General features: G+C 43.0%; 1 protein-coding gene across 1 annotated transcript; it reads right to left on the reverse strand.

Moving 5' to 3' along the window:
• Positions 1-6704: 6704 nt before the first annotated feature.
• On the reverse strand, positions 6705-93625 carry adcy8 (adenylate cyclase 8 (brain)). The gene is given in 20 exon segments (XM_063886878.1): positions 6705-9105; positions 9879-9993; positions 10795-10887; positions 14497-14643; positions 19225-19383; positions 26006-26084; positions 29402-29574; positions 30141-30233; positions 32371-32572; positions 35434-35534; positions 38410-38607; positions 47623-47893; positions 49170-49328; positions 52916-53043; positions 54390-54501; positions 55383-55513; positions 61305-61454; positions 91595-92161; positions 92862-92996; positions 92998-93625. Coding segments are annotated over 20 exon segments (3666 nt in total). The 5' UTR covers positions 93151-93625; the 3' UTR covers positions 6705-8605.
• Between the last annotated feature and the right edge of the window lie 38903 nt (positions 93626-132528).

Consider the following 132528-nt stretch of genomic DNA (forward strand, 5'->3'; position numbering starts at 1 on the left):
TCTTTAAAGTAGAGACTCTACATACTGATATACACCTGAACATCAGCAGGAGAGGACTCTTTAAAGTAGAGACGCTACATACTGATATACACCTGAACATCAGCAGGAGAGGACTCTTTAAAGTAGAGACTCTACATACTGATATAGACCTGAACATCAGCAGGAGAGGACTCTTTAAAGTAGAGACACTACATACTGATATAGACCTGAACATCAGCAGGAGAGGACTCTTTAAAGTAGAGACTCTACATACTGATATAGACCTGAACATCAGCAGGAGAGGACTCTTTAAAGTAGAGACTCTACATACTGATATAGACCTGAACATCAGCAGGAGAGGACTCTTTAAAGTAGAGACTCTACATACTGATATAGACCTGAACATCAGCAGGAGAGGACTCTTTAAAGTAGAGACACTACATACTGATATAGACCTGAACATCAGCAGGAGAGGACTCTTTAAAGTAGAGACTCTACATACTGATATAGACCTGAACATCAGCAGGAGAGGACTCTTTAAAGTAGAGACTCTACATACTGATATAGACCTGAACATCAGCAGGAGAGGACTCTTTAAAGTAGAGACTCTACATACTGATATAGACCTGAACATCAGCAGGAGAGGACTCTTTAAAGTAGAGACACTACATACTGATATACACCTGAACATCAGCAGGAGAGGACTCTTTAAAGCAGAGAGAAAGTGAGTGCAGTCTCAGAGTGGTGATATAATGTCTCTTTTATTCTCAGTTCGTCTCTGAGTCGTCTCTTTTGTCCTCTCTGACCCATTTGAGTGTCTGTCAGGTGCGCCCGCGTCCCGGCGAGACTCGGCGCTGAAATGCTGATGATGGGGCTCCGGGGCTTGTTGCCTAGCAACAGGCAGCTTGTATGGCGGTGCTGGTCTTTATGTAACGGTGACGGTTTGATGGTTGAATGTAGGGCGCTCGGTCTCCGGGGATGGGAGGGATGTTTGTGTCAGCGACCATGACCCCCCCGCCCCCCCCCTCCTCTATGGAGTGGATGGGGAGTAAACAGAAAGGGCACCCAGCGTGAGTAACAGACAGCCTCTCTCTGGGTCTGAGTTTGGGTGGTGTGATCCAGTGTTAACATAAACTCAAAGCAACCTTTAGATCAAATCCAGACGTCTAGATTATCCGTTTTCTGTGCTGATGTCGTTCTGCTCTACAGACTTAACACGAGGTACAAAATCAAAAGGGTCAAGTCATTTAGTCAGGAATCAGATTAATGGATAGCAGGATTTGAATAAAGGAGGATATGGTTCCCAGCACACACTCCCAGGATAATGGACTGGTGACAGGAGGCAGTAGTAGGCACGTTGGGAGAACTCAACCTCCTTCTCCGGCAGCATGCAGCATCTCAGCGTTTGTTCATGGCTGTGTGTCAGCCGGCTCTGTTTCCAACGTGCTTTTTCTAAAATCATGAATCTGAAACACTTTTTAAGGGTTCATCTATAACAGTGTGTGTGTGTGTGTGTGTGTGTGTGTGTGTGTGTGTGTGTGTGTGTGTGTGTGTGTGTGTGTGTGTGTGTGTGTGCCGCCTGTTGGTCCAGATGGCGGTCGGCTCTTTGTGGTCAGCTGAGGAGCATCAGTGACGGGAAGGAGGCGGTTGCCATGGAGAACGTGACGTCTGGTTAATATTCAAAGCGCTCTGATCTGATCTGAAGCAAAACCGAGTCGCTGTTAGATACGTCCGTCCATTTGTTCCAACAGAGGCTCTTTATTAATCACCATTTCAATATTATCATTAGACATTTGTACATTCTGGACATTACTTTATTTCATCCCTTTTTTATTTTGTTGTGAATTTATTATTTAAATGTTTGTATTCTTTAAAAAAATGTACATACGGTGCTGAGAAATAAACAACTCAAACAGCAGCGTTAAGAAACTCCTCCAGCTTTTATCTCAGGGTTTAGTCTAAACCAGGTAACAGGGTCTCTGCTCCCTCAGATCAAAATGCAGATTCTCCTCTGTGAAATGTTAAAGTGCTGCCAGGAAACAATCTCTCTGTGGGTCAGAAAGGGTTTACTGAGTCCAGAGATATGGAGATGGGGTCAGATGTCTGGTCAGACGGCAGAGACAGTTTACGGAGAGTAAAGAGGGGATGGATGTCCGGTGGGTCTGCGGGGGGACGAGTGGCAGGCAGCAGGCTGACACTGAGACTGAGATTTCTGATCCTTTCTTTACTCTCCTTTTTTCTGGAGAGGAAGTAAAGGAACCGGAGCTCTGGATCTATTTGTTGTTGGAGGTGCAAATATAAGATGCAGGATTTTCACCTGAAAGTGGGCGGGGCTTAATTTAGGCAGGAGGTCCCGTTAGCGCCTCATGCTGTATTCTATAGAAAAACCCCTGTAACTGATTAAAATAAAACCCTACCTCTGCTTCTCTTCACTGCTGCTTTGTATTATAACGTACCCTTTAGTTTTCATTGAGTACCTTATAATGATTCAGTATCAAATAAATTGCCTCTTTTTTTTCCCGTGTTGATGTTTATAAGTTTGTTTGCGTTGCCTAAACTCCAGTCTGTAAAAATGTGCATTTCAACTCAAATAATGCACTTAAGGGAGGACAAAGGACCTGAAAGGTGTTCCTGTTGTTCAACTGGAAACCTCTAGTTGCGTAAGATCAATACAAATGGAGAAAAAGGAAGACAAACATCTAGAAATGAATGAATTCAGCTGAAGTCTGCGTGTGTGTGTGTGTGTGTGTGTGTGTGTGTGTGTGTGTGTGTGTGTGTGTGTGTGTGTGTGTGTGTGTGCAGCTAACAGAAGTGGTAGGAGGAGACAGTCTTCATGAAAGGTGTTTTTAGCGTTGCCTCATCAACACCTCTCTGACCTTCTCCTCAATGAGTTGCACCTGTGCGGTGGGAAAGGTCACACCCCCGTCACCTGATTGGCTGTTGAGGTTTGGTGACATCATGAAACTGCAGCAAAGCTTCACCAAACATCAACTTTAGACGAGAGCCAATCAGAGGTGAGTGCTAACACCTGTGGGTGAGTCAGGCTCTGGGACGAGGAGGACTTTAAATACCACCATCAGCTTTAATTCACTCTGCATCTGTGAGGGTCTGGATTCATTTTACAATACAGAAACATTTCAATTGTTTTTTAAGTGAATGTTGTTCTGAATCTTTTGATTGAATAAATATTTTGTTTTTTATTATTTATTTATTGGAGGATTTTTAATTGAAATGATTAAGGATTGATTTTCCTTCGTCTCGCTTTATTTAAACTCTACGTAAAATGTGTTTTGACAAACCACGCCAACACATCTAGAAAATAATACATAAAAAGACAATATTTGAACTGATTTATATTCACCCAGAGCACTTCAAAGGTCCATCTTACAAAATAAATGAAAGGTTTTAAAAGATCAAATAAAACGGAAGATTTTTCTGAGTTTCTGAATAAACAAATAAAACGACATCATTTCTTCTTCATCACAAAGGGAGCATTCTGACTGAGCTTGTATTTTGAAAAAAGTACATATGGACCAAAAAAAAGGGGAAACAGGAAATTATGGGATGGCTCCTCCTGACTTGTCTATAGCTCCTCATACATCGTGTTTGTCCAGAAAGACCCGGATGTTTTATTGTACTATATGTTGTTATTCCCCGAAGAATTACACACACACACACACACACACACACACACACACACACACACACACACACACACACACACACACACACACACACACACACACACACACACACACACACACACACACACACACACACACACACTGCACCCCCAACATACCGGTGGTCGCCATGGTAACTCCATTCTCCTCATCCCTCCTGTTTCCTCCTCTTCCTCGTTCACGTCTAACCGAAAATCCATACGAGGAAGAGGAGCGATGGTTTCCTGGTGAACACACACACACACACACACACACACACACACACACACACACACACACACACACACACACACACACACACACACACACACACACACACACACACACACACACACACACACACACACACACACACACACACACACACACACTCATCAGTGATGTCTCTGTTTAGGGACGAGGCAGATGGGAGAGTGGGAGGACACTCGGAGCTCGTTGAAATGCAAATCAATCAAAATGTGTGTGTTATTATTATTAGTGTGTGTAAAGGGCTGAACATTGTGTTTGTGTGAAGCGGACTGTAGGAGGACTTCTGAGGCTGTGTTCTGTTTCCTGTGGTGGAAGAAAAGGAGTATGAAGATTCACATTTAGACATTTCTGCGGCTTTCTTGTTAGCAGGATTGAGTCCTGACAGCTCTCATCGCCGTAAATCCTTATTTTAGAGCTAATGTGTTGAACTTTGACCTTCAGTTTCATGTTGTTCTAGTGTACACGTCGTTCATGCAGCGCACATTGCACCTTGGTGTCACTTGCACCATTTTATTGCACTTTTTTGACTTCCTTCTTTCTTATCTTGTGTATATTGTACTTTTTTTTTAACGTATTTATTTAAAAAGGGACGTTCATCAACACGAGCACTTGAGTCCCTGGCAGAGGCATTAGGAGACAACACACACGAGCACATAAACACAGCCTGAAACACAATTGAATCGTGATTGCAGAACATATAAAGCACATATGCCCCTTATATACTGTACAAACCCAGACACATAAGCACGGTTAATCTGAGGAACCAGTATATAACCCACTCTGCCGCTGGTTCAGGTTGTCCGGTTGGCTTGTTACAAAGTTGGAGGAGACCTGGACTTCAGAGTTCCATTGCCATCTACTACACTTTAGATATTGTGCATAGTGAAATAAAGCCTTTCAGTGTTGAGTCTTGCAATGGAAGCAGCTTCCTGAGTCAGTGTGTGTCTGACACTCAGCAGCCCCTCTGACGGCCCCTAGTGGTTCAACAAACACCTGCAGGACGACCAAACGGTCTTATTGGAGTTATGGTAAATATTTAGTGTGTTGCCTTACCTATTTGTAAGAGGAACTTCATGTGTCAGCTGGCAAATCCACTTACCTCTGTTGTATAATAATAATAATTCCATTTATTCCAGCACTCTTTCCTGTCGGTCTGCAAATATGGTATTTAAATTACATATATATAGACATTTTTAAGAGCAATATCCATGCATATTGTCAACGTTAATGTATAACTTATACTGATCCAAAGTTATTTGAATGTTTTGTACTAACACACTTACAACACAGCTGAATACTGCCCTGTTTGACAGCAGCAGAGAACAGGTCAGAGACAGACAGGCAGTGTGTGACTGAGCTCCTTCTGCCATCTAGTGGCCAAGCAGGGGAACTGCACTACAAACCAGGAACAATTCACAAGGAAACACAAGTCCAATGGAGGGGATTTAATGGACACAAGGAGTGGAACTACACCACACAAGGGACAGGGTTAAAGAGGGATAATCATGAAGCACAAACAGTTTCTAAAACATCCATATTTGGGCTTTATATGATGTATGCTGATTGCATGGCATTTACAGATTCCTCTTTTAGAAAAATCAGCAACATTTAAAGTTAGAATTGTAAAAAGTGTGAAAGTGCATTTAGGACATTCCCTTTTTGTATTTGCTGTTTCTGATGAGTAAATTGAGAACACCTTCTCCCTCCTGATGGACTGATTGCTGCTTCCTCTGGCAGAGTCACGAGGTTTATAATCATCCTCACCTGTTCGTCGTTGTGACGTTGCTCCCGTGCCCTGCATCACTTTTCCTTCACGTGTCGGACACTTCGTCACCCTTAAATGAGTGTCTGATCGGTGGTGTTACATTTTAAAACATCATGGCAGAAAAGAGTCATGCAACTTATTCATACTGCTGGATGAACTCCATCGCTGACTGATAATCCTCCTCTTCAGTCCATCGATCGTCAGTTTTCAAAATGATTTTAAATCACACTTTTTATTTTAAATTCTCCCAGAAAATCATTTTCTCTAAATGCTAACTTGAAAAAAATCTGTAAAAATTGACTTTTTCTCCAAATTCCAACTTTTTCAAAATCATGATTTTTCTTAAATTTAATTTTTATTTTTTATTTCTGACTTTTTTCATAATTTTCCCTTTTTAGATAAAATTCTAACTCTCTTTCATAATTCTGAGTGGATCAGATGTTGCAGGTTCAGATAAGTTATTATTGAATCTTTGAGTATTTTATTCCAATTTCTCTTGATTTTGTTAAATTGTGGAACTAGAATTGTAAAGCATACTGTAGCAGTCTGTAGGGACTTGGTCTTTGAACCGAAGCGTCGCTGGTTTACGATCGAACCATTTTCTGGATCACCTCCTGGTCACTTTGCTGTTTGTTCTTTGGAGTATGACAAAATACAGAGGGTTTAATCCTCCAAAATACAGAGGGTTTAATCCTCCAAAATACAGAGGGTTTAATCCTCCAAAATAAACAGGAACATTGTTTTTTAGAGTTATATGATTAAAGTTTCTTTCTCTGAAGTTTTTGGTATCATTAATTTGTCTGAAAGCACATTATAAAGATCCTAAATAATTAGATTGATAATAATAACTTGTGTTCTGCCGGAATAGAGCCTCAAAAATACCGTGAAATGAAACTGTTGCTCAGAAACGCTCTGCCCGAAGTCGAGGTCTCGTTGCTTCTTCAACATAGAAGCTTCTCTGCTCATGGGACCGAATAAATGCAACCAGAGACATGGCTTGTATAAAAAAGTAGACCCCTTTAATTGTGTTCTCTTATATAAAAGAAATACAAAAAAGAAACATCGACACCGGGCGAGGGTCAGCGGGACGGGGGTTACGGGGATTTGGGCAGGGGCTGACATAAAAACAGGAAGTGGAAACGACAGGAGGAACGTCCGACAGTCCGAGGGGATCGTTCCAACAGATGAGGGTGGAGGAACCTCCTCCTCCTCCTCCTCCTGGAGCCTCAGCTCTACAAACACTCGTCAGAAACAGAGCGGCTGCAGGACGCAGAAACGATCTCATTGGTTGAGTTAAAGCCCTTGAGTTAGAGTGAACATTCTGACATCATATGAAACTAGAAGCCGAATCCAGTGATACCTCTTGTGTCTCGATATGTTGTCGGGAAGCGACCTTAAAAGATATTTCAAAGTTAGGCTTTTTCTGTCAAAGTCATCCCTCTAGCTGCTTTAGAAATGCCTTCAAGACTCAAAGTTCGGCTTCTTTTTGAGAGCTCAATTTTTAAGGTACAGTTGAACCTGATATCTTAGGAAACTACAAGATCAGACGAATTCAGTACAACCGAAAAACTGTGGAGGAAATATGTGAGAGACTTCAATCACTCCTACATGACATTCATGGTGTTAAAGCAACAAGTGAATGTGTAAGCTAAGCTAACATGCTAACTATCCTCACAAAGTAACCCTATTTCCACTAAAAACGAAGCGTCATAGTTTCGTCCCGGGGCTAGATTGGTTCCCAACGTGCAAACAACTTAAGAAACAGTTGGATTTTATTAAAGAGTGGTGGTCAAAAGCTGAAGAGACTTTCAACTTTTGTCTGCAGCTCTGAATGTGTGTAGGTCTGCATGTGTGTAGGTCTGCATGTGTGTAGGTCTGCATGTGTGTAGGTCTGCATGTGTGTAGGTCTGCATGTGTGTAGGTCTGCATGTGTTTAGGTCTGCATGTGTGTAGGTCTGCATGTCTGTAGGTCTGCATGTGTTTAGGTCTGCATGTGTTTAGGTCTGCATGTGTGTAGGTCTGCATGTGTTTAGGTCTGCATGTGTTTAGGTCTGCATGTGTGTAGGTCTGCATGTGTTTAGGTCTGCATGTGTTTAGGTCTGCATGTGTGTATGTCTGCATGTGTGTAGGTCTGCATGTGTGTAGGTCTGCATGTGTGTAGGTCTGCATGTGTTTAGGTCTGCATGTGTGTAGGTCTGCATGTGTTTAGGTCTGCATGTGTGTGGGTCTGCATGTGTTTAGGTCTGCATGTGTGTAGGTCTGCATGTCTGTAGGTCTGCATGTGTTTAGGTCTGCATGTGTGTAGGTCTGCATGTGTTTAGGTCTGCATGTGTTTAGCTCTGCATGTGTTTAGGTCTGAATGTGTGTAGGTCTGCATGTGTGTAGGTCTGCATGTGTGTAGGTCTGCATGTGTGTATGTCTGCATGTCTGTAGCTCTGCATGTCTGTAGCTCTGCATGTCTGTAGCTCTGCATGTGTGTAGGTCTGCATGTGTACAATCACTACCACCACCTACCTGTGTATTAAGAGGACACTGGGATACTAAAATCCATCGTACTGTACATCCATGAACATCTAATGACCGCCATCTAGTGTCCAAAATAATATTGCACGATATTTCTACAGAAATTGACATGACTTGCCAACAATGCACGTAAACGGTGCTGCAGTGACTTCTTTATTCTCGAAACTAGGACTTAGGACTTGATTGCAAAGACTTGGGACTTGCAGACGTGGTCTCATCTCTAGCTTTCAACACCTGAACACTGAAGCTGCAATGACTCCTGAAGAACCTCCCCCTGCTTTTCTTTCATTACTTAGCCAGAAAAACGCACCCGCTGAAGTTTAACTCAACCCCTGGGACGGTTTCTGCCTGGGGAGCTGCTCCGCCTCTCAGGAGTCTTTGTGGAACTGAAGCCCCGATGTGCTCTTCAGGACAGCTCAGTCTTATCAGCTGCTTCCGTGTGATGCCCGCCTCCTGACTCGGAGGTACCGGGCGCTAACAACGTCCTCCGGTTGTAGTGGTGGTGGCCCTTCATGATGCCCGAGTTGTTGTTCTCGTTGAGGATCTGCTTCTGCTTCTGCCGGTTGAGCGACTGCACCAGGCCGAGCACCACGGCCGCCAGCGAGTACTGGCCGGTGATCTTGCGCGGCTGCATGATGAGGGGGTTGGGCTGCACGCGGCCCAGCAGGTAGTGCGTCCGGATCTTGCCCTCCTGCTCGCTGATACCCTTCACGTAGATTTCGCCGCGATACTCGAAGGCGAAGCCGCGCTCCTTCAGGATCAGGTAGGTGTCCTCCGGGACCTGGATCTTCCCGCTGACGCCCGTGCTGTCCATCCGGCTCGACAGGTTCACCGTCTTCCCCCAGATGTCGTACTGAGGCTTCTTGGCTCCGATCACACCGGCCACCACCGAGCCGTGGGCCATACCTGACGGAGAGACAGAGGATCAGTGGCTGTGGAATCAATATTAAACCCCAATCTTTTCCTAAACTTAAACAAGTTGTTAACGGTTGAGCGGGACGTTTACGCTTTAAAGACTATGCAGATGTTGGAGCTAAATCAGTTCATGAGTGAAACAGCTTATTAATACACAATACAAGTGATTGAGACAATGAACTTCTTAAGACAATGTGTAATGAAGGTAATAAATCAAGAGAGAAGTGAGGTAATTCTTTCATAGACTTCTACACAAATGGACGGATATAAACATCAGGATGTTGGACTCTATACAGTTCATAAGAAAAGCAAGACACAGCATTGTTTGTATTATAAACCGTTAAATACGAGGTAATCAGGAAGGAACTACCACGGTAATTCCTTCCTAGACTTCTATGCATTCACACAGATGATCAGTAGCTGTAACCTTAACACAATCTTTACCTGAATCTAACCCAGCTGTTGGAGAACTTCAACTAAGTTAAAAAGGGTAATATTTTCCTAGACTCCCACGCAATCTGCCATCTATTAAGGACCAGAAAACCGTTTGTTTTGATGATTTTCCTTCTGTTTTTATCAACTATACTCTACATATCTGTGGGTTTTAATAAGTGCTAGTTGAAACAAGATCAGCTTGATTGCAGGATTTAATTTGTGTATTAGTTAGAGACTTAAAGATGAATGTACGGATCAGTAAAGATGTTATTGGAATCTTCAGATGAAGCCCCGTTATAAACAGAAACTCAAAAGCGAAGCGGTCTTACCGATCCTCAGCTCGAAGTTGTTGAAGGAGTGTTTGTTGATCTCCTGGATGCTCTCGTTGAGGGCGATGGCGAAGTCGGCCAGCGCACACAGGTGACCCCACTTATCCTCACACTGCTGTGGGTCAGAGGAGGAGAGAGGGAGGGTCAGCGGAGCGTCACAGACAGATGGAAATCTGACTGTAAAGTGTGTCCATGTCAGGGAAAATGTGTTTCCAATGAACAGCCTGTGGAAGGCGCTGACGTTTGACTTTTGATGTGTCTTCAGGTCCCCAAAGGTCCATCTACTGACTGAGGTTTCTATTTGACTTCTGCTTCTCCTATTCAGACTGCTGCAAGATCTATTCAGTCCTTCCTATTTGATTTGGTGCATCTTGTTTTGAGGAAGGTTCATTGATGCATTGTGATGAAAACTAAAACTGACCAATTAATAAACAGTTAGAGGTTAGTTGAACACAAAGTCAAGCTTCAGTTTTGCAGACCCTCTTTGCTGTCACTCTCGTCTTTGTGCAGCACTTTTCAAAATGTCCTCACCACGCATGCATGGTGTCCTTTGTTTCGGAAACACTTCACAGAGTATGAATCTGACAGGAACCAATATAAACACACAAAGGAAATCAGCAAGCTGTCAGCTCCTCTCTCTTGGAAATCTGCTTTTCAGAAACATTGAAGGGTCTAACAAAACGACTTTCCTCTCCGCTGTTTCCGTCAGAACGGAGAACAGCACATAGTTAGCTTAATAATGTGTGTATACTGCATTTAGTTTATGAAGGCCCAACATATTCCCATCACACGTCCAGCTACAGTGACTTTATGTCAAGGATTCCACCGGAGATATTTTGAGGCTAATTTGAAGATGTTTGCAAGATAGAAACAAAATGCATGTCAGCATGAACCCAGGAAAGCTGGAGGATCTCACCTGTTTTTCAGGCGACAGGCCGGAGACCGCCATGTAGGTGCTGCCGATCGTCTTGATCTTCTCGATGTCTTGGAATCGATCCTCACCGAGCAGCTGTGACACAGGGAGAGATGTTTATCCTTCTGATCTTTATGACATCCTAAAGGACAATGATCCAACACTTGAAGGAAGTTGCATGTACTCCTGCCTGCTGTACATTTGTATTATTATTAGTGACATGTCAATCACAACGCAGCCCCGCCCTAAAGCATTACCTGCTTTATCGTCTATTTGACTCTAAATGGAATTATAATTTACTAAAGGAACACCATGCAGTATTGAAGAAGGCTTGAAACAAAAGATTAAGACCATAGACTCATCAGGAAAATGTTTTCTGAGGTCATAAATGAAGTAAGAAGTGAGGTCATTTTATCATAGACTCCAATACAATTAGACTTCCACACAGAGGCATCGCCCCCTGCTGGATATTGAAAGAGAGCAGGTTTAAGATAAATGGAGGCATCTTGCTTTGATCTGTGGCAGCTATCAAGACAACGTGGCTGCTTATTTAGTCGATGAAACAAACTACTTATATCTGGGCTGCTTAATGCACATTTTGCAGGACTGAACAACCTCCACTTCAGACTTGAAGGACTACAAATAAATGGAGTCCCTGCCAGATCGTATTCCTGACACAACACCAAAGGTTCAGTTATGATATTTCCCTCTTTGAGCAGCGTGAATAGAGGAGGAATTGTGCAGTCAGCATGAGCACTGACATTGCTGAAAAGGTCCGATTTACTGAAACTGCCTCAGGAGGAAACTCAGCACCCTCCTGCCTACCTGCCTGACTCACTCAGTGAGATACAGAGGAATGAAATAAAAACACAGAGCCACACTTTGACTTTGGAGAGGTGGAGTATTTTTGTAGTCTGACATTGAAGGCAGCCTCTCCCTGGTTCCCTCCACAAAAAGTCAATGGGATTTTTCTATTGGATTGTGGAATATTGCAAAAACATAATCTCTGTGTCTCCACCGCTAAGCTAAAGGTGGCTAATTTTGGGCTATAAAGGAACTACAGCACGGTCACATGACTTCATGTCACCACCGCTAAGCTAAAGGTGGCTAATTTTGGGCTATAAAGGAACTACAGCACGGTCACATGACTTCACGTCTCCACCGCTAAGCTAAAGGAGGCTAATGTTGGGCTATAAAGGAACTACAGCACGGTCACATGACTTCACGTCACCACCGCTAAGCTAAAGGAGGCTAATGTTGGGCTATAAAGGAACTACAGCACGGTCACATGACTTCCCCTCACCACCGCTAAGCTAAAGGAGGCTAATGTTGGGCTATAAAGGAACTACAGCACGGTCACATGACTTCCCGTCACCACCGCTAAGCTAAAGGAGGCTAATGTTGGGCTATAAAGGAACTACAGCACGGTCACATGACTTCCCCTCACCACCGCTAAGCTAAAGGAGGCTAATGTTGGGCTATAAAGGAACTACAGCACGGTCACATGACTTCCCCTCACCACCGCTAAGCTAAAGGAGGCTAATGTTGGGCTATAAAGGAACTACAGCACGGTCACATGACTTCAGGTCACCACTGCTAAGCTAAAGGAGGCTAATGTTGGGCTATAAAGGAACTACAGCACGGTCACATGACTTCCCCTCACCACCGCTAAGCTAAAGGAGGCTAATGTTGGGCTATAAAGGAACTACAGCACGGTCACATGACTTCCCCTCACCACCGCTAAGCTAAAGGAGGCTAATGTTGGGCTATAAAGGAACTACAGCACGGTCACATGACTTCACGTCACCACCGCTAAGCTAAAGGAGGCTAATGTTGGGCTATAAAGGAACTACAGCACGGTCACATGACTTCACGTCTCCACCGCTAAGCTAAAGGCGGCTAACGTTGGGTGTGATGACATTTAGTCATCTCATTTAGAAACTTGTTAGCTTATTTCAGGCTAACGACCAAAAACACATTCAGTAAACCATTGACTTCCAGATGAGGGGACAGTAAGTGATAAAAGGCCGACTGGGATTAAGGACTCATTCCTGCAGTACTGTTGGTGAGTACTGATAGTTAAAGATGTACCAAAACTAAAGCGTAGTTGTTCAGTTTGGATTCGTGACTTGCTAGTTGTCCTGTGATGTGATCATGCTGCTGCTAATATAATGAGCTCCTCTGCCATCTTCCTCTCCGTCCCGTCTGTTTGTGTTTGAGGAGGAGAGGGGATGGAGGCCAGAGGCCGCAGAGAGCTCAGCTGGTGTCTGAAGCCTCGACTCTTGTTAGGAGACTTTGACACGTTCTGTCAAAAAATGTGTGAGGAGGCTCTGTCAGTCCACGAGCTCCTCCAGTCTGTCTCCTGCAGGAAACCTCAGCAAGCGTGCAACGTATGTTTCGAGAAATCATTTTCAGTGCCAGTCTCAGAAATCCAGACACGAAGAATGCTTTTAGGCAGTTTGACAAATAGAAAAGTGAATCCTGAAATGCAAATCGTGTCTTTGAATACAGTTCCCTTACTTCACCTTTAGCAGCCACACCCTTTTAAGCTGTGCAATGTGGCATGCATGTTATATTTACCAATTCCTCAGGGTATGGATTACAAAGGTTATATATTGTAGTACAATGTTTATTCATAATCTGTATTATTTTACCTTCCCTAGTTTTTTATAGATATTATTTTAATTTATGATCTTATTTTTATTGCATATTCTTCAACTTCCCGTCTTAAATAAACAGAAATATAGAATTATTTCATTTAGAAATGTAGCAACTGTCACCAAATTAACCCTTATTTACTCAAATGTAGTTCATTGTTTGAGTTTTGGAGAAAAAGGAGGGGGCTTTTTCCTGATCCTTTTTCGACAGAATGTATTTATGTTGTTTATTGAGATCACAACACATCCAAATCCAACAACATTTAAAATCTAACACTAACCTTCAGCCTGTCAGCGCAGTGTGTACATGTAAAGTACGTCCCAGCAGTAACCTGTTGGCTGACAGGGAGTGATGTCCATTTATTGTCTCCATTCAACTCGTGGAGAGTGTGGACACATGGATGTGAGGTCTGTCTGCTCTGAAGGGGCTTTCACTTCAGTCTGCACCTGATCTCATCTGCGGTCAATTACTGCGATCAGGATATGCAACAGGTAGCTGCCTTTAAGGCCTGTAGGGGCAGCGTTCTCCAGCAGCAGGGGGAATCCAAAACACACAGAAGATACCGAGTGTGCTTTTCTATATCTGACCATACGTACAAGTAGATGTTTTTGTAAAGACATTCATCGCTGCAGCTCTGCTGGTGTCGCTCAGCAGGAAGGGTTTCCTATGTCTGTTTGCTTTAGACTTCTTTCCCATCATTATAACACCTGTGAGAAACCTCAGCACTGTAGCCCACTATTCAGAGCTAACACATCCTTCTGTGACTCGTCTGGGAAATCAATACAGGAAGGAAGCTCTACGTCAGTCCTGTACTTTATGAAGAGGTCTCCCTACCATTCGGAGGTCTCTTCTTTCTGTCTGAGATGAACCCTTCCTGCAGACGTGAGCTCCCCCGACACATCTGCATTAATCAGCTCTGAAGTGTTCTGGGCAATAAGCTGCATGCTGTCATCAAAAATGCACGACGGACGTGACTCTGAGACGCTCCCCTGCATGTTTAAAAAGTCGGGCTGAGGAGGAGAGTGGGCACACGCTTCAAAGTCTCACCTCGTCGAAGTCGGCGATGATTTCGTTGAGCAGCCGGAGGCACTCCACTCCCTGGTTGTTCATCTCCGTCTGCGAGTAGAAGTCTGCGAAGCCCGGGATGGACGCAAACATCACGCCCACCGAGTCGTAGGACTGAGAGTAGAGCTCCTGGGGAGACACATGGCATATCAGTCAGTTTGTTTTAAAGAAAAATGACATTTCAGTCACTCTACCTTTTCTTAAAGAGGCCCGATTCTGCTTTTGGGGGTTTTCTCTCTCCTGTAGTGTGTTCTACAGGTTTTAGTGCATGTAAATAGTTTGCAATGGCTAAAATCCCTGTGCCTCCATCGCAAAGTCTGTAGCAGAGATGCTGTTGAAGCCTCCACAGAGAAATCAATAGAGGAATATCATTATTAGGTTTTATGACGTTTGATTTCCACATGACTCATTGAATAAAACTTAAAGTCAAACCTAATACTTCCACTAAGATGAAGATCCATTTAAGATACATGGAAAATAAATGAATACGGAGTCAAGTGAGGTTGGTAATAGGAATTCATAACAAACCACAAATTTACAAGAAAAAACTTAAATGATTTTGTGAAATTTGTGGGAAAGAAATTGAGATTCTCTGAGATTTAAGTGTTTTTTTTGGCTCGATCAGATACTGACATCATATTAAGCCTGCAGGAGATGACCTTGTTGAATAATTATTTTGAAATTGAAACCCTCTCAGAACACTAGACAACCTTCCCCTGGCTCCAATAGGATTTCTATTTTTAATTTACAATGGAAGTGGAATAAACACTAAAGCAGGTGAGGCTGCAGTACCTCTGCCTCTACCACCAGGGGGCGGTGTTGACGCAGTGAGCAGCTTGTCTCATGAATGCATTCATCCCGTCACTGTGAGCATACTTTAATAATGGACCTGTAAACAAAAGGTCCAGCCATAGCTCAACACCTCTTATAAATAATTAAAGATCAGCCTGTCCTCACTCTGTATTCTGCCTGACTTTTTTATTTTAATTGCACTTGTGAAAATAAACCTCTGACTTTATTTTGACATCTTTACAGAGATTATGCACGCTTAATGAGCTCAGTCAAATGTCAGAGCTTCAGCCGAGCTAATTTAATTTCTCCATCCTTCACCGCGGCTCGTCGGTGTTGGAGGTTTATTCGGGGTGTCACCCTGCAGGATCTCTGCAGCAGATACAGGTGGGCGGCGGGTGAGAGTCAAAGTCAAAGGTGTGTTACTGTGTTAGTAACGCCTCTGAAACTGCTTCAAAATGCTTCCTTAGTTCGGGGTAGGCGTCCACAGGTGAGTGGAAAAGCTCAGCCTATGATGCACATCAGTTTGAAAGTCAAAATGTCAATGAGCAGGGACTTAATCCATAGTATTGTTGTGTAAAATGTCCTTTAATATTGACCTGGCTCTATTTAAGGCTCCTGAACACAGATGAATAATTTAGGCGTTGCTGTTTTCCTCATTATACCGTACAACTTCCTTTGTCTGTTTTAAACCTGCTTCTTGTAGGAGTTGCATCGACCAATCAGCTTGCTTTACGTGACGACAAAGCGGTGACTTTTTGTTCCTTTTCGTGTATTTTAACATAAGGAAGAAGCCTTTTGTGGGGATGCTTTCCGTACGTTTCTAATGAGAGTGAAGCGTTTGGCCCCCTGCTGATTGTTCAGGTTTCTGCAGGAAAGCTCTCTATTGACCAACGCTATCCTCAGTATCGGATGAATTTAGAGGCGATCCTTCTGTCTGATGCTAAACACCCAAGCTATATTACTTTACCAGCCGCAATTAGTGCCATCTTAAGAGAAAACAGCAAATTGATGTGTTACATAGAGTTGTTTTCATTCATTTAATTGTGCTATAAGTATCGTACACTTCATGGTTTGCTAACATCAGCACTCATTTCAGCGCCAATTCAAAGAAACGGTCTCTCAACTAAAAAGACGAATCGGCAAAACGCGCCCCAATTAGGACCTCACCTTTTCCCGCTGTCCAATCGTATTACAGTTTTCCAAACCCGTCATTCAGCACAGGAATCTTTAACAGTGGATTTGTGTGTTTGATCAATATCCTAGAACACCTGCAATCTTCTCTGGATAAAGGTTCTAAATAAAAAGCCTCTCCAGCTTTGTGTCTCCTGATTACTTCCAGAGATCCTGAAAGGAGCCGCTCCAGTGTGCAACAATCGTCCTGATTAATAATGGAGTGACCAGGACCCAAAGTTTCTTAATGGATGCATTTTTAATCAGGTCCTTTTTTTATCAGCTCTCCTCTCCTGACATCCATAATTCATCGGAGGCTCGCCTTTTGTTTGAGAGGCAACGGAAGATCGGAGGAGTCAATAATGAAGCAGCGTGACGAGGAGATTTGACTCCGGCGTGTTATAACCTTCCTCACAAGAGGACCAGAAGAAAGCAGCAGAAAGACCTTATTAACGCATTTGTCCCCTAATATTAAAACCTGAAGATGGATTTTTCATCCCATTTTCCATCGTAATTGCTGGCAGATCCTTGCAGAGTAACCCTGAAGTGATCAGCCACCCTTTGATTACAAACTTCTCCCTTTTAAGCTGTAATTATTCTCATACATGTCATTAAAATGTGTTGTTTAATTAGGATTTGTCGATCGTTCAAGTTTTTTCTGCAGACTAAAAGACCTCGAGATCTCCTGAGTGGATTGACGATACATTTAATACAAATATCAAAGGACGAAGCTTATCCTCCTGACCTTTGTTGAATCCTATCCCCCTAGATATTGTATGATTGTGCAGATCCCTGGACTTCCTGTATTGACCATAATGTGTAGAATCACCCTCCCTTAGGATGCCTTCTTTCCAGTCAATCAGTTCTGCCCGGGTCACCTGTACGCGCTGTAACTGTGAAGAAGAAACGCCTCGGAGGAGAAAACACTGCGCAACTGCGAAGAGATGAGCCTCACGGGACGGGGGGAAAATCAATCTTCCTCACCTGCCGCTGAGCTCTGAACCGCCCCGGGAAGCAGAGGAGCGTCAGGAGCTCTGGATTTTATACAAGCCACACATGATGAGCAGTGGGCGGCACTGACGTTGAGCTGAAGGCTCTGGAGCAGAAGTGATGTCTGGAGTGAGTAATCATGCTTCACTGTGTGGCAGCCTGGTGCTGTGAGGACGCTTCCTCATGACGTACACAGTAAACACTTGAGTTTAAAAGCAGTGTGTGGATTTGAACTGGTTTAGAGTGTCTTAAACACTCACAGGAAGGGAGGATTGCCACTATTAGCTTGCTAACTAGCTATCAACGCTATCGTTCGTGGAAGCAAATCATCACGGCCAGGAGATTTAAGGGACTTCTACCTTTGTGTCTACAGTTTGTGGTTTATCTCGTTGCTGTTTCACCGTCACACAGAACCAGTTTACGGTGTCTGAGAGGTGCAAAAGCGCTACGACGATGCTATATGCATGCCCAATATAAATGGATTTAAGGATCAAGAAAAATCCTAAACGACATTTAGAAAACGGGTTGAAATGCAGCAGAAGGCCCATCTGATGTGTGTGTGTAATGTGTGTGTGCCCATTTAATACTTTTAATGGGTGCAGACGGCTCCATTCAGAGGCAATTTAAAAGCACAAAAGGAAAAGGGCAGCGGAGATAAGGTGAGCGGAAAGAGAAAGGAGGAAAGTTTGCCTGCCGAGCGAGGTCAGCCTCAGTGTGTTCTCTGACAACATGTTATTAAAATCCAATCAAATGAATAAGGACCAAAAAAAAGCTCCCCGGCTGAACGGACCGCCCCACAGTTCTGTGTCCCTCCGTAAGAGTTGGGAGAAGCAATTAGGGAGATGACTTTTCTTTCTGAGGGAACGGAGGCGGCTGATTTTGGAGCAGGTCAGCGGGGAAAGCGTGACGGTGTGTGTGAGGGGAGGGCTGCTTTGTTAAGTTCAATATAGAGCTTTAGAGTCTCCACCGCATTTCGTTTAATTTGCTGAAGGATTTTCATTGAGGTTTGAATATAAAAGGTGAGGTCCTCTGGTTTTCCTGATTCTGTCCATCATTTCCATCAGTATGTAAGTGATGGGAATTTGTATGAACCCAAACTAACCCTGACCCCGACAAAGTGTATTTATAAAGCCCAATATCACCAATTCTACATTTCTCTCAGTGGACTTTACAGTTGGTAAAGAATACGACATCATCAGTCCTTCGGAAACACTCCCAAGGAAACCCCTCAGCTGACTGGGGAACATGGATGAAACCTCTGGGAGAAACAGAGGATGGATCCCTCGCCCCGGACGTGCAATAGATGTTAAGAATGCATGTGTGTATAAATAAGAAGAAGATGGAATCCGGTTGAATGTATTCCCTAGAGTTGATATTGACGTTTTACCTCATAGTGACGGGACTCAGGATAGCAAGAATCATTAGCATTAGCTTCATATTAGCCGAGCCGTTCTTAGAAGTGCTACAAACTGAAAGGAGAAGCAACAGCGTCCTGACAGCGTCTCCTCAAGGATAATGTGAACTCAGGGTAATTCATAATATCGACAAAATATCGAGTCTAAGAATTCCCACTGGCTCCTGAACACATCGACATGGAGGAGTTATGTAGGACTCTGCCTGCAGCTGTGTTTCTAAGCGATTAATTGGCAAACAAACGAATAAACATAATGGCATTAAGCAAAGCAAAGTGTGACTGATTGCATGTTTTATGACCGTGAGGCAGATATATGAAGCGGTACGGGTTGTTTTTGTGCACACCTCGTTGTCCCGGTCCTTCTCCAGGAAGTGTCGGGCCACGTGGCTGGGCAGGATGTTCCTCAGCATGTTCTCGTTGTGTTCTCGAAGCTCCTTCATCTCGTTGATCTCCTCTTTGGCCTGAACGCGCCACAGGAAGTCCAGCCGGGCCGTGTACTCCAGCTAGAGAGGGAACAAACACACAATCAAAAGAGTAAGAAGAGGGTATTTTCTTTCTAGTAGGCTAAGGGGCGGGACATCTGTAAGCTGGTTGACCAATCACAACAGAGCCTAACAGAATAGAGCGGACTGAAAAATAAACAGACTCTACATACTGATATACACCTGAACATCAGCAGGAGAGGACTCTTTAAAGTAGAGACACTACATACTGATATACACCTGAACATCAGCAGGAGAGGACTCTTTAAAGTAGAGACACTACATACTGATATACACCTGAACATCAGCAGGAGAGGACTCTTTAAAGTAGAGACACTACATACTGATATACACCTGAACATCAGCAGGAGAGGACTCTTTAAAGTAGAGACTCTACATACTGATATACACCTGAACATCAGCAGGAGAGGACTCTTTAAAGTAGAGACACTACATACTGATATACACCTGAACATCAGCAGGAGAGGACTCTTTAAAGTAGAGACTCTACATACTGATATACACCTGAACATCAGCAGGAGAGGACTCTTTAAAGTAGAGACTCTACATACTGATATACACCTGAACATCAGCAGGAGAGGACTCTTTAAAGTAGAGACTCTACATACTGATATACACCTGAACATCAGCAGGAGAGGACTCTTTAAAGTAGAGACACTACATACTGATATACACCTGAACATCAGCAGGAGAGGACTCTTTAAAGTAGAGACACTACATACTGATATACACCTGAACATCAGCAGGAGAGGACTCTTTAAAGTAGAGACTCTACATACTGATATACACCTGAACATCAGCAGGAGAGGACTCTTTAAAGTAGAGACACTACATACTGATATACACCTGAACATCAGCAGGAGAGGACTCTTTAAAGTAGAGACACTACATACTGATATACACCTGAACATCAGCAGGAGAGGACTCTTTAAAGTAGAGACACTACATACTGATATACACCTGAACATCAGCAGGAGAGGACTCTTTAAAGTAGAGACACTACATACTGATATACACCTGAACATCAGCAGGAGAGGACTCTTTAAAGTAGAGACACTACATACTGATATACACCTGAACATCAGCAGGAGAGGACTCTTTAAAGTAGAGACACTACATACTGATATACACCTGAACATCAGCAGGAGAGGACTCTTTAAAGTAGAGACACTACATACTGATATACACCTGAACATCAGCAGGAGAGGACTCTTTAAAGTAGAGACTCTACATACTGATATACACCTGAACATCAGCAGGAGAGGACTCTTTAAAGTAGAGACTCTACATACTGATATACACCTGAACATCAGCAGGAGAGGACTCTTTAAAGTAGAGACTCTACATACTGATATACACCTGAACATCAGCAGGAGAGGACTCTTTAAAGTAGAGACTCTACATACTGATATACACCTGAACATCAGCAGGAGAGGACTCTTTAAAGTAGAGACTCTACATACTGATATACACCTGAACATCAGCAGGAGAGGACTCTTTAAAGTAGAGACGCTACATACTGATATACACCTGAACATCAGCAGGAGAGGACTCTTTAAAGTAGAGACTCTACATACTGATATACACCTGAACATCAGCAGCAGAGGACTCTTTAAAGTAGAGACACTACATACTGATATACACCTGAACATCAGCAGCAGAGGACTCTTTAAAGTAGAGCCTGTTTAACACAGATTCTTTGTTTAAAATGTTGAATTATCATGAGAGATAAGTTGCGTCCTCTTGGAGCCGAGGTAAGATGTGTGTTTGCTGCATACCCATTTTAGTTTTGTTGTACAAAATCACATTTTCAGAATTCTGGCATTGACCTGGTTGACCAATGATCTCTTATTATGGGGTTGTTTGCTCACGGTACCGAGCTTCCGTCAATAATTTTCTTCTCAATACAACTATTATCATACTATTATTATACAAGTACTCACAGACTGCTGGAGGACATGATTCATTCAGACTCTCACCCTGACCTTGATAACTCTGCGGGGAACTCTTCCACCTTTTAAAAGTGGCCTTCAAACACCCACTGCTTTAAAACGCCGGCTCAGAGCGGAGGAAAGTCTGCTGTTTATAAGGTTTGAATGAAGTTGGATCATTGATTGGACAAAAGACAGAGCAATTACGTTGTTTTTCTGAATGAGAACGGGGGGGGGGAATAAAAATCTCTCAAATTGAAAATTAATTTCCGGACCAGGCAGATTTGTCTGCGGGAATTAAAGCGACTCTTTCATTCGATTGGCGGAAACAGTTTTGTGATTAATCTCAGAATCAATTAGTCCCCGAATCACAAGAACTCATTTACTGTTTTCCTAATTAAGAATGCAAAGCCTGCAGGGCTGCTGTGGGATAATGAGGCGGTCGCTCAGCACAGACACTTTCATTCAGAAGAGAAGTGCCGATAACAACACCAATAAACAGTTTACTCATCAGCGTAAGAGCTGCTGTCATCCGACACACTGTGGAATTACTGCCGGGTAAAGTTCAGCCGGGCAGACGTGGAGCGAGCTGAGGTTCAAATATATGAGGATATTTTACGGTTCCTTGAAAGGCTTTATAAATTAAATCTATTATTATTTTTATAAAGGGAACTTCACAGTTAACAGAAAAGGAAGTGAACACTAAAGGGAACAGCAGAAGAAGACAGACAGGAAGTGAACACTAAAGGGAACAGCAGCAGAAGACAGACAGGAAGTGAACACTAAAGGGAACAGCAGAAGAAGACAGACAGGAAGTGAACACTAAAGGGAACAGCAGAAGAAGACAGACAGGAAGTGAACACTAAAGGAACCGACAGAAGAAGACAGACAGGAAGTGAACAGTAAAGGGAACAGCAGAAGAAGACAGACAGGAAGTGGACATTAAAGGGAACAGCAGAAGAAGACAGACAGGAAGTGAACACTAAAGGGAACAGCAGAAGAAGACAGACAGGAAGTGAACACTAAAGGAACCGACAGAAGAAGACAGACAGGAAGTGAACAGTAAAGGGAACAGCAGATGAAGACAGACAGGAAGTGGACATTAAAGGGAACAGCAGAAGAAGACAGACAGGAAGTGAACACTAAAGGGAACAGCAGAAGAAGACAGACAGGAAGTGAACACTAAAGGGAACAGCAGAAGAAGACAGACAGGAAGTGAACACTAAAGGAACCGACAGAAGAAGACAGACAGGAAGTGACACTAAAGGGAACAGCAGAAGAAGACAGACAGGAAGTGACATTAAAGGGAACAGCAGAAGAAGACAGACAGGAAGTGAACACTAAAGGGAACAGCAGAAGAAGACAGACAGGAAGTGACATTAAAGGGAACAGCAGAAGAAGACAGACAGGAAGTGGACATTAAAGGGAACAGCAGAAGAAGACAGACAGGAAGTGAACACTAAAGGGAACAGCAGAAGAAGACAGACAGGAAGTGAACACTAAAGGGAACAGCAGAAGAAGACAGACAGGAAGTGAACACTAAAGGAACCGACAGAAGAAGACAGACAGGAAGTGAACACTAAAGGGAACAGCAGAAGAAGACAGACAGGAAGTGGACATTAAAGGGAACAGCAGAAGAAGACAGACAGGAAGTGAACACTAAAGGGAACAGCAGAAGAAGACAGACAGGAAGTGGACATTAAAGGGAACAGCAGAAGAAGACAGACAGGAAGTGAACACTAAAGGGAACAGCAGAAGAAGACAGACAGGAAGTGAACACTAAAGGGAACAGCAGAAGAAGACACACAGGAAGTGAACACTAAAGGGAACAGCAGAAGAAGACAGACAGGAAGTGAACTCTCGCTCAGTAAACAAACCGATGTGTTGTTAGGAAACACAATAAAAGATGAGCTCATCTTTTGTTCTGACAGCTTGTTATTACCTTCCCTCTGTGGCGTCCATCATCACTGGCACCATTAGGTGAACTGGACTAATCTGTTGCTCTTAAAACGATTCAGAATTAAAGTGGTGCCACAACCTAATCATTTCAAAATAAGAGCCTTGTCCGCAGCGCTAATGAAATGCTTCATGTTCACAGAGCCTGATAATGTAATTACTGCGCTGACAGGAAACAGCGTTCATGAAGAACAACCTCATCTGCCTCCAGAGCTCCGCTGCTATTAGTTTAATACGTGAGAGCTGTGTGGCTCCGCTTCAAGATACACCAAGACCTAAAATCAAAAAGCAGAACACCTGGTTCACCTGCAGTACATCCAGCAGCTACCCTGCAGTATACAAAGCCATTCAAACTAGCTGCACCTTTACCAACCTTCTACTTTACTTAAGTACAAGACCTGAGTACTTCTACTTTACTCAAGTACAATCCCTGAGTACTTCTACTTTACTCAAGTACAAGTCCTGAGTACTTCTACTTTACTCAAGTACAAGATCTGAGTACTTATACTTTACTCAAGTACAATCCCTGAGTACTTCTACTTTACTCAAGTACAAGATCTGAGTACTTCTACTTTACTCAAGTACAAGACCTGAGTACTTCTACTTTACTCAAGTACAAGATCTGAGTACTTCTACTTTTACTCAAGTACAATCCCTGAGTACTTCTACTTTACTCAAGTACAAGACCTGAGTACTTCTACTTTACTCAAGTACAAGACCTGAGTACTTCTACTTTACTCAAGTACAATCCCTGAGTACTTCTACTTTACTCAAGTACAAGACCTGAGTACTTCTACTTTACTCAAGTACAAGACCTGAGTACTTCTACTTTACTCAAGTACAAGTCCTGAGTACTTCTACTTTACTCAAGTACAAGATCTGAGTACTTATACTTTACTCAAGTACAATCCCTGAGTACTTCTACTTTACTCAAGTACAAGATCTGAGTACTTATACTTTACTCAAGTACAATCCCTGAGTACTTCTACTTTACTCAAGTACAAGATCTGAGTACTTCTACTTTACTCAGTACAAGACCTGAGTACTTCTACTTTAGTAGTAGCGTATAGACGAGGTCTTTACTCAAACAAATGCTGTGTGGTTTCACAGTTTTAGAAAGTGTTGCAACAAAGAAATGAAACATATTCAGGTTGAAACCTTGAACCATTTTTACCCTAAAAATAATTTGGATTCCCGTTGTGTGTACACGTGGCAACCGCAAGCCCCCCCCCCACTAACAGTAAATATTCTCTTTTCAAAGCCCTCTTTTCTCTTGGCCTGATGCTTCTGACACAATCAGCTTTTCAGAGTGCTGAGTGTTCCCGCCTCGCCGGGGGCCGTCTTTGTCTCCGCTCCGCCAAACAAGTGGTGGGATTGACCCGGGGAAAATCAATATGCCACTGCATGACTTCAAATGCGGCTGTCTTCTACTTTTATGGGGCTACAAAGGACCCTCATTTAGGGCCGTCTCCCGTCCGTCTCTGCTGCCGAACTGCTGATCAAAGGTTGCCATAGAGAGAGCATGAAAGCGTGGCGGGAACACCGGGCTCCCTCTGGCCGCTCTGTGATTACACCTTTAGAAAAACACCTTGTGTGATGTTCCAGACGTTACAGCGAGACGCTTGTTTCTGTTTCTCTTTGCAAGGAGAGCCACACAGATATTACTCCTGACGGATCTCTCCAGTAATATAAATAATGCTTCTGCTGGGTGGAGAGTGGTGCAGAAATGAGTCATACAACCCTAACATGAGTCAGCATTTCAGAACTTCTTGTTCCCCGACTGGAAATCAATGGTTTATGACTCATTGGAAGGACAAGCGAACAAATACATTCACTCTCCTCAATAACCCCCTCTATACACACCACAAGGCTAACGTGGGTTTGCAATTGGCCGGAAATGTGTCCGCATTTTAGCACTTCCTGTCCTCTGGTCTGTAAGTCAATGGTTTTCTGAATGTGTTTTTGGTTGCTAACCTGTAATACGGTCTGTTAACAAAAGCTGAAGAGATTTATATTCTACGACATGAAATAGACCAGTAAATACCCCACTGGTAAATTTAAACACAGCAGTTGCTACAAGAGTCTAAATGAGACGACTAAACGTCATCACGCCCAACATTAGCCTCCTTTAGCTTAGCGGTGGTGACGTGAAGTCATGTGACCGTGCTGTAGTTCCTTTATAGCCCAACATTAGCCGCCTTTAGCTTAGCGGTGGTGACGTGAAGTCATGTGACCGTGCTGTAGTTCCTTTATAGCCCAACATTAGCCTCCTTTAGCTTAGCGGTGGTGACATGAAGTCATGTGACCGTGCTGTAGTTCCTTTATAGCCCAACATTAGCCACCTTTAGCTTAGCGGTGGTGACATGAAGTCATGTGACCGCGCTGTAGTTCCTTTATAGCCCAACATTAGCCTCCTTTAGCTTAGCGGTGGAGACGTGAAGTCATGTGACCGTGCTGTAGTTCCTTTATAGCCCAACGTTAGTTTGTAGTTTTAGTTCCAGGTAATGTCAGAAATCTGTTTTGCTGATACTGTAGCGATAGAAGATACATATTTGTCTCTGCAAAGACAAAAATCTCTAATATATAATAATATATTAAAATATATTCCTGCTTTCTGAAAAGACCTGCAGGGTTTCTCTAATCCGACACATCGATGCTTAAAGTCTGGTTGTGCTAAGGTAATGAATAAAACATTCTGATCTGGTGAAAGTGTTGGAGCTGCTGAGATACTTTACCTGCTGTCCGTGGTAAAACACAGCCAGGAGGAACATGGCCATCAGGAGCAGAGACGTCTCTTTGGTCCCCAGGAAGTTCCTGTTGGAACAAAGTGAGAGAGGAAGAGTTTATTTTATTACTGCCATTGATTAAATGACTGTGTTATGTTGAGGAATAACAAGTAAAAAGTCCTCTTTAGTTTGCTTCACTACAGCTCTACACGTGACAACACAACACATCATATTTTAAGTCAGTTTAGTGTTTTGCTGCTTTTAAAACAGCGAACATGCTAACCCGTCTGATAACACAACCTGTATTTATAACGTAGCAGCTAAACTCTGCCTCCCATTTGTCAAATCATCAGGAGCAAGACCATCGATCCGAAACCGTCCATCGTTGAAAACATCATACTCGTTCTTTAAAAGTGTTTCTCACGGATTTGTCTCGCGCAGTTTGTTCGGCACAGCAGGAGATAAAACAACATGATGTTCAGCTCAGATTGAACAAAGCCGAGAAACATTTGAGGGAGAGTTAGTCCGGCTAAAAACATAGTAAATAATGCATTGCAATCATGGATCTTGCTGGGATTAATAATAAGTTCTTGTTGAGGAATCACAGGCTTTAGTGGCGGCTTTTTTTGGGGTGAATTCGACTGATTTCAGGATTATTTTATTAGTGTTGTATTTATTTAGTTTCTACGAATGCCACAGACACTCAGAAACAGAAGAGGAGAAGCCCTTACACTTAATCTGCAAGATGAAGATGATGAATGTTGTGTAAGTGAATAACTTGTGTTTGTGGCGCATGGGTTTACAGCGCGGATCGACAGACCGGGGAAGCACTGGTTCAATCCCACCATGACCATCACCGCAGTCAGCATGCCGTTGGGCTAAACCCTTTACCCTAAATGACTCCTGTGGGGATTCTCCTCAGAATGGAATACATGTCAGACATATGTATGTAAAACACTCAAGTACTCAGGTCTTGTACTTGAGTAAAGTAGAAGTACTCAGGTCTTGTACTGGAGTAAAGTAGAAGTACTCAGATCTTGTACTTGAGTAAAGTAGAAGTACTCAGGTCTTGTACTGGAGTAAAGTAGAAGTACTCAGGTCTTGTACTGGAGTAAAGTAGAAGTACTCAGATCTTGTACTTGAGTAAAGTAGAAGTACTCAGGTCTTGTACTGGAGTAAAAGTAGAAGTACTCAGATCTTGTACTTGAGTAAAGTAGAAGTACTCAGATCTTGTACTTGAGTAAAGTAGAAGTACTCAGGTCTTGTTCTTGAGTAAAGTAGAAGTACTCAGATATTGTACCTGAGTAAAGTAGAAGTACTCAGGTCTTGTACTTGAGTAAAGTAGAAGTACTCAGGTCTTGTTCTTGAGTAAAGTAGAAGTACTCAGATCTTGTACTTGAGTAAAGTAGAAGTACTCAGGTCTTGTACTTGAGTAAAGTAGAAGTACTCAGATCTTGTACCTGAGTAAAGTAGAAGTACTCAGATCTTGTACTTGAGTTAAGTAGAAGTACTCAGGTCTTGTACTTGAGTAAAGTAGAAGTACTCAGGTCTTGTACTTGAGTAAAGTAGAAGTACTCAGATCTTGTTCTTGAGTAAAGTAGAAGTACTCAGATCTTGTACTTGAGTAAAGTAGAAGTACTCAGATATTGTACTTGAGTAGAGTAGAAGTACTCAGGTCTTGTACTTGAGTAAAGTAGAAGTACTCAGGTCTTGTACTTGAGTAAAGTAGAAGTACTCAGGTCTTGTACTTGAGTAAAGTAGAAGTACTCAGATCTTGTACTTGAGTAAAGTAGAAGTACTCAGGTCTTGTTCTTGAGTAAAGTAGAAGTACTCAGGTCTTGTTCTTGAGTAAAGTAGAAGTACTCAGATCTTGTACTTGAGTAAAGTAGAAGTACTCAGGTATTGTACTTGAGTAGAGTAGAAGTACTCAGGTCTTGTACTTGAGTAAAGTAGAAGTACCAGAGTGTAGGAATACTCTGTCACAGTGAAAGTATTCTAAATGTTCCTCCAGTGAAAGTAGAAAGTACTCTCCTCTAAATGTACTTACAGTAGCGACAGTAAAAGTAGCCATTGTCTGATTGGTCCTTAAAGGACTTGACAAAGAGCTAAAACAAGAACAATTATTTATGGTTATCATCTGACAGGATAGAGGACAGTAAATATTTGACTAAACTGATTTTCTTTTGCAGAAACAACAATGCTGATGCATATTTGCTGAAAGCCTTTACTGGTACTAACTTATTAATGAACCTTTCAAAGGAAGAATTCATATTGTATATTGACAAACACACGGACACTACTTGACTTGAAACAATAGCGTATTGAAGTGGAAATATCCGTGTTCCTCTCCCATGACCTTCTCTTCCCGTCTTTGGAGAACCCTAAAGAAATGAACCTGGCCTCCACGGAGCCGGTATGGAAACCTCTGGTCCCCCCTCAACAGGTGATAGTCTCAGGATCTATTCATACGTTTTCACCGTAAAGGTCACGGCGCTATCCCTGAGAACACATGCCATATGAGTTTTCTCACATTTGCAACACTTATGAGCCGAGAGAGAAGGTCAGCGCGGCCCCCTGCTGGGATTCTGAAGAGGAGGCGGCGAGGAAACAGACGGAGGGGTGGAGAGGAGTGAATTTACCTGTCTTTACTTTGACACCTTTGCTATGTTAATATGAACTTTGCAAGTGTTATTTAAGCTCCACTGAAGATACCTTTTAGACGTATGCAGCAAATGCTATGTCGGCTAATCAGATCGTTAACTGTGCATGAAAGATCTGGAGTTACTTTTTATACAAAGACAGTCTGCAGGGGGAGAGAGGCGCTGTGATGAAGGGTCTAGCATTCTTTCGGTGGATGAATGTACGTCCGATATCTTCATAATTGAAGTTTCGTCTTGTTGGACTTCAACACGTACGCCAGAACATGAGTCCCACGCACAGATCCAGAGTCAGTAAATAAGATATGTAAGGTTGTGTAATATCTGTGACTATATAAAGAGATTGTATTGGATAACTTCACAAGTTGTGAGAAAAAAAGAGTCTGATTGAATGGAAGTCTATGAGATAACATTTTACACTGCAGTTTATGCTCTCAATCTTTATGTTCACGTCTCCATCTAACGATATAGAAGCGGAGCTTGAGTTTGTAAGATTATGTTTTGAGGCATCAAAGACAACCTTTTTTCTGCTAGCCAAAATTAGCATCCCAATTAAAATCTCAGTCGCCATAGCTAGAGCTAATTGGTGCTTGCTAACCGTGATGAAGATGGACAAAATGCCAGAGAAGAGGCTTCAAAACAGAAGCCAAACATGGCAAAATGCTCGTCAACATCAAGCAAACTTTGCATAAACCCACAATGTACTCTCATCTGTGATCGTGGGACATTTTCCTCGAACAGCACTCACTCTGTGTTGTTGTGGACGGTGTCGTAGCGGACGAACAGCGAGGTGTAGAACGCCTCGGTCAGCAGGGAGTAGATGGCAATAATCACCAGCAACACCGCCAGCTTCAGCACGGAGTTCAGCCGCAGGAACACCGCACAGGTCACCATCGCCAGGACCCCCGTGAACACAAAGTACTGGGAGAACAGAGAGGGAGAAGTGAAAGCCAGGAAACCACACATTTGCTGTTTCCATAGAGCTTTCCTAATGCGATAGTTAAATCAAATGAGGGTCATGGCAACACGTCTAATGGTTATCTGGCGTCTGATTCAGATTTCAGTTCTGTGTCTGATCTAATATTCAACTCAGGATAAGTCCTACCTGCAAAGCACCAATAACTCTTCCTTTATTTCTCTCTTTTTGTACACCAACACAAAAGACCCTGGGAAATGAGGTTGTGGCGTATACATGCAAGGTGACCCCCCGCTTGCAGCTGTAACACATTTCGCCCCCTGATTGAGCCCATCAATCAGCTGCATATTTTCTGAGCAGAATAACATAATGGATGTCTGCTGCGTGACGTTCTGACGGCTCCATTAGTCGCCGGTGTCTGAGGCGAGACCTCCCTCTGGGCGCGAGCAGATGTCGAGGATGTTTAATTCATCATTTTTTTTGCCCGCTTTCGGAGAAGTGGGAAGAAAAGAAAACCCCACAACAGATGGACCTCACTGCAACATTTCAGACACCTCATTTAGTCCGGTACCTCTGGGTAGAAGCAGATGTCTGGGATGGAGGCCGACTCGTTGAACGTCTGGTTCCTGAAGCCGCTGCCCGACTTGTCGAAGTCGCACCACAGCTGTGAAAGACCAACAGGGAGATTGTTGTTGTTGCCTTAAACCCACTCTCTTACACACACACATTCTTTCATCGAGCCAATAATCTCTCAACGGGTTTGTGTCAGAAATGTGTGACCGCTTTGTGAGTGAACGGGAGTCCGCTCTCTGCAGGAAGCTGCAGAAATCCTGTTAATAAAAAGCTGATCTGTTTCTCTTGGAGTCCAGTTAATGCTCCTTCCTGCTACACATCAAGTACCAGCCACCTGCATTATCTCTGATAACCAGCAGGGGGCGATTTGTCCAGTTGGAAAGAAGTCCGACTCTAGAAGTCTATGAAAGAATGACCCCACTTATCACTAAGTATATTACCTCAGTGAACATGTTCGGACTGATTTTATGGACTCTTTTTTATTTTCAAGGCCAATAAACTTTCTATGGTTTGTCAGAAATGCACAACCCTTTGTGAGTGAACGGGAGTCGCTCTCTGCAGGAAAGCTGCAATTCATAATAATAAAAAGCTGATGTGTTTCTCTTGGTGTCCACTTTATGCTCCTTTCTGACAGGAAGGGATGCAGGAAGATAGCAAAAACTCAGCATCCAATTTGCTCCAACTGGGACTTGAATTGGCGACCCTTTCCCAGACTGAGCTGCTGCAACGTAAAGGCAGAGATTTCATGATGTTCAGTCACCTTTAGGGTCCAAACACTAAGGATTCTTTCTTTGCAGTCACAGAGATAAATGTGAATGCATACCAATAACATCATCAGCGTTTATTTAAATGAGGTAGTAAAGCACTCCAATTTAATTATGATGCTCAGTTTTCTGTCAACATGTTTACTGATTGATGCTTTATTTGCTTTCCTATAATATCTGCTTGTTGCAACGAAAGCAAGATTAACGTCTCTATGGTTTCCTGATTGAAACTCAAAGCACTAACAGATGCTGAACATCAATAACTCAAATAGATATTCCACCAAATGTAGTGTAAGAGCAAAACCCTACTTACAATGTGTACTTCTCTAGTTAGATCTCCTTAGCACAAACAAACCTCTCCAAGGTTCTGTTTCTCTGGGATCGCTGGGCCCTTTCTTTCCCTAACAACCCTCTCCTCAGCGGTCGAGGCCTCTGGGTTTTATAATACACTCTACTTTATGCAATCAGAGACCTTGAAACACCAAAAGCTTATTATCAGCTCGTTAATGTGCTTCAGTTTAGTCATGAGTTGCGAGTCGCTGTCTTTCAGAAGAAAGGCGCCGGCACGTCAGGTACAGGGGGGTCGATGAGGACGGATATGTGACAATGATACAAAAAGGGTTTTCAGTTAATTAAACTCAGTTATGAAAGAGGCTGCTTGCTTTCAATAAGAAAACATGCTGACACTTACTGGATAACACACATCTCCTCCACATTACCCACTTTCTTCAGATTCTGATTTGGCTTGAAGAATGAGTAGGAGAAACAAACGTGTTTCGATCCAACACTGACAATAGTCCCAAACAAAAGCACTATTCCCTCAGCTTTAGTGCACCTCCATTACAAATACACATCGACTAGCTGTCTGTAGAAGTAACCAAAAAAAGCTAGATATTTGAGACCCGTTTTAACACATCTTTGGACATCTTTGGTGCTCTTTGCCCACTTAATTCTAAACTCCTTTTTGGTCTAACAGTTTGTTTTGAAACCGTTACTATCTGTGTATAATTATTATTATTATCCATGGTTTTTATTTCTCTATCTGTTGCTGCATAAACTCCTGAATTTCCCCACAGGGATTAATAAAGGTACATCTTATCTTTGTCAACTTTTCTCTTGATGGAATAAACTATTTCCTCCATGAACGGGTACTTTGAATACTAAAGGGAAGAATACGGAACCAAGCTACCCAACAAGCAAGGTCTAAAGACTGACAAATGATAAATGAATACAAACTAAGGAAACGGCTCCTGCATGTCCTCTGTTTGATTTCCTCAGGGTCTCAGAAGGACAATCTCCTTTGCGAAGTGAGAACATAAACTATCAGATGGAGCTATTTGGAAACCAGAAAGAAGACAGAGTCAGAAAAGCCTTCTTCTCTGACTGAAATGCCTCCCTGCTGGTATCGGCAATCGACAACACATACAACCCCCTAATGAACGACAGTCTGGAAGTCGGACTCACTATATTGATCATGGCTGCCAGGAAGTTGATGAGGATGGAGATGAAGATGATGACGTTCCTGGCGGCGTACGTCTCGTTGATCCAGCAGCAGGCTTTGCGCAGCACCAGAGGCAGACACTTGTAATCCTCCGCCGTCGTAACTAGGACCAGACAGGAATGGAGGACGATGAGGATTGAGAACTGGACCACCATGGTGACCATCCTGCAGAAACACAACAAATGGCAAAATAACAACAAAGCCATCAGCTGTCGGCTGAGGCGTTTCACATTTAAGGAGACCACTAACCAAAACCATTGGGTCAGGGTTAGCCATTTAAAAAGGTTGATTTTAGGTTTGGATTGGGTAACTGGATACCCTATCATTAAAATACCTTCTCAGAGTAACAACACTCTGTTCCATTAGCCTTGCAATATTCATGTATTTGTATCAAAGTTTTGCAGAGATATAGAAATATGTGCTATAGTGAAGCATGGACGTTGGGTCCTGAGTAAACTGAACGACGTTCTTCAATCTCCGTGAAGCAAATATTCGATGACCCGCCGAGCTGACTGCTCCATGCTGGTCGAAACAGAATTTCCCTGGAGTACTGGTATCAGGATTTACTTTTCGTCCTCAAACAGTAATGGGTATCTACTTCGATCATAACAGCACTATAACTATATTACATGTTGATAGTTGTATTACTTTTGGCGCTAAACATGGCAAGACACTTCACCCCAAATTGCTTTGTTAGCTTTGGATAGAAGCCTCTAATAAGTGACATGTAATGTAAACTAAAGCCAAGCTGTGTCTATGTGATCAAAAACCAGTGAATGAGTGAAAACGTTGCAATTAACCTTCTTTAACATCATGAAACTCATTGAAACATAAATGGGGACAAGAAGATATATACATTTAAGTCAGAAACACAGCTTACATGGTCAGTGTGTGTTCTGTTAGCTACAGCTAATTAGCATAACTGTAAGACAAAAGAACTCTGTCTTTAAAAGTAAAAATAGCCTGTTTTATAGAGCTCAAATTATGAAGAGTTATTTGTCCTGTTCTTTATGATGTTCTTGAGTTTCAAAGAAAGTGTCTGTGAGAAAAAGCTCTTAGAACGGAAAGCTAATGCAACAGAAGCTAACCTGGAGGCGGGTGAGACTTTGGTTCTTTGCTGAAGGTGTGAAAATGTCTCATATCTAATACTACTTATGGTGGACAGTAGGCGTCCTTTTGTGAACAGGTACATCAGTTCCTGCCTTTGTATGACTTAGAAGGTCAAAATTGGAGAAAAAAAACAAGACGAAACAGCAAAGCAAATCAAAAATCTCAAACTGAACGTGTCGGGTTCATGCCTCTCCGATTTGACGTCTATTGGGTCTCAGAGGACACTTCACTTTGTCAAATAACATGAAATGGTCGTGGTTCAAGACGACAGCTCGCCCTTCTAGCTTCGATGATGTTGGACACGGTCAGACACACATACACCCCCTCTCCGCTCTGGAGTCGCTCATTTGATCATGGCTGCCGGGATCGGATGAGCATGACTCCTCCACGTCTCTCCAGCGCACTCCAGCCAAGGCAGACCTTGATTCCTCCGCTGTAATAGGGCAGACTCGATGGGATCGTATGAGGATTTGAGACTGGACCCCTTGCAATCGCAGAAACCACAATGGCAAAAACAACAACAACTTGTGAGTGCCACATTAAGGCATCCACACAAAACCATGGCTGTGTTACCATTTAAACAAAGTTGAAATGTAGTTTGGATTAACGATACACATAATAAAAATTCAAAGGAAAACATCTTCCATAGCCTGCAGTATTCAGTATGTACGAAAGTTGGCGGATATAAAATTGTGCTGGATGAGCATTGGTCCTGATAACTGAGCAGTTTCATCCCGTTAAGCTATTCATGACTGCTCAAGTGCTGCTACATGCTCAGAACAGATTTCACTTGATATGGTTCAGGATTTACTTTTGACGTTCAAAAGTTCAAGTTTATTCATCTCACTATTTTTACGTTATTAAATAATTATTATTTGGCACCTAACGAGCTAGAAATTCACCCAAATCTGTTCTTTGAAAAGCCTCTCATTGTGACATTGTAATAACTATACTAAGCTGGTGTCTTTATAAACAGGTGTGAAAACTTGTTAGCATAACAACAAGAAACCATTAACATAATGGGACAAGAAATTATAATTCATTAATCAGATAACACAGTTAAAGTATGATTGTTTTTACTATATATTAGCATATTAAAACAAAAGACTCTGTGTTTAGAAATGAAAAAACTTTGATGAGCTTCAAATTGGATAGGTCCGTTTTATTTATTTTCAAGGTGTCGTGGAAACTTCGAGAAGGCAGTAGTCCGATGTCGTAACTTGTTTTTGCTGGCAGGTGTGACAATTCTCATAACAATAGAATAGTGTTGGCGTCAGGGTCTTTGTTGAACAGGTAACATTGCTTTTAATGTTAGAGGCAAAATCGGAAAAAACAGACGTAACGCAATCACAATCACAAATGCCAACTTGTTGTGGTGTTAAATGCCGCTTACTCTCACGACATTGACTCTATCTTCTCGAGCTCAGCCTTCTTTCGAACAGTTCTGATGCCTAGCGCTGTGCTGCAAGTCCCTCATGGGTAACGCTTGCGGAGCAGTGTTGACACTTCAGACTACAACCAACCTCTCCTCATGGCGGAACCTCCGTTGCCCGCCATGCATTGCGCATCAAGTCCAAACATTCGCGTCATACTGGTTAAGCGGCACCACAGATTGGGGGAACTCTCGATGCGTTTCAAAAGAGAACGTTGTACGTTTTGATGGAACATGCCCGTGCATTTACAGTGATGTCTGCGATCAGACACAAATGTGAACTAATTCATTCAAGTTCTTATAATGTGCGTTAGTAAACGTCATAAAAATAGGCGTTTAATGAAGCTATCTTTGAATATGTTAGCACAACACTGGAATAGAGGCATGTCGGAATAGAGGCATGTCGGAATAGAGGCATGTCGGAATAGAGGCATGTCGGAATAGGGGTTGCACCCCCGTTATGCTTACAGTAAGTCTATATTACCTGGCAGAGGGAAGCAGGCCTTGGATGGTGGTGATGAAGATGAGCACGATGAAGGCGCACACCAGGTTGGACTTGAACACCTCGTCCCTCATCTGGGAATACTGCGCCGTAAAGAAGGAGAAGAAGAAGAACAGATAGAGAGGAGGGAAAAAACGGAGGTGAGGAGAAGACGGAGAAACAAGTTTTCAGACAAACAGAGAACACTGAACGCACCTCAAACACACCACAGCACCGCCACAGACGCTTTAACAGCTCTACGACAAGCGCTAGAGAGAGACAGGAGCCGGGGGGTGGTGGGGTGGGGTGGGGTTGGGGGCGAGCTGAGGGTCCTGGGGAAGGTACGAAGCTGATAATCACAATGCTAGCTGTTAGCCGTTAGCTGAGTCAGACACAAACATTGAGTGCTGCACCAAAATAAATAAGACAGCTGCAAAGATAATTTAGATGATGAAGATTCGAGAAATATCTGATAAAGACCTTGATTTTCACGAGGTTTGTAGCCCTGGCAGCTCAGTAAACGACCAGAAAATCAACAAAAGCAAACAAGTGCATTTGTGTTAAGCTAGTAAAATGAAATCCAGTTGAGGTTCTCTTGAGTGACTTGATGCTTTTCCTGCACCACTACATTGCTTTTACCTTAAAACTAGCCTTAATAGTGTGCTGTAGGAGTCCTAGCACAGGGTACTTAGTTAGCATTTTAGCCCTTCCTGTTCCCTAATCTCAGAGTCATTTGGTTTTGGTAAGAATAAAAAGCTTTAAAGGTGTTGGATTTACTTTCCATCTTGAATTTTTCAGTCCTAAAAAAAGGGGGTTGCTAACAAGTGAGGCTGGTCTGACTGCTACACTAGCACTATTGCTAACTGTTAGGTAGATTCACTCAGTAGCCGTGGCATTGAAGTGATGCGATTAGCGTTAGCAATAGCTTCATACTTCTGCAAATTGCATTGATGCTCGGAAAAGGATCAAAGTCGAGTTAATTTGTGAAGATTAGACGGTTGTATTTTACATTTTAGAGTCCAAAGTGATCATTGGAAAGGATTAGATGTCCCTGGTCGGATGTTGAAGAAACTTGAGATGGATCTAACGGTCTGTTATGATGCAGGCAGCAGCACTGATGTTCTGTAAGACTCTAAATTTATGAGTCACGAAAAAATCTGACTCACCTCAAATGTAAACACCCCCCCCCCCCCAACATGACCCTTGCTGCCTCGCTCTGTCTCTTTCTCAAAGGACGCTGGGAAATTAGCAAGAGGATGCTTCAACAAAATACAAAATATGAGGAAGGCCAACAGCAAATCACTGCACACTTACTGAAGAGGTCAACCAAAACTCAAAGGCAAAGGTGAGCGTTAACAAATGGGGGGAAAGCGGGATTACAATCTAGGGTAGTGCACTGCATTCAACAAAGAAAAAGACCTTCTGACCCATTTTCCTGTGTCTGTGACTTCCATATATCATGAGCAAATTCACATCTCATTATTGGAATTTCTCAGCCAATATTTCAGCTGTAAATTAACACAACGACAGAATGTATGCTCCTCTCCCTGCCTTCAAACCACAGAGGAATCAGAGTAAACTTCTCCTGTTTTCCACTTTAATTTCCCATCCATTGGCTTTATCTAAACTATACTGACACTGTTATACATGTTGCATATCACAGTATATGAGTGCTTGCTGTAGCTTGTGATTGAAGATAATCCACATATCTAGTAAGACTAAATGAAGCAAATGGTTATTTCTGTCCCATTTCTTACACATTCCCCCTCGACTTTGCCTGATATTTGAGGTATCGTTGTAGAAACAGAAAGGAAGGTATTTGGGTTTGTTGCTATTGGTTGACCTTACAGCTGTGTGTTGCATATTAAGAACTAAGGTATGATTGATGATTAATAGTTGGTACTGTTCCCTAGATTTTGAAGTCAATATGAGCAGTAGTTTAGAAATGATGTCTCACAGTAACGTCATATATGTAAGTCATTTTTCCGACAAAGCTCTCAGAGAAGCTATTTCCTTTTGTGAATGCAACGGTTTTCTGTACAAGAAAAAAGCAGTGAAGGTGGTTAAAGGGGAACAGGTCCATGGGGCATGGACGCTGGGTCATGAGTAAACTGAAGGACGTTCTTCAATCTCGGTAAAACAAATCAGCGCTGCAGATACTCCATGTGTCGCCAAGCTGACCCAATCCCAATTAAGCGTGAGTAACGGTAAAGACCTTCTCCTTTAGTTTGGCTGTTTTTATTCATGAACACGAGTATGGAGCCTGGAGTGTAACGGCTGAATCTGTATACCTTTATAACTCATTAAAATGTTCAATACCATGAGATGTTTCCTTGACCTTGTGAGCGCTAACTTAGCTAAAGTAAAGGTTTCAAATGCACCCCTTTCTTCCTCAGGAGGTGAATTTGAATGGTGGAGACTCCATGAGGTTTCTAAGCTCTGAAAATTGGATCTTAAAAACATTAAGTCCATAACTTGATTAAGTAAAAAAGCTTATTAAAAATGAGAACAGTGTATCATTCTTTATAAATAAATGCTAAACGGAGCCTCATAATAATAATCTGACCTTCTTATAATGTATAATGTAATTAAGAAAGCGTGCACATTGTCATTCATTTGTACCTTTAATTTATTGGTGCAAATTGTCTTTTGTTTGCATGTATTTATTTACCGACTATAATTAAAAGCCGTTCATTATTTTTAATTGGCACTCTGCAGACTCCATACACTGCTGGACCAAATGGAGGAAAGAACCGACCCTGGACACTTATTGGACATTCCCCTTTCATTTCACAATGGGACTCGGCTACGCCATTGGTTTTAAAGCATAATCGTGTCTCAAGAGCCTTTAGCTTACTCATGATAGGGAAGAAAAGGCAGAATTGGTTCTTGTTTTGCTCCTGAAATCTCCATCTAGGAATATGAGGAGGGAGAGAGAAATCAAAATGAAAACAGGAATCTGTCTAAAACCCCAGCTACCTTCTCTTCCAGGCTGCAGTCTTTAAACATCACAGAGAAAGGCTTGATATGCTCTCTCCTCAACTTATCGCCACTCCGTAAGTCGATGGCGCTCTCTATTCGCTTGTTAATTTCCTCAGGACCCGAGTGGACATGCAAAGCTTGTGCGAGATGGTTTGGAAGCAGATTTATCGAATTTCTCGTTAGGGCAGCCAGAGTCTAGGGGGGGAAAAGCACATGCACTTAGAATGAACCTGCTTTGTCCCCCCTCTTGGTTTCATTCACAGTTACAAATGGAAACAACACACATACATTCATTGAAAGAAAATCAAGGCAGGCTGAGAAAGGGGAGAAAGGGGAGAGCAAAATGCAAACGCTCGCTGTCGGACAAGTCATGCATCTCTCATTCACTCGCAGTGTGTGTCCGTGTTAGTGGCGACGAAGCTTGTTCTTATTAAATATAATACATGAGCATGGCAAAGGGAAGGGCTGGGAGTGAATGCACAAACCAGAGGACAAATAAATATCAAGCATGAAGCTGAGAACAGAGACACGGCTTGGATGCTACAGATCTGGACAAATAAACTCAAGAATCACATTTATTTAATTGCATTAATCATTAGTAAGTGAATGATGGTAAAGCAATCACATCGTCATAAACTGGGCCCCCATTGAAGTGCTTTATGTCCTCACACATGACACGGTTGCAGCACTTTAATTAACACGGCTGTAAAATGAATTGAATGACAAAATAATATTTGGTTTACAAGCTTTTAATTTACCACCGTATCACTTCCTGTCCAGCCTCTCAAAATGACAATAAATAATAAACTCAAGGTCATTTTTACTCATGTTTGAAAAGGACTGCGCTGCTGGCTATACAAGCGTTACTTATACACCAATAAAAAGGTCGAAAATAAACTTCTGGTGGAGGAAATAATACATCATTTGGAGACGTTTGTGTATCAATGGGGTTTACCCGTCGGAGCAAAATACCAGTCAGTGTTTCACTTGTATCACACTGAATTTATGTATTTAATCATAGCTTAGCTCAGTACAATAAAGGGTGCTCCATCATCTGACACTTGGGAATTAACCACTGAAAAACAGCCTTTGTGTCAGAAGAAAAGACCAAATTCAAATGACTGTCTCACAGAGGACGAGGTTTGGGTATCGTTTGTCTTCTACGTTTAATTATCTGACTCCACATTGTATTATCAGAGAGTCCTTGAACACAAAGAGGATCTAAGTAAGGGGGATAACCAATCGCTTTACTGGGAAACATAGGTCATGTGTCTCCTAAACAGATCCATATCTGAGCTTCCTTTCAGCAAGTACACAATAAACAAATGACTGTGTTACCTCCAGCGCTATGGGTAGGACTAAACGATGTTCAGACACAATGACCACATAGTACCGGTTAGAGGACTATAACTAAAACAAAGTGGACCATTGTTTGGAGACCCTGTCATTGGCTTTCACCTCCTGGCTGAGATGTTAGCGGCACTCTTTTACACCGTGGTGTTGTTTTGCTTCTCAGTAACACCGTTTGAATCTCAGTTTTCCCAGAAAGGACCGTGGACTGTAGGTTAACGCTCACAGTAAAAAGCATGTACGATGGTTTTGTTCTACAGCAGAAATGATCCGCACTCAATGAGCGTAACGATAAAGAGCCCCAGTGTTGTGCATTAGCTAGTTAGTTAGCTAGATCAATTATCCGATACATTAAAGAGGCCCTTTTATGCTTTTGGGTTTGTTTTCCTCTCCTGTAGTGTGTTGTATTTGTTTTAGTGCATGTAAATGGTCTACAAAGGCTAACATCCTTGTGTTCCCGACCCCCCCTGCCTGAAACAACTCCATTGGACTCCTTTGTTTAATTCCAGAACATATTGACATCACTATGTAACACTCATGCTCATATTGGCTACATTGTACGTGATAGGCTAAGGGGCGGGACCTCTAGAAGTTGTTGACCAATCACAACACAGCCGGCCAGCTAACCTAAAAGGGAAGAACTTTGTGAACATTAAAGCATGTCACGGTGGAGAGACAAAATACAAAGACCAACTAGAAAAAGGAGCTAAATATCTCCTCTGTAATGAGCTTTAAGATAATAAAGGGAGTTAGCAATTACTGTCTCACCAATTAACAACACAATTAAAACAACCAAAGTGTTAAATATAGTTTACAGTTTCCGGTAAGAACAGAATAACGCAAATCACGACACCAGTGCCATTGAGTGTGATCTGAAGGAAGTCACAGTGAGCTCCTGCTGCAGAAAGAGCTAAGAGAAGAGGCTACAGGAGGGTCAGAGTCTTTGACATCAGCTCTCCACCCTCAGCCGTGAGGAAGCAGTCCCGCGGCGTGTCCTGACAAATCACCCCTCGGAGTGCCGGAGCCCTATAGAGCCTGCAGCCTTTAACGGGACTGTGGGAAGAATGTGTGATGTGCGTGAGAAATACATCACCGACTCCGGGCCAATCAAACGTGTCACCTCGTCTCGCCTAATGCAACACTTTCAGAATGAAATCCATCAAACTGACATCATTAAAAGTTCATTTTCACACAGAATTGATGTTCTGGAACACTGGATTCCCTTTCTCTTTTACTTGGTCTTCATTTCACGCAGATTCAAGTCTCATCAGAGCTACCTGGAGATTATAAATGACTGGTTAACAATCACTAACGATGGGTGTCTCTCACATCACAAGAAACTGACACATTTATCAGACAAACAAACCAGACAAACACTCAACTACAATCCAAAAGGACAACATTTGTTTTAAACACCCATACTCTCACTGAACTCATCCCAACTGAAGATCTTTCCCTTTTCATGACATTGAGAACTCCTTTAGCGTCAGTTTTCAGCCTAAAGGGTGGTCCAGTAGACTCTAACGTGTGGTAAACGTTACATTTTTTAAGTTAAGATGAGTCAGATGGAGTTTTGGCTTCACTCTGGACACTAAAGGTCCTGTTTTAGTTTGACCCAACCATCCACAATAACATCCTCCCTAATTAGCCACATTAAAAAAAGTGAAAATTGCACATGAAATGTAAAATAGCGGACTTCCCGTTGGGTGTAGGGTACGACTCTAATTGGGTTTTTTGATCATCTGCACATGATACATTTGCCAATTAAATTTCAAACAACTGTGTGGATGTACGACCTTGTTCCTTCCCGTTTGATTAAGGTATAAAAAAGCAGTAGGGTAGAAAAACACACACTCCTTCAAAACTATATCCTACCTCTTCACTCCTTACCCATAATTCAGCACAAGTAACAGAAATCCCTTCATTATTAAGGTAGCTGTTGCACTTTCCACCTCCATCTGGGTGGAAGACATGGATTTGAGCCTTTGCAGACCATTTACACGCACCTGTCTAACACACTACAGGAGAGGGCGTGATAGGGTCTCTAAGTCAAAATAAAAGCTCAGTTGTGTCTCATACTAGAACCTGTTTGGATATGGAAGGCATGACGTTGATGCAGCCGCTCTGAATCAGAAATCTAACGCTCCATTGGCTGCTTTATAACCCCAACAACATGTTAGCATCACTGCACGGGTTTTGAGCCGCGCTGCCATGATTGTTTCTGGCGTGCACGTCGCTGAGGAAGCCAGGCCTAAAGGGCACATGCTTCCACCGCTGACATTTCTCTGGGATTTCAGTGTGATGTTTCCCCGAGCTGTACGGGGGCAGCGGTGTGGGGTAACATGTATGATACGTATGAATAACATACCGTATTTGTGTCGTGGAAATGCCAACATATGATGCTAGAGAAAGGGCAAGTGGAGGCAGGGGGGCGACGGGTAGATCAGAGTGTGTGAGTGCACGCAGCCGTATCAGAGGATGCCTCTGATGCTTGGTTGACTTACTTTTACTCAACTTCACGCCTACATTGTTGGAAAAGGTGCTCTTCAAAAGATTGGGAGCAGGCAGGAAACAACAAACACGCTGAGGGGCAATTGAAAGGTCCTGAACACCGCCTCTCCAACTATTGGCCATGAAAATATATACAATTCATCAGTAACGGTATATTCATGGATGAATCCTGAAGGAAGTTGCTGATTCCCTGACTTTCCGTGAAGCACCATCAGCCAACAACCCAACAGTTTCACTTGAAACTTTTAGCTGAAACTATTGACGGTAAGTGAGATCAATGTGAACCTAAGGGTGCTGATGTAACACCAGTCCGGCTACGATCACAGCAGCGGTACATAAACGACTCATTCTGCAAGTGCAGCAGCAACACCGACCAGTTGAATAGCCATCTCGTCAAAAAACCCTCCTAGGTCACTCTTTAAAGTCAGTAGGAGAAGCACCAGGCTTTGAAATGCCTCAAATATAAACCTACTCCCACCATTATTGGACTGAAGGGGGACAGTTTATATAGTGGAAACAAACAAAGGAGACTGCTGTCCTTGTCCCTTGTCTCATTTTAACTGTCTATAAATTACGGTACCCTATGAAGTTAATTAATGCCGAACATTTTTAAAGATAGTTTTCCTAGCGTTGTACGTTTGCTGCCGGAACCAAACATTTATTAGTAAACCTACGTTAGAACTTTATTTTGACAGAGACTTTATGCATGTCTCAAGCGGAAACTGAAGCCGTCCCTGACATGTCTGAACCTGACGCTAGAGGGGGATCTTGACCGTCCCATTTTAAAGCGTAGGGCAGTTTGGGGAGTTGGGAATAAGAACATCTTGGCAGGATTTACAATCAGAACAGCAGACCCAGAACTGAATCCATCTTCTTCTACAGGAAGTAAAGCCATTTCTATAAAATACACAGGGTGTGATTGGCCTGTGATTGGAGCACAGAAGCTGAACTGGATCCAATCAGAGAGAACATGTTGTCTCGTATTACTGAAGTGTTGTCACCTGTGTTACGGCACATTTTAAATGGAACAGACAGATCCAAATGGGACCATTTCCTTTTGGCTTGCCCAGCATACACACACTGAGTTACCGGGTCTTCAGAGGAAACACACATAACCTACTTTTGAGGTGAAAGCAGTGCATCATGGGAGCCATCAGGCACACGGTGAAGCGTGAAAGAGGGGAGGACAGAGAGCCACTCAAGAGCTCCTTCAAACAAATCCCTGCGTCTGGACGAGAGCTCCCATAAACGCAGAGACGGACGGGATATGATGATCTGTGATTCAACGGTCATCAGTGTGCTTCACAATAAAACACAGGATGATCGGGGATGGGGCGTTACGGGTGTGAAGAAGATGGATCGTTGCTCTTTATTGCTCGTCTGCAGGCAGAGGTTAATGGGAGTGTTTCAAATCTACGTCAGCTTGCATCTGTACCGTCACTGTGCTCTTGATTAAAAGGACTATTGTGCAGAACAATCAGCGTCTTCAGTTGAGAAACGAGGGGTAAATCATTCACATTGATCCTGTTTTGGTTTAGTTGTGTATATGGACTAAAGATTTAGTTGTTGGGGAAAAAATGAGTCCCTAACGATTTCAATTATCGAGAAAGAACGGCAAACATCCTCTTCTTTCAAATTTAAGAGCTGCTTTTGTCTGCTGTTCTCTGTGAGTTAGACTGAACAAGGGAAAAAGGGTTCGCTTCGTCACTAGACTTCATTCTCGTTTCATGGATGACTTGAGAGATTTGTTAGCTGTAACTGAACCATCTTTGATCATCCTTCTGTTGACTTTTGAACTTATCTTATTTCCTTCTTGTCTTTTGTGCCAGATTTCTAAAGTACATTGAGCTGCAACCTGTGTACGAAACTGCTATACATATTTCACTAAGTACTGCATGCATTCATGTCATTCCCAATTCACAGAAGGCACAGTGCTTTCTGGATTTCACCATGCTTAAATAGTGTATATTTTCACACACTTTTAGCATATAGATGATGTATGTAAGGTCTGTGGAGTACAACTTGTAGGCTAGGATATCTCTGCAGTAACACAATACTTCATTTAAATGATTTCAACACTAATTTACCCTATTGTACTTCAATACCAAAATGGTACCTCCTTGAAATTGAATTAAGGTAACCTACTTGTGCAGCCCTGCTCCCGTTGTTAACCTCTGACTGAAACACATGCTCTAATAATCCACCTTGTCCTCAATCCAGCGATGCTGAAAAGTGAATCAGACTAACAAGATGGGAGGACGGGGACCCGGAGGACAGAGAAACACTGGAGAGAGAGCCATTCAGCTCCGAGCGACCACATAAAAGACGCCTACGAGAAGCCTTTAATATGCAAAGAGACAATCCCTGCAATGACTGTCCTGACAGCCTTTCATTGAGCCAGAGACAAAGAAGTGGCATCGTCAGAAAAAGAAAACATTCCTCTGATTCTGAACACATGGTTGCATCAGTGTCTTGAGCTGTTGACCGACGGGGAGCTGCGCTATCCTCAGATACAGTAAACACAGGAAGTAATGCAGAGTTCACTGTGAGGCAACAACAAGTGGCTCTGCACATTTGACACACATTGCAATTGGAGCAAGATTTCACAGTGTGCATATAATTTAATCACAAGCTGAAGAGATTTCAATGTTTTGTACCTAGAAAAAAAAATAAGTCAGTAAATATCTCAACTGGTGAATTTAACGTGTCTCAATGAGACGACATGACCAACGTTAGCCACCTTTAGCTTAGCGATGGTGATGTGAAGTCATGTGACCGTGCTGTAGTTCCTTTATAGCCCAACATTAGCCTCCTTTAGCTTAGCGGTGGTGACGTGAAGTCATGTGACCGTGCTGTAGTTCCTTTATAGCCCAACATTAGCCTCCTTTAGCTTAGCGGTGGTGACGTGAAGTCATGTGACCGTGTTGTAGTTCCTTTATAGCCCAACATTAGCCTCCTTTAGCTTAGCGGCGGTGACGTGAAGTCATGTGACCGTGCTGTAGTTCCTTTATAGCCCAACATTAGCCTCCTTTAGCTTAGCGGTGCTGACATGAAGTCATGTGACCGTGCTGTAGTTCCTTTATAGCCCAACGTTAGCCTCCTTTAGCTTAGCGGTGGTGACGTGAAGTCATGTGACCGTGCTGTAGTTCCTTTATAGCCCAACATTAGCCTCCTTTAGCTTAGCGGCGGTGACGTGAAGTCATGTGACCGTGCTGTAGTTCCTTTATAGCCCAACATTAGCCTCCTTTAGCTTAGCGGTGCTGACATGAAGTCATGTGACCGTGCTGTAGTTCCTTTATAGCCCAACGTTAGCCTCCTTTAGCTTAGCGGTGGTGACGTGAAGTCATGTGACCGTGCTGTAGTTCCTTTATAGCCCAACATTAGCCTCTTTTAGCTTAGCGGTGGAGAGGTGGAGTCATGTAACCGTGCTGTAGTTCCTTTATAGCCCAATGTTAGCCTCTTTTAGCTTAGCGGTGGAGAGGTGAAGTCATGTGACCATGCTGTAGTTCCTTTATAGCCCAACATTAGCTTTTTACTTCATAAATCAGAAAGTTGTGTTAGTATGTGGAGATTATCCTGCTGAACTAAACGTCAAAGTATCATAAGCGTTTATTTCTGACATAATCCGAAATCCCATGGAGAAATCCCACTGGATCTTTGTGGAGGGAACCAGGGAGATCTATCTAACTATCGGTTAGCCCTGTAAATGTATATCACTGCACCACTCTGTAATGAAACGTCCAAGGTTTAAATGTCTTCATTTGGGGGTCAAAACCCAAAGACATTCACTTTTATATAATATAAAACAGAAAAGCGTCTTGAAAGCATAAAACCTAAGCCCTGCGAAACCATCAGCTTCCTAACTGGACTTTAGATTAGCAAAACACATCAGATGGATAACGAAAATCAAACTCTCCCCAGGCTGGCCAATAGATAACACCTGGTCGGAAGAGGGACGGATGAGGACCTCTTTTAACAACATCTTTTATTATGAGGGGAATTTGAGCCTTTGCCCAGACTGACAGTAGAGCAAACTGAATATGCTTTGATTTTCGACCTAAATAAGCTTTTTGAAGAAGACAGCATGAGCTCTAATGTTCTCCAGAACAAAACAACAACAGAAAACAATCTGCAGATCAATCAGTAATGGAAAAGACTCTGTAGGTGTTGTCCAAATAAAACAGTACATCATCTGCATACAGGGATACGCGATACTTTCAATTAGAGTCAGGGTAAGACCCGTGTATCCCAGAACCCAGAAACAACGCATCGGGCATACAATAAGTGAAGGTGCAGGTGAAGACACAAAGTCTGCACTGTCTTACTTTCAGTTCTGTGCCAAAGTCAGACCCGGCAGACCATGTGAATCTTCTCTCATATGAACCATTACATGATAAGATATGGTTTGGGTTGATTGAGTCTCCACATCCTTTTCTTCTCATGCTGCAGATATGAGTATTAGAAAGTTGGCAGGGAGGTTTTTGAGGAATGGGTTCCTTCTAACGCCATGCTGGGTAAAATGAACGGGACTTTCACTCAATAGCTAGATTACCTAAACAACATAAAGAATGTCAACATGAAGCCTGTGGGGTGGATTTGTTGGATCAGGACGAATGAAAAGGGATGAAGAGGATGTTTATATGTGTCGCACACAATCAGAAGCTCATCCTCCTTCACACACAGGCAGGCGATGTGAACCACGGTAACACAATCTCTCCAGAAAACTCATTCCCAGGAAAACAGAACAACAGACAAACAGGCAACTGAGAAGATGCTGCAAAGAAACGCCCATCTTAAGGAAGCACCTCGTCCTGCAGCGGAGGATTAAAATCTGTCTGCAGGCGGAGGGTTTCACTCGTTTTGGGTTAAAGAGTTGGACAAACGGTTGAGATTCCAACCCCGTATGTGACTCGCTCTGTCAGTGGGATGTGGCTACGGATCATTTTGAGATAATCGTGGACATCCAAAACTCCTATCAGGGTTATTCTTGGGTTTTTGGTTGTTCTTAAACAAAGTCTTGGCTTTGAGGATATGAAACCCTTCTCCGCAAGACAAGTTTACTAACAAGCTTTAGGATATACTTAGGAAGATGTCAAACCAGGACACACATCATAGCGAAGGGTCCGGTAGTGTTTGAAGACTGGTTAATGGAAGCATTTCAGGGACTGATTCATTGGACTTCATTGGACTGATTTTGTCACATATTTCTTGCTAGAAAATACAGTTTTCTAGCAAGAAATACAAATTTGAATGACAGATTAATCCTTAACCGCAGAGCAAGTTTCCCATCAAGATGAACATTTCCCACATTGTGATACAGAGCTTAATATGAGGAGCGGCGGGACTTACGTTCTGCTTCCCCACGATGTTGTCGAAGGGCAGCTCGGGGCTCCAGGACGCCTCGTTGAAGGTGGTGCTGCTGGCCCGGCGGTCGGAGGAGCTCGCCGCCTCCTTCATGATGTCTTCCGGCAGGCTGAGCATGCTCTCCTCCGGCTGCTTGATGAGGTACGTCTCGATGTTGTGGCGGCGCAGGAAGTCGTTGCGGTCCTTCCCATGGCCCTCCTCCACCTCGTAGTCTCCGTTCAGACAGTCCAGAGCGGCTTTGGAGATGTGGATCCTCCTGGAGCAGGGACGGGAAAACAACAGTCAGATCTATTTGAGCATATGGAAAACATCCTGCTTTAAAGCTGGAGTAAGTGTGTTTTTGGCCACTAGGGGGCAGACAAACTTTATAAAACCCTTGAGACATAAACAGACTTTAACCTCAACATGTTAGCTAGGAGACGCCAACCCATCCAACAGACACATAGCGACACAAGCATCCCATTACAGTATTATTGAGTCCAATATGCCCTCTCCAATTCTCACACACTCTCTTTAGCTTGTACTTTGTTCCTTCCTTTACAGTCTGGGATTAAACTGCAACGGATTGAGAGACAGGTCCAGTACACACTCATTGTAGAGTGTGTGATGTGTCCGGTGAACATCCTCAGACATTCAGATATCTTCTGTCCGTGGCTTCATCCCTCCTTGTTATGTAACAGAGTTGACCCAGAGCACAGGTCAGGCTGCTGGCAGGATGTTTAAATCCTGCAGTTTGAGAAATAATCTCCCTCTCTTTCCACGCCAAACATCAGGGTTAAAAACACGTTTGGCAGAGAAACTTCAAAGTGATGGCAGCAACATATCCCATCAGTGTAAATCAAAACATCCACAAACACACATTTATCTTAATTTAAAAAGGACACCGCAGTAACTCCGATACTCTCCACACAAACTAAATAAAGGTGTTCAGAAAAAACGAATTATTAAGAACAATTATCATTTTGAGATTTTCTGAAAAAAAGTAAGAATTTGTAGGAAAAGAGTCGTCATTATTTGATGTTCAGAAGAAGTCACGTCACTTTATTCAGTATTTAGTATTCAGCTTAGTTTCATTAGTGATCTTATTACTTGTACTGCCATTTGCACTATACGTGTTGTTGTATATTGTATACACCTACGTAGTTACTGTCACTACTTCACTATTTCATATTTGCAAAGCTGCTCTTATTGTTGATACATTTAGTTTATACTTAGTAATATTTGATGTATGTTTAGTAGTTTAGTTATATTGAGTATATATTTCTCCTTCCTTCTTTGTATTGAACTGTTGCACCTCAATTTCCCTCGGGATAAATAAAGCTTCTTGAGTCTTGAATCTTGAAAGTCTTACATTTGAGAAAAAAGATGAATAGCATTTGAAGAGAGAGCGGGTCATTAAAGAAAAGCGTCCACAAACACACTTTCATCTCCATGTTTTAAAAAGGGACTGTACCGTTAATTCTGCGCAGCAAACAATCCAATAAAAGGTGAAATCCTGTTCAGAAAATCTTAGATCTGATGTGTTCACTGACCCGGGGATGCCTCCGGACTCCAGCTTGTTGGCGATGTCCACGTCCCAGGACCAGACGTCGAACTGCCACTTCCTGAGGCCCAGCACGCCGCACAGCACCGAGCCCGAGTGGATCCCGATGCGCATGTCGATGTCGTGTTTCGTACGTGACCTCACATATCTGGAGGAGAAACAAAGTTTAGGCAAAATCGGCATTTTTTCAAGACCTATTCTGAGACAGAAATCTCAGTAGCCAAAAGCTTTCCGGTTTCAGGAAGTTTTTCACAGAGGGCTTTATTCATGTTTCAGCACACGTTCATACGGAGCCCAGTTTCTTTCATTTATGGCTGTAGAATTTTTGTGGTAGTACAATGGATCTTATCTTTTTGTCAACAAAAAAAAACTTAGATTTTTTATTTATTGTTTATTTGTTTTGTTTTGTTTTGTTTTGTTTTGTTTTGTTTTGTTTTGTTTTGTTTTGTTTTGTTTTGTTTTGTTTTGTTTTGTTTTGTTTTGTTTTGTTTTGTTTTGTTTTGTTTTGTTTTGTTTTGTTTTGTTTTGTTTTGTTTTGTTTTGTTTTATTTCTACAGTTTATGTATTTTTAAAGGGTTTCATGTACGGACAAGTTTCTCAACCAGAATGTCTGTTTAGGATATGTAGTGTCTGTATTTAAATATAAACGTATCATTAATAAATAGTATTAAATATAATTAATCATCTGGGAAAGTTTTATTTAGATATTAATTAGTTAATGTTCGTCCCCTGTAACGTCCACTTAGTGATGGGTTTTAAGGATCAAATATTTTAAGCTTTTTTTATTTATATTTTTATTCATTTTAAATAAATAGGATAAAAAATGAGTCGTGGTGCCTTGCTCATGGACACATGGGAATGCAGACTGAACCACCGACCCTCCCTACAGCTTCACTATGATAGATAATTAATAATAAATGGTACGAAACGCTCAAAAACACCGGCGCTAATGATATTACTCAGTGAGGGACATCATGTCATGATGGTAAACATGTATATTTAAGTACAACACCAAAGATTCATGTATTTAGTTTGTATGTCTAAACCATGCCAGGGGTAGCTCTGGGTCACTGTGCACAATCTGAGTGTGTGTTCATTAATTCAGAACATTAATATACATGAGTTTGACCTCTGGCGAAAAACACAACGCAGACATTGTTTGTTAACTCAGCGAGAAACGAGCACACAGAACATTTCACGGTTATCAGCGGCGCCTGGAGAAGAGGTGAAAGTGGTAATCTGTCTCTCATTTCATCCGTTATTGTCCCTGAACGTAATGAAGAGCAGCAGGCTGATAACAGTGTGTGAAGAGCAAACATGGCCGACTCATTTCATGCTTCATAACCGCGCTGATGAGTGTGAGGTGAACGGCATGCTGGGAGTTTGTGACAGGTGCTGTTAAAGTCAGTGGAGAGCTGATCGACACCTGGTGCTGTGAAATAACTTTTCAAAAGTAAAATCAGATTTTTGAGAAAGTCACAAATCTGAGAGTTTCAGGAAAACTCAACATTTTCAGATTTTCAGAAAAAGCTGATTGTTTAAGAAAACTTATGAGATGTTGAGAAAAACTTTCAGAGTTTTGAGACAAAAAAGTCTGAATTTGGGATTCAGGAAAGAAGTCGCATTATTTAAGAAAGAATCTAATTCTGAGAATTCCAGAAAAAAAAACACAACTTAGGAAAACAGGTCATTTGTCGAGGAGAGTTTGACTCATGTAGAAGCAGACACCACCTTACGGGGTAAAGTAAAAACAAAAGATTGTACTTCCATATGAAAAGCCGTGGTATATTCATACAATGTTAAAGCTGAAATGCACTCTGAAAGGCAGCTGATGATGAATCATAAGTCCATAACAGCAATAACAGTGGGTGTAAATGTGGGAAAGCAGATTTAGTCCTGAGAAGGAGAGCTTTATATCCATATGACTGAAATCAAACAACACAGTATCAGCTCTGCTCTCGTGTCTGACCTCACAGAGTGTCTCGTATTAATATGCATGTGTGGTGAGGATAAATGAGGCACTACACTCGTAATTACCCCACCTCTTGTAAACATCATCAAAAGAATAGTAAATGGGAGTAAATTAACCTGCATTTACAAACACAAGGGTGATATGAATTATGAAATGCTGCTATGCAATATTCAGAGCGTCTGTCTGCTCCAGTCTGACACCCCGCAGTCTGCTGGAGCAGAAAAAGCCCCCGAGCCCAAACCAACATGTTCACAGGTTTCTGAGGCGTGTTGACTCTACTGCGGCGTGACAGCCGACACTGATACGTGTGGGACGGACAGGAAGTCAGTGACGGGTTGAATATTCTCAAAAAGGTTCCTAACAGAGGGAAAGGACCAGGATAGGGAAGGAGCTCCAGTGCTTCCTTTATTATCTCCTTTTGGAAACACCTCAAGGATGGAAAAGGGGGAAATGCCGTCTAGCCCAGCCAATAGGAATGCGAGTGTTCCAATGTGATGTCTCTATGTTCCAATGGAGTCCAATGGAGGCTTGCTGCTGTCTAAATGTTACAATCATGTTCATTAAGGAGACGTTCCTTTCACTTGCCCTTTTAAATCTTGAGTTAAACGTTGGTATTGAAGTAAGGATCCACAAGTGGCGTTATCGGAGTGTCCGTGTTTAGAGGGGGAGAAGGCGAATGGTTCCAGGCTGGATAAACACAAACCAGTGCGTCCAGTGATCCCTATGTTTCTGTTATTTTAATTAACATTTCAGCACAAATATGGAAAACGGCGATGTGCAGCAGGCTGCGGCACAAAGTGGTCTTCTGTAAGCAGCTCACCATATTGACTCAACTTTACACAGTGCAGATCTGTCAGCTTACCCTCAACTAATCCCTCCTTCCTCCAAACATCACACTCCTCCTCTGTCATGCTCGGGCAGCGGGGACAAAATGCCACAAAGAGGAGAATAAAATGAGATCGCCTCGGGCTCGGAACGCCGGGTCAGCGAGTGTGTGTGACGACTTTACTCCTGCTGCACATCCCTCCTTTCTCACAGGGAGATTACACACTCCGTTATGTGTCATGATCCGTGAGCTTATGGAAAACGCTCCTGTGTAATTTCTTAAATATGATGCCATCTCTGAATGCATTTGCTCTGCGGTGTCAGTGATGCAGGGACGTGTGATATAACCTCGTGATTTGATGTATTATTTGTGAGTGATATTCTGCAGAAACACAGCCAGAGGCTAAACCAAGCTGATGTAAAACACTGCAGAGGAGCTGCTGTCACATCACGGACTTGCTGCAGCGAGAAATTAGATCGAGAAGCGTTCAGATAACTGCTGTCCAACTCCCCCAGGGAAACACGCTTTAATACATCCTCTCAGATTTGCAGTGAAAAGACAGGTGTCCTTATTTTGTGACTCAAAAATATTGGAAAAAAACATGCAAGAGTTAAAGAATGCTGCAGCTATGTATATCACAGATAGAGTTAGTCTGATTTCTTGTCCCTATATCGAGCGTCTCTCTCTGGGAAATGTCTCTGTGCTTTAATGTTCAAAAAGCTCTTTAGTTCTCTCATACTGCCTGTGCTGCAGCACCTCTTTTCACCCTCTGTCTGAAACCAGAGCCCAGCCTGCTCTAGAAATGCAAGTGTTCAATTTTAGAGTTTGCAGACCATTTACATACACAAAAAAAATCTACACAACACACGAGAGGGACAGGAAAACCCCAGAAAGCAGCTTCATAATAACGAGTATCCCAGCGGTATGATGACGTTACCTGATGGTTTTGATCATGCTGAGGCCCATCTCCACGCAGCAGTGCGCGTGGTCCTGTCTGGGCTCCGGCAGACCCGACACGCAGTAGTAACAGTCGCCCAGGATCTTTATCCTCAGACAGTGGTTCTCCTGCAACACACACACACACACACAATCAAATGACCGTAAGACACAAAACATGCATCAAAACAAATGTATTCTGAAATGTGCGGGCACGAACAAATGTCTCCGATACGATTGGACGAAAGATGATTTGCAGCCAGTATTTATCAACGAATGTCAGTTTAGAAGTGTCATCTGTCTCTGGATTTGTATGAATGCCTCTGTCAGTAAATGCAGAATAAGCATCCGAGTCCAAACATGTGTCATCATAGGTTTGCATAGAATATGTCTTCAGATTAGTCCTAAGACTTCTACAGAGAAATGTGTCGTTTTTTTTGAATGATTTTCTCCTTCCTGCCGGCACAAATCTTCAATTAAGGTCACCTAAAAGCTAAAACAGTGCTGCTTTATGATACCTGGGGAAACATGCAATATAATTCACAATTTAAATAGATAAAGGTCTCAAATAATGCCTACATTTCCAATAATAGTATACAAGATTAGGTGCACCGCATCTATCTTCTATGGAAAATGGAAATATTAAAACACGTTCTGTCGGGTCGGTTTCCGTGAAATCCTGCCCGGTGAAGCACGGCTGGATCTGATATGAGACAAACCCACAGAGCGACTGCTGGATCAGTTATTCCCTCTGTTGTTCTGAATGAAATATTCATGCGGCTAATGGAGTTTCTTTATTTAGCTCCACTGAAGAAAGAGAGTGGAAAGCAAACGTCATGTTCAGTTGTGATTCGATGCCATCTTCTCGATGTGAAACACAATTCAAACCTGACATTCAAAACCTGAGATCTAAAATGTGCAGTGGAAGAACACACCCTAACTTTTAAGTCTCTAATCTGGGAAAATGCACAAAACCCTCCTCGCACTGACTCGATCTTAGTTTCCTGTTTTATTTCTGACATTTATTTTGATCTGATTGTCTTTTTGTGTTCACCTGCTGCCCCTGAGTTTCACCTCCCCTCCCCAGCTGTGTCTAGTCTTACCCTTGTGTATCTACTCTTTGTTTTCTACTTTTCTTTAGTTCAACCTCGCCTGCTCCTGAAGCTTTTGTCCCAGCTTTTAGTTTAATAAAGCTCGCCTTTTCTTTGTTTATCTGCCTCCTCTGTTCTGTACTGCTCTTGTGTCCACATTCCTGTCCAACCCAAACATGAAATGAATTGGAAAAGCTTCCTTGTATACAGTATGTACAGAGTATCTTATTATAGTATAGCGTGCTCCGACTTAAAGATCAAAACGGACCACCACTGGTCTCTGTTATAGGGTGTCTGATGCTGAAAGGTGACAGGACAAACATCGAGCATTTAAAAAAAACAACCACTCTTCATGCATTCGGGGTCAAGAGTTGAATCTCTTACGTGTGCGAGGCGGTCGAAGCGTGCAAAGAGTTCGTTCAACATTCGCACCAGCTCCTGCGCCGACAGCGTCGTGGAGAGGTTAGTGAAGCCTTTGACATCTGCGAAAAGAATGCTGAATAAAATACGGAAATGTCACTTCAATATCCAGTTCTTCACCGTCCAAACACTTGATAATAACATGGAATGATATCCAATAATATATCCTGAACAACACTCAGCAAACATATGAGGGTCAGTTAGCCTAAAGAACCTGCAGGATGCTAACTAGCATATGGGAAATTTGCCTGATTAGCATACATTGTTTTAATTGACATTAATTAGGTTTATAGCATTTATAGACAGTATTTCAGCAGAGTGGTGCAAGGATATATTCTGCCATATTTGAAATCCAATGAATGAATCCTATTGGCTTTTTTTCATTGGATTTTAAATTATGTCAGAAAATATTAACACCACTTTATGATTTCTGAAGTAAAATGCTAATGTTGGGCTACAAAGGAACTACAGCACGGTCACATGACTTCACGTCACCACCGCTAAGCTAAAGGAGGCTAATGTTGGGTTATAAAGGAACTACAGCACGGTCACATGACTTCACGTCACCACCGCTAAGCTAAAGGTGGCTAATGTTGGGCTATAAAGGAACTACAGCACGGTCACATGACTTCACGTCTCCACCGCTAAGCTAAAGGAGGCTAATGTTGGGCTATAAAGGAAGTACAGCACGGTCACATGACTTCACGTCACCACCGCTAAGCTAAAGGCGGCTAATGTTGGGCGTGATGACGTTTAGTAGTGTCAGTAAGTCCCGTATTTTCTGTTATACAGCACATTTATGCATCTATTCCTTCCTTTTTTCCCAGAATTCAAATATGAAACGTTCCTCCCTAATGATTCATTTTCACTTTGTCTGAAATAATGTAATTTAACAGCTATAAATAATCCTATCCAAACACATTAACGTATCAAATAAACCCAAGCTCTTGTCCTCACCTGACATTCTCGTAGCGGTGGATGTAGATTCTGTGGAACTGATGCTGGAGGTGTTCGTCCTCTACATTTGTCATGTCGTTGATCATTTCCAAAACTACAAAACGAGGCAGGACTGATAACACCAGTCTCTCCTGCAGGGGGAGAAAAACATCATGTTAGCCTCAGAAACAAAACAGGCAAAACTATAATTACATATTTGGGTATAATGAGATGAAGACTCAAGAAGACGTGTTTTTAGGGCTCCGTGAGCATATGCTATGTACAAAACGTACTGTTTGTACATCCACACAGATATTAATGTACTACAGTAAATAACACAGCATCAAGATTAAGCAAAGAGGAATTAACTGGAGTCAGAGAGTGAGTATTAAACTGGCAAACACGAGGAGCAGCATCTTGTAAAAACAAGTTACATAAAGGCCGTCTGTAAGGACTGATTTAAGAGAGGACTGAGTCTCTGCCAGGCTAAGCTCCTGCAGCAGGACGATCCTCAGAAAAATAAATGTGTGTGAGCTTTACGTCCTGACACGCTGCCACCTGGCCAACGCACAAACAGATTTGGAGTGGGAGTCATCGCTCAGTTTCTGTTTCATCCAACACTCAACTTTCTCTACGCAGAAATGTCAGAACAAAACAAATGAATGTTAAAAAAAACAGCTGAACTCAGATTTCAATAAATGCAAATGAACTCAAGACTTAACTTTATGATAAATTATTTTAATTAACAACTGTTGCAACAATTAACCAATGGAATAAGCTCTACAAAAAATATATCTAGCTTTCAGACAAAGGGAAAACTACGGTGGCTGACAGGTGACAGCGCTACAACGGCCCAAAACTCGTAATGCAGCTTCAGAAAGGACGCAGACATGGAAACACAAATGTTCCAAACCACATGCAGAAACATCTGCAGCAGCTCTTCAACACATGCAGAAACATCTGCAGCAGCTCTTCAACACATGCAGCATCTAGAGAACATTCAGCAGAGGAAACATGAGCAGTTTACTGAAAGCTGCAGAAACCAAACGCTGCAAGAAGCTCCAAACACAACGGAGACCAGGGGACACTAAAGAGAGACGCACACAGCTGGAGACCAGGGGACACTAAAGAGAGACGCACACAGCTGGAGACCAGGGGACACTAAAGAGAGACGCACACATCTGGAGACCAGGGGACACTAAAGAGAGACGCACACAGCTGGAGACCAGGGGACACTAAAGAGAGCCGCACACAGCTGGAGACCAGGGGACACTAAAGAGAGACGCACACAGCTGGAGACCAGGGGACAGTAAAGGGAGACGCACACAGCTGGAGACCAGGGGACAGTAAAGGGAGACGCACACAGCCGGAGACCAGGGGACAGTAAAGGGAGACGCACACAGCTGGAGACCAGGGGACACTAAAGAGAGACGCACACAGCTGGAGACCAGGGGACAGTAAAGAGAGACGCACACAGCCGGAGACCAGGGGACAGTAAAGAGAGACGCACACAGCCGGAGACCAGGGGACAGTAAAGGGAGACGCACACAGCCGGAGACCAGGGGACAGTAAAGGGAGACGCACACAGCTGGAGACCAGGGGACAGTAAAGAGAGACGCACACAGCTGGAGACCAGGGGACAGTAAAGGGGACACTAAAGAGAGACGCACACAGCTGGAGACCAGGGGACACTAAAGAGAGACGCACACAGCTGGAGACCAGGGGACACTAAAGTGAGACGCACACAGCTGGAGCTCTTGGTGACGTTCAGGGTGATAACGTTTTAACAGTGAACGTTATTCACAGCCTTGTTGGCTCTACTGCACTCCCTTTCTTTCACCCTCCTGTGAACTCAGTGAAGCTGCAGGAGGCTCAATGAGATCTGAAGAGCCTCTTCAAACCTCCAGACCAGAAGAGAGAGAGAGAAAAAGCATCCTCAGCTCAATTCAGTTTTCACTAAAACACCTATCTTCCTTCATTAGCCTGGTATAAACCAGTGGATGAAAACATAATCCAGTAATGCTGTTTCAATTCTTCCTTTTTGTAACACATACAAGAAAGGAATAAGTCCTTTAACCCTGAAATGAATCTGCATTTTAGCACTTTTATTCAATGGTTTTCTGAATTGTTTTGATGTGTTTGAGTTAGGGTGAGGGTTAGAGCTAAGGGAATTAATCAGTAACTACTCCACAGGGGAATTTAATAAACGTTGGTTGCTAACAAGTGTCTAAATGAGACGACTAAACGTCATCATGGCCAACGTTAGCCTCCTTTAGCTTAGCGGTGGTGACGTGAAGACATGTGACCGTGCTGTAGTTCCTCTATAGCCCAACATTAGCCTCCTTTAGCTTAGCGGTGGTGACGTGAAGTCATGTGACCGTGCTGTAGTTCCTCTATAGCCCAACATTAGCCTCCTTTAGCTTAGCGGTGGTGAGGTGAAGTCATGTGACCGTGCTGTAGTTCCTTTATAGCCTGTTTGTTTTCCACAGAGATTATTTTGTTCAATAATCCAAAATGACATGGAGAAATCCCATTGGCTTTTACGAGGCAGCCCTTGCCATGCTAACTTCCAGGTCAGCGTACAGGAACACGTCACCCCTCCATCACTCAGTGTAGTTGTGTAATGTCTAAACTGTGTGTTGACCTGCTCTCTGTGCAGAAAGTGGAGCAGCGCATCCCCCAAATGAAAGTCTAGACAGAGAAACGCAGCAGTGGAGCGTTGCTAATGCTTCCCCTGCTGCATCCCAGCCGAACGCTGCAGGGTGTGGTGATGGAGAAACACTGCAAGAAAAGGTGGATCTGAATTCACACGCAGTTTGACCCTCATATTGGTTTTTAGTTCTTCGCTGCACCACAGGAAGCCAGCTGTCAATCAAACTGTAGCTGGCTCTAATGGTGTCTTAATACACCATTAGGATTTGATTTTAGAAAGACAGAAATACCTCCTGTAGCCTATGCGTCTTCCAGGTAGAACACTCCTTTATAAATACAGTATTTGTTTTACATTATATCTGATCCTATTCTTTCTCACGTGTATATTTCTCTTTTTCTGTCTATTGCACTGTTGTACGTCTTCTGTTTTTATGTTAAGTGTATTGTACGTTGCATAGTTGGAGGAAAGAAATCCAATGGACTCACATTAATTGAAATTTCTGCTGTAAAACCACATCAGCTTGGCTTCTCTCACAGATTTTCTACATTAAATTGGCGTTTTATTCATTCTTAAAGAGTTAACAAGCCTCATTTCACTACAATGTTGGTGATTCCCAAATCCAACTGCATTTTTTGCAGTGTGTACACTGGGGGGGGGGGGCAGTCTGTATTTGCTTCACTGGACATGCTCTCTGGTTTCAGTCAGATGAGAGCCAGGGGACTCAGTGTCAGATTAGCTTTGAAAGTCATTAGCGTAGCTTGATTTTAGCCGCGAGCTAACGCCCCGCTGCAGCTCCCTGACAACTTCCATCTATACAGTCCCTCAGATGGGGTTAAAGGTTCAGTGGAAAACACTTTGTTCCTCCATCCTGCTTTTATTGTCGTGTGTGTGTGTGTGTGTGTGTGTGTGTGTGTGTGTGTGTGTGTGTGTGTGTGTGTGTGTGTGTGTGTGTGTGTGTGTGTGTGTGTGTGTGTGTGTGTGTGTGTGTGTGTGTGTGTGTGTGTGTGTGTGTGTGTGTGTGTGTGTGTGTGTGTGTCTGGGGGGGGTCAGTTTAAATTCAGCTTTAAGGTCCAATTTAGAGTCAGCGCCTGAAGGTGATTCCTATTCATACTCTCTGCTCCTGCACTGAACCGTGAGGGCTTTCATCCCAAACAGCAAACATCAGTTTATTAAAAGGACTTAAAGTCGCATTACTGCTTCCAAAAATGATTCCATTATATCAGCTTTGGGGACATTTAGAAAATACTCTGAGAGATTTGGTTGCTGTTAGGAAATAACCTTCATAAAAGGAGTCTTTTCAGGGGGCGGTACGTCAGAAAACCTTGAGCAAGAAAAGCCAGAAGGATAGGATATAAAGTGAAGTGGACTTGTCCTCCTGATCCCGATGGAAAGATGTACTTGTTTGTTTGTCCTGTGACAGCTCCTCCAGTAGAACATTGGGGACTGAAACCTTAGTGACTTGCTGAATGCCAGGCTAGAGTACTGACTGGTTGCTTTGGATATTCCCACCAGGGTTTTGGAATCTGAAAAAAAAGCTAACAGGTTGGATAGTAAGCTTAAACACCGGACTGGTAAACTGAATTATACAACAAACTGTCGCACTCCTCTGTTTGTCGGGTTATAAACAAGCCTACTATGACCTAAGTCTCTTTATCATATCGCTTTATACTAAGGCATTACACATTGGATCTAAAGCTTGATGCTACAGTTAGCGCTGTGCTGTTTTGTTAGTGCCACAACAATGAAGTTAGCATCATAGCTTTGTAGTTAGCGCTGTAACGCCTTAGTTAGAACAACATCGATGCAGTTACCTCCATGACACCCTAGCTAGAGCTGTGACTATCTAGCCAGCATTGTGACGCTGCAGTGAGCGCCCTGGCGCACAGATTGCTAATGTAAGCGTCTATAATTATGCCAGAACAGAGTACTGTTTAATGATTGTATTGACGGTTTAGGTTAGTGCATAAAATAATGAGTGAAAGTGAGGAAAAAGGTTTCTACTCTCGGATGAAGTGGAAAAGTTGGTGTAGCGTGTTGTGAAAACAGCTGCACACCGATCTGATGAGGATGTGGCCTAACCTTCCTCACACTAACACACACACACTAACACAAATATCAGATTTATATTTAGTATTATCTGACTGGAGAATAACCAGCTGCTACTCGTATAAATAGACGGAGAGAAAGGTGATTTTTCGGGATGTGAACCTGAGTCCTGTCTCACATCACAGTCACACTTTAAGGAAACCCAACAGAGAACACACACACACACACACACACACACACACACACACACACAGACACAGACACAGACACAGACACAGACACAGACACACACACACACACACACACACACACACACACACACACAGACACACACACAGACACAGACACACAGACACACACACACACACACACACACACACACACACACACACACACACACAGTTTCTGGCAGCATGTTGACAGAAGGTCAACAACAGGATTGGCTCACATCAAGACGGGCCCCCTCGAGGCGGAGCGCATCTCGCTCCATTACAGCGGCCCAAGAGCTCACCGGAGCCAAACCCTTCCTGGAAACACGACGGCGTAAAAGCTTTCTGTGGCTTCTCCGAGCCCGGCCGTCCACTCCACTGCGTAAACAAAGCTCTGTGTGTGTGTGTGTGTGTGTGTGTGTGTGAGATAGAGTGTGTCAGTGAGACAGTGTGTGTGTGTCTACAAGTGTGTTTATACTACTGTGCCCATCTGACTCAGACTGTGTTGATTCTATTTGGGTGTGCGTGTGTGGTACCTTGTTAGGCAGTGTTTGAAGCTGCGTGTGCATGTGTGTGCGTGTGCGTGCATGTGTCCGCTACACTGATGCCCAGTTAGCAGCGGATCGATGCAGCGTCCGTGTTCTTGTCCTCTCTGCGGTCTCATTAGCCGAGCTGCTAACACTCGGTCCTGTCGACTGAAATCCATCAATCGCTCTGCTTTATTCATCAGAGCCTTTGCACACTGAGCTGCATCACTCAACAACAGGAGGTACAACGGCTGTGTTTACCATATCATGTGTGTTGTTTAGCCGTGTGAGCATGCTAACTACATGCATTTATCCAAAGAAACGTACACAGTTCAATACCGTCGACATGCCAGGAGCAAATTGGGGTTTAAGTATTAACGTAAGCACACTTGGACCTGGGTTTTAGGACCATTCCTCAGTTATCCCAGTCTATACACTACGAAACACACACACACACACACACACACACCTCCTTTGAGCAGCGTTTTTGTGTTTCTTCTGGACTCACCTGTCTCTGGTTCTCGGTCTCCAGTCGCAGCCGGGCCTCGATGCAGCGCCGGGTCTCAAGGAAGGCCTGGCGCTGAGCCCGGTCCGACAGGTAGCTGATGAAGATCCCGGCGGTGTTCATACACAGGAACAACACCGCCTGAGCCGCTACCTGAAACACACACACACACACACACAGGGTGAGACCTCACATGACGGCTTTTCTGGATGTTCTCTGTTACTTACTGAAAAACATATCAGATCACTGGGGTTCAGTCTTGGTCGTCACACATGTCCTTATGAAGTATTGCATTTTGTTCCGTTATTCATGCTAAATTGTCACCGTTATAGTGCAAGAACAAAGCAATGCAAATCTGCTTAAACACAAATGAATGACTTGGTCCTTTGCAGGTCCGAAAGTGCCTTGTTGTCTGGCTTTAAACGGCACTATGTTGGATTGTGTTTCTATATTCTGGATCATTTTCTGCCTTAATTGTATTAAATAGCTGACGGTTTAGAGGTGACAGGAAATGGAGGGACAGGAAATAGATAAAGGATATGCAACAAGAGTCCCCGGCTGGATTTAATCCAGTAAAACTCCACAAACAAGTACATCAACAATCTGTCCTTCTTAACCGTTTGCATTCTGAAGTTGAACAGGTCATATTTCCCTCAGAAACTCAATCCAAAATCTGCATGAATTGATGTTTCCTGGCACAAAATGACCACTCTCCGGCTAGTTCTAGTTAGTCATTCAGTACATATTTTCTACAATTTCTAAGGAGTTATGCACATTTTGTTTTGCATCACACATCAGAGATAAAATGACCTGAAAACCAACCCTAACCTTAAGATGCGTGTCTTAAGTTAGTCAGTCTAGCAAGCAAACATGTGTTTACTATGCTCCTAAGTGTCTCTGCTGTGTGTTTGTGTTTGCACTTCTTCAATTTTATAACAGTTTATGTGCTTTACACATCAGTTGAGCAGCACTATAGTGGGAAAACAACACAGCTGAATATTTTATAAATATGGGGTCTATTTCCACGACCCCGTGACTCCGCGCTTCATTACTTTACGATGTATGTATTATCCAACATCCCCCGGCTCTGTGTCATTCAGTCTGAAGAATGCTTTGTAGTAATGTAAGTGTTGTACATTAGTATGCAAGGATAAGAAGCATATCATCTGCATAGAGAACCCTCTGTTCAGTGTGTCTGCGGAGGGACGGAGGACTTGTTAAACAGCGTCACGCAGAATGTACATATACAGTATATCATGATCATGAGGTTTTGTGTTAGCCTACTTGTTTGATCCCAGAAGTGTAAAATGACTAAGCACATTTACTCAACACAATTTTGAGGTACTGTGTACTTTTGCTCCACTACATGTATTTACTACGTTTAGTTGCTAGGCAGATTAGGATGAATGATGGTAAATATAATGACCCTTAAATCAGACTGTAGTTCACCTGCAGTAAATCCAGCAGCTACCCTGCAGTATACAAAGCCATTCAAACTAGCTGCACCTTTACCAGCTCTGAGAACACTTTAATGATCAATCATTATAAAACATATCAGAGATATTATTCTGAAATGGACCAATCAGACAATGACTACTTTTACTGTCGCTACTTTAAGTACATTTAGAGGAGAGTACTTTCTACTTTCACTGGAGGAACATTTAGAATACTTTCACTGTGACAGAGTATTCCTACACTCTGGTACTTCTACTTTACTCAAGTACAAGATCTGAGTACTTCTACTTTACTCAAGTACAAGACCTGAGTACTTCTACTTTACTCAAGTACAAGACCTGAGTACTTCTACTTTACTCAAGTACAAGACCTGAGTACTTCTACTTTACTCAAGTACAAGATCTGAGTACTTCTACTTTACTCAAGTACAAGATCTGAGTACTTCTACTTTACTCAAGTACAAGATCTGAGTACTTCTACTTTACTCAAGTACAAGATCTGAGTACTTCTACTTTACTCAAGTACAAGACCCGAGTACTTCTACTTTACTCAAGTACAAGACCTGAGTACTTCTACTTTACTCAAGTACAAGATCTGAGTACTTCTACTTTACTCAAGTACAAGACCTGAGTACTTCTACTTTACTCAAGTACAAGATCTGAGTACTTCTACTTTACTCAAGTACAAGATCTGAGTACTTCTACTTTACTCAAGTACAAGACCCGAGTACTTCTACTTTACTCAAGTACAAGACCTGAGTACTTCTACTTTACTCAAGTACAAGACCTGAGTACTTCTACTTTACTCAAGTACAAGATCTGAGTACTTTACTCAAGAACAAGATCTGAGTACTTCTACTTTACTCAAGTACAAGACCTGAGTACTTCTACTTTACTCAAGTACAAGATCTGAGTACTTCTACTTTACTCAAGTACAAGACCTGAGTACTTCTACTTTACTCAAGTACAAGACCTGAGTACTTCTACTTTACTCAAGTACAAGATCTGAGTACTTCTACTTTTACTCAAGTACAATATCTGAGTACTTCTACTTTACTCAAGTACAATATCTGAGTACTTCTACTTTACTCAAGTACAAGATCTGAGTACTTCTACTTTACTCAAGTACAAGATCTGAGTACTTCTACTTTAATCAAGTACAAGATCTGAGTACTTCTACTTTAATCAAGTACAAGCTCTGAGTACTTCTCCCTCCGTTGTCTAAACAAATACTTTATTTTCAATCTTGGACTAAGTGTACAGTGTTTTTCAGTATGTATTTGAATATCGGGTACACACACACACACACACACACACACACACACACACACACAGTGACTCAGAACAACATGGCCGCCCTCCTCTGGATCCTTTGAAAGCCTGTTTGAAGACAGAAGGTTTTTCATCGGTCGTGATCCTGTAAAGCGGAGAACAGTCAGGCCTGTTTAAGAACAGAAAGCCTGGCTGATGTAACGCTGTGCAACAGGAGCTGCACGGGGGATTTCACCACCACCTACGCCACCTCCAGCCCCCTGGCTTGCTCCTGCGAATTTACATGATGCAAGTGTTTAAGGAGGTTGAGTTCAACACATCTGAAAGGGAACAACCCTCCCCTGCTCCAATCGTGATGCTGCTCTGAAGAGGACACACATACAGTGCTCTGCTATTTACGCTAGCTTGGTATGCTAAACTGATCAGTTTAGGGGAAAGAAACTGTGTGTATCTACGGTCCTCCCATGGGGTGAGGCATGTGTTTGTGGAGTCATTAAAGGTTGCAGACAAGTCAGGACAGGCCCCGAGCATATGCTACCTTCTGCAGGGGGAGATCTGTAGTATTGTTGTTTGCAAAATCCTCATGAGATGGCTGAGGTTAGGCATGGACCTCCAATGGTTGGGATTCGAGGAAAGAACGGTGCAGGAATGACACTTAAAACCCGGGAATGAGTCAACATTTTAAGCACCTTTTCCCTCATCAATGGATTTTAGAGCGTTTATAAGGTGTGTATTCTAAATGAGACCATAAAAGGTCATCACTCCCGAACTAGCTGCCTTCAGCTTAGCAGGGTGATCTGAAGTCATGTGACCGTGCTGTAGTTCCTTTATAGCCCAACATTAGCCGCCTTCAGCTTAGCGGTGGTGACGTGAAGTCATGTGACCGTGCTGTAGTTCCTTTATAGCCCAACATTAGCCGCCTTTAGCTTAGCGGTGGTGATCTGAAGTCATGTGACCGTGCTGTAGTTCCTTTATAGCCCAACATTAGCCGCCTTTAGCTTAGCGGTGGTGACGTGAAGTCATGTGACCGTGCTGTAGTTCCTTTATAGCCCAACATTAGCCTCCTTTAGCTTAGCAGTGGTGATCTCAAGTCATGTGACCATGCTGTAGTTCCTTTATAGCCCAACATTAGCCGCCTTTAGCTTAGCGGTGGTGATGTGAAGTCATGTGACTGTGCTTTATAGCGTAATGTTTATTTTAAATGTTAATTATTTTCTGCAATCACCTGGAGGGATTCCATTGGCTTTTTGATGAGGAAACCAAGGAGACGCTGCCTTCAGGGTTGGCCTAAAAGAATACGTAAACACAGTATTCTTTACAGTTTCACAAGAGATTCTCACAGCTTTTGCCAAATTACCATCTCAACAGGACCTTTCTCTAGTGTCTCTAAGTCTCATGGCAATTGCTTGATTTTGATCTTACCAAAAATCCATATATGGTGAATTCAACTACTGCGTTGCGCCAATCAGCGTCCGATCTAGAGCTCTGTCCTTGCATTCAAAACAACAATGGCAGCAGCAACAACGGAGGTAAGAGCAGAAGAAGACGCTGCATTAGCACCAGAACTGGAGAGTCCTTCTTGGTTGAAAGAAGACCAAAGACTGATGGCTTCTCTTGATGGAAACATGTCCTCGCTCTTCTCCTGACTTCCTCTTTCTAGAGATTGATTGAAAGATTGTTGACGAGTGCCTGGCCTTTTCCAAACACTTTCTAATAACAGCTCTGATGGTTCTGCAACGAACCATCTGACACCTCAGTGTCTTTCTACCTCCCTCAAAAGGTCACTGAGGACAGTTTTTATTCCCCTGCACACTAAGCTGTAGCTGCAGGTGGCTGATAAGGATGCCGATCAATAAGTCATGATGATGTGCCCAGGTCTGTCCTCTGACATGTACAGGTAAAACTGGAACTGAAGCAGCCATTTGTCCTCAAGCTACCAAAAACAAACTCAAAATCAAACCACCGTCGAAGATCCAGGTAGGGAATCTCATGCTAGTTGTTTCCAGCTTACACCTTGGAGCCGGTTTGATTCCTCCCTGTCTACTGTGTCAGAAGAGGAAGAGCTCTGTCAGGCAGAACTGTGTCACTGATAGAGAGTCCTCTGTCGCTGAGAGAACCTCCGCCTCTGTTTCCCTCTGCCGGAAAACACCGCTGCACGTTTCAAGAGGAAAGGTGTGAAGAGAGGGGTTTCTGACTCCTGGTGCTCTTCACACATAAACGATAACTGGAGAGAGAAACTGGTGATTGCAAAGGTTTCCAGATGCTGTCAGATATTGGGTTGGTTATACATTAGATTCGAATCTAAATCGGGGAATGGGTTTCGTTAGAGCATGTCAGCAACACTATACAGTAACTCAAGTAAACATGTGAGCAGTTTCATTTCGTGGCACTTCTACTCCACTACCATTCAGAGGGAAACATTGCCCCCTTCACCCTTCTACATTTATGTTAGAGCTTTAGTTGCTTCTGACTTTATACATGCAGGGGTTTTACACACAAACCTTATTAAGAACTTTAGAAATAAGATGTTTAAAGGAGATTAAAATGTATTACTTTTAAGACCCACATAAGATCAGATTCAAGACTAAACTGCTAACCTCTCAGATCTTACACGGACCAGCACCTCCCTATTTATCATCACTAATAACCCCGCCTACCAGGCTCCCACCATCCCATAATGTCAGTGTCCTTCCCATCCCAAGAATTCACAAATCCTCAGGAGGTGGCCGAGCCTTTTCCTTCAGAGCACCTCGTCTTCCCATTCAGATCCCAGAATCTAACTCTGTTGTTTCTTTCAAAATTCAAAACACATCTCTTCTGTTTTCATCCTCACATGGATCACTTCTGTCTGGTTCCACATGCTCTCATCATGTGGCACTGCTTACGTTGTTGTTTTTTCCTGCAGTTATTTTTACTCCTACTACGTAAACTTTAACCTAACTTCCATTATTAATACTCTTACTTGTCCTGGTATTTTTACACTGCAGTATGAGCACTAAAGGACGGAATACTTCGTGGACCTTACAATAAATAAGAACCAAACCTAACCCTGTATAAAGTACTTGGATTCTGATAAAACAAGAACCAATGGAAGTAAAATAGGATTCAAATGTAACATAACAATGAGGTAAGTGAAGGTGGATTAAGTCAAAATGAAGTCTTAAATGTTGCAGGCTTTAGTAAACTGTCCTCCCATGAAGGCGGAGGCGGACATTAATTCAGTGGAGGCGGCCCTGCTCTGCTGCAGCCTGTCCCCGTAAAGAAAGTCAAATCTCTCCGAGTGTATTTCACATGCAAAGCTGAGTGTGTGTGTGTGGGAGTTTTCTTTAAGCTACACACACCCACACACACTGCCATGTTCCTCTCAGTGTTCCCCCGGAGGCTGCTGTATCTCACCGAAGCATAACGCCGTGCATCTCTCCCCGGACGCCATCAGCACTGATTCAATTTCTGAGTCGGCCCCCGAAGGCCTCTGCTCCTCCCACGGAGACGAGAATTAAATCCCCCTACATAAGCCGCTGCGGTGAAGCCATGTTTTGGCGGCGGCACGGAGAGCGCCGGTGATGTGGATGCTTTTAACAAGGCCTCGTTAGGAGCGGCCGACCGGGAGGACGCTTACAAACAGCTACATGGAAAAAAATAATGAGGCAAGGTTAATAATAGTCATAATTATCATAATGTTTTCAATTTAATTCCGGGGTGAGAGAGAGAGAGGCACGCGGCATGACAGGGAACACAAACACACACTTAGAATCAGTTAGGAGTCTGTCCTCCAGATTTAGCCGCGCATAAGTACATTTAAGAGACGCGTTAACGAGACAAAATGATTTGGAAAGAGCGCGCATTCATATTTCAGAGGTATCAGATACTCCCCCCCCCCCCCCCGCTGCACAATGACTGGACCTGTATTACATTCACTTCAGGAGGAGGCTTTACACAGTGGACTGTAGAAGAAGCAAAGTCATGGACCTGTTACCCACTACTATTTACTCTCTAGCGTTTGAATCTGCATGCATTTGTTTATGTGTGCATACCAGCTGTGTGTACTATTGATGTTTACATCTGTGTTTCTTTATTTACTTGTTCAATGAAAGGTTATTGGCTACCTGCTCTGTTCTGTACAACACTTTGGACAGGGTGGGTTGTTTTTTTAAATGAGCTTTATAAATAAAAGGGATTGATTGATTGATTGATTGATTGATTGATTGATTGATTGATTGATTGATTGATTGATTGATTGATTGATTGACGCTGATTTGCGCCCCAGCGAGAGTTGCATTTTTCAACCCGAGCAAATTCAAGTGACGTTGTCTTTGAGAAAGCCAATCGGGGATGAGAATATCCTTACTAACGTTGATGAATACAAAAACACACAGACCTGACAGTTCTCCATATTTGTAGAGGATATGAAGAAACAACAGACTGCTCAGGGCATTGAAAATGAATTAGCTCCTTAAATTTATGTCTGTGTGACGTCATTTTGAGTGTGGACGTAGCAGCTACAACGCAGGCCACGTCTAGCCTGAGTACACACAAATGATGCCGCGGTAAAAGGTTTGGACAATCAATGGTTACATGTCATTTATCCTAGCATTCTTTAGCATCATGCTGCTAGCAGAAACACGTGTGTGAGTAGTGCTGTCTCAGACTGCAAACAGCTGCTGTGCACTCACAGGCAGTGAGAGCGGCTGCTGCACAGCTATCTGAGCTACAGCAGCACAAAGACGCTCCAAATGTTTTCCTCTTTGAACAAATGATTGAATCCTCGTAAAACAACACCGACATCATGGCCTCCTTCTACAGCGACATGGCCCGGTGTTAGGATCCATTGCTCCCACCGTTCAACCTGCTGTCAGAGACCTTGAAACATGTTCTGCTCAGCTAACCCTCCAGGTCTCTCGCGGGTCTCTGCACAAGCACCCCCCCGGCCAGCCCTGCCAAATGAGGGATTTATTCAGTGCAGGACAGCAATGATTAACTGTGCTTCACACGCTCTGCTGTCCACACATATTACTGTTTACATGTAACACGGCATGGACGGCCCCCATCATGAATCCACCCTGCCGCGAGTTCAATATCCCTCTGATGTTTGCAGACTGAATCTAAAAAACAAGCTAAATATCTGTGTTCTCCCCGTCAGCATTTAATCCAGCTCTGTCTGTCTGTCTGTCTGTCTGTCTGTCTATCTGTCTGTCTGTCTGTCACTAGATTAAACCTTGTGTAACGTGGACCTTTCCAATGAAGAATGATCACACACACCTCACACCTCCTGCCAATACACACTTTAAACAGTTTCAGTAATTAGTATTAAACAGGGAGTCCATCAGGACCAATCAGTCTCTTTAAATGATCTAAAATGTAATCAGAGACCCTCGTTAGGACTCTTTAAAGTAGAGACACTACATACTGATATACACCTGAACATCAGCAGGAGAGGACTCTTTAAAGTAGAGACACTACATACTGACATACACCTGAACATCAGCAGGAGAGGACTCTTTAAAGTAGAGACACTACATACTGATATACACCTGAACATCAGCAGGAGAGGACTCTTTAAAGTAGAGACTCTACATACTGATATACACCTGAACATCAGCAGGAGAGGACTCTTTAAAGTAGAGACACTACATACTGATATACACCTGAACATCAGCAGGAGAGGACTCTTTAAAGTAGAGACACTACATACTGACATACACCTGAACATCAGCAGGAGAGGACTCTTTAAAGTACAGACGCTACATACTGATATACACCTGAACATCAGCAGGAGAGGACTCTTTAAAGTAGAGACACTACATACTGATATACACCTGAACATCAGCAGGAGAGGACTCTTTAAAGTAGAGACTCTACATACTGATATACACCTGAACATCAGCAGGAGAGGACTCTTTAAAGTAGAGACTCTACATACTGATATACACCTGAACATCAGCAGGAGAGGACTCTTTAAAGTAGAGACACTACATACTGATATACACCTGAACATCAGCAGGAGAGGACTCTTTAAAGTAGAGACACTACACACTGATATACACCTGAACATCAGCAGGAGAGGACTCTTTAAAGTAGAGACTCTACATACTGATATACACCTGAACATCAGCAGGAGAGGACTCTTTAAAGTAGAGACTCTACATACTGATATACGCCTGAACATCAGCAGGAGAGGACTCTTTAAAGTAGAGACTCTACATACTGATATACACCTGAACATCAGCAGGAGAGGACTCTTTAAAGTAGAGACTCTACATACTGATATACACCTGAACATCAGCAGGAGAGGACTCTTTAAAGTAGAGACTCTACATACTGATATACACCTGAACATCAGCAGGAGAGGACTCTTTAAAGTAGAGACTCTACATACTGATATACACCTGAACATCAGCAGGAGAGGACTCTTTAAAGTAGAGACACTACATACTGATATACACCTGAACATCAGCAGGAGAGGACTCTTTAAAGTAGAGACGCTACATACTGACATACACCTGAACATCAGCAGGAGAGGACTCTTTAAAGTAGAGACTCTACATACTGATATACACCTGAACATCAGCAGGAGAGGACTCTTTAAAGTAGAGACACTACATACTGATATACACCTGAACATCAGCAGGAGAGGACTCTTTAAAGTAGAGACACTACATACTGATATATGAAGTGTTCCTGTATCTCTCAGTGACGTACGAAGTGCCCTGATTTATTTCCCTCCTCTGACACAGATCCGATGTTTCCTCTCGCTGAACATCACAAGGTTGCATCCGAGCACTTTTTAGTTTTCAGTTCATTATGGACCTCTTGTAGCCGTGCTCCAAATATGAATCCCACAGCATACGTCCTACATGTGACTCGTTACTATGACAATACGTGACGTCATTCAGCGGGGACGGTTTTGAAGCCGTGGCTGTTAGCCATCTCTAATACTGAAAACACGTGAGAGCAAAGGGAGGCGACATGAATCCAGCGACAAGCAAAGCACGTTAAGTTGGACTCTTAACTGGGTATCTACATCACCAGTTTGCAGCTTCAGGTTTGAGCACCCTGAGTAGTCAGTTACCGGGCAGGTTTGAAGGGCCCACTCATTATCAATGATGACATACACAAACTCATTCTACAAACGCACACAGGATATCCAAGGAAGTGTAGTCAAAAGTAGTATTTCTTCCACTTAAACTGCCTTGCGTCCTAAAAGAATACCATCCAATACAAGAAAAAGCCATAAACAATAAGCATGTTTGTGTCCCGATATGGGTTTTCCTTCTCCACTGTGATACCTGTAATGATTGACTGCTGATGAACCCCCCTTTGCAAACAACAGACCTCCAGCACAGTATGGATTAAACACTGTGAACGCATCATGGGTATAACAAGCTGAGTCTCTTCCCTGACAGTCAGTAAACAGCTCTCCTCCTCGTTGGCACCTCCAGCTTCACAGCTCAGTTTTCTCGGGCTGAACGTGTCAATTGGACGAACGCCTGACACCACGACTGAGCGTCTGCAGGAGACGTGCGTGTTACAGCGGCTCTAACACGCAGCCGTGAAAGCTGAGATGTTCGGCAATATGTTCTGAACGTGTGATCCGAAGCACTGGATTAACGCTGCATATCATCAGCGAGTATATTTAGAGAATGCATATTTTGATAAAAGGGTTGCAGTATTATACATCTGCAGGAACAAGCGGAGGCACTTTCTGACACCCACTACTTTCTTTTCAAACTTCAGATTTTTTTTCTCCAAAATTTGGACTTTTGGGAATTTCCGACTATTTTTTCAAAATGTTCATTTTCTCCTAAAAAGACTTTTTTTCCTGACTTTTAAAAACGTCCCACTTGTTTCTCCTCCTCATGTGGCTCTAATCATCTTCTCCTAAATATATATTCTTTTTTTTCCTTTTGATTTTCTTTTCAAACTCGACTTTTTTGAATTTCCGACTCTTTCTTCAGAACTTTCTCATTTCCTAAACGATCTGATTTTTTCTGATTTCAGTTTTTTTGTCTCCCATTTTGTTTTCCTTAGATTTTTTCAAACTTCAGATTTTTTTCCAAATCTCTCTGTACTCATTAGGGCTGAACGATTAATTGCATTTGTGATAATATCGCGATCTGGCAAAAGGAGATAATCCAACCGCAAAGGCTGCGATTTGACTGGTCACGCGATCTGGTCACGTGACTTGCGAGCGAGCCGAGCCGAGCGAAGCCGAGCAGGCAGCGAAAGAAGTCAACGCTGCGCTTGAACCTGTTGCACAATGGCCTCAGGCTCGTCAGAAGAGTGGACGGCTGGAAGTTTGCTACCAAAGAGGGGCGGCACGTCAGTTGTGTGGAATTATTTTGGCTTTAAAAAGGAAGATGCTGCCCAACGTCAGGTACTGTACAGAACGTGCCTCGCTACTGTTGCTACCTCACGAAGGTTCACGATTGATGTATTGTGTTTGTTGAAAAATACATGAGAAGAGGATCTTGAAAAAATAATCGCAATTATATTATTTTCCTGAATCGTTCAGCCCTACTACTCATTCAGTTGTCACTTTTTCAAAAATGTCTGACTTTTGAACAGAATGTTTCGAAATGTCGAGTTTTAAAAACGTCTGATTGTTTTTTCAAAATTATACATTTTTCCAATGTTTTTTCAATGTTCAACTTTTTGTTCAAATTTCTGACTTCTGATGTGGCCCTCATCATCTCCTTTTTCTCCCATTTTGTTTTTTAATGTTTCTTCGGTGGGACTTTGGGAGGACGCTCTGCCAGAAGAGGACGCTTTGAGGACGCGTGTTCTTGCGTGCATGGAGTAAAAAAAACCTTTCTAGGAGTCATTAAAGCACCGCTGTTTGCAGAGGTCTGAGCCGGAGGAGTCACATGTTTGTTTTTCTCGACCACAGCGGTGGTTTCATAACAGCGACCTCTGACCCCTGACAAACCTTCTCTGAGTGCGGCAGCAGATTTCTCCCCCCGGCGAGGCCCCTCCTGACCATGTGATCGTGACATTTCCCCGCAGCCCGGCCTGCAGCTCTGCAGCGCTCGCCTCTTTAATGTCACTTTATGGATGTAACCTCTTGTTTTCCTCCTCAGAGCGAGCAGAAGAGACGCAGCATTGTGCCGAGCTCCAGTTCTCTGAGCCGCAGTAAACAACTTTAAGGGATTGCTGCCTGAATGCACAGATCCACTGAGTGCTGATCTGACTGATCTACGGACACTACGTCTTCTTGTGTTCCCTCGCATACTTTATTTTTCTGAGTCTGATTTATTGATATCCCTAATGGAATCCCCCCTTGACCTGGTTTACACTGGTCAACATGATGCCACAGCTCCTCTCCTCTCTATAACAGCGTGTAAGGATTTAAATGCAGCGAGCCGTACATGTTAGTGTTGGGGTTTTGTTCGCTATAACGACTGACCTTTATTTTATCCTGCTGAATACACGGCTACATACTAAATAAATCAACAAAATATGGATTGCTTCGGCTAAGGGAAAATAGTCCATCCCACTGACTGGAACCGTGGTGACAACAACAAAACTTGAGGTGCCGTTGGTTCAAAAAGCAAAGCAATCATCGATGTGTAAAATGATTGATTCCTTTAGTAAGTAGCTGTTCAATATGTGAGATAATATGCAGCAAGGATAGCCCAAGACCCCCAGGAAGTGCGTCAAGCTTGGAAGCCAACTTTCGTAGTGGCCAAACAGTGGTACTACAACATGTGTGTCAGTCATGTGAGGGCCGAAAAATAATGCTTCCCATTGACTTGCATTGGAAAAGAGACCTCTATAAATCAGTGGATTGTTTTTTTTAGGGGTAAGTCAACTCCCCAGTACATACACTTAAACAGCCCTTAAATCACTTGGTCCTAAACTTTGTAAACAAAAGAGGAATCTAGATTTATATTCCATCTCCATTCATTTGACTGAGCCGATTGGAGGCGGGACTTAGGGAAAACACAAGTGCATTTGCTCTATAGATCCAATGGATGCAAAAAAGCACCAGAAGACCCAGGTATTTTTATTTAATGACCATCTCGCTGCACACAATCCCTTACGACTAACTCACATTTTGTCTGTAGCGCATCCCAAACCCCGGCTGCTGAAACTCTGCAGCGGGGCAGCTGTTTGTTGTCGCTTGGCATGCTGAGGGTTATTCCCTGAGTCTGTGTGGACGACCCGTCCCTGAGGACCGGCAGCAGCTTCAGAGAGGAGAGTCTGATACTGAACATCGCCTCTCCCAGGGGACACTGCACCAGACGCCGAGACACTGAAGCCTCCAGGACATGTGATGCACGCTCCACCGGAACACAGCCACTGCAAAGAAGCATCTTACCCAGCAGGAGTGGACATAAAAACACTGCATTTCCTCCTGGGGTTGCACAAGTAATCAGAATGTTATCAGAAATGCAATATGATGCAAGTGCAAGATGTTTTTAATGCTAAATACAGGAAATATCTGAATGATGTGGAGCTGCAGAGAAATCCTACAGCTCCACAAACTTAACAAAACATGTGTTAGGTACAGATCCTGCAGACACTGTTTCTGACAATAGTGGATTATTTAACTGCTAAATTCATAAAGCTTCCTAGTTCAAAGAGGTTCGCCTAGAGACAGAAAAATCCTCAGGCTTTTGCTCAGAATAACCCTTACATTTCAGACCAGTTCCAGGCAAAGATAAGGGTTGTTCACAAAGGGCTAAAAGATGATGAATAGTGGACACAAATACCCCTTTAAAAATGTGGTTTAGTTTAGCGGAGAAACACCAAACACCTGATAAGAATCCACACAGTTCTGCAGCACATTGAATATTATAAATCCTAATCTGCAGTCCTGCATTCCCACAGAGACATTTCCCAGTGATGATGTCCGTGTTTCTTCTGACTCCACTGAGAGCTAATGGTTTTCCTGCTAGCGGGATCGAATCACACATGACAGGAAGCCGTTGTTGTGTGACACCGGGCTGTCGACCCGCACGCAGCCCGGAGGAAACTCAAGCCACACTCGGATATCTCATTGGCAAGTGTCACACTGCTCTGAGTCCATTTGACATCTGCTCAACACAAGGGGCTACCACTGAAGCCCAATGACACCAAACGAAGGGTCGAAAAACCAACAACCGACTGCAAAAAAACAAGATGAAACTACGACTACATCTGAACAATTACAATCCTAAACAACTTCCTTTTGTCAGGATTAAAAAGGAGTCCAGTCTCTACAACCCTCGAGGAAAAGGAAAACACCAAAGAGTCAAAGCTTCACTGTAGAATATATTCACCAATTAATGCTCTAAATTCAATAATGGGTTGTGTTGGAGCTATATATTGATTTGAAACAGTTGGTGGGATTGTCCCAGTGTGTTGTTTTTTTACCAGGGAACATAGGTGATGCTACAGGACAGGCCACAGCAAAGGCACCAGTGAAACCATTGATCTGTCTTATTGGATGCAAGAGAATAAAGGATCAAACACGACGTTCACTTACCTGCGTAAGATTCCCTAAAGTTTTTCTGTTCTATGATTTTGGCCGTTACAGATTCTCTTAACTTAAATGCTCATGTCAGTCCTCCGTTGTGTCTTTTAGAGGACTTTAGTTTTTCTGTGAAGTAGATCTTACATTTCCCGGAGGAGTTCAACGTGTTTTCGGTGAAGACTACCGGAGAGAGACTCAGGGTCACACCGGAGGCCAAACGCCTGTAAAAAAAGTGTCTTTGATGGAGAAATCAATACAAGGCGCCGCCAGACTGGAGGGAAAACACATCTAAAAGCTCCAATTAAAGTCCCTGCTCTTTGGGTCACACCACAGAGTTTGTCCCTGGAGGGCCACCGTATGACTCAGAGCCAATAAAGACAAGTTAGCCTACAGTGTGATTGTAAACGTGTATATATAGTACTAAGTATTTCCATGTGATCACACAGAACCACAACACAGTATTTAGGATGAAAATATAGAACATGTCTTAGGTAAGAGTGTTGAGAAATGAACTTTAAAGCACCCCATTTTCAAGAGAGATACAACCCTAAGATCTACACTCCGAGACCCACGGGAGCGTATGTGATCCCAAATATCACGTCCTCTTCAAAGCGTCATAACTTCCCAGCAGTTTGAGATAGAGACACGCCGTTTCCTCTTAAACTGCAGAAACAGCGCTAACAACCGTATCAGGTTTGTCCCTGTTAGCTGTTTCCTTGCGTTGGTAAAAAGAATGCGTACATTTTGAAAAGATAGCGGATAGTCTCAGCTTTCCCCGTCGCATTGCTTATCGTTTCTTTGTATGTGTTATCGTTATTTTCTCCGTCCACCATCTTTGTTGGTGACGTGTCGATTGTAGGAGTCACGTTTCTGAATCGGACACTCCGCTTGGATACCGTCACAGCTAATCGGGGTGTGTGATTCAGAGGGTAAAAAAAACGCCCATCGTCACTGCCAGAAAGAATGGGCCCAACTCATCAACAGTAGAAGTTAGAAGAATTCAAGCTGAGTTTTTAAGATTCATTTAGTTTTATGGGCCAATATCCCCTTTTATAGAGTACAGAAGTCTTTAATGCGTGACATATAACATTACCTGAGGTCGTGCTGATTTCTGGGATGTGTAAAACTTGATTATACTGTAAAATTTATAAAGGCAAAAATATACAGAAGCGGAAATATATTGTGGGTCTCAGAGGGTTGGATAATTCATACCAAAAAACCAAGAGTTCACACGACGACGCAAAACCAAAAGCTAATTAAAATTCAGAAGGCTGAGCATCAGGAGGAGCCAGATGGGAACACCGTACAGCACTTTTAGGGACCAGTTCCTACCAAATGAACAACTAAAAAGTTAACTAAGTCAGGCTTCACATCTCGAACATCGAGGCTTTTGATTTTAATTCTCTGCGGCCAAACATGTTCACCCTGGGGGGGCTGACTGGAGCCCTCATTGGGTTCATATTCCTGAGTACCTGCTGCTTTTCCACATTGCAAACAGATAACAGTAATCCCGGAGTAATCTCATTAAAGCTGACCCAGAGGAGAGCGGTGAGCGTCGCTATGAATAGATTACAGCCGCGGGGTAATCCTGTCCGAAATCATCCCTCAATGTGAAGAATAAGCCGAAAATCACCCTCACTTTAAGCCTAAAACCTCCCCTCAATATGTCCTCGCACTCAAATATTGTGGCATATCATATCTGGGGAGGGAACACAGGCAACTAAGAGTGATGTTTTGTAAAGTAAGACAAAGAATTGTGTTGGAAAGGATGCGCAGTGGAGACAAAAGAGGAATCTGATCCTGTGTTGGTGTTGGTTCTTCAGTTGAGAGCGGTAAGTGATGAGCATCTTTATTAACCTTTACTGCAAAGAAAAGGTTTTTAACCTTTTAATTAACTGTTATTAAGTTATAATACGTCCTCTGGCAACCATTTAGATTACCTATATGTGATTAGTTCATCCAAATCAGGCGTACTTGTGATATTTACGCCCTTGTTTACGGAGCTTTGAGGAGATGCTGGAACACAACACAAACCTTGTTGATATATTTCAGTTTGCTTTAGATAGGGTGACCAGACGTCCTCTTTTGCCCGGACATGTCCTCTTTTTATGTCCTGTCCGGGGGGGTTTTATAAATTCATGAAAACGTCCGGTTTTCACAGTTTTTCATGGGACCATTAAGCGTGTACTTAGATTGAATGGCGCTTTGCACAGAAGTCTACTGTACTTAGACTTCCCCCCCAACAATCGCAAGTGTCCTCTTTTTCGCCACCTCAAATCTGGTCACCCTACTTTAGATGATAGAAGGGTACAAGTCCATGTGTTTAACCATAAGATATTTAAAACAAAGTTTGATTTAAATTATAAGAGCCATCAATCTGGTGCTAGATAGTTAATGTTTGCTTTAGCTGGTTAGATGGGAAGCCAACATAAGGTCGTTTACTAGTTAGACAGGTAGTGAACGGTAGCTAGCTTGTAAAGTAGATTGCAAACTTGTTAAGATAGCTAATATTTGCTAGTTAACTTAGGAGCGCTAACTTTTGCTAGATAGCTTGTTAGATAGATAGCCAACATACATTTAGCACCCTAGTTAGACAGTGAACGTTAGCTAGCTTGTATAGCTAACTTTCAGATGGTAGCTTGTTAAGTTGATAGCTAATGTTTCATAGTTAACTTGATAGAGAGCTAACTTTTGCTAGCTAACTTGTGAGATAGGTAGCCAACATAAGTTAGCGTACTAAGACAGTGAACATTAGCTAGATTGTTAAGTAGAAAGCTAACGTTTGCTAGTTAACTTGATTGATAGATAGCTGGTTGTTGCTAGCTAAATAGCACACTAACAGGATACTTGAGTTTGGTTAACTTGTTTTCATAGAGACTTGTGAAGGCTTGTGGAAGTGACAGTTAATAATGTTGACATGAGCTGTGGTAGGGAGTCTGACCAACCTAAGAAACACCAAAGAGTTATTCAAACAAATCCTGATGTAAGATTCACATTTTCTTCTGTGTTCCTGCCAGCCACTACCAGAGGATGGATCTGGTTCTGTTGGTGTACTCAGCTCTGTTGGGGTATGTTCACATAAAACCACTCAGGTGGGTCGGGACGCTGAGCTGATGAAGATGGATGGGTCTCTACCCTGACACTGATGCTTAGCATTCATCCCTGCAGCTCTGATCCCAATCTCCATCAGTCAGCTCCTGTTTCTCCTCATTATTCTGTTTGCTCAGTTTGACCTCCGGTGACCTTGCAGCTTAGGTCTCGGTGTCAGACTTATCAACATATCGTCCCCCCGAGGACCGAGCGGCTGTTTCTGTTAACCTCCGACCCCACCTCAAGCCACATATACACTCGTTCAATACGGCAACAGGACGAGGAGGACACTGAGGAGCTTAGGGGGGGAAATAACAAGGAGGAGGAGGAATTGTTCTGGTTTTTGTCCTGAATCTTTGCTCGTTACCAGGATCAGATACTCCAACTCAAGAACGGTTCGCTAGGACGCTGTCATTCCTGCATGTCTATGAAGCTTGTCAACATAGAGCTTGCGTAGATTACAGTTGGTATGTTTGAGCAATAGGTCGCCATTGTCAGTAGCGGTGTCTCTGTATCTGCAAACTGCAGGAAGGAGTCCAGAACAAATATCCTTACAGGGACAATCGAGTATATCGTATGTCTTCCAGTAGGTTTCCGAATTCAACTTCAAATCCTGTTAGTAATGGATTAGAGGTGCTCGCTCCCTTAAATTAAATCTGTTATATAAAGATCTGCTCGTCAAAACCTGTCAAAATGAGCTCAGCAGCATACATTCAAAATAAAATGAACTCAGTCGATCCTTGATTGCTAAATGTGTTCATTGCAGCAGCATAAAACACAAGGCATTAATGAGTAGAAATCAACCATTCCACCATTTAAAACGTCTAAAAATAGAAATAGAAAATCATTAGAGAGTAGAAAATACACTCTTTGACCGTGAAGATAAAAAATCTATAAAGTATCGGACAAATAAAACACTATTGAAGGTCCGACTGTCAGTAAGCACAACTTAAAGCAGGATGTTATTGATATATATAGTGTGCAGGGAGTGCAAACGTGTAGTTTTCATATTTATAATCACTTCCTGCTTTAAATGAACCCAAACCAATAAAGGTTTTGTAGAAGGGATTCAGAATTAGGTTTCCTGAGATAATAGCCCACAGAAATGTAGATATAAGGCAGCTTTTGAGCCAAATTATAGGACTTTAAACTCTGACAGAACATGAGATCTGTAAACGAATGGTAACTCTTTAAACTGGCCATCTCAAACAGCTTCTGTTTCTTATTGATGAATTAATGATCATTTTCTTCATTAAGCAAGTCATTATTTCAGTCAATTGTCAGAAAATAATGAGATTAATTATCATGCTGTGTCATCAGAAGTCAAGAGCCAGAAATACTCCATATGTTCGGTGTAATTCTCATTAAAATACGTTGGCTTTCTTTTCTGACGACTTGTGGTTTCAAATCTATATCATTTCTTAGCTTTTATGTGAATTTGTAAAGATCTTTATGACTTAAACTGGTTTATCTGTCAGGAAATCCTCATCATGTCCTGCAGCTCACTTTAAATCAGTCTGATGGGAACAGGTGTTCTCGTCTTTGTAGAACGTGTTGAAGGGAGTTCTCAGTCTTCGTTCTGCTGACTTAGAAAGAAAAGTTGTGTTTGCTCTGATTCGGTGTGTCTTAGTTGTCAGGTTGAAAGAGAACATCTGCTGCACCTGCTCGTGTTTCAAACTTCATACAAAGCTCTTGAGCGTGCAGCAGAGATGCGTCACGGTGACGAAGCACATTTCGCTGACGTGACGCCGCCGGTGTCTCCAGAAAACTCAATGAGTTTGTTGGATTTGCGCCCAGGAGCTCACCTCGGAGCATTCATCCTGCAATTCGACCAGCGGTAATAACGTTCTGTCAGCAGGTCATTGAAGGGGACACTTCGAGCAGCTTTCATTGAGATGAATGTGTGGCTGTCGGGAGGATAATAGAGGAAGAGGAGAGGGTGCTGAGTCAGTGTTTAACAAGAATGACGTGCAGGTAAGTTTGGAGGTCAATCACCACTGCTGAGCACACTCCATCCAAAGTGACAGATTTCGGGGAATTCTGGACTGAAATGTGAAGTTTAAGCAAAAACAAGAGGAATAAACTTCAGTGAAAGACAAAAGGAGGAGGGACAGCTTTCATATAGATGGGTGCAGGAATGAGTCCTAAAACCCAACATGAGTCAGCATTTGAGCACTTCCTGTTCCCTGGTCTGAATGTCAAAGGTTGTTATCCTGAAATAAGGTCTGAGGTTAACACAAGCTAGGTGGATTTTAACATTTTGTTCTGCAACATAAAATATGTCAGTTGCTAACAAGTCTTTAAATGAGACGACTGAACGTCATCACGTCCAACATTAGCCTCCTTTAGCTTAGCGGCGGTGACGTGAAGTCATGTGACCGTGCTGTAGTTCCTTTATAGCCCAACATTAGCCGCCGTTAGCTTAGCGGTGGTGACGTGAAGTCTTGTGACCGTGCTGTAGTTCCTTTATAGCCCAACATTAGCCTCCTTTAGCTTAGCGGCGGTGACATGAAGTCATGTGACCGTGCTGTAGTTCCTTTATAGCCCAACATTAGCCGCCTTTAGCTTAGCGGTGGAGACGTGAAGTCATGTGACCGTGCTGTAGTTCCTCTATAGCCCAACATTAGCCGCCTTTAGCTTAGCGGTGGTGACGTGAAGTCATGTGACCGTGCTGTAGTTCCTTTATAGCCGAACATTAGCCGCCTTTAGCTTAGCGGTGGTGACGTGAAGTCATGTGACCGTGCTGTAGTTCCTTTATAGCCCAACATTAGCCTCCTTTAGCTTAGCGGTGGAGACGTGAAGTCATGTGACCGTGCTGTAGTTCCTGTATAGCCTGACGTTGGAATTTACTTCTGGTGATGGCATTTCTGCTTCAGAAACCATAAAGCGGTGTTAATATGTGGAGATCATACTGCTGAACAGTATAGTGTAGTATGATAAACGTTTATCACCACACAGATTTTTTTGCATTATCCAAAATCACAGGGAGAAATCCTATTGGCTTTAACCAAAGGAGCTCATGCGGTGCTAATTTCGGGTCAACCTAAAAAGATATGTCATGCCTGCACCACACTATTCCCTGCAGGCAGCTTCATAAACTAACTGTGCCATAAAACTACACAAGGTGTCATTTATCAGGTCAGGACACTCTCCTGGCAATAAACTCCACAAAAGCGCCCCGAGCAGACAGCAGGAAATGAGCCACTACAAGGCGTCAGTTTTATCGTTTTAGATCCCGGACTCAGGGTCTGTAATTCTGCCAGACAGATGGTTTATTTGATCTCGGCGAGGACGAGGCCGGAGGAATAAACAAGGTGAGAAAACGGTGGCCGAGGCCAAGATCCCCTCAGTGAAGTTTGTGTTGGCGATGAGCCGGACAATAAATCAAGCTCTTCATTCTGTCTGCCTCTGAACGGACCTGAGAGACTGGGAATGGCCACACTGGGTCTTACTGCTTAATCCATTTTATTCTTTCCCCTTTAGTATCTGAGACACCAACATTAAAGTGACAGACAGTGAAGACCTTCTCTCATATATTCTCGAGGTAAGGATTAAACGGGAAGTATTTTGCTCTAGTCTCTGATGTTTTTGTGTCTGCACTCTATTTTGACAGGAATTTGAAAAGTCAGGAACATCAACGTTACTACTTCCTCCTGACCGTGAACCAATGTGCCAGACCAAAGTAAATCCCAATGCATTCCAGGGGTTTTCTAGAAAGATACAGCGTGAGGTGCTGACATCACTTGCGGTCAAAATTAAGCCCCGCCCACTTTCAGGTGAAACTCCTGCTTCAGAGCGAAGCGGGAAATAATAGTGAGGCATATATTTGCACCTCCAACAACAAATAAATCTAGAGCTCCGGTTCCTTTACTTCCTCTCCAGAAAAAAGGAGAGTAAAAGAAAGGATCAGCCTGCTGCCTGCCACTCGTCCCCCCGGCAGACCCACCGGACATCCATCCTCTCTTTACTCTCCGTAAGCTGTCTCTGCCGTCTGACCAGACACCTGACCCCATCTCCATATCTCTGACTCATTAAACCCTTTCAGACCCACAGAGAGATTGTTTCCTGGCAGCACTTTAACATTTCACAGAGGAAATCTGCATTTTGGTTTGAGGGAGCAGAGACCCTGTTACCTGGTTTAGACTAAACTCTGCTTACACTAATTGAAGAGACATTTAAAACAAAGTTGTGCCAAAGGAAATGTCAGGTAGGGTCCAAATACATTAGCACAATCCTCTGGGAACCATGAATGCTTTGGTAAAATGTCATATCAATCTTTCATGCTATTTTCTGGGTTTAGGATGTGGACTGAGAGACAGAAATGGAAATGAAAGCTGCAGACATTATTTTTTAAACAGCATTAATGCAAAAATATTCTGGGTAAATAAATATTTATTTGAGCCGAGACTCAGGTACTAATTTAACTGTTTTTGGAGGAAGCTTTTTATTTTATTGCACCGTTTAAAATACACTTTAGCTGTCAAGCATTTCCCCCTCAGAAGCATCTCTTCTAAAGAAACAGAAATCATCAGTGTTACGCTTTAATAACGCCCGCTGATTTCTAATGGACAAAGAGTTTGTTTCCTGCCCCGGTTCTGTGGTTCATTCCTGACAGATGAATAAGAATGAAGGGCGGTAAAAGCCTTTACGTCTGCGGCAATTTTTGGAAATGCTTCTGGAGGTCAGACCGCAGAAATGTCAGTGAAACAAAATAAAAAGAGCTCTGCCATTAAAAGCTCAAAATGCTGCTGCTGATGGCCCTGATCCTTCATTAAATATTAAGAGAGGCTGAGTGCAGTGTCTGGTAACAGCAAGATAGTCGGAGATCAGCCGCATGACACCGGTGAGATAAAGGAGAAGGAGGAAGAGGAGGAGGGTGAACGAGAGGTGAAGGAGTGGGAAGCAGAGGAGATGAAAGATGTGCCGTGGCTTATTTTGTGTTCTTCTGTACCTACATTTGATCTTTTGAGTGCATAAGTGCGACCCAAAAGTAAGTCAAAATGCATCACGAGTACCTGGATGGTGCACTTCCCACGATTAAAGGCTGAGTCTGGAACGCTGGACACTCAGCGACTGACTCTGTAACGGTCCGTCTGTGGATGCTAAGCTACACAAAGCAGTTATACAAATAAAAGTTGTGTTTTTTTAATTTATGTATGTCTATGCAAGATGGTTTTTTTTATTGTAAACTGTCTTTAATTACAGAGAGAAGTGCTGAAAAGTCACATTAACAACGTGTGCATGAAATTCAAGGGTTTGATTGTGTTGGCTGTCATTAGCAGTTGCTAAGCTAACCACAGGACTATACAAAATAAAAGTTATACATGTGGAATTTACTCTTTATTGAAGTTAAACTTGTGCTGAAAATATGCCACCGTTAAGTATATTGAATCAATTGAGAAGTTTAAGGATTTACTAACAGAAAAGCTAGTTAGCTAACGAGCTAACAGGGGCTATCGTCACGAAATTCCCACACGATTCTCATGACTAATGGAAGTATTTGAATTGAGACACAGCAATGGATTTGCTGATTCATCCTCCCTCTCCGCCTCTGTGTTCCCCTCTTTTAGAAATGAAATACGAATGACTCGAGATGGAAATATGTGAGGATCAACAATCACAGACTCCTCAGGGTCAAGCGACCGCAGGCTGCTGGGAGCTGCTCAATAATATCTAAGAGAGCTCTAATAAGAGATAAGACCGTCGATCGACCGGTAACCAGGATCAGGAAACATGGCGTTTTCAACTTTCATGCTAGATTTAGCGACTTTATCTTACTAAAATTAACCAACAAACAGTCAAGTTAACAGTTTGAATGATTAATGGATCTTTGGGAGTGAGAAATCGGGAATAGCAGGTCAGATGTTGTAGGCATTTGCATATCGGGAGAAGAATGAAAGACAGTTGCAATTCCTCAATCTCTACACACAATAAGTAAGGGGGTTTTAGAAGTATAAAAGCCAAGTGAAATGTCAACAAAAGTCTTGTTTTCTACGAGCAACAGCCAAACAAAGGGAGAATGTAGTCTATTATTATAAATGATGTAAGAAATCCATACAACGGAGAAACCTGACCCTAGGAAAATATGGCATTTTTTCTTAGAAATAACCGAAAATGAGTCTTTCCTTAGTAGACATTGGTATGAAAATTACATATATGCTGTCTAAACTTGTGTTTTCTGAGGTCCCAGTGACTTTGACCTTTATCCGCCAAATTAAAGTCTGTTTATCCGAGTAAACGCCAAATGTGAAGAAATTCCCTGAAGGCGTTCCTGAGATATCACGTCTACGCGCTGAGGAGGGATGAGCGGTCACTGTGACCTTCACCTTTAAATAAGGAAGAGTAACGGCAGGACATGTATTATAATGCACACAGCTTTACATTTAGGGAAACAGATGCTGGTTTATAAACAGTTCAATGAATAAATGAATGTCTTTCTGCTGCATTTCTGCACAAAACTGGTGGTGTCTTGTTTTCAGTAGAAATTCTAGAATATTTAAACCAGACAATGGCGTCGTGATGAACCAACGGTGCAGGAAAACCGGATCAGTTGTTTCTTACGTAAACATCAGAGCGGCGGCGTTTGAAAAGACATGTTTTAAAAATGCTTTGATTGTGTTGGCTGGCAGCAGCAAACACTGAAGCCTTTCTAACGTTTAAACACACAATAGATGTGTTCGGGGCGACAGATTTGAAAATGAATGCATGCAGCCTCCTCATGAAACCCACACTTGCTCCTCTTTATTCTCCTTTATCTCCTCGGTGCAGCCGGCGCTGCAGGTAAGCCCGGTTTGACCTTGAAACTGCGGCGAGCTCCAAGCGCGAATAATCAGGAGTGTGAAGCTCACGCTGTGTGTGTGTGTGTGTGTGTGTGTGTGTAAACAAAGAGAGGAAGATACAGTGTTATCGAGTGCTGCAGGAATATGTCCTAAAATCTGGAAATGTTAGCAATTCATGTCCTCTCGGAAGTCAATGGTTTTTTTGAATGTGAAATAAGGTCTGTGGTTCACGCAAGCGTCAGAGAATTTTATTCTAAGACATAAACTGCGTCAGTAAATACCCCACTGGTGGATTGAAAAAAGCTAGTCGCTAACAAGAGTCTAAATGAGACGACGAAACGCCATCAAGCCCAATGTTAGCCTCCTTTAGCTTAGCGGTGGAGACGTGAAGTCATGTGACCGTGCTGTAGTTCCTTTATAGCCCAACATTAGCCTCCTTTAGCTTAACGGTGGTGATGTGAAGTCATGTGACCGTGCTGTAGTTCCTTTATAGTCCAACATTAGTTTTTTTGCTTCTTTTAAGTATCACAAATGTTTGTATTTTCTGTAATACTCCAAAAAACAAAAGGAAAAATCCCATTGTTTTTGGTGAGAACCAGGGAGATGCCACCTTCAGGGTCCACTGCAGAATACGTCATCACTGCACCACCCCATTGACAGTTTTATCACACACACACACTTATTTACTGACAGCTGTGTTCATTTAGCTGCGAGTAAGAAGGCTAAATGACTTTAGCACAAAAGGCGGACATCAATAAAGCGGCGAGTAATCGGGACCAGGCTTTCAGCAGCGAGTCAATATGAGCTTATTGTTGAGAGGATGTGAAGCTGTAGGTGTGAAGGCTTTACTGAAAAGCAGCAGCCGATATATAGAAGCCTAGGATAGGCCAGAGACAAAGGATGTAGAGCCGGCGGGGGCACGGGGAGGCTAAAAGAGACGGAGGAGGATCGATGGAGATTATTCTGACAGGAAGAGTCAGGCTCTGAGAGGGAGGCAGGTAAACAGCAGCGTGTCCGGGAAGATTTAGCGGAATAAAGGAGAAGTTACGGTCAAATTTGATCTGTGTTGGTTATGATGCTTGGAAATTATTTATAGGAAGGATAAAGAATGACATCATCAAGGCATGTAGGTTTAACTGAAGGGTACCAGACGGAGCTGAGACGCAGCGGTGTGTTTACACAGCCTTTTCTATTTGAACATTATATGATTTCTATTAAGTGAATATTTCCACTCATAAGACGCCAGACACCATGCAGTTTGAGGACTTCCATCATCCGCCGAGTCCTGCTGCGTTTAATTACTCAGCCGCCTGAGTTAATGTGAGATCCTCCCGAAGTCTGTGTCATAACTCACAAGGGATTCCCACATTCACAAAAAACACTAGATATACACCTGAACATCAGCAGGAGAGGACTCTTTAAAGTAGAGACACTACATACTGATATACACCTGAACATCAGCAGGAGAGGACTCTTTAAAGTAGAGACACTACATACTGATATACACCTGAACATCAGCAGGAGAGGACTCTTTAAAGTAGAGACACTACATACTGATATACACCTGAACATCAGCAGGAGAGGACTCTTTAAAGTAGAGACTCTACATACTGATATACACCTGAACATCAGCAGGAGAGGACTCTTTAAAGTAGAGACACTACATACTGATATACACCTGAACATCAGCAGGAGAGGACTCTTTAAAGTAGAGACACTACATACTGATATACACCTGAACATCAGCAGGAGAGGACTCTTTAAAGTAGAGACGCTACATACTGATATACACCTGAACATCAGCAGGAGAGGACTCTTTAAAGTAGAGACGCTACATACTGATATACACCTGAACATCAGCAGGAGAGGACTCTTTAAAGTAGAGACACTACATACTGATATACACCTGAACATCAGCAGGAGAGGACTCTTTAAAGTAGAGACACTACATACTGATAAACACCTGAACATCAGCAGGAGAGGACTCTTTAAAGTAGAGACTCTACATACTGATATACACCTGAACATCAGCAGGAGAGGACTCTTTAAAGTAGAGACTCTACATACTGATATACACCTGAACATCAGCAGGAGAGGACTCTTTAAAGTAGAGACTCTACATACTGATATACACCTGAACATCAGCAGGAGAGGACTCTTTAAAGTAGAGACTCTACATACTGATATACACCTGAACATCAGCAGGAGAGGACTCTTTAAAGTAGAGACTCTACATACTGATATACACCTGAACATCAGCAGGAGAGGACTCTTTAAAGTAGAGACTCTACATACTGATATACACCTGAACATCAGCAGGAGAGGACTCTTTAAAGTAGAGACTCTACATACTGATATACACCTGAACATCAGCAGGAGAGGACTCTTTAAAGTAGAGACTCTACATACTGATATACACCTGAACATCAGCAGGAGAGGACTCTTTAAAGTAGAGACACTACATACTGATATACACCTGAACATCAGCAGGAGAGGACTCTTTAAAGTAGAGACTCTACATACTGATATACACCTGAACATCAGCAGGAGAGGACTCTTTAAAGTAGAGACGCTACATACTGATATACACCTGAACATCAGCAGGAGAGGACTCTTTAAAGTAGAGACTCTACATACTGATATACACCTGAACATCAGCAGGAGAGGACTCTTTAAAGTAGAGACACTACATACTGATATACACCTGAACATCAGCAGGAGAGGACTCTTTAAAGTAGAGACACTACATACTGATATACACCTGAACATCAGCAGGAGAGGACTCTTTAAAGTAGAGACGCTACATACTGACTCTTAAAGCCCCCCCATCCCCCCTCTACATTAATATGTACATTACATGTCCCCGCAGCCTTCAGCTAACGCGGTTAATAAGAGCAGATTAGCCCCGCTTGAATCCAGGATGTGTAATTTCACAGCGAGACCTGCTCCTCGAACCCCTGGAGTGAAGTCCTAATCCTCCCACCGCCACCGCAGTCATCCAGCTGCATGCACTTGAACGCATCACAGCATGCAAAGAAGAAGAATTAAGACTGAGTGCGTAAGGCGCTGATCTCAGAGCGTATTCAGATACCAACATGCCATGCTGGAGTAATCCCCCCCCCGCCTATAGAGAGTTAATACTCAAGACAACCTCAGATTTATCACAGTGGAAGCTGATGCAAAGGGCAAGGCCTTGAATGGAGGTAAAAAAGGGTCTAAATTTGGTTGAAATCTGGGTTACTTTTACTCTGGTTTACCAAGCTGAAAATGGGAGCAGTCCAAAATCCAAAGATATATAAAGTTCTCTCATTTTAGGACTTCTTCCTGAAGACATAACTTAAAATAACTGATTGGTTGTTGGATTAATTGATTAATGGACTTATTGTTGCAGCTCTAATTGAAATATAGCTGTTGAAATGTTCTTCTGGACTCCAGCAGCAGTTGTCTCTGAACCAATGGAGATGAACTGAGCATGAACTCTTCTGTCGCCGGGTAGAAACAAGGTTGCGCATGAGCTTTATTTGTCAAATTTAGAGAAGATAAGCTACATATAAAGACATTTTCTGACCTGCAAGTGCAACCAACTCTGCCTTAAGGACTCAATGTTTTCCCAGGATGGTTTCAACAACCCTGATCATGTCCACTTTTAGACCCCCACATGGTTCCTCATAGTGCCTTTAACCATCCTTTGCAACGGGACAAACAATGCACACAGCACTAGTAAACACTTTTGCAATATTGCTGTAGTAAAATTGCACACTGCTGGCTTTGGATTGAGCCAGATCTCCCGTGTTTATCCTCACACACTGCAACAGTGATCCAGGACACGGAGTGGAGGCGAGCTGAAGCCCTGCTGTTGAAACCAGAACACATTGAGAAACGCTGCAGTTATTCCCCCGCAAACGAAAGCGACAGACTCCTGATTTCCAGCTCACAGTGCATGCTGACTTGTGACCTTTAGGGTTATTGGCTGCGAGCGGAGAAACAGCTGATCCGCAGAGGGGGAAGCTGGGAAATCCCCTCCCCACCCTTGAGCTACACAACAACAACAGCAACAACAACGTACAGTCATCTGCAACACATCTACAGTCATCTGTGAGACGACAAGTGAAGCATGATGGGAGTCATGCTTCACTCTGGGGATACAGGGGATAAAGACATCTATATATTACATAAACACCTTTAGTGTTGCAGGAAAATGATCAGAGCGTATTCCGGTAAATAAAAGAACCCCGTGTTTTGCTAACACGGTGAATTTACATGTCAGAAAATGCTGTTTTCAACTTTTAAAGATGGAGATTTTCTGCATGCTTCTCCTTGTTGTTTATCTTGTTAATATTTCAGGGTTTTAAGAGAAAACCTGGGACTTTGAGGAACTTAGAATGTCATGTTGCTTCTGTAATTTAAATACCAAACTACTAATCGATGAATCGAGAAAATAATCAGCAGATTAGCCGATGAAATAATGTTCGCTTCGATCCAACGTTTAAAAGAAGTTAGTTCTGCCTCCATAAACAAACGAACAGCGTGGTTTATTGCACGCCGATGTAGGTTTTAAAAGTATAACACAACCTGTGTTACACCACTTGTCAACCACCGACTGCCAGGGAACCAATCCAGGAAACAAAAGAAAAACCAGGAAACAGAAGCGTGTTTTATTCAGTGTTATTTTCTACTTGAAGAGTTGGATCAGGGACTTAAATAACTCTCCATCTGATGATCGTCGCTGAAACTCTGCTTTTTAACTTCATAGTCAAACTGCTTTGTGTCATTTCTACCTAAATAAATGTAAACACACGAAACGAAACGAAACAGGGTGCAGGATTGGAAAGATGATTCCTCATTATAATAGTCACCAGTAGGGGGGGTGCACCTACTCAGAGCTGCTTCAGGGTGTGTGTGTATGTGTGTGTGTTTGTGTTGGACAGCTCCTGGTGCTGAAACCAGTCTGAGCTCTCTCACACACACACACACACACACACACACACACACACACACAGCCCTAGTATAACTGAAGCCTTTTCTAAAGTGAATCCAACTCCTCATCAGGGAATCACAACCAGAGAGGGAACGACAGACCTGACACCGACAGAGTCACACCTGCTCACCTGCTCACCTGCTCACCTGCTCACCAGGTTGAGTTTATACGACAAGAATCAAATGCAAATATGAAAAAGGACCTGGGAAACTCTGACGTAAGAAGAGTAGAAAGGCTTCAGCAAACAACTAACAGGGATCCGTCAGCTGTTTGGACTCTTCTCAAAAGAGGCTCTAAAACAAACAGCTCAGTGAAGAGGAGGAGGAGACGAGGAGGAGGGAGGAAGAGAGGGGAGAAGATGGAATATCATTAAAGGGGAATATTGTTAAGTAAGAGGATGGAAGAGGAGGAGACCCAGGGAGATAAAGGAAGAAGAAGAGGGAGCGAATTAGTGGAGGTTTTTATAGACTGAAGGAGGAAGAAGAGGAGGAGAATAAAGGAGACCATGAGGAGAAGTGGTGTATGAGAGGACAATGTCAGGGTGAAAAAGGGTGGAAGGAGAAGGAGGTGAATAGAGGCGAAGAGGGATGAGAGGAGAGTGGAGGAGCTGCATAAGAGAGGAGGACGAAAGGGAGTATCATAGGGAGGCAAAGGGAGCTTAAGGTGGAAGAAAGAGGGAGAGAGAAGGATAAGGAAACAAAGAGGAGGATTAGAGGAGCTGGAAGAACTACGAAGGAGGGAGGAGAGGGATAGAGAAAGATGAGAAGGAGGTCAATAAAGGAGGAGAGGAGGGGGAAGATGAAACAAAGAAGGATTTGAGGAGGTTGATGAAGGAAGAAGGATAAAGAAAAGGAGGAGAGAGAAAGGAAGTGCAAGACAAGAGGAATAGAGGAGGAAAGAGGAGAAGAAAGAGGAGAGACAGGATGAGTATGAGATAAGGTAGGGTAGGCGAGTAAGAACAAGACAAAAGTAGAGGAGAATAAACGAGAAAAGGAGAAGGAAGTGAAGAGGAAGAGAAGGAAGGAGATGAAGATAAAGATGAGGAAGGATTAGTGAAAGATGAAGGGAACAGAGAAAGAGTTCACTAGAGGAGAAGAGGAGGATGTGTGAAGAGAAAGGAGTAAGAAGACAGAAAGGAGAAGATGAGAGGGAAGAGGAGAGGAAGAGTAGGAGAAGATCATAGATGAAGGTGAACAGAAAAGGAGTTCACTAGAGGAGAAGAGGAGGATGTGTGGATGAAAGGATGAATATAGGTGCCCCCTTACCTGGTTGGAGGAGAGCGGTGCATTGTGGGAGAGGAGCATCTGCACCAGGATGTGCAGAGCGGAGGTGGTGAGTCCGGCCATGATGGCCCAGGTGAGCGGCAGCGGCAGCATGCTGTACGTGGCGAACAGCGTGAAGAGGACGTACCCCACCCCGTCCCCCAGCAGCCCGAAGCCCAGCCCCGCCGCCAGCATCTGGGCCGCCATCACCAGCCAGCTCACGGCGCCGCTCCACTGCAGGTAGCTGTGCGACGTGGCGTCCTTCCGCACCACCACCAGGGCGCAGATCACCACCTCCGCGCCCGTGAACAGGCCCAGCAGGGTGCCTTTGATGGGGTCCATGGGGGAGGAGGCCAGGGTGAGGTGCAGCACCAGCAGCGTGATCTTGGTCACCACATCCAAGATGTTCATCACCACCACAGACTTGCGCCTCTGGCCCAGGAAGTAGCGCTGGTACAGGCGCTCCAGGTCCCGGGACTTGAAGGCGTTGCGCAGCGTGGGGAAGATGACCCCCCGGTACGTGTAGCCCCAGTTCAGGAAGAAGTCCGAGTTGCTGGGCGCGCAGTCGATCTGCAGGAAGGAGAGTCCATTTATAGAGCATGCTTCAACACGGGAATTACAAGTGTTACATAAAAGAACAACATTAACAAAAGGCATTTAAAGAGCAAAGAGAGTCAAAAAACAAAAACCTAATTTAGAAAACCTCAGACATGTCACGGACTGGATGTTCCTTCTGAAGTGTGTCATTCTTTATATTTTAATGCATGCTTCTTAATTAATAGTAGCTTTGGGTCTTCACTGGCTGAAACAAGGTGCATGTCCCCTCTGTGGGACCAATAAAGGTATTCTGATTGATTCAAGTATAGTTCCTTTAAAAGCAGCGGACAAAAGAAAAGCCTTCAGCCTGGATTTAAAAGGAACTGCAGGATTCTGGGAGTTTGTTCCAGATGTTTGGAGCATGACAACTGAACTTCTCCAGGTTTAGTTGTGACTACACATCTGATGGATCATGATGTAGCAGGAGATGTTTGGCCCTAAACCATTCAGTGCTTTATAAACCAGCAGCAGTGTTTTGAACAGACAGGAAACCAGTGTTGTGATCCATCCAGGAAGCAAACCAGCTTTTAAACCCTGAGGCTCTTTGTGATATCTGGCTCTGTGGATCGGAATGATGAAGACTGACTCTCCGTTTAAAGCAGCTGTAAACACATATATGTGCGGGTTCTATTGTGAGGAGAGAAGCCTATAAATAGTAAGGGTTGCAGCACACCTGCAGGAAGCCCAGGTCGCTGCTGGCGCGCGCCGGGAACACCTTGGTCCCTCCGTTGTTGTGCCCCCCCACCGAGGTCCGGGACTGCTTCTCCTGCTGGTCGTAGGGCTCTTCCCTCACCCCTGCCCCGCCCCCCCGCCCCCCCGCCACCCTGCTCGTGGATGAACCTCTGCTCGGTGATGTGCCGCACCGCGTTCTGCCACAGCAGCCGCTTGGGTCTCGCGCTGCTCGGGTTGATGGTGTACAGATCCTCGCTCGCGCTGGAGCACCGGACCTCCGACAGCTCCATCTCCAAATCCCTGCTTTTATTTTTCTTCTACTTCTTTGTGTTTTCTTTTTTCTTTTTGTTGTTGTTGTTGTTTAATATCCCTCCCTTGTGGTTATCTCAGGGGGGCGACGTCCTCTCGTGCGCATCGAACCGGGGGTGCGTGCTTCTCTCTCGGGCTGGAGGTCATCATCGTCCATCGTACATTATGCTCTCGGTTCTGTATTTCTCTTTGTGATGTTTCCAATTCACTCATCTTTGTTTGTTGTGTTTATTGATTGGCAGAGCGACTTAATAAATATAACGTATTTGTATTATCGTCGCGAAGAAGCATCTCCAGGGTCTAACCGAGCACCAGCGTCTCCATCCTCAGCATCAGGATGCTCCGTGTCCCCGCGCTGCAGGCTGACGGTCCCCGCGGGGGGGGCACCGCGCGCCGGCCGTCCGCACCATCAGGGCGCACGGAGAGACAACCAGGCTTCCACACACACACTCTCACACACACACACACACTGCAGGAGAATCTGTGGATGACACCCGAAAACGTCTTTCTTTGGAGGGAGTAAAATCCACAACAAAAGAGAATCCGGGAAAGCTTCCACACACACTGCGGAGGGTCTTCACATGGCAGCCCCGAAATGTCTTGGGTCCATTCACTGGGTCGAAATAAAGACCACAAATCCGGTAGAGGTTTCCAGACACTGCAGAAAAGCTTCACGTGTTAACCGGAAAATGTGTTTACTGGCACCACTGGGTCCATTCAGGGGGAATGAGCCACAAATATAAAGAGAAATCCGGTAAAGCTTCCTCACACTGCAGAGAATCTTCACATGATAACCCAAAAATGTCTCGGGTCCGTTCACTCTGTCATTACTCCCAATGTGCTTTCAGAAAAAAAAAACACAAATCACGTTAATTCCCGTTTTCTGCTCGCGTGCAGACTGTTCACTCTGTCATTACTCTCAGATTTGCGGTAAAAAAAAAAAAGAAGAAATAAATCTCGTTAAATCCAGTAACGACAAATAGAAATCCAGCAGGAAAAGGAAGATGCAATAAATGAAATAACAAAGAATACAATCCGGTAGTAGGATCCGGTTCTTGCGCGCGGAGCCGGGAGGAATTTCAACTTGTTGTTGCTCGAGAGGCTCGCGCGGTCGAGTGCGCTTGAATGCAACACCTGGCTGCGACGAAGAGGAGGGTGGCGGGTGGGGGGAGGAGGAGGAGGAGCAGTGCCAAGACACACACACATACACACACACACACACACACAGTCACAATCCTGTCTGAGGAGAAGCGTCCATGGGAAGTGTCCAAATAATAATAATGCGCGAGGATGAGAGTCTTCCTCCCCCCCTTTTTCTTCTCCTTCTTCCTCGTCGCCTCCTTCTCCCCCCTTCTTCTGGTTTAAAGGGCGTGCAGCAGCCGCCTGGAGATGTGCAGAGAGCGCGAGGCTGGTCAGCTGGCTCTGCTCTGACGTCAGTAACCTCTGTTTGTGTGCGTGTGTGCGTGTGTGTGTGTGTGTGCGCGCCCCTTCTCCCAGCCTCTTAACAGTGTTTCCATTCCCACGCTCTTCTTCTACCATCCCTTTGTCTCCAATCATTTTTTTTCTCCAGGTTCTTCCTTTTCTGACTCATCTCTTCAGTTCCTGTTCTTTTTGCTCAATTTCCCTACATTGACTCCAGTATGTGTTAAAGCTGCACTGTTGTCACTATGTGAGTATGGCACATGGTCTCAGTTTAAACTCGTTTCAATTCTTTCAGACACACATTACTGTTCTCCTATACCCCATTTCTATCAATTCTCAGCTTTCTTCCATCCCTGTGGCTCCAAAAATTCCCATTTCTTTTGCAGATTCTTACCTGTTGTACTCACCTGTCCTTTCTTTTGCTTAATTTAACCAAAATAGACTCCAGAAAATCTCTAGAGCAGAAGATAATGTCACTTTTTTGGGCATGGCACGTGGTAAAATGCCGTATAATTGTGCCATTGCGTTATTTTAATCATAGTGAACATTAACAGGAGCCACCTCTCCTTCACAGCCCGAGACCCAATCAGATCTTCAGAATAGCACCACCTTAAATGAGGCTCAATCAGTCACAACAGGTGTGCTCAATTGGACCGTACCATGTTGACCAGGAGCAGGGGTAAAATGTCATAGTTTAGGAGTTTAATAACCAGGAATTAGAATCATATGACGACTCCTTTGATTCATTACGTTTCATTATGTTAAGAGAACTGGGAATACACGAGCAGTCTATACACAACCATACTTTGATGAACAGTTGGTGGGCCGAAGGGGAGGGGCTTAACATAGATAATCCTCTGGCCACCAATGGGAGTGTGATGGTGGCTGTAGAGCAGACAGGTAACCAGAGGAACGTTTGGTTGTAACACACACTTGACCATCCTGAGCATTAAATAACATTTCAGACTAAAGTGAGTTTCCAACGGTTTGGTGAAGACTCTCACTGCTCGAGGTAAGTCAACTCAAACAGCGCTTCTCTGCAGGAAATTTGGGATCAATTGAGGCAGAATAAAAGTATAAATGTTCCGGTTTGCTGAGGGCTAAGATAAGAACACCTCTTTTTGTTTTCAATTTCACTTTTAATTAATTTGGGGTTTCGCAATAACGGGCCATCGGAACAATGGACAGCCCCCATCGAGATTCCCAGAGGGGCCGAGCATTCAGTGAAACAGAAAAACAAACTCCAAGATTCAGGGTTAGTGTTAACGTTACATTTCTAAGAGAGAGAAAAGCTTATGTTGTCTTCCATTTCATTTTAAAAGCTGAATACTTCTGGGTTTCCATAAGCACCGACTCGTCAATGGGGCGGAGCATTCGGTAAAGCAGAAAAGCAAACTCCAAGGTTTAGTTTAGATCTCTAGAAGAACTATTTTGGACATGAAAAGCAGAACATTTGGGGATTTTTCTCCAACTGTTTCTTCAAAATGATCACTTTTTCCTGAAAAATCTGATTCTTTTTCATTTTATTTCCTCCAGATTTCGACTTCTTTTCCAAATATTATTTAAAACTCAGATTTTTGTTTTCCACAAAAAAAACTGCATTTTTTTCCAAATATCTGGAATTTGTTCTGAATGTGGACTTCCACATTTGATAAAGTGATCACTTTTTTCCTAAAAGATCTAGGTTTCAAGGTTCTGACCTTCTTTCAAACTTTTTGCCAGGTATTGGGTGAAACTGCAGAACACCGTTAGGGTTTCCGCTGAACTTTCAACAGTTGAACTTTCAACAGTTGAACTTTCAACAGTTGAACAGCTGGTCCTCCTTTGTAAAATGACGGCGTAGTTCATAAAAAATGTTAACCTTTATATGTCTGAAATTATTCTGTAAACTACGGTCAGTTATTGGTACAACTTGCACAAGAACACTTGGTTGTTTAGTGAAAAATCGTCTCTGAATTTCTCTGTAGGGTCAGTCTAGACACCGAGTTGTTCCGGCTCCACAGTTCTGATGTCTGTTTTTGGTGCAGTGTGCATTTCTTTGCTGTTCGTAATCTTTAATGTGCTGTTTATGCCACTGCCCCGGGTAAGTGCATGCATCAAGTCACTTACTCCAATGTACATAATATTCCGGTCTTATAGCTCGACGATCTGAGGCTCGGGGGCGCTCCATCACAAACGGTAAACTTCAGATTAATGATGAGGAGCGCTCCCTGGAGACGTCTCCACAATCATCCTCCACACATCTCCACCTCCCCGGGGGGGCTCTGGTTACAGCGAGATTAATTCTGATAAATCCAGAGTGTCGTCAGATTGCCCAAAATGTATATTAGAGGAGGAAATGTTGGCAGTATCCCCCCCCCCTGCTGTGAGAGAGGATCTTGTCCCACTTTTTCTCAGTGAAGGCCTGTCAGAGCTCGCCGGACTTGGATTAGATCCCGTTCAATTATTTCCTCCTAAACCTTGAAGGAGTTCCTGATGAGGAGCAGCATACCCCCCACCCACCCCCAACTTTGACTCACACACGGCTCCAGGCGAAGGGAAAGTTGCCTCATTTCTATTCAGTCTATTTTTACCTCCTTTTTCATTCGCTGTGTTGCAGCGGATTCCCAGGAAAGGAGAATTACTGAAATCCTTTTCCCCAAAACTGAACCTCAGTGAAGCCGGCTATTATTCCACACGCCCTCCATTTGTCCTTTTTAAGTCAGGCGTTATCACTGATAGGGGGAAATGATTTAAATATTAAAGCTGCGGGAGTCGGAGCTTCAGAAGGGAAGCTGCTCCAGCTGCAGAGGGAAACATGAAGCTGATAAACAGGCCTCCACTTCCTGTGTCACGTTTAGTAGAATCGTCTTTTACTTCAGGAATAATGTAGGCACGTGATGAAATGTAATAAAGACTTTCCTTTAAGTGAGTCCAATGAACAAGCTGTTTACAGAACATATATTGCAAAACATCCAAGGCCAGGAGTCGTAAAAATTCTGGTTATCTTAGAAAAGAGTTGGTTTTTGAAGTGCATTGTGGGTAACGTAGTCCAGGAAGAATGCCTGGGGGGGAAATGACTATCTCAGGTTTCATGGCATCGATTTCTGTGGTTGTTCTGAGAAAGCTTTCCAACAATGTAAATGGGATTGTATTACGTTTGTGGGATTGTGGTTATGGTTATTAGACATTGTGATTAATGAGTAGCAGAGCAACAACAAAACGTAATACATGGATAATGAAATGTTTGTTTAACTGTTGTTTCAAGCAGACTGAATGTACAAAGACAGGTGTAAATTATTACTTCAGTACCAAGGTTGGAAGCTGCAGAATTTAGAGAATTACACAAGCTCTTATATTCGCTGTCAATTAAACACTATAAAAAACAACCACATTTTGTGTCCTCAGTGTCCTCGACACGTTTGGATGTTTTGCAGTTGCTTGCCTGTGCACAGGGTTAATCTTGACTTTGGAACAACTAGTTGCCCTGGGAACCCTTTACCTTTATCTGCTCTCAGAATTTCATTTTTTTCTCTGGACTTCACATTTTTCCTGACCATTGCTACTCAACCAATGCTTTCCAAAGCTTGCTTCATTTTCCTTTTGCACTTATTTATGTCTTCTCTGTATGTCTTCAGTATGTTGCATTGTTGGTGGTTTTTGGGGCTTCAGATTTTCATTGACAAAATGACCTTGTAGATATTGTACTTTTTACCAATAAAACCTTTGAATCCTGAAGGTAAGAGTCTCAATTTGACCTCAACGCCCCCTGAATGGACCGAACCCTCACTGTGTTTTGTGAAAGTCCATAAGAGGTTAGCTTTATTATCTTTATATCCACTCTGTGTTTGTGATGTATTCTCTCCTGCTTCAACATCTTAACGTGATAGATGCACACTTCACACCTCCGGGACATTGATTCACGCAGACACCGCTTCATTTATGTGTTGATGATAAACAACACGTTTATAGGATATCATCAAATATAAAGGCTTTTAGTGAGTTCACATTCTTCTGGAGAACGCGTCATGCTTTGGATGTAAAGCTTGTGGAAACATTGACATTATGAGCTTACTGACGCTTCAGATGTGCGTTACATAGAGAAGAATCCCCCTTTTTCTTAGCTTTGATCCTCCCTAAATGTCACATAAAAGGACTTAATATCCAGGCCACTTCTGAGGAACTCCCTCTGGAGGGAACACAAGGATGTTAGTCTTTGCAGACCATTGACATGCACTAAAACCTATAGAACGCACTACAGGGAAAAAGCTCAATAGGGCCACTGTAATTCAAGAAGCAGCTATCATGCAAAGGGAACTACTTCTTTAGCAGCCATGCATACTTTTCTTTTCTGGATATAAACTTCACATATCTTCTTGCTATTACAGTAATTGGCGTTTCCACACAGATCCTTTCAAAGCAATGTTAATTCCTCATATAAGTGTGTGAAAATCATAGTGTAAGAGCAGTGTTCAGAGTAAAAGCGTCCAATTACTCCCCCCTGGTCACAATAAAGGCTGAATGCATTATCAGAAGTGCACGAGTCCCTGCGGCCCGTCGACCGTGAACATGTCGCCGTCCAGTCAGAAATCAAGCCGCTTGCCATTTTTGCCGCGGACTCTCTCATTCCAGAGTGTCAGCGCCGCGACAGCTCCGCGGGGTCGCCTGACAGCTGATCAATTCCACCCGGGCCATAATGTGAAGTTTCGGTGACGAGTTGACAGGAAATGAGGGACGGCGAGGGGCAGGGCTAACGTTTCCCTTCCCCGACCTCGAGCTGTCACCTGGCTGCGCGAGCTGCAATAGATTTTATACCTTGAATAATGGAGCGCGACACGGGAAGCTTTTTATCTCTGCGGGAGATTTTATTCCCATCATCCGTCCCCACTGGAGGTCACAGCCTGCCAGGAACAGGATGTTGTTTCTGCTGGGCGTTCTTTCTTTGTGTGTTTGCGCTTATCTCCTATAGAAGTGATTTGTATTGTTTTCTTGTTTGCCACATTTATTCTATCAGCTAAAATCTGAAATTTAATCCATACTTATTTGAGGTACGTGTACTTTATTCTTTTAAAGGGGCCCTATTGTGCCCATTTTAAGCTTCCTATTTGTATTTTGTGCTCTACTGTGACATCTCTCCATGCTTTCTTTTTGATCTAAAAGATTGGCTGTCTGGCCTGCTCTATTGTGATTGGTCCACCACTTGAGATGTCCCACCCCTTAGCCTATCCTGCCAATAGGAGTGCAAGTGTTACACTGATTGCACTACTGTTACACTGGGTTCTGGAAATAAACAAAGGAGAGGCGTTTCAGGAGGGAACACAGCCTTTGTGGTCCATATACATGCACTCAAACCTATAGAACACACTGCAGGAAAGGAAAACCGCCTGATAGGGCCTCTGTAGATCTTATCTATGTGTTTCACTACTATCAAAAAAGTCAAGTCCACTTTATTGTCAAAATTTCCACGTGTTATACATACAGGAAATTGAAATACCGTTTCTTGCAGTCCCACAGTGTGAATATAAACAAGAACACATAACATGAAAAGATAAGGGCCTACAGAAATGCATTCATGTGTTCCTCACAGATGGTAGCAGACATTTGAACGACTCATTTTAATATTGTGTTTGAGTAAATATGTTATTCCACGACTGCCTTAAACCAGAGTGTGACCGAAGGACGTGAATGCATAAATGCCAACTAAAAGTTTAAAAGGTTGAGTAAACATAGACAGTCATGATGTCATCCAGAGCAGATTCACAAACAGTGAATAATTAATAGCCGCTCTGAGATCAGCCGAGGTAATTTCACCAAGATGATTCACTACTTGAAACCCAGCATACAAAAAAGCTCATTAGGATGAGAGACAGCATACAAAAAACTCCATGAGTCACGCACTAATTAATCAGTTTATCATTATTATTATTATACGAATGAAACATAGCCTGATGACATTGTGAAGTATTGATGGTCTGCTCTTCACCTTTTGAAAATCACTCAGCTAATTAGCTGAAGTGAACTACGTATCCAATGGAGCACATTACCACCACCAGGTAGCTAAGTCAGTTAGATGCAGTAGGTACAGGAAAGGGTCATAAAACCCGGGAATGAGTCAGCAATTCAGCACTTCCTGTCCCCTGGGCTGGAATTGAATGGTTTCTAAATGTGTTTTTGGTTGTTTGCCTGAAATAAGGTCTGTGGTTAACACAAGCAAAACACAACAATGAGACGACTTAACGTCATCACGCCCAACGTTAGCGGCCTTTAGCTTAGCAGTGATGAGGTGAAGTCATGTGACCGTGCTGTAGTTCCTTTATAGCCCAACATTAGCCGCCTTTAGCTTAGCAGTGATGAGGTGCAGTCATGTGACCGTGCTGTAGTTCCTTTATAGCCCAACATTAGCCTCCTTTAGCTTAGCGGTGGTGACGTGAAGTCATGTGACCGTGCTGTAGTTCCGTTATAGTCCAACATTAGCCTCCTTTAGCTTAGCGGTGGTGACGTGAAGTCATGTGACTGTGCTGTAGTTCCTTTATAGCCCAACATTAGCCGCCTTTAGCTTAGCGGTGGAGACAGGAAGTCATGTGACCGTGCTGTAGTTCCTTTATAGCCCAACATTAGCCGCCTTTAGCTTAGCGGTGGTGACCTGAAGTCATGTGACCGTGCTGTAGTTCCTTTATAACCTAATGTTAGCTTTTTACTTGAGACCTCATGAATCTATATCATATTTCCAGGTCTATGCTGCCTTCATGGTCGGCCTTCAATACGTTTGCGCTTGCTTTGAAAACAAGAATCACCTTGAAAAAGGTAACGGAGTTCAGTCTACGATGTTCTATAACTGAACAGTTTCTTATGTACTGTATGTGAGATTCTGCTCTAAAGCACATCCAACGTGACCTAAGTTGCCTTTTCTGAATGTTACGTTTTCCTCTCCAGACATGTACACAGCTCTTCTATGATGAAAGAGATTTATAAATCAGCTTCTTCCGAACGTCTCCACCTCATTCCCTCTAATTTAGCTCCAATAAGAGCCAACTGTGATTGTACTGGCCCGCTGCCAAGTGTTAATGTAGGACTGAAGGAGTGAAAAAACTGTGTAAAGCTCAGCCACCCTTTCTCTGGTTAAATAAAGGTTACACAGAGGCTCTGCGACCAGACAGACGTTTATTGAGGCAAATAAACCGATTCTGTTGGGATTAATCAGTGGAAGAAACAAAGGAAAAGAATAGAGGTCTTTAATTTTGCTTCTGGGTCGTGGAAATCAAACATGAGACGATGCTGATTGGTTTTGTTGAAAGATAAGATGACTGCATATTTATGGTAATATCTTCCTCTGCAATTTACTATTCTCCTTAACAACAGTCCAAATTGACCAATCAGAATTCAGTATTCATCGAAGCAGCATCATAAATAATGATGACCAAAATCCTGATGTTCCAACAGATTTTAGGATAACGTATATCCATTTGAAGACTTCCCCTCTGGGCAACTGTCACTGTTTTTTGTCAGGTTAGAGCTAAATGACTTTGTAAGACAAGACGCTGATAAAGTGTTAGAAAGGGTCCTGAACTGAGCAGCTGAATCAACTGTTGTAAAGTTGGTTGCTTGTTTGTTTTCCACATTTGACTTCTACTTGTTTTTGAATACTGAGGCTTATTTTGTCTTAATACCAGAGACTCCTGGACGTCTCTCTGACCTCAGCGTGTGTCCTCGTCCTCTGGCTGCTGACAGGATGCAGATTGTCTCGATGTCGGGCAGGTTTTAGCTCAGCCGCAGTTTATCTGTCAGATCAGAGGCAGGCTGGGAAATGAGAGGCTGCAGGAGTCTTATCACACACACACACACACACACACACACACACACACACACACACACACACACACACACACACACACACACACACACACACACACACACACACACACACACACACACACACACACACACACACACACACACACACACACACACACACACACACACACACACACACACACACACACACACACACACACACACACACACACACACACACACTTGCTCCTGCTGCCACGCTCACCTGCACTTCCTATCAGGAGCCACATCACCATCAGCATAACAGCGGTGTGTTACAAGTGTGAGTTTGTGAGCATATTTGAGTCCCCAGGCCTGCATAAAGGTGTGTGTGTGTGTGTGTCCAACAATTTGTGACCTGCTCTCATCGACCCCCAAAACTCACAGATTTCCACTTGATTTGATTGAAAGTGAATCATTTGAGCTGCGCGGACTCCGCAGTGTGAAGGCGCTGATATACACCTGAACATCAGCAGGAGAGGACTCTTTAAAGTAGAGACTCTACATACTGATATACACCTGAACATCAGCAGGAGAGGACTCTTTAAAGTAGAGACTCTACATACTGATATACACCTGAACATCAGCAGGAGAGGACTCTTTAAAGTAGAGACACTACATACTGATACACACCTGAACATCAGCAGGAGAGGACTCTTTAAAGTAGAGACACTACATACTGATATACACCTGAACATCAGCAGGAGAGGACTCTTTAAAGTAGAGACACTACATACTGATATACACCTGAACATCAGCAGGAGAGGACTCTTTAAAGTAGAGACTACATACTGATATACACCTGAACATCAGCAGGAGAGGACTCTTTAAAGTAGAGACGCTACATACTGATATACACCTGAACATCAGCAGGAGAGGACTCTTTAAAGTAGAGACTACATACTGATATACACCTGAACATCAGCAGGAGAGGACTCTTTAAAGTAGAGACACTACATACTGATATACACCTGAACATCAGCAGGAGAGGACTCTTTAAAGTAGAGACACTACATACTGATATACACCTGAACATCAGCAGGAGAGGACTCTTTAAAGTAGAGACACTACATACTGATATACACCTGAACATCAGCAGGAGAGGACTCTTTAAAGTAGAGACTCTACATACTGATATACACCTGAACATCAGCAGGAGAGGACTCTTTAAAGTAGAGACACTACATACTGATATACACCTGAACATCAGCAGGAGAGGACTCTTTAAAGTAGAGACGCCACATACTGATACACCTGAACATCAGCAGGAGAGGACTCTTTAAAGTAGAGACACTACATACTGATATACACCTGAACATCAGCAGGAGAGGACTCTTTAAAGTAGAGACACTACATACTGATATACACCTGAACATCAGCAGGAGAGGACTCTTTAAAGTAGAGACGGAGGGAGGAAGTGATTCGCTCTTCAGCACATCTGAAAAATCCTATTATATATTTCAAGTGACCAATTTAATCATCTAGAAAATAAAGACAAATCAAAATGAGAAGGGAAACAAATGGAGCTCCTCTGACTGAAGATATGATTAAACCGTTTCTCAGACGTCACAATCAAAACATTCTCAGTCTCAGCTTCCTGACCGTCTTCAGCTCGAGTGGACAATCAGACTGACGCGTTGATCATGTTCTCTGATTACTCTCATGATTACAGAAGGCTAATGCCAAACAACAACAACCTGGAAAAATGTCACCGACGACGAGCTGAGCGAAGCAGATCACAAACCAGAGAAACGAGGAGGAGGAGGAGAAGGAGGAGAAGGAGGAGAAGGAGGAGGAGGAGGAGAAAGAAAGTCCTCTGGATGAGTCATCCTCTCAGGCTGCCTCTCAGATTTGATGCCAGCAGTCGGTTATTTGCAGCAGTTCCCCTCCAACATGATCCTTCCCAGAGCTCCTCTGACATCGTGCGAGCAGAGAAACATCTCGACTAAATCTCTAATCTTAGAGAGGATTAAAAACTTACATCACTAGCACATGTAAGTGGAAGAAGTAGAGTAGAAATGACCTTTACTTAAAGACGCCCTTTCCTGGGGCTTTCTGTAATGTGTTTGTATAGGTTTTAGTGCATGTGAATGGTCTTCAAATGCTGAAATCCCTGTGTTTCCTCCCGAGGAAGTTTCTCTCCCACACACTCCTCTCTGAAACATTGGACTCCTTTGTCTACTTATGGAACATAGTGACATCACTATGGAACACGCTCCAACACATTGTACGTGATAGGCTAAGGGGGCGGGGCTTCTCTAAGCGATTCCCCAATCACAACCGAGCCGGCCAGCTAACCAATCAGAGCAGACTGGGCTCTGGTTTCAGACAGAGGGTGAAACGAGGCGCTGCAGCACAGGCAGTATGAGAAAGAGCTTCCTGAACATTAAAGCACGGCGACATGGTTTCATTATGTCATGTTTCATACTGAGCCAAGAGAAGGATTAGAAGCGACTGGTTTATCTTGACGTCCAAAAATACTGGATTGTGGATTTTCATTTGAAAGAGCACAGCAGTGCTTATGCATGTCAGGCAGCAGCAGGTCCTGTGGAGGACGCTCGGGTCATCTCCTCTGTGTTTTGGGGATTAGGGATTAGCTAAAAATGCTTAACTGATTTAGGTATTTTCAAACTCAATATACTCATATTTGACTTCTTTAAGTGCGGAACAATACGTAAGTTATAAAAGGATTCAGGGTTACCTCACAGGGAACGTATTCCAGAAAGGGAGGAGAGGGTCTGAAACAACATTTCGACCTTGATGCTGGGGATGTTCTTGTGGTTCATTTTACCCACTGCATTGTGAGGGCTGAAGTATGAGGACTAATCACAATCAGAATCAGAATCAACCAAGGGGCAACCCCCGGGGCTGAACAGTGAAACACATACGGAAGTGCCAACAACTGCAGTTCATCGAATGACCGCGTGGCCTGGCTCCAAAACAGAGCAATTCACATAGACCCCCCCCCCCCCATGTTAAAATGCCAGTTTTTACAGCAGAAATAAACATGTTTACAGCGTGGTACAAAAAATGCTTCTGGTCTCTATAGCTAATTTCCCTATTCATGACAACTGTGAGGAGGGTGAATTTCTATATAACTCTCCCGCTTTAATTATATTAAGGCTTAAAGTTATGCATAATTAAGGGCGTGGTCGCTTTGATTGACAGGTTAGCGCCGTCAGTGGGCGCTAGCCGTCTGCTCTGCTAGCTCCGCTAACAGCCTCGGCTCTGATCATGAGTCTTGTTTGGTATAATTCCTTAAAGCAGCAATAATAACTGTGACTATGCAAGCCAGGATCAATACTACATTTACCATCACATGTAGCTCAGCTTATTAAACGTATTGAAAGTAACGCTGTAATCCAGTGTTCCATAGAAACGACTCGTGAACTGAATCATGTGGAAATTAAATTCTGGTTCAAATGAAACGTTAACGGCACGCTGACTCACGGTAACACTGACCACATTTCGGGTCAAAATATAGTGTTTCAAATTACGTCTGTATTTGAAACAAGCATTTTTAAATAGTGCAGTATAATCTCAATAACAGAGAGATCTTTATGTCAAGTTTTGTTGTATAGTTTCAGGTTAACTTACCTTGAGTCAGACGACCGGCAACCGGGAGCAACGAGACCGCAGGGTGTGCTGCTGACTTTTAGCGGGATAGCGCCGCGAGTAGCATACGGTAGCATGTAGCATACGGTAGCATGTAGCATACGGTAGCATGTAGCATACGGTAGCATGTAGCATATGGTAGCATGTAGCATACGGTAGCATGTAGCATATGGTAGCATGTAGCATACGGTAGCATGTAGCCTAGCTTGGAAGCCTTCGCTAGCTTGGTAGCTTCGAGCTAGATGGGCGTGTTTCAGTAGCCACACCCGCTTCAGCTCCAACCCTATGTCCATATTTGGATTAGCCGGGAGGGGGCGGGAGGTAGACTGGGAAGATGTCGCCGGTGGGAGTCGCCCACTTTGAGCTTCATTACGGCTCTTCACAAACCTATGGGTGACGTCACGGATACTAGGTCCATTATTTACACTGTCTATGGAATCAACACACACGAGGACTTAATAAATAAAACCACAATTGGGACTGTGATGAAAAACTATTATCAGAAAACTAAAATTACATTTAAAATACAGAAATATTTACACTGAGTCCTGGGTGTACCCGTAGAGATTGAATTAAGATTGGGATGAAATATCTGCATTTTCAATGTGCAGAATAAGTGCGGGGTATAAGGTTTAAGGACCAAAGTTTTAGGCCTGAAGTTTGAAGACAGGTTTGAGGACTGGGGTTAAGAAATGTTGAGAACTGAGATGTAATGCCTGAGGGTGAAGAACTTATGTTTGAGAACTGAACTTGTTTTTCTGACATGTTTGTTTGTTTGTTTGTTTGTTTGTTTGCTGGTCGTGGCCTCACAGGAAACATCGACTCTGCCTCGGTTATGTTTCTCCAAATGCTTTCGTTGCATGCTCGTACAGAACCAGAGGTGTTGTGTTTGACGGGTGCACAGAGACCTGAGGTTAAAGAAAGATGTTTGGCTTAAATGTTCATGGAGTCTGTGTTTCCAAGACCCTTATCCTATTATCCTACCACTTACTTTATGTTGCTTTGAGAGGAAAACAGGAGATGTTCTCAGAAGTAGACTGTATATAACTCTTTAAGTGAGTACTTAAATGATTGTTTTGCATTAGAAACAACATCATTATGTCCTGTTAAGATCTCTTAATTGGAAACAGCAGGAGTTTAGGTATGTGGATAACGTTGTATACAGACTATTATATTTCATTGCCATTTGTTATTTTCTAAAGTGGACTTTGGAGGGGCGTCCGCTGACCGTGGTTTGGAGAAAATAAAGGTTATAATTCCCATTTTATGAGAAACCATGACTGCTCTGCAGCGTGCAGCAGAGTGTTGAATAGCGCCTCTGTAAAGACTGGACTCAAACTTTCCTATATGCCCTTCCATATATGATCCCTGATGTTTAGAGGCTCTGCTGGAATCTGATTTGGTTTCTCTAATTTAATTAAATCTGATTGCAGTTTGGCTGAGATGGAGACGGAAAACCTCAACTCAGCAGGTTTTAATTAAGAGAGCCACGACTGTCGGCCAATCACAGGGCACCGCTGTGTTTAAATCCATCCAGTAAAGAACATTTAAACAAAGGAGCATTTATCCAGGACCAGACATAGGCCTGGAAATAACCCACTAATTGACCTTCAGGAAAAGATGATTAGCTTCCTAACAGTCGACGTTGTTTGGTTTTTTACCCATGATCACAATGTGCCATCCATGGTACAAGGACTCCTGTAGGGAGACTGATTTTTAGGAATAAGGTTAAGGACGGAGGTTTGAGGACTGAGGGATAAGAACTAAGTCCGGTATATAAGGTTTGAGGACTGAGGTCTAAGTTGAGGACTGATCTTTGGGGTACTGAGGTTTGAGTACTGAGTTATGTGTACTGAGGTCTGAGTACTGAGTTATGAGTACTGAGTTATGACTACTGAGTTATGACTACTGAGTTATGAGTACTGAGTTATGAGTACTGAGGTCTGAGTACTGAGTTATGAGTACTGAGTTATGAGGACTAAGTCTGGGATATAAGGTTTGAAGACTGAGAACTGAGGTCTAAGGTTTTGAAAACTGATGTTTGAGGACTAAGGACTGAGGTCTAAGTTGAGGACTGAGGTTTGTTGGTATTAGTTCGAGGTTTGAGAAGTGAGGAATGAAGATTTGGATTTGAAGGTCTGAGGAGTTAAGGTTAGGAAGTGAAGTTTAATGAGGTTTAAGGTCTACTTTAAAATGTCAGTACTATATAAACTGTACTTAAGCACCGTTTAGAACCCCTTGTACTTTACCTGAGTAAACCTCATTGAAACCCCCCTGTCTTCATATAACCAGAGTGTAATCTCAGTTTTTATAGGATCGTATAGGAACCAGCACCGTCCCTCAGATGAACAGAGGCAGTGCGTCAGACTCCGGGCGGGGTGCTGTCAGGTTGATGCATCACTGAGTATTCACAGTGTGTGTCACATGTCGTGTGTGTGTGGAGCGTCGCCAAACACTGAATCTTCCCCTCAGACCGTCGCTGCTGACAAAACATGTCTCCTCCAAAAAAAGACATCCGTCCTCCCGCCTGTCGCCGCCTGTCGCCGCGTTTCGCCCGTTTCCTGAGGCTTCCCGCTGATCTGCGTCTCCAAAATAAAAGACTGGACGAAACACTTCTGTTGAGGAGCAGATGTTTAGTATTCCTAAAGGTCAGGTTATCCATCTTCTTATATCTGTATTTATCTGTAATATATATCATTTTGACCCCCAATCAAAGAGCAAAAGGTAATGGCATTAGCAGATATTTCCCAGAGTAGATTCACAGTGTTTATAAGATTGAGAGATCAGAATGAGATAAATACCTACTTTATTAGACTGTCAGGTTTCCCCTGACAAACTCTATTAGTAAAGTACCTTTCCTACAGTCAGTGCTATTAAAAGTGCTTTACAGACGATACACAACAAAACCAGTTAATCACACAGGGGCTTTATTATTTCAAACAAAGCTTTTACTTTCTGCTGTTAAACAGAAGTGCCTCAGGTGTGGGAAAAAAACGGCCTCTTTGTCAAAATGTAAAAATTGTGTGTGTGTGTGTGTGTGTGTGTGTGTGTGTGTGTGTGTGTGTGTGTGTGTGTGTGTGTGTGTGTGTGTGTGTGTGTGTGTGTGTGTGTGTGTGTGTGTGTGTGTGTGTGTGTGTGTGTGTGTGTGTGTGTGTGTGTTGAAGCCATTTAATGAGTAGTTATTTTCGCCCGCCTGCAGGACAGGGTGTCGTATTTGCCATCAGTACACGACGACGGGAACCCCGCATCAAATCATCACCCACAGAAATGGACCTTTAATGAGCCGTCAAGACTCAGACAGCACTTCTGACGTGTGTGTGTGTGTGTGTGTGTGTGTGTGTGTGTGTGTGTGTGTGTGTGTGTGTGTGTGTGTGTGTGTGTGTGTGTGTGTGTGTGTGTGTGTGTGTGTGTGTGTGTGTGTGTGTGTGTGTGTGTGTGTGTGTGTGTGTGTGTGGAGAAAACCCTTCAGGAACACCAACAGCAATGTAGAAGAGCAAACAGCCTTTGAGGTGAACAGTCGCCTGATTTCACTCACTGTTTGGAGTTTATTGGAGCATCTTTACTCACATGGAGACACGGCTGGAGGAGGAAAACCTCACGTTCAGAGAGAGAGACTTCTTTTACGCCTTCTATACAATAATATAATTACTCACAGGAGGAAGGACCAATCCCCAGAAGCAGGACACAAGTTGTATGAAACTGAATGTCAGTATATTCACTTTAGCTTCACATGTTCAGTGTTCAGAGGGAGTTCCTCTCCCACACACCCTGCCTGAATCACCTCTATCGGACTCCGTTGTTTACTCCATGGACATATGATGATAGGCTATGGGGCGGGACATCCAACCAATCAGAGCAGACCGGGCTCTGGTTTCAGACAGAGGGTGAAACATTGAAGCACTAGTGTACATCAGAAAATGAGCACAATATGACCATGAAGTGTCCAAATCCCACTCAGAAATGGATCTGTTTCTGCTGCAGAACAGGAGATTTTAAAAATGCAACAATTATTTGGATTTACACATTTCGAAACCGCTGAGCGTCAGCAGGTGCAGAGATGTTTCCCGTCAGATATTTCAGTTCGGGATGACATGCTCGGTGTCGTGCCTCGCTCTGTGATTACACTGACAGTTGGGATGTCGCCGAGCACCAAAGCACTGCTATCCAAACTGTGAAGCGGCGGCCATAATTAACGGCTTCGGCTGCACGAGGAACACGGTGCCAGAGCAGCTGAGAGAGCGTCACATATGTGAGGAATAAACGGAGGCCTCTTTCTGCATCGCTGGTGATTTTATTACATCCGTCTACAAGGAGGTTATGAACTCAGTTCGTCTGACCATGACCCTAAAGTTTTTCTTCTCCTAAAATCTCAGAATACTGACTTTTTACTTTGGTCTCAGTATTTTCACTTTTTGGTTCAAATTCCGACTTTTTTTCAGAATTGACTCTTTTTAATGATTCAGTTTTTTCTCAAAATGTCGACTGTTTTCTCAGAATCCGCTCTTTCTTAGAATTCAGGATTTATTTTTATACTGGACTTTTTTCCTCGGAATTCTGACTTTTTGCAGAAAATTCAAACTTTTTGTTTCCCAATCATTTTCCTTCAGATTTGGACTTTTTTGAATTTCCAACTTTTTCTTCAGAATCATCTCTTTTTTTCCAACAGATCTGACTTTTTTTCAGATAAAATGTCGACTTTTATAAATGTCCTATTATTTTTACAAAATTCTCACTTTTTTCTTCAAACAAATAAAAAGAAATCGGATCCAAAAAAAGAGTTCCACCTGTGGCCCTTCTCCTCCTCCTTACAGATGATTTGGCTCCTTAATTGAACCTTGGAGGTGATTTATTAGATTCGTCTCTCCTATAAAAGCAACATATTCTCTAAAACATTAGAGAAATAGAGTTTGTTTATAAAATGAAACTGAATATGTGTTTGATTACGATGCCTGCACACATGACTTATCAGCCCATTTGTATGGGAGGAGGGTCTCACCGCTCCTGCTGTGGGAATGAGTTGTGTGGTGTTATGCAGCACACACTGAATCCATCCTCCGCTGAATAAATCCACACACACTGAGGTCACACCTGTAAATATACCGTCTCCGGACAGGTCTCACAGCAGCACGTTAATCACTGCGGAACACAAAGTCATACCTTCACTGCCAGGCCTGAAACCAACGTAACGCTCTGAAGTCCGTACAGGATTCCTGAGGAGTTCAGAGGTGCAGCCGACTGTGTGATGCAGCTTTCATCGTCAGGTAATACATTAAAGTGTCTGCCTCACTGCGCCATCACCTGCCTTCAATTCCTGTCATAAACCGTCTGAAGTTTCTTTGCTTTGTTAGCAGCAAATTTACTCACCGTACAGAAGACAGACGAGGAGCAACTTTAGAATCCGAAATATTTAAACAGGGACTTTTAGAATAAATATAGAAAGAATATGAACATAAAATATGAAATCAAATACAGAAAAAATAAATGTATATTAGGATTTAGTAAATGAAAGGAAAAAATGCAATAAAAAAATAATCTATTCATATTTTAAACGTTCCCCCGGATAAATCAGAAATAATTATATTGCACATTTTAAAACCAGTTTGAGCTGCTGATGGTGAAGTTAGTCCGGTCCACAATTTCCACATTATATACTCAAACAACCAGTACTCAAAAAGGTATTCCCTGCTAAGCAAGTCTCTTACAAAGCACCATTCATGTGCTGTCAGACAGATGTCACATTCAAGAGTTATCCCGAAGGAAGCGTCTTTATCCGGCCTCTGTGAACCAAGTGACACGCCTGACAGAACCGGACCGGTTTATCCTGACGGATGCATTAGCAGAACGGATCCTGTAATTCTGTTTCACAGCACAGTTACTGCTCACAGGAACACACCTCCACCCTGACACCCGCTCCATACCCAGAATAAACTCCTCATCCTCTCTGCTCCTCCTTCATTATGTGTGCCCCTCATTCCCTTTAAAGAGGCTCTATTCTGCTTTGAGTGCATGTAAATGGTCTGCAAAGGCTAAAATCCCTGTGTTCCCTCCATACACACACACTCCCCCTGCCTGAGACGCCTTCATTAGACTCCTTTGTTTACTTCCTGAACATGAGGACATCACTATGTAACACTTACGCTCCTATTGGCTAGCGCTCCAACACATTGTACGTGGCAGGCTAAGGGGCGGGACATCTCTGACCAATCAGAGCAGACCTTAAAATCAATGGTTTCAAATTCATGCATTTTCTTGGATTTCTTTCTGATTTAAATTGTTTTCTTTAGTTTCCTCTTAGCTTGTTCCTCAGGGCTTTTGAGCACACATTTAGGTGAATAAAACGTGGATTAAAAGGACATTATTCACCATCACATCCTGCATGAGGCCCAATGTTAGTCCTCAGTTAGCTGTTTTATATAACCCCAGTTAGATTCACCAATAGACACACAAACTACTCATCATTTTATATCCAGCCACACTCTGCTGTGCAGCCCTGCTCTCCATGTTTACCTTACCTTTGGTGTTCACCTGAATAATATCTGTCAGTGTGGATGATGTAATGCTGAGTGGTGAGGTCATGTTGCAGTGTGTGTGTGAATCGTACACACACTCACGCAGAGGTTTGAGTGACTCACTGCAGCTGCCTCCCAGTCTGTCGGGATGAAACCGTAATGTGGACTAAAGAGCGAGCAGGAATACAGCCCTAACCCTGACTGTCCTATAGTTGCTCAGAAGCTGTTCCAACAGCTTCCTCAGTATTCTCAATATTTCAGACTTCTAAATCTTTTTCTCTTAATCCCGTTTTCTTTTTCAGAACTCTTTTTTTTTTTTACTCTTTGTCATAATTCAGTTTTTTAAAACTTTTTTCTCTGAATTTTTACTTTTTCTTGGAATTCAGACTTTTTGTCAGAATTCACTCGTTCCCATTTTTCCCAATTTGGATTTTTTTCCCTCAGTATTCCGTTTTCTACATTTTGTCAGAATTGTCACTTTTTTGCAGATTTTTTTCTCCAAATTTGGACTTTTTTGAATTTCCAAATATTTCTTCAAAGTTGTCACTTTTTTCAAATTTCAGATTTTTTCTCTAAATATGACTTTTTAAATGTCGTTGCTTATAATCTGTTTCAACCCTAAATATCTCTCATTGACATTTCTCTGATTCAATTCATGACATTTCTGTGGTTTTCGTCTTCATTTGACCCTCTGTACATCTTCATTCAGCAGAAGCGATCACTTGGGAAGCCATTAAATGCCATTTTGATCTGACTGATGGGTTCTGTGGTCGTATTGCTTTCTGTCTTTCAGGCGAGTGAAATCATTTAAAAAGTCCTGCGGTTCCGAAGCGAGGACAGAAATAACCCCCACGACATTTTGTACTAATGTGTCATTGCACCCCGGTAGGACGCGGCGTCGAGAGGCCCAAGTCACGTTTGGTATACATCCCATAACCAACGGCTTAGACGCTTGAATCAACGCCCCTCGGATCCAACGAGCCATCGATCACGCAATCGATGATACATTATCGTTGCACAATAAACGACTCATCACCAGACGTCTGACATTCAGCACGGAGGCCCCGGGGGAGAACCGGAGGCCAGGGGCAGTGACTGATTTGAGTGGTAAAGTCGGCCATTTGAAGAAAGTAGGGCGAAGGAGAAGAAAGAGGAAAGCAGTCTGAGTTTTGAAGCAACCCCAGACTCTGATTTAAACGTCACATCTGGAGACAGCAAAGCAAGGATGGACGTCTAAACAGGACTCAATGACCGGCTTTCAGTCCGGGGTATTGAGTGCAGAAAGCAGAACAAGAAGGTATAAATAACTCACGGCCAGATTTGTTAAAAGGACAGCTAGGACAAGGACTGGAAAAACAGAACATAGAAACCCAGATCATGACTCTCTCTTGCTGTCTGCCGTCTGGCCCGATGTCAGGACTGTGTCGAAACCTCCCTGACGAGGAATCAGACGTCACAAACAATCATTGCTCTTCCTCTCCGTCTTCATCACTGATCACATTTACTCTGGTTCTGCTGACAGGGGGAGGACGAGTGATGAGGGGGAGATCTGACACTGACTGACACCGTCTCTGGTGTTCTGCGTTGTAATATGGACTCAGGTATATCTTTTCCATGCTTTAGAACAAATGCAAAGTTATATGTAATTGTGCTCCAGCTGTTCCCATTGCAACCCATGCACCCTGATCCAAAATCTGGATTCCTTACACTTCAAACTGAAGAGATGTAACGCATGTTATAATTCACATTTGGATTATCTTTGTCACAGTCTGCAGTGTCACCTGATCTCAGCTCCTGACTCACCTGCTCACACACCTGCATCACATCCAATTAGCCTGGTATTTAAGCTCCTGCCTCACTACACTCCACCTCTTTGCAAGTCTCTTCCCCGGACTGGTCTCTCATTGCAGTCTCATCTTGGACCTTCCCTACTCCACCTCTTTGCAAGACCACCCCGGTTCCTGGCTCCTGTTTGCCTGCTCCAGTGGCGACTACGTGTTTCACTGGTTTCTTGTTCCAGTGGGAGTCTTTCTCTACTTCCTGCTGCAGATTTACCCGGCTCTGAACTGAGAGGCAACATCAGTTCTGTGTATATATACCTGCATCCAGTTTAATAAAAGTAATCACTCTGTCATCAAACATGAACGCCATGAACGTTATATAACAGGAATAGTACTTGAAATGATCAGGTGCTCAAAGAGGCTTCACAGAGGTAAAAATAATGACAGAAATCAAGCATTAGAACCACATTCATCACAATGACATCACCCGTTGAAAGCTGAAAAGGTGTGTTTTTGGTGAGTATTTGTCATTTCAATCTGGGCTTCACCTCCCTGATCCTCTGCATTGTGTAATTGTGCGAAACTCTCCGTGTCGAATGTGTAATCCGGCTACAGTTGGAGAACGATCCTTCCCCCACAGTCTCCGCGATTCAGCGGCTGTGTGTGATCGTGCTCGGCTCTCCGTCACGCGTGTTGCCACTGACCATGTTATCAAAGTTGTTGAATTAATTTCTCGGAGAAAAACAAGATTCCTGATTGGCATGCGATGGATGCATTATGCAGCGAGGCGGCTCTCCGGAATCACTGATGGTTTTCCAGCAGCTAAAATGTTGGAAATACACCACGTTCTGAACCATGGTTACTGGGAGGATATGGTTGTATATGTCATATATATACTGGTGTGGTGGGGTAGACTAGAAGCAGAAACCCTAGACTCCTACAACCCTTCACTATCCTCATAACCCCAAGTATTTCATTCAGGTTTCCATCTAGATTTTCCTTTCTACGTCAAGCAGCATGATAATTAGTCAAATCACTCAGTAGATTATTGCTCTTAAAACATCAGCAGAGGACCACAAGATAGTTTAAGTGTGTGATAACCGTCGGAGAAAGGTTCAGGAACAAAGACCCTCTCTTTCTGTCCTGATCCATCTCTATAAAAACCTGTCTGAGAATCAGCTGATCAGATGTTGGTCTCTTTGTGATGTCACTATGTTTTTATGACCTTTAGCCAATAACCAACCAAGGTAAGCCCCGCCCACTTTATCAGCTGAATCTCCTCCTGGAGCACCATCGTGTTTTTTTTTTAAAACCAATCATCTCTCAGAGGGGCGTGGCCAGCAGCAGCTCATTAGCATTTAAAGCTACAGACACAGAATCAGCTGTTCAGAAACAGGGCTGAAAAAGAGGGGGTTATGGGATGATCTGTTTGGTGTTTCAGCCAATCAGAGACAGGCTCTGGATATATCTGAGACCTGGAATATATAGGGTATAATAGAGGACTGGTTGGACAGGCTGGTTATGAAGACATTTCTGTCTGTCAGATGTAATTAGTCACATGGTATATCTGATCTTGCACGGCGGTGTGGTGTGAGGTTTTATCGGTGCAGTGTTTTGGTGTTCAGCCTGCAGAGGTTTCCAGAGTCTCCTGGATGACAATATTTCCCTCCTTTGATTAGCTCCACAAAATGAGGCCGTAGGTCCGCCATCTCCCGTGGATACGAGTGGCTCTAAATCAGAGAAATGAAAACATTGGTCACCGCGGGGGAGCTGCGAAATCCTGCCTCTCGCCCTCCCAGACGGTTGGAATCGAATCACGGAGATCAAATTGCGAAAGTGCAAATGCGGACGTCTCGAGGAAAGGGACTCCTGCTGCAATCACCGAGACAAACAGCTGGCCTTCAGAGGGAAGAGGTGATTATCGGTCGTCTATCTGGTCTGAAACTCAGCGTAGCAGCCACACTATAATTATTCACATCCTTTACAGAGAAACAAAAGACATCCTTCTGTCAGAGACTTAACTGTAATAAAAGCAGAGGCTGGAGCAGCTGGGGGACAGACAGACACCTGCTCCACACTTCCCACTGAACTCATCACAGAGTGAAACCTGTCATTTGAGTCTGAATCAAACGTGAAGCTTTGATGGAAAAATGTTCCTTTGTTTTCTGCAGGATCACTCAGACAGGAAGCTCTGGAATGAAGGCACTTTATTAACCGTGAGGGGTTTGTGTTTTGAGGATTTGTTTCTCTCTTTTCTGTGACAGGATTAGCATAAATTAAGGGATTTTGCTTCCAACAAACAGAAACAAAAGGTTGGTACATATTTTCCAAAGCTCACCTGAGGTGTTCGCTCTTCATTGGGACGCAAATACTGGAAAAGGTCAATTAAAGAGGCTTATTGTCTGTGTTGTTTCCACCATAACGTTCATAATCATACCAAAATCAGAAGAACGACCTCCTTCCTGAGTCACGTGACGTAGCGTTTTATTATTAATGAACATATTGGGAAAGATGAGGATCAGCTGACATGAATAGCAATGTTTTGACACTATTAGGTAGTTCAGCGCACGGCCCTAACGACCACATTACATCGTTAACAACACGTTCAAATTGCCACCAGCGCAAAACAGGAAATAGCCGCTCATCCAACATAGGTCACGTACCTTAAGGTCCTTCCAAAGAGCCAAACACTTCTTGTGGTGTCGGTGTGAAAGCATGGTGTAGTGCGAGGTGTTAAAGGCCTTAAAGGAAGTGGCTCTCTCAGAAGAGTTCAGCCAGCAGAGAGACACACGACGTGCCCTCAATCAATGCTCAACAAAGGGAGGATCATTAAAGGGACACACACTACAGAGAGGAGTAAGGCAGGGGTCTTCCAACAGCTGGTCTACTACTCTCACTAGCTAACCTGCTACCACAAACAAATACGATCAAACACGTTTTATGATGACCGAATAATTGTAAAACTACAAAGTACTACTGGATACTAAACCATTATTGACCTCCAACTCTCCTACTGATACATATTTAAATGGGAAGTGGGACCATCCAAAGACCACATGGATCCAGCTTGGTACCATTCTAGATTAATCATTGCTTCCCGTGGTTGAGTTTACTTCATTATTGTTCCCATTGAGCCCCTTCACCTGACGCCCATCTCCATGAACTGTCCTCCATCCCAAAGTTTATTAAAAGGTATGTTGTCTGTTTGTGTACCATTGGACCAATATCTATTCCTCCAGAAAGCAAGCACTCAGCCTCCCATTGCTGCAAAGTTTTTCCTGCATCAAACAAAAGTAAACAGTCAATCATGATGACTTCATCGGATGAATTGGTTGCGGTAGTTACTTTTATTCCTGGAAAGGCATGACTGGCCCTATTCTGCGTCTGGTTTCTCTACCCAAACCCAAAATCACTCCAAGTAGTCTAGAGTAGTAGTTGAGTAGGACAGGTCATGACTTAACCATCATAGGATCCAAAACCAGTGAGGCCTGATGACATCATTCTGGATGGTTATAAGCCACTTGCTTCTGGGTGTATTTTCGAGATGATGACCTCTGGTGAAGTTTTTTCACACTATTAGGGTGGCAGAAAAATGTCCTGTCGGATCAATAGCATAGCAAAGTGTTCCCACTGTTCCCATCATCTTTATCTGTACCAACTAGGTCTTCACATGTGGTTATGCAGAGCTGTGGAAACCCATCTGATCCACACAGCTTTCTACAAAGGCTCAGGTTTCCCTCACACAGCAGCAACCCACAGCTCGTCTCTACATTCGGGTTTCTTCTCCTGTGTTACCTTCTTGAAAAGTGAAGGGAACAGAGGAAAAACAATGGATTGCTTTATCTGAAAGACTCAGTATTTACTGAGATAAATGCTTAAAAGTGACAGAGTAAGAGAGAGTTCCTGAGCATGGTATCCAGAAACGTGTTGTCATGAAGCAGAAGCTAGACCTCCACAGAAAGGAGACCTGGTTCCTCCTGTTCCTGAGCTACAACAAAGTAACTGTGGGGAACAGTTCTCCCAAAATAGACCCAATGATAAGTAATGAAATAATTCTCTTAGTTTTTCAGCCCCGAAAACAATCAGAGAAGAGCTCGCAGCTTTGCTAACGATGGCAGGATTTTGAGGCTTTTAGCTAAATTAGTGCAAGAGTTCATGAAGAGCAACAAAAAAAAATACTCGGCAAAGGAGTCAACTCATCCGTTTGATTTCCTTCCCTTATGATTTGATTTGATCCATGTTGCTCTTGTGTGTGATAACCTCATTGGGTTGCTTGCTGTTTTGGAAACTGGATTTGTTTGCTAACCAGAGACTAGAGTTCTGTTTCCTCATCAGAAGGCGCTCTCTCTCTCTCTCTCTCTCTCTCTCTCTCTCTGTTTCCTCATCAGAAGGCTCTCTCTCTCTCTCTCTCTCTCTGTTTCCTCATCAGAAGGCTCTCTCTCTCTCTCTCTCTCTCTCTCTCTCTGTTTCCTCATCAGAAGGCTCTCTCTCTCTCTCTCTCTCTCTCTCTGTCTCTCTCTTTCTCTCTCTCTCTGTGTCTCTCTCTCTCTCTCTCTCTCTGTTTCCTCATCAGAAGGCTCTCTCTCTCTCTCCTCTCTCTCTCTCTCTCTCTCTGTCTCTCTCTTTCTCTCTCTCTCTGTGTCTCTCTCTCTCTCTCTCTCTCTCTCTGTTTCCTCATCAGAAGGCTCTCTCTCTCTCTCTCCTCTCTCTCTCTCTCTCTCTCCTCTCTCTCTCTCTCTCTCCTCTCTCTCTCTCTCTGTGTTTCCTCTGTTTCTCTGTGTTCGTTCCTTCTCGGACATTTCCTGGAGAGCAGATTTATTGGCGCACATAATTGAAACGGCTGCTCCTCGGCTACCTGTCGGCCCATAAACGCTGTCGGAAACGTGACGGATGGGACGGCAGGAACGTGGCTCTGTGACCGAAAACACAAAAACCAAGTGTCCTCGTAAACCTGCAGGAGGGCGACACAGCGTCAGCACGCACTCTGACGGCCGACCTGCATCGGTGAGCCGGGCGACCACGAACAGATTTACTGCGGCCAAACGAAGAGAGTGTGCATCAATCTCTTTCTGCTGAGCATACATGATGTTTGCAGAGAGCAGGTGTGTCTTTAATCCATCTTCAGGCGTGCAGAAGGTGTTCAACTGCACCTTCAGATCAGGGTTTGATGGGATTTCTATCAGATATGGTTCTATCAGATGGACCCTCACTTGGTTTTCTGCTGTACTATTATACTTAGCAAAAAACACGCATGATGTTTCCTGATATTACCAACATGTTTTTCTGGGTATTCCTTCCACCAATCGACCTTTAGGCTAACACCTCATCCATTCATCAAGCTCCCACCCTGACGGCCGATCTGCATTGGTCCAATCTTCTCCCGTTTGTTCGGCTCGTCAACGTTTTTCTAACCAATCTTCAGTTCTAGTCAGTTTAGTTCACCTGGGCTCTCAATTATTGTCGAGGCATTTATACGTGCAACGTGAAGCTGCTGAGGAAGACACACAGCTACTAGTTCTATAAATACGGACTCAGAGGATATACAAACACAACCACGTGATTATGACGAGACGTGGAAGAGTTAGAGTGGTGAGTTCAAGTCCACGAAAGACCCTCTGTGGGACCTTTAAAGGTATATTTCTACTTCTACTTCTAGAGATAATGTAGGCTACTGAGCTAGGTTGTGGATATTTAAAATAGTATGGTTCAAAAAGTAACCTGAACTCTCGCTGTCTCAGGTCCAGAGCACTAAAAGTGTTCTTCTCCGAACAACCCAACGATGCATCCCTATTACTGCACACTACACTTACTAACTCGTATCTACCTAACTTTGTATCTACCTGTGCTTCAGGTCTCTGTAAACCCCGATCAAAGCACCAAACACTCACCTCTCAAATAAAGCTGCTTGTGAACTTCTGCAAACCTTTCAGGGGTTCAGCTTTTGATTCTTAGTCAATCAGAGTACTTTATGAGGCTCATGGTGAAGCTCTTGGTGCATCCTTATCGACCCAAACTGTCGGGAAGCCATCGATGGAAACGTCCTGTATGTCCAGGTGCATATGGGCCGTAACAAACAGCACACACTCACAGATCCCAGTTTGATCTTTTTGGGTATCCATCTGCTCCAGAGGGGAAGGATTCACTAGATGTTTGTACAACTAGAATTGGACCCTTTCCACTTCCCAATCATAGAGGGGGAAAACAACCACATGAATATTCTATTCAGACTTCCTATCGTTGCCTTTGCTTCCCTACAGAAAGTCTTTGACGTCGGGGGAAGCGTGGGGAGGGTTAGCGGAGGATTGATGTCTCGCTAGAAGTTAAACAACAGTGTTTGCTTTTTTTTTTGTGTACTCCCCGAGCCTCTTCTCCCCTCTGCCTCGACACGCAGCCTGTCGCCTTCGTCTGTCTGCCGATCAGCCACCTGCTCGCTGACTCCGGCACAGCTTGACTCCAACCAGAGGGAAATGTATGTGGACAGATTCTCACGGAGCGCAGTCGGCTGCAGAAATATGGAGGAGCTGCGGGAAAACCTGACAAGCATCGGGTTCATATCACAGCTTTTACACGAGTAGACTTGTCTTGTTGTTGCCAGGGTTGAACTTGTGACCTGGTGTTTGCAGATGTCCATCTATCGCCAGTAAACACAACAGTAAATGAACCTTAATGACATTGATTTTTACTCCAACACCCTCTCATTATCTTTCTCTCTATCATTCAATAACAGACGGATCAATCGGGGCTTTTGACCGGTCACAGATCTCAGAGAATCTATAAGCAGCGATGATCTCCCTGCTCCAAATATCCATACCACACACCTGCTCAACCACTAATCCTTACCAGTAACCTGAGAAGACTAAACCTTTGTAGTAACATGTTAATACCAATGATGTGCTATTTATACCTGGCTGCTATATCTCTTACAGGTTGTGTATTTTCTAAATTGTGTAATTTGCTTCTGTTGTTGCTGTAGCAAATGTACATTTCCCCTCTGTGGGACGAACAAAGGCTTTCTGATTCTGAAAAGCAGGATTTTGAAAGCAAGAATCCATACCTTTCATCTGTAATGGGTCCCCAATGCTATCTGAAACAAGATTTCCTTCCATAGAGCTGGTATCCTGGCTCCTAAATGGCCCATTTGAGATAATGCACCAGCACTTACAATGGTTTGGCTTATCTGAAATGGAGTCACTTCTATAAAAACAAAAGACAAAAGGCCAGGAAGGTGAAGCTCTCGAGGCTTCAAAACTGAAGCCCACAAACAAAATGAAACGTCTGGAAAGATTGCTCATTAATTCAGGACCAAGTAAAAGTCAGAGAATTTTGAAAATGAATAAATGAAATAAACAAAATCAAAGTTATCCATGTTGCACCCACATCCTGGAGATGCTTACATCCCCATAGCCCCTCCCAGTAGCTTATCCTCCAATTACAGTTGACACATTATCTGCTTGTTAACTTCCTTATAGGACTTCAAATATATCCCATATTTTACTAAACAAACCTCCTCAATAAACATCGACTATCGACTGTTGTGTGATCATGGTTGTAGACAAGTTGAAGGTTTGACACCATTTTCTACATGAGTACAGGTGAGAGAAGCAGCAGCAGGGGTTTCATGATGTAGGGTGTTTGTGTTCTGATGCCTTTCATTGATTTGAGTCTTTAAATGATTCGTTGTGTTTAATCTTTTTTCCATCCAGTGCTTAATTGGCTACGTTTTTTTAACAATTGAGTATTATTAAAATGGGTTTTGAACCACTGACTGAAGAGGAAAGGTGACAAAGCTTCCAGTTAGCTGCTCTTTTCTCTGGAACTTCAGATTGACATAGTTTCTATCTTGAATTCTTTTGGGTTTTGTGTAACAGCCACAGGCTCTTTCCAGGTCACCTGCCTGAGGTAAAAGCTGGAGGTAACGATAGCGCTGTGTTGGTTTGATTGACTGCTAACAACTGGACTATTGACCAGTCAATCTAACCAGCAGGTAGGAGAAAGGACATAGAAGGACATCGATGCTTGGAAATGGCTCTGAGATGTTGGGAACTTTTGAAAGCTTGATAATGGCTGTTCAGGGTAAAGTGCAAGAAGAGTGTCCGCTCTCAGAACCGCTTCCCTGAAACACAATAAGAGGGGAATGCTTTTTCCTTTTCACCGCAACAGGAGAAGCTGACACGAGGACACGTTCCCTAAAAAAAGAAAATCAACACCCACACACTTTGGCTTTCAAGCTGAGGGTCCAGAGGTCTGGTCTCTGCTGAGTCCAGATCTTCTTCTCTATCCTGGAGGAAGGAGAGCTTAGTTTAGCTTCTGGACTTGGACTTAACCTGACAGATTTAGTTTGCATACAGAGTACACGATCCATCCAAAGCTGATATCTGGGATTTTAATGAATCAAGTGTTTCAATTGCATGCTCTTCCATGATGGATTCTGTACGTACAAAACAAAAAAGGAAGTGCAATGACTTGACAAAGGGACTGTAATGTGTGACCAGGATAGTCCTCCCCTTCCTCTGCCATTTAAAGCCCACCGAGCAAATGTTACCAGATAATCCTCCATTTTCAGAGTCAAGAACCTCAGCTCTACCCGCCGAAACGTCCCATCTGAGAGGACAGAGGTCAACCATCAGCCGCTCTGCAGAGACTCACAGAAACCTTCACTTCCCTCCTCCTCCTCCTCCTCCTCTTCATCCCTTCGGAGGACTGCTTAGTTAGTCATTTAAAAAACCAAAGTGAGAAAATTAAAATGACACAGTGTTTCCGTGGCAAGACATGTCTCTCTCTTTGATCCGGTGGCCCAATTAAAAAGTGAGGCAGATAAAGAGACCTGGGGGGGAGGGGGGAGAGGGAAGGGGGGGGCGGGTTCTTTGTTCTCCTTTGTCAGGTGAACTAAGGTGTTTGAATCAGAGAGCGGAACAGCACCATGCCATTCAGATTGGATTCGGTACGGTCATATAAAAGAGTCCTCTCCTGTTGATGTTCAGGTGTATATCAGTATGTAGAGTCTCTACTTTAAAGAGTCCTCTCCTGCTGATGTTCAGGTGTATATCAGTATGTAGAGTCTCTACTTTAAAGAGTCCTCTCCTGCTGATGTTCAGGTGTATATCAGTATGTAGAGTCTCTACTTTAAAGAGTCCTCTCCTGCTGATGTTCAGGTGTATATCAGTATGTAGTGTCTCTACTTTAAAGAGTCCTCTCCTGCTGATGTTCAGGTGTATATCAGTATGTAGAGTCTCTACTTTAAAGAGTCCTCTCCTGCTGATGTTCAGGTGTATATCAGTATGTAGTGTCTCTACTTTAAAGAGTCCTCTCCTGCTGATGTTCAGGTGTATATCAGTATGTAGTGTCTCTACTTTAAAGAGTCCTCTCCTGCTGATGTTCAGGTGTATATCAGTATGTAGAGTCTCTACTTTAAAGAGTCCTCTCCTGCTGATGTTCAGGTGTATATCAGTATGTAGCGTCTCTACTTTAAAGAGTCCTCTCCTGCTGATGTTCAGGTGTATATCAGTATGTAGAGTCTCTACTTTAAAGAGTCCTCTCCTGCTGATGTTCAGGTGTATATCAGTATGTAGCGTCTCTACTTTAAAGAGTCCTCATATGTTTAACTTAAATGTAACTTTGGGGGTTTTCGTCCCCCTCCTCACGCATTGTGCTTGCTAACAGGGATCTTTTTTAAGAAGCTTAACCACGGCCCAAGTATCATTCTCTGCAGTTGTATTAAGGATCATCAGCTTATAGAGAGGAGACTTTACCCAATCTAGTGGATAATAGTGCAGCGAGCGAGGGAGCTGAGCGGATGGTAATATAGGATTAAATTCCCCGTGGCTGAGGATATGTTGGCCCTACAAGTACAACTATTTCCAGGTTTGTCCGAGTGGAGGATGTTTGGGATGCGTTGGGCACGATCCAGGGCTAAATGCCAGTATGTTGGTAGAGTAAGATTATAAAAACAGACTGAATCCAATCAGTTCAAGAGAAAACACTAATCTAACATCTGATTATCTGGAAAGCTGCAGATGCTGACATTTTGAAGGCAGAACAAATGTACCAAAAGTCAATAAACAACGTTTCCGTGACTTCATCCTACATGAAATATTGCACATTTGGAGCCTTTCGGTAAGTGGCTGCAGGGACGTCAAAGTGTGTCTGACATTACAACACTTGAATGATTGCATTAAATTTGGTGCAATTGTTCATGATGCCCAGAGGATAAACCAGAAGGATTGCCGACTTGTCCTCTGCTCCGAATTATAAAAAGACATAGCTGAAACACCTGAAGTGTCAAACGCAATTCGGTCATTTTTGGAGGATAAAGGTGGTAATTGATAAGACACCTACTGAATTTAAACAAAAGATATAAGAAGTTTAAGCATTTCATTTAGCTGAATATGCTCCATTAGTAAATATATTTCAGCATAACATTAGCTTGTTTACCTTTGTTCAGATGATTGTTAAATTAGCATTTGGCTTGTAGATCAATGTCTGGTTTTAAATTGGACATGAGCCTCTAAAGAAGAACGTGCCTGTGGAAGGAATGCTATGTTGTTCAATAGCTAAATACTAGAAGAGCCGATATGCTATGCAGGATTAGCTTATTATCAAGATGATGATCTACCATCTGTATATTTCTTATTTTTATTTCTGTCAGGGAGGGGGAAAATTAGGAGTGCAGCAGAAGGAGGTGGAAAACCAATTTCAACAAAAAGCGTTTTATGATAAAAAGCCTTGAAATCAGGACATAAAAATACTTGACTTGAGACGTGAAGGACGACAACGAACTGACTAAGACTTACACAAGGGAAAGCAGGACTAAATACAAAGACACTAATCACAACAGGAGCCACAGCCGGGGAGGGGAGGCAGAGAAACAGGAGGGCAACAGGTGACAACAATGAAACCATCAGACACCAGGAAAACCAGAGACAGGAAGTAAAGCTACACCAGACACAACGGAGGGAAAACATCTCAAAATAGAACAGGAATTACAAACACAAAACAAGGGTCTTGACCATTTCTAATTGTTTGCTATGCTTCATTTTGTGTTGTATTTTGCTGCGGTAACGAAAAATGTTCCCAATTTGGGAGTATTTCTGATTCTGATGAAAGCAACCAGTAGCTTTTGAGCTAACCTCAAAAATCGCGTCGTCGCTTCTCCATTCTCCATCATTCCTATTCACTTTACCAAAATGCTCAACACAACATTTCTTTACATCCATTGAATTGTTCAAATGGACTCCATATTATTACTTATAAATGCTAACACAATCACATGCGACCATGCAAATTCTATGATGCTAAACATTTGTTAGCATGCCACCTGAATTACTGGGAAGATTCCACTTCTTTCTAGCATGCTAACGTAGCATCGACGTCCAGGTTATCACAAAGACAGCTTTAAACATGTGAGGCGTTTCTCTGGATTGTTATCTCCCCAATATTGTCTGTTTTCTAGACAGTTACAGCCTCCTCTCGTGCTTCTGTCCTGCTCTCGGGTAACATTTGTAGCAGCAGGACAATAAAAGGAATGATTATTTATAATGTGTTGTGCAACTCTGCCTCATCGGAAAGCTGATTATAGCAGCTATTGATCTGCTGGCGGGGGACAAAAGAGTTTAGTGATGAATAATTGAGTCTGCTCTCGTGTGTCCTGCTGTTTATCGATGCTGTAACAGGTCACACACACACACACACACACACACACACACACACACACACACACACACACACACACACACACACACACACACACACACACACACACACACACACACACAGACACACACACATAAATAAATTATTTTTCGAGGTGAATTTAATACATTCTTGCTCTAAATCTCATGATCATGCTTTCTAAATGTTGTTTATAAATTTGCCAAGTTATCCCTTATTTTGTGTGTAATGGTTATACAGTATACCAAGAAATGTGCAGTGTTTTCCCACAATAATAAGCAACACATAACCCAAGAAATATGACACTAACACGAGTGATTTGTCAGGATGGACGTCTTCGCTGCCGCACTCCCAGGCAGTCGTTCTGGATTTTGTGACACGCCGTCCTCTGCGGCTTGTTCCTGCAGGAGCGACAGATTTCACAGAGCAGCTGTTGGTCTGAGAGCGTCGCAGGCAGAGAGACAAACACCGAGCTGCTGGCTTTCATTTTGCTTTCTGTTATTCAATTTTCTCTTTGTCTCGTCTCTACAATGGAGCGGGACGAGCTGCCACGCTTCAGCTAGCATGATCTCAGCCTTCGTGCCATAACACACACACACACACACACACACACACACACACACACACACACACGCGCACACACACACACACACACACACACACACACACACACACACACACAAACAAGCAGAGTGGCTTATTGTCACTAATCGTCCCCCTCATTTATTCTCGTTCTAGCTAGAAAAAAATATGAAAGGGATTTGCTCAGCGCTTGGCCAGATGTGATAATAGCCTTTCAGAAGGGGTTGACTGTGTGTGTGTGTGTGTGTGTGTGTGTGTGTGTGTGTGTGTGTGTGTGTGTGTGTGTGTGTGTGTGTGTGTGTGTGTGTGTGTGTGTGTGTGTGTCTGTGTGTGTGTGTGTGCTACTGTAGAGGAGAGGAGGGAACATCTTGGTGTGCGATTTTCTGTTGAGGCTCCCGCAGCAGAGACGCAGACAGATTATCAACAGTGCAGAGGTCAAAGGTCAAAGCTGTGGCGATGATTCAGGAGCTAATCTCCCCCCGACGGAGACGAGCATTAAAACCTCCCCGTGGAGGAGAAACATGAGGGATCAACATGCTGGTCACGTTTTAAAACGATCCAAGGTCATTTATCGGGACCTGCATGCTAACACTGGAGCTTCATGCTAACACTGTAGCGGAATGCTAACACTGTAGCGGAATGCTAACACTGTAGCGGAATGCTAACACTGGAGCTGCATGCTAACACTGTAGTGGCATGCTCACACTGGAGCTGCATGCTCACACTGGAGCTGCATCCTAACACTGGAGCTGCATGCTCACACTGTAGCGTTTTGCTAACACTGTAGCGGCTTGCTAACACTGTAGCGGCTTGCTAACAGTGAAGCTAGTCAAAGGTTTGTTCTTTGCCTCAATATGCATAAATACATACCAAAGCAAAAAAAGGGGCACAATGAACACCTGGAACATGTCAAAAATGTCTGTGTCTAACGAAGGTCACAGAAGCTACGGAACCATTAGCCGATGCTAAGCTAAACATTGTCTAGCTAACCTCATGGCAGATACACAGTACAAAGTTTAAGGGTGACTACAGAGAGAAAGAAACCAGCATCTCTATTTAGAGCCCTACGACTGCACCTTTACCAGCTCTGAGAACACTTTAATGATCAATCATTATAAAACATATCAGAGATATTATTCTGAAATGGACCAATCAGACAATGAGTACTTTTACTGTCGCTACTTTAAGTACATTTAGAGGAGAGTACTTTCTACTTTCACTGGAGGAACATTTAGAATACTTTCACTGTGACAGAGTATTCCTACACTCTGGTACTTCTACTTTACTCAAGTACAAGACCTGAGTACTTCTACTTTACTCAAGTACAAGACCTGAGGACTTCTACTTTACTCAAGTACAAGATCTGAGTACTTCTTCTTTACTCAAGTACAAGACCTGAGTACTTCTACTTTACTCAAGAACAAGATCTGAGTACTTCTACTTTGCTCAAGTACAAGACCTGAGTACTTCTACTTTACTCAAGTACAAGACCTGAGTACTTCTACTTTACTCAAGTACAAGATCTGAGTACTTCTACTTTTACTCAAGTACAAGATCTGAGTACTTCTACTTTACTCAAGTACAAGATCTGAGTACTTCTACTTTATTCAAGTACAAGATCTGAGTACTTCTACTTTTACTCAAGTACAAGACCTGAGTACTTCTACTTTACTCAAGTACAAGACCTGAGTACTTCTACTTTACTCAAGTACAAGATCTGAGTACTTCTACTTTACTCAAGTACAAGATCTGAGTACTTCTACTTTACTCAAGTACAAGACCTGAATACTTCTACTTTTCTCAAGTACAAGACCTGAGTACTTCTACTTTTACTCAAGTACAAGATCTGAGTACTTCTACTTTACTCAAGTACGAGACCTGAGTACTTCTACTTTACTCAAGTACAAGATCTGAGTACTTCTACTTTACTGAAGTACCAGATCTGAGTACTTCTACTTTACTCAAGTACAAGACCTGAGTACTTCTACTTTACTCAAGTACAAGACCTGAGTACTTCTACTTTACTCAAGTACAAGATCTGAGTACTTCTACTTTTACTCAAGTACAAGACCTGAGTACTTCTACTTTTACTCAAGTACAAGATCTGAGTACTTCTACTTTACTGAAGTACAAGATCTGAGTACTTCTACTTTACTGAAGTACCAGATCTGAGTACCATTGAGCTTAGCTGAACTTTACTATGTGATTGAAGGACTAGAGCTTCAGTATTCCTGCAGAAATTTCCCCAAATCTCTTTTAAATGGAGTGATTATTGCCCTGATATAATCAGATGCATCGTCGTGTTATTGGTTTCTTCCAGAAGTAGTGAGATGCAGACTACAATGCTGTTTTAAACACTTGATAATACTCCCTTTATTTACAGTTTGCTGAGAGAGGTTAGGGTTCAGGTGAGAGGTACTTGGCTTTAGTGGCAGCAGTGTCGAGGTAATTGAATAAGTCAGTTGTATTTTCAATAACCCTAAGAGATCACAAATAGTTAGCTTGCAAATCTGTAAACAAATAGATAGTGCGTTGTTGTGAAGAAGGAGATTACCATTCTGAATAATTCACCACATAGTCTTCAAATATTCGTGTAATTGGGTGTCATTATGATCCTTTTTAACACCCACAACCCCCCAGAATTGTGGCCTGCGTTACGCTCCTGCAGGCGCCGTGTGAGGACATATGTTTATATCCACACGCCTGAGTCATTTTACAGTGAATATATCATCTTGTGAAGCCGAGAGAAGCAGAACCACCTCACTTTTCTGGCCAGCAAATATTTATGTGTACTTCCCTCACTCTTGGATAGGAATCGTCTCGTTAATTACCGAGGTTTGGCGAACAAGCAGTGTGAGCTAAACGTGTGATGTTTACCGCCATGCTACACATAGCGACACTGTTTTAATTAGCATTGGCTTTTGGAGGAAGTCAAGAGGTGTCAATGCTCTGTTTTTAGAGACGTGATATTCTTATTTAGAACAACAACAGAAAAAACAATGCTCCATTCAAACGATGGCAGCCTCGGCTTTGGAACAGTCCGTCTGAGAGAGGTTAAACACTCAGCGAGATGTGTTCGAGCGCAGATAGGACCCTCACTTTGAGAAGGACGCCGTTCATATACAGAGCCTGTTGAGGTGCTGCTGATTTATAGTCATCGTTTTAGTGTATAATCACATTTGAAAGCATCGACATGTCGATAAGAGGCGTTCAAGGACCCTTCAAAATATGGAGGTTTGGGAATCGGCAAAAAAAGAGATGTTTTTCCTTTTACTGTAGTGTGTTATTATATATAGCACACTCTATGTAGATGTCTGAAACCAGAGCCCAGTCTGCTCTGATTGGTTAGCTGACCAGCTCCGTTGTGATTGGTCCACCAGCTTAAAAGATGTCCCGCCATTTCGACTATCACCCACAATGTGTCAGAGCGCTAGACAAAAGGAGCGCGAGTGTTGTTACCGAGTTATGAAAGTAAACAAAGGAGTCCAATGGAGGGATTCTACCATTTACATGCACTAAAACCGATATAACACACTACAGGAAAGAGGAAAACCCCGAAAAGCAGAACAGGGCCTCGTTCAGATTGATTTAATCGGCACTAACCCTACGTTTCCCAATACTTTCGCCCATATATTGTTATTCAAATTAGTCATATATTCCATTATCCTCTCATGCAGTTGTTTAAAACGAATCTCTGCTCTGAAATGAGTCAATAATAGCAAAGCACCCTTCGTTAGTAGCTAATGGTGCATCCCATTAACACCAGTGGAACGGTCCTTTAAGCAGCTGCAGTCCTCATCGCTCCCTGCTGACGGTCTGCAGAGGAATAGCTGGAGGAAACGCCGCGGCTCAACAGACACTCTGCACCGTATAATTCACGCCTTCGTAGCGCCGCTCCTCAGACTCATTCCCCGCGTACAGAGCGCGCTCTCAGCCTGGAGGGCTCTCCATTGTGCCGGGCTAATGGTGTGGATGTGCCACAAAATGGCCTTTCATCTTCAAAAGAGGGCATATGTTCTCCTTTCAAAGACCCCCCCTCCCGGAGCCATTTAATGTCCGTCTTCCTTCACGATAAATGGACGTCAAAGCAGTGCCGGCGCTAAGGGGGGGCATTCGAGGGCCGTGCCCCCCCCTAGCGGTCATTGATGCCCCTCCTACCAGCTGTGAAGCATATTCTTGATCTGTCACAATCGACTATAATTGACGCTGAGTTCGAAGTTGCTAAAGAGTTTTTAATGTCACAAAAGCAAGCAATCCCCCCCCCGCCAATGACCCAATGCCCCTCCAGTAGATCTGCTCTGGCGCCGACTCTGCGTCAAAGGGTGCAATCAATGGACCGCCGATTCGCTCAAATGAGCAGCGCATGAGTCTGGACACAGAATGCTAATTGAAATATGAAAAGTTATGTTTTACTTTCTGACATTTTATAGAACCAAACCTAATGGATTCATCCAAGAAATGATCCACAGATTAACGCAAACATCCTTTCTACAAGCTTCTCATTTGTTGTGTACCTGGCATTACCTTATTTAATGTGATAACCAACAGAGCAAAGCAGGAAATCCCCATATTTTGTAGGATAAATGCAACTTGTTTTGCCATTTTCGCATCATTTCTTAAGCATTTATCAAAATGATTGACTTCTGATTTTCTGAAATTGCTGTTTGGTTGTTTTCCTGCAGATTACAGAAAGAAATAACCAATTATTATGAAAACTTGGTGGAAGGATGTTGGCATTTGATAGTCTTCATGTTTACCGGTTTCTGAATTTTCAAAAACTTTGAATCTAAATGGTTTCGAAGCGTTATCTCCTCCGCTAAGTAGGTAAGGTGTTGGCTTTTCATTCCTTTGGTATACCTGGCATTTACTTACAGTATTATTAAGTCCAATATCTTGCAGGTTTTGTAAAAAGTTCAAAGAGTTTCCCAAACCCTTATTTAATATGGTAACCAGCGAAGCAAAGCCCCTGCACCCCTGTACTTCTTAGGCTGAAAACCACTTCTTCTTTTTTGCCACTTTTGCATCATGTCTTAAACATTTATCAAAAGGACTGACTGAGCTAAAGGTTTTGTCTCCATTTCAAAGAGTTCAGTTCAGAGTTTCAGAGTCCCTTGTCTAATATGATAACCAACAAAGCAAAGCAGGAAAGAAGCTTCTTATTTTTGCCATTTTTGCAAACATTTCTTAAACATTTATCCAAATAATTTACCGTGTCGTTTTTCAGAGGATTTTCTGAAATGCTGAGCTTAAGTTTTTGTCTCAATTTCTTGTTTGTTTGTTTTCTTTGTTTTTCTGCAAGATTAAGGAACAATCACATGCAATTCTTTGGAAACTTGGTGGAAGGGAGTGGCTTTGGATGTTTACTGTTTTCTGAATTTGCAAATGTTGTTTCAAAACTTTCAATCCAAACGGTTTCAAAGCATTATCACCTCCCTCTACAGAGGGTGGTGAAAACTGCTCAGCACATCACCAGGACGGAGCTGCCATCCATGGAGGACCTCTACACCCAGCGGTGTAGGAAGAAGGCCGGTAGGATATTAAAGGACCCCCATCACCCCAGCAACAATCTGTTCTGTCTGCTGCCGTCTGGCAGACGGTACCGCAGCATCCGGACCAAGACCACCAGACTCAGAGACAGTTTTATACCACAGGCTATAAGACTACTGAACTCCTGAGCTGTGTGAATGTCTACTCACATCTGTTTATAGTACACACATACATATATATATATATTATACACATCTGCCATACATATCTGTTTATAGTACACATATCTATATATTATACATATCTGCCATATACATCTGCTATACATAATATACGCATCTGTCCATACCTCCTCATTCAACAGTGTAAAGTATTTAAATACTCTCAATGTATTCCACATATGTATATATTTCACATCCTCAAATCTTTATTGTTAATATTGTAAATATTCTTCTCTCTTTTTCACTATTTTATTTATCTTTTGCAC

This window comes from Eleginops maclovinus, chromosome 6 (genome assembly GCF_036324505.1).
Source record: "Eleginops maclovinus isolate JMC-PN-2008 ecotype Puerto Natales chromosome 6, JC_Emac_rtc_rv5, whole genome shotgun sequence".
Classification (NCBI taxonomy): Eukaryota; Metazoa; Chordata; class Actinopteri; order Perciformes; family Eleginopidae; genus Eleginops; species Eleginops maclovinus.